The sequence below is a fragment of the Tamandua tetradactyla genome, chromosome X, assembly GCF_023851605.1.
Source record: "Tamandua tetradactyla isolate mTamTet1 chromosome X, mTamTet1.pri, whole genome shotgun sequence".
Classification (NCBI taxonomy): domain Eukaryota; kingdom Metazoa; phylum Chordata; class Mammalia; order Pilosa; family Myrmecophagidae; genus Tamandua; species Tamandua tetradactyla.
In genome coordinates, this window is record NC_135353.1 from 30442397 (window position 1) to 30586575 (window position 144179).

Below are 144179 nucleotides of genomic sequence, written 5' to 3' on the forward strand. Positions count from 1 at the left end.
TGAGCTGCCTTTTTACTTTCCTGACAAATTTCTTTGATGCACAAGTGTGTTTAATTTTGAAGAAATCCCATTTGTCTATTTCTCTTTTTATTGCTCATGCTTTGGGTGTAAGTTCTAGGAAACCATTTACTAAAAATATAATTTAAAAAAAAAACAAGATATATAAGATATTTTCCTATATTTTCTTCTAAAAGTTTTGTGCTCTTAGTGCTAATGTTTAGGTCTTTGATCCATTTTGAGTTAATTTTTGTTTAGGGTGTGAGATATGGGTCTTCTTTTATTCTTTTGCATATGGATATCCAGTTCTCCAAACACCATTTATTGAAGAGATTACTTTGTCCCAGTTGAGTTGGCTTGACTGCCTTATCAAGGATCAATTGTCCATAGATGAGAGGGTGTATTTCTGAACACTCGATTCCATTGCATTGTTCAGTATGCCTATCTTTATGCAGTAAAGTGCTATTTCAACCACTGTAGCTTTGTAATATGCTTTAAAGTCAGGTAGTCTGAGACCTCTCACTTCATTTTTCTTTTCCAGGATATTTTCAGGTATTCAAGGCACACTGCCCTTCCAAAAACATTGTTATTGGCTTTTCTAAACATTTGTTTTTAAGTATAATTAGAAGAAAACTATTTTCACAGGGGACTGTGCAGAAAATGAATAAATCAATATATTTGAACAAGATCCTTGCAACTCTGACATTCTATTAAATCAATTGTTAAACAATAAATGTAATTAATTTCCAAAGCTATTGGCATCTTAATAAGGCATAGTTCTTTAATCTTAATGGAATAAAGCAGTAATGGTGACATGCCAAGAACTGAGGCCAGAATTTTGGTCAGAGGTCTTAATTGCTTGTATCCCTCAAGTTGTGCCACTGATCACTCTTTGGGTCTAAGTTAACAACCAGCCATATAGTACTTTTTAATTTTTGGTTTAAATTTATCTTATTTATTTTTAAATGATAATGGGAAAAACTATATAGATATACTCTTCTATTTCTATTCAGCTCTAAAACAATCTGCTCCCCAATCTCCTTTGGCTTCTGCTCCAGCCTCTTGCCCAGCTCTCTCTACACCTCCCTGTGTGTGGAAGGACTAAATGAATACAGACTGGCCAAGCTAATTTTTCCAAGGATGAGCTCAACTTTGGATATTTACTTTAATGTTAGAATATGAAATTTTCCTTTAGGATGGTTTCCTGTTTTGGCTCACAGTCTATTAGTTAAATTTTACCAGCAATAACTTCAGGAATAAAGTCTAGGTGGAAAAAGACATAAGAACAGTGAGACTGCATTTTAAATCTCAGCAAAATAGAGTTTATACATACTTAGTTCCTTGACATTCATCTATTAAGCAAACATTTGTTGAGTTCCTACTGTGTGCCCAGGTCTGAAATAGATGATTTTATATAGCCAGATATCTTATTTCTCACAGCGACCTTACGAGTTAAGATTGCCACCTATAATTTATACACCTGGAAACTTAGGCACAGGTAACTGAAGTGACCCACCCCAATTCACAACACTGATAAGATTCAAAATAGACTCTTCAGCACCAGAATTGCTTTCTTTTCTACCAGCTTTACAGCTGGCTGTCCGGTTGGAGTTGTTATGGAGCCTATGCTGTAAACCATTGAAGTATTAGCAAAAGTATGCACCCTTGTTCATCAAATGACAACATTTCATTGGTCTAATTTTCCCTGCCTATTTATTTAGTGGCAATCAAACAGTTGGTTCAATATAGACAAAGGGTATTGTGTTTGGCTTCTTGCCTAATCAGGTTTAATTATGCTTTTAAAATGTCTCCTTCAAAAGCCAGTGTTTTCCTTAATGAAGAAACATGGAAATCTTCCTGCTAAAGTCAGGAGAAAGAAAATGATGCCCACTATTGCCACTATTATTTAACATTAAAGTGGAGTTAGGCTCCAGTTAGGAATCAACAAGAACTGACAGAAACAACTTTTTCAAAGATCCAGAAAACAGTTTTAACTGCAGAAACAGGTTGACTGCTGAATCAAGAAAAGGCCAACTTAAAAATGGAAAGATCTCCAGGCTACCTTGCTAGCCTTTCTCGCATCCCTTCACAGGCTTGGTGCACAGCCATCCCTCGCTCTCAATGCAGGCCCCTGGTCCTGGTTAGACAGCAAACAGAGTAACCCATGTGCATGTACTTGGAGCATATATGTCTGGCTCAATCTGTCTGGTGGTGCCTAAGGGAGTGAACCAGGACTCTCATCACAAAACTTGCCATGCATATAGAAGACAGCCCACAAACTCTCCTTTAAAACACTGTAGTAGACATGTCAACAGACAAGTAGAACATATGGAATAAAAATAAATAATAGGGGGAACAAATGTTCAAATAAATTTAGTTTGAAATGCTAGTGATAAATGAAAGCAGGGGTAAGGGGTATGGTATGTATAATCTTTTTTTTTTCTGTTATTGTTTCATTTCTTTTTCTGTTGCCTTTTTATTTCTTTTTCTGAATTGATGCAAATGTTCTAAGAAATGATGAATATGCAAGTATGTGATGATATTGAGATTACTATGTATGTAGAATTAATTTTTTAGTTAATAAATAAATTAATTTAAAAAAAACAACACCTTAGTAGAATTGTCAAATGGCTGCCCCCTGAGACAAAGGTCTATTGGCTGTCGGATATAGGCGCATTGTCTGGCATTCTTCCTAGGGAAAAGGGGACTTTTGGACCTATGTAAACAGGAATTCCCAGGGCTACATATGCATGTCCAGGAGAAGACATGTGTAGAACAGGTCAGGGAAGATATAATTCATTGTATGGCTAAATTGACAAGATTACACACTCAGGCCAATCTGCAAAGAATGGGAAAGATGTTTCGTTCGTTCGTTCCTCCTTCCTTCTCCTCCCTCTCTCTCTCTCTCTCTCTCTTCTTCTTCTCCTTCTTCTTCTTCTTCTTTTCCTCCTCCTCTTCTTCCTCCTCTTCTTCTTCATCTTCTCCTCCTTCTTAGCAGCTGCCACTCAAGGAAAGCACTGTATAACATTAGCTGGATACAAGCTTAAGGAACAGTTGCTTCAGAGACTAAATTTCAGCAATAACATATTAAAATATCAAATGTTCAAGTTCACACAAAAGGTTACAAAACATAGAAAGAAACAGGAATTGAGGGCCCAGGCACAGGACAAAATTAAAGCATTAGAAACTATCAATGACAAAGACCAGATATGAGACATTTTTAAATGATCCTAATCATGCTCAAAGAGCTAAAGAAAAACACGGACAAAGAACAGAAGGAAATTAAGAAAATTATAGTTGAACACATCAATAAAGAGATGGAAATTATGAAACGAACCAAATAGTTCTGAGGACCACAGTAACAAAAATAAGAAATTCCCTAGAGAGATTCAACAGTTGATTGGAGCTGGCAGAAGAAAGAATCCGTGATCTTTAAGATAAGGCAATTGCAATTACTCAGGTTGAGGAACAGAACAAAAATTAATAAAGAATGAAAAGTGAACAGAGCCTGAGAAACATGTGGGACTACATCAAGGGCATCAATACGTGCATGTGAGTTTCAGAAGGAGAAGAAAGAGAGAAAGGAGCAGAGACAGCATTCAAAGAAATAATGACTGAAAAAATCCCAAATTTAAGAAAAGACATGAATGCATGCATCCAAGATGCCAAATGAACTTCAAACAGGATAAACTCAAGCAGACCCACACTGCAACATATTTTAATTAAACTGTCCATGGCCAAGGATAAAGAATTCTGAAAGCCAGAAGAAAAAAGCAACATGTCGCAATGCCAGGGAGTCTCAATAAAATTAAGTGCTGATTTCTCATCAGAAGTCATGGAGGCAAGAAGACAGTGGCATGAAATATTTAAAGTGCTGAAGGCAAAAAAGTGTCAACCAAGAAGTCTATATTCGTCAAAACTGTTTTACAAATGAGGAGAAGATTAAGCCATTCCCAGATAGACAAAAGCCAAGGGGGTTAGTCACTGGTAAACTGGTCCTGCAAGAAATCCTAAAGGGAGTTCTGCAGGTTAAAAGGAAAGGACGCTTGACAATAGATTGAAGCTGCATGAAGAGATAAAGATCTTTGGCAGAGGTTATAACATGGGTAAATATAAATGCCAGTACTCTTGTATTTTTTTTTGTAATACCACTTTTTACTTCCTATAAGATAAAAAGGACAAATGCATAAAATGTAATGATTAATCAGTGGTTTGGATTCATAATATATAAACATATTTCTTGTAACAAGAATTACATAAAGGTGGAGGTGGAGGGGTATAGGATTATAGTTTGTGTATGTTATCGAAGTTAAATTTAAATCAAACTAACTAATCAAGATTGTTATAGATTTAAGATGCTAAATTTAAGCCCCATGGTCACCACAACTGAAATAACAGAAAGCAGAGTACAAGTTACCAGTGACTGAGACAGGGGCAATGGAGGGTTAATAAATAATGGGTGCTAGGCTTCTGTTTGGGGTGATAGGAAAATTCTGGAAGGTGGTGAGGGTATCACAACACTGTGAATGCGATTAATCCACTGAATGGCATGGGTGGGAGTGGCTGAGATGGGACAGTTATATATGTTTCCACAATGAAAAGAAAGAGTAAAGCAACCTAAAAGACTAAATATCTGGGAATGAATTTATAAGAAGTACACAAGATCTATATGAGAATACTTTCAAACACTTGATGTTCATCACCTTAATTAACTGTTCAATTCTAACATCACTAAAATTGAAACAACCAGACATATGTCTCCAATGTGCTGTAATATGCGGTATACTGCATCGACTATAAAGTATCTTTACCTAAAAAGTTGAATGTGAATCTCATTAAGCGTTTATAGCTAGCTTCCATTTATTAGAAATATGGGAGCTAGAAGAGCAAATGAAATAAAAACACAATGAAGCAACCAGACAAATCCAGAACATGGGACATTTCATAAGACAATTAGTGCCATTTCTTCATTAAATCAAAAGCATAAAATGGAGAGAATGGGACTGCTATAGATTAAAAAAAAATTAATAGATGTAACAACCAAATGCATTATGTGGACCAGGTGTGGGTCCTGACTCCAACCAACCAAATGTAAAAAAATTTTTTGAGACAACGGGGAAAATTTGATTATGATATGGGTATTTATGATAACAGGAGTGTGTTTAGAAACTTTGTTAGATGTGAGAATGGCTTTCAGATTAGTCGTGAAAATGCCCATATTTTTAAGAAAATACTGAAGTATTTAAGGAGTGAAATGACATGATGTCTTGAGTTTGCTTTAAAATAATTTAGGGGAGAGAGAGAAAAACAAAGAGGAGGAGAGTGAGAAAGGACTGTGATAAAATGTTAATACTAGGTAATCTAAATGGTGAGTGTATGAGGGTTATTATAATATACTCTGCTTTTACATATGTCTGAAACTGTGTATTACATTCAAAAACATTCTAGAAGAGGACATAAAGTAAACTTGAACAAATGGAAATATATAGCGTGTTCCATTAATAGGAAGACTTACCATCAGAAAGATTTCTATTATCACTAAGTAAATGTATAACTGTTTACCTATCCCAATAAATATACCAACACTTCCTCTGGAACAGGACAATCTCATAAAGAAAAATAAGTAAATAATAATTGCTAGGAAAACTGAAAAAGAAGTGCAATGTTGTGGGAAACAGTCTCACTTAATATTAAAACATGCTCTAAAGTCTCAAAAATTAAAACATTGTGGTATCAATTATACTGGGACAACTGGGAAGCCATTTGTTAAAAGATTAAACTGGATCCCATAGCTTATACCATATATCAGGATAAACTCTAAATAGATCAAAGACGTGAAATTTTTTAAAAAATGAAAGTAAACTTTGAAATGAGACGATCCTTTCTGTGACTCAAGACCCAGAAGCCATTTTTAAAATATTGACAAATTTCCCTATACAAAAATAGAAATCTCTCAGGCAAACACACACAGATACACCTACATGCACACATACACACACACACACACACACACACATACACATACCTCAAAGGCAAAGTCAAAAGACAAAGGTCAAATGGTGGAAAACATTTTGTAATTCATAACAGGCCAAGGGCTAATTTCCCAAATTTTAAAAGGTTTCCTTGAAATTGAGGAGAAAGTCTAAAAAAGAAACCAATACTTTAAAAAGGGGCCATGTGAATACATGAACAGATGATTTCACAGAAAAAGAAATCAAAATGCCCCTAAGCATATGAAAATGTACCGAACCTCACTCATAATATGAAAAATTCCAATTCAAAAGCACACTGAGATTCTGTTTCTCACCTATCAGTTTGGCAAAGATCCGAAAGTTTGACACCCCAAACTGTTGGCAAACTACTGGAGAAAATAGGCACTCTCAGCTGTTGCCTGTGGAACTGCAAATTGATTTTTTGCAGTTCCAAAAACCGACTCTTTTTGAAGGAAGTTTAGAAGTAACTATACAAATTACTTATGTATTACCCTTAACCAGCAACTCCACTTCTGGAGCTCGATCCTACAGATACATCCTCACATGTATGCAATGACATATTTATAAAGATATCTATTTCAGCCTGAAAAAACCCATGTCCAGTAAGAGGGGAACTGGTTGAGTAAACTATGGCTCATCCGCCCAATGCAGAATTATGCAGCTGTAAAAAGGATTGATTGTGATAGCATGTTACCGAAATAAGAGAAGATTCATTTGTATCTGCTTGCACAGTATGCGCATAAGAAAACATTAAAGGCTAAATAAAAAAAAACAAGCAAACTAATAAAAATGCTACCGATGGAGTGCAATGGTAGGGGGCAGAATGGAGGGGGGCAAGAGTGGAATTGAGACTTTTCTGTATTTCCTTTTTCATATAGTTTTGGTTTTGGAATCACGTGAATTCAAAATAATTAAAATTTAAAATACATGTGTAAAGCTTCCTAGTTTGGCCATGGAATTTCCAGTATAAAATGAGATCAACACTAATCTTTTTATTTTTGAGTAGGGCTATTCTGGGTTTATTGAAGCTTCATCGGGGCTTCTCAACCTGTGCTCTTACGAAATAAAGAAAATCCCCAGTGGTGGCAAATGCTTGCTTTCTTTAAAATGTTCTGTGAAGAAAGGAACTGCATCTAAGAGGGTAGAGAGAGTCCAGTTGATTCCGACATTGCTCAGATAGGAGACTGGCCAGACGCTATTGATCGGCCACGTTCGGCAGGACAAATGTCCTTGGGTGTGTATCACTTCAAGCAAACAGAAGTGTGCCCTGCTGAGGGTGCGGATGCCTGGGTGGGGGTGGGGGGACTCAACGCACTGCATCCAGCTGAGAGCGAAATTCCTTGAGAAAGCCCCCTTCCTTTCGCAGCACCAACAGCACTCTGAGCCTGCTGGCAACTCGACGGCCTCTCCGAGAATGCTACATTTAAAAGTGCAGTTTTTGGATGATTCCCAGAAGATTTTTGTGGTTGATGTAAGTGAAAATCACATTGCTATTATTCCTTTATTATTCATTCAATCATGGTCATTTGTGGACAGCCCATTAGCTGGCGATGTTATGTCTTCTTTGGGACTGAATGAAGGAGGGCTGTGGTTTTTAGCTTTGGAAAAAGAAATCTGTATTTAATATCACGATGCAGCGCATGTTTTCCCATTAACCTTTCTTCTAGCACAGGTTCACTTTTCTCGAGGGAAAGCAAAAGTACATTTTGAGAGATGCTGAATATTTGTAAAAAGGCAAAGTAGCAATAACTTAGTTATCCTACTCAATAAAGTATTATTGCCCATTGAAATTATTTGTCTGTATGTCTCACCCCATGAGCAGTCGTGGTGAAAAAACTGTGATTCTGGGGGGAAAGATGAGAAAAAAAAACTACCCTCCTTTTCTGAGGGAAATCTACAGGGTTGAGGGTAGAATTATGCACTTGTAACGAGAACTGCAGAAAGTAATGACAAGTACGAAAGAGAAAAATAGGATAAGAGACTATTTAGTTTGATTTAGTGCTTATAGTTCAGGGTTCTTAATATAATTCCTAGCTCCAAGATGATTGCGTACAATTATACCTCATCTCCTCAAGAAAGAACAAATGTATTAAGCACATCATTTGGGGCTGGCTCATCATCCAGTTTCTTAAGATATGTACTTTTTGATGTCAGGATTTATGTTCTAGCATTTTGAAATGTTCTACATTTTTATTAGAACAAAAAAGTGCTATTTGCTCAGATATTTACCCAAACTAGTAACAAGGTACAAGTAGTTCACTGTCTTTAAAATTCACACAAAATGTTGGTTGTTTTCTTTTATATATAAACTGACAAGTACTGTAGCTAGCTGCGATGTTGGGTGTGTGGGTAATCCATTTTTCAAATGAGTGTTTCATTTTTATTTGAATCATGTGCTTTGGGGGTGATGACTTCGTGGATTTGGCCAACTGTTTTGCTGTCTCTCGCTTTCTCTTTTATGTGCAAAAGGCATTTCTAGGTCCATGGACCTGAATGATTTGTTTTTGCAGCAAATAGCTTCCATTAGAAGTATGAAGCATTTCCTTTTCTTTCTTACAGCTCTATTGAAGGGGTGGAAAATGTCTTTTGAGTAGTTCATCCATTGAAGGCTGGTGATGTACAATCACAGTGCTCCAGTACCTGACTTTGTGAACTGGGTATTCAAAAGACACTGCTTTAGGCTAAGTTTTTAAATAGATGTTTCAAGCAACTCAAAGAGAAATCTTTGACAAAAAGTGACAGAAGAGCTTTTGGAATGTGCAGTTCAAATTCAAATCCAATTAAATAGGGAGGTGAGGAAGCGCAGTACCAGAGCTTCACAAAATTCACCTTCTGAGAAACCGATTCCAGCAACTTGAAGCCGGCATGATTTGGCTCCAAGTCAGATCGTCTCTTTTCAGCTGCAACACACTGTGTTCCTTTGGAAGACAATGGGAGAGATTTGATACCCAGCAATTCGGGTGTCAAAGCATCTGATCCCTTTTGCTCTGAGGGAGGCTAGGCTGTAAGTAGCAATTGTGGTGTTACCAAGTGGCAGTAGCACTGGCTGCAGTCCCATAAGCAGCTTTGTCCTGATGGGGCAGAGGCTTAAGTTAGCATCCACTCATCCAATGTATCTTCTCTACTAAATGACAGTGGACTGATTATGATGATGATGGTGATGATAATGATGAGAGCATTAGTAGTGAATCATGTCGATAACGCTTTAACATTAGTCAAATTATTGTTGAGGGAGGGCCTAATATAGTCCAGGCCTTGTTCCGGGCACAATGGACTCTGCCATATGAGTAGGTGAAGTATTTGAATACCAGCACACTCTGGTCTGTGCAGTGCTGGCTGGATACTAGCCACTTATTCCTCCGTGACTTCCTTTCCCATCATTGCATAGGTGAGGGACACCCTTTGTGATTGATGCACTCTGTCTTTGGCTTACTGATGCTTCCTGTTCGATTACTGTGAAGAGTGGCTGGCCCCAGAACCGTCTTGCTTTTTCGATGGTTGCATATCTGAAGCACTGTGTGTTGATTTTATATCTTAACTCTGAGAACCAATCCTGAATTCCCAAGAGTGTTCTGGGGATAGATGCAGGACTTCAGAGTTGCTAGAACGTGCCAACTGAAGTTAATCTAATGAAGAAAATGAACTCAGTGAAAACTTCTGCCATTTTGAAAAATTCATATTTATTTCATGAAACCGATCATTGTCAAATATCACCATCATCCCTCCTGTTGGCGCTCACCATAGATATTATCCTTAGATAATCAAGGAGGGCTTTCTTGAATGATGGGAGGGGTGGGTTGGCAAAAAGAGAAATGGTGTAAGTGGATGATTCAAAAGTTGATTGCAGGGTGCCCGGGTAGTTCAGTGGTTAGAATGCTCGCCTTCTATGTGGGAGACTCGGGTTCATGCACCCAAGAAAAGAAAATTAATTGCAGGATTTAGTGACAATTCAGTTTTGCCTCTTCAGTGCAGGGATGAGGACTTTTCTGGATTGAAAAAGAAAAGACTCCCTGAGCTCTTAGAACAGAAGGAATAGCGAAGATCAAGTTTTTAACTTGACTCTGTATCCCCTCTCTCCTCCAAATCCACTCACACACACACACACACACACACACACACACACACAAATTGCAGTGATGACTGTTTGGAGGACAAATTCCTTTTAAGCCTGAGCTTATCTCAGGTTTAGATGAAGAGCTTTACAAAATAGTAAATCCATCACCATATTTAACAGTTCTACTGCCTGATATCCTACCAACTCCCCCTCCCCCCATCCGCTGCAGTTCTGTCTTGACAGAAGCATTGTGGAGGGGAATTTCCAAAATAACATCACTTCAAAGGTTTCTGGAGTCTAAAGTTAAAAGAAGAGTTTGAAACATCTCTACTCTGACACTTACTTGATTGCTAAGTGACCATATCAGCCACAGCAGTGGGTATTCAGCAGCTCACCCAGTGAGAGAATATAGTGAGTCAGCTCGCCATATTCCTCTGGGAGTCCGGTAGAAAGCCCACCAGATCTCATTTTCTGAAAGAAACAAATAGGAGGCTGTGCCACTGCTGAGCATTTTTCAAGCTAAGTAAGAAAGCAAAGAATTGCTTAGTGATTTTTCATCAGTGGTGGTTTTATTACCCTTGAGATGTTTGCTCTGGAGTAGGATTTTTGTATTTGTCATGGTGAGGAACTTTTGTAGTTTTATCAATAACAAGATGGATAGCCTTTCTCCCCTTCATGAGGCAAAGCGCTTCCAACTCCCATGAGATGAAGTAGCTCTGGTGTAGTGGAATATACCTGGATTTAGAGCTACAAAAACGGCACCATTTGAGCTGTGTAATCTTGGGCAGGTCACTTAACTAGTTCTTTCTAAAGTTGTTGTGAGGGGTACTGCAAATGAGATGATATAAAATTGGATTCTGATAGACTGGGGTTTAAATCTGACTGTCATTTATAAGCTGTGTGACCTCGGGCAAGTCACTTACCTATCTGAGCCTTAATTCATCTCTGAAAAGCTAGACTTGGGATGTCAGAGAAAACTTCCCAAAGAATAAGCTATTTAAGTCGCTGACTAGGAGCTAAGGAAGTTAGTGAAAACAGTTCAGAGTGAGAACTTCAGCATCTTTTTATTTATTAATTTATTCTTTCTTCCACTCAACCAATATTTAATGAAATATATGTTCTAAGTGCTGGAGATACCAGTTGGAATCTGGAGATCATAGCATCAAGTTCAGGGGCTCCAATTTCAGATACCCAATTTATGTCTTAACACATTGGCCAAACATCAGCGCTTCAGACTGATAGGGCTGGAACTTAGATAGTTAATTTTGGAAGCAGAGAGAAAAGATGGTGTGTGAGTTGGATAGTGTCCTGCCAAAGTTTATGTCCATCCAGACCCCAAGAACGTGAACTTCTTTGGAATAGGGTTATGGTAGATATAGTCAGTTAAGGTGAGGTCATATGGGATTAGGGTGGGTTTTGAATCCAATGACTGGTGCCCTTATAAGAGAAACTAGAGAGACATTTGGATACAGAGCCACAGAAGAGACACAGGGAAGAAGGCCATGTGACAATGGAAGCAGAGATGGGAATGATGCAGCAATAAGCCAAGGGTTGCCAAGGATCGCTAGCAACCACCAGAAGTGAGGAGAGAGGGAGAAACCATCCTCCAGAAGGAACCAATCCTGCTAACACCTTGATTACAGATTTCTGACCTATAAACTGTGACAAAACAAATTCTTATTGTTTAAGCCTGTCAGTTGGTAGCACTTTGGCAGCCCTAGGAAACTAAGGTAGATAGATAAAAGAGATGCTAATGAGGTAGAATTTCTAGAATTTAAAGCTCATCTGGATATCGGAGATGAGTGAGAAGGAATCTGGATGACCTTCAAGTATCTTGCTTAGGTGACTGATTGGATGGTGACCTTTTCACCAAGACAGAAGATAAAATAGGACGACCAAGTTCTTGGGGGCAAATGATGAGTTTTGTTTTGGATTTGTGGGTGGGATCATGGAAAGGGAAATGCTTTTGGAGTAAGGCACAAACTGAGTTCTAGTCTCAGCCTAACAAGGTTTAAGGTGTAAGACCTCTGGTGAGTCTGCTTACCTTTCTTTTCCTGTGTCCTTATTACTAAAATGGGGTCATTGTGAAGATTAAATGAGATAGTAGAGATGAGGTTTCTGACACAAAGTAAGCGCTCAAGACTTCTTAATGCCTTCTTCTCCTTTGCTTGTCAACCTCTTTGATTCCTCACTCTGCAAACCAAATGAACACGACCTTTTTCCTTTTGATAATGCTTGATTTTCCAGCCCCCCTCAGGCAATAGAGCTGCTTTCCCCCATGTCTGCAATTCCTCTGGGGTTTCCTGGGGTTAGTTCATCCTGGCGCTCTGCTTGGTTTGGCCCTTGCTGAGTCAGCAGCTCTAGAGGATTTGCTCTTCCCCCTGGAGTCATTCATCATGGGAGGGTCCATAATAACTGTCCAGAGTTACCTAAAATAATGTCCAGCTTTCTTTAAGGAAGCAGATGGAAATAGCCAAATTCTTTGCATTTAATTACATTTTAAATTACTCTGTGGTCACTACTTGCTAGTAATGCTAGCACAATTAATATAATGGCAACAACAATCCTACTGAGTAATTATGATAAATAAAATTTTTGATGGCCTGTGTGCTAGGTGTATTTTGAATGTACTATCTCACTTAATCCTCACCCAAATCAAGCATATGTCTCTATCCAGGACAGTTACATAAGCTCCCTGTGCCTTCTCTGTTCTCATCTGTAAAATGGGAAAAAATAAGAGCAATCACTCCATAGGACTTCTACAAAGCTTAAATCAGTTCATATTTGTAAAACACAGACCACTGTATGCTATACCGAGGCCAGGTGGAATTTGGCTCCAAGTTTAGATGGTGCTACTTATGTCCAAGCAGGAATATTCTAAGCTGAAGAGGGCTGGAATATTATTTTTCTCTCTACGGGCATATGTAAACTGAGGCTCAGAAAGGTTGACTTATCCAAGGTCACATTGCTATTTAGTTAATGGTTGAACTGGGATTCAGGTCCCGGGTCTGTTTAGCTTCAAAATCTTAGCTGGTGGGAGTGCGACGGTAGTTCAGTGGTAGAATTCTCGCCTGCCATGCGGGAGACCTGGGTTTGATTCCCAGTCCGCACACTTCCCAAAAAAACAAACAAGCAAACAAATCAAAAGTCAACAAATGGTGCTGCAATAACGGGATACTCACACGGAAAAATAATGAAATGTGATCCCCACCAAACAGCATACAAAAAAAAAAAAAACCCTGGCTTGTCATTGGGTAGGTGGTGGGTTTATGATTCAAGGGTGATTCCTCTGCCTCCCAGAAGCCCATCACACGCTAGATGCTCAATCTATTTGTTGATCACCAGACTGACCAGTTCAGTTCACCACCATCCCCATTAACTGTACAAAGAGCTCCAAGGGACGGAGCTTCAAAACCAGGTCAGAAAAATCATCCTGGAATCAGAAGGCCCCAGACTAGCCAAAGTCGGCCGTCTCTTTGCCAGGGATTTATTTGTCACTGCAAAGGGCCCCGAGCTGCCTGGCAAATGCCTTTGTTTAAACTACTGAGTTTGCTTTGCCCCTCCATATCCTAAGGTTTGTTGATTCAGAGAGTAAATTGAACTGAAAAAGAAAGAAAGTGCTTGTGCTCCGACTGGCCTGGGGCCAGTTTGAGCGATGGGCCAAGTGTGGTTTGGGTGCCGCCCGTCCCACCCCGCTGGGGCCCCACATCTTCTGCTGTCACCTGGCTGCCAGGCTGCCTTCCTGCTGCTGGAGCTGAGAGGAGAGGCCGGCACGCAGACTTTCCCACCGCCGCCCTGCCCTGCCTCTTCTCCTCCCAACCCCACAGCTCTGAAAGGAGGAGGGAACCCAAACCAAAAAACATTTGAGGCACTGGGGGAGGGAACCGGGTGGGTGGCGGTTGGATGTTTGTTCAAGTCTGCACTCGTGGGAATCTCTGTGAAGAGCTGCAGTTATTTGGGGCCTTGCCACCCCTTCACCTTTCATCACGGCGCAGGGCCCCGCCTGCCTGAGCACCGGGGAGGACCTGCTGAGGCTCCCTTCCCTGCAGCTGGAGCTTTCTGCACAGCTTCTCTCCCTGCGAAATCTGCTAAATGAAGAGCAAGTGTCCTCTGAATTCTACAGAAGTTTCTCTCTTTCTTTTAAATGCAGCTTGCCCTGTATCAGCATCATTGTTCGACTTGTCTCAAATTTGTCAATTGCAATAGGAGATAAAGAGAAATCCTTCAGACTGACTGAGCTGAGCCCAAAGCCTCTGGATCAAAAGGCTATGGCCTGAGGCACAGAACTACCTGCGAGTTGGCTGGCCTGGCCCAGCCATTTCCTAAAAGGCCCTGGAGACTGCCATCCGAGCTGCATAGCAAAGCCCTGGCCTTGGAGATCCCCAGGGCCACTAAGCAGCTTTGCGCCAGACTGTGAGAACTGGAAAAAACATTCGGTTAGACCAGTTCTACTGCTTGGAGATCCACCCTTGACAGTTCTTTGCACACTAGGAGGTAATGCCGAGTTGGCCAATGAGATGCCAGGGCAAAGCACCACGGTGAAGATTTGTGGAGAGCTGCAAAGCTCAGGAGGAATGGAAAGTGACGGGGGGGGGGGGGGGGGGGGGGGGGGCACGTCACCGGGGGCTGTGGAACTTGCTGATGTATAGCTTGTCTGCTTCTAAACACAGCTGCAGCGCAAAAGCTGCAATTATTACCCCCACAGAGACTTATTCAAGCCTTTTCTCTTTATTCCTGCTCTTCCCCTTTCCCCACTTCCTCCTTCTTTTCTGGGACCAAAGTGTGGGGCCAGAGAAGGGTGATCTGTATGGGTGAATTGACCCAGGCCCTGGAAGCATTTGAGGCTTGGTGCCTCCCCACTAATCACAGGGTTCAGCTGTCTTAGACAATAGGTCCTTTGTCCCCTGAGATTCCTTCTTTAATGACAAAATTCACCTTTCAACAGACTTGAAGGGAGACAAAGGTTCTCCAGAACTTCATACTCTGAACACTTTCAGTGATTGTAACAGATCTCTCACAAAGTTACTGTCAATTGCCTTTAATGGAGTGAGAGACCATTTCCTGATCTATGTTCCAGAAATTGCCACTGACAGTATTTCTTACAGTCGCTAGTAAATATGATTGCGAATTAGGTATTATTATACTCCATTCAACACTCATTTAACAAGTTTTTATGAGCTCTCACCGCTTCCTTGCACTGTGATGTGTATTGAAAATGCAGAGATGAATAAGAAAGAGTCCCCCACCCAAAGGGGCTCAGCCTAGTGGAAGAATCAGAAATAAAAATTGGTACATACGTGACAGTGAGTTGTACACAAATGATGGTGACAAGGGAGAGGATTTTTTAATGGCACCACAGAAGAGGGGCACTTCACCCAGCTTGAAGTGTTTTTGAAGTGTGCACGTGGAAAGGATGGTCACGCTCATTTTTCTGAGTACTGATTACTTAGGCATGTATAAGGAGTTGGGGAATGGAAGAAGCAGAGTTGAAGGTCGGTCAAGACAAAGAGAAAAGCACAGGGAAAGGTTTGTGAAGCAGCACAATCTGGTTGGAACTTAACACTGAGGACAAAGAATGCTGTGAGAGTGGGGAAACACTGAGAGATGAGACAGGACATGTGTGTGCGGGGGTCATTTCATAGAAGGGCTTTATCATACAAAGAAATTAAGGTTCAGCAAGGTTAAATATGAGCCCAAGGTCAGACAACTGCAAGTAAGAGCTGAGCCACGAACTGAAAGTAGAGGTGTTGATTCCGGAACTCCAACTCTTTCCCCTATAGCCTGCTGATGATGCTAAGTCAGAAGTTTGGGTTCTTAAAATCCTTCCACTGCTTTATCAGGCAAGGGCTACCACTGTCCCGCCCCATTTCCACAAGTTGAATTTCATGTTTAATTTAAAATTTAAATGAGAATTAATGAAACATTCCCACATTTAATTAAAAATCTCGAGCAACGATATTATGAGCCATTGATTGTGTACCACGTATGGACTGTATGTGTGTGAAGATTTCTCAGTAAAAATACTATATAAAAAAAGTCTCAAACCAAAATAACACCGGCAACCAACAACACAACCAAAATACACTGGACAAATTAAAATTTCTGGAAAGATGCATTATGAGGAAATCATTAAGGGTGTGTGCATAGGTGTAAGTACATCTTTATAGGCTAAGCTATTTGTCTTAACATTGCTTGCAATAGCTAAAAGGTGGAAATAATTTACATGTCCAACACAGGGGTTTCTTATACAGAAACAAATGATGATATCATAATATAATGCAAAGTATTTTACATACAAATTAATTACAAAGTAGTTTAAAAACTACTGCGCATCAAAGAATATTATGTATCACATGCATTGAGAGTCTGGAAGGCTTATACCTAAGGCTTATCCTTAGACTGGCTGTCTCTTGATAGGTTTGGGAACACTTTCTTTTTTTCTTGCTTTTCTGTTTCTTTGCTTTCACCTTGACTTTTAAAAATAAGCATATTTTGTTTTTGAAATAAAGTACAAAAAAAACAAATTATTCAAGGAAACTTCATTTTGGGAAAAAAAATGTTGATGTATAAATAATCAAAATAAAGGCGTCCTCCCAAATGGCAGGGCCAGACTCTCCAAGCTGCTCATAACTACATCACGCAATAGGAAAAGGTTCTGGGCATTGCACTCAAAATATCAAGCCCACTTCCCACCATGACAGTTCAATTAGTTTTGCAACTAATGGAATAATAAAATATATATATATATATTAATAATATATAATAACAATATATAGATATGAAGGTTTATTATGTGCCAGGTACCTAAGTGTTTACTTGTATTAGCTCATTGAAATCCTCAGTGAAGTAGGTACTGTCAGTACATCCCTTTGACAGATCAGCAAACTGGGCAGAGAGGTAAAGTAACCTGCCCTAAGTCACAGAGCTAGTAATGAGTGGAAATGAGAACTGATCTGGGTGATCTGGACAATAGATCCAATTTAGAGACATGGACAGGGTTTGAAAGAGGTATACTGAGCTTGGGAATTCATAAGGTAAAAGAAGCAGGTCATTCTTAAGGAGCTCAATGAGTGGGATTAAGAGTCCAAAAGGATGCAGAGAGTTCTGTTAATTCGGTGAAGGCAGTAGCTGTTATATAGACAGTACTTAAGCTGAAACATAGTAAATGCTCAATAAATATCTATTGCATCAATAAAAGAATGAATTCTGTACTTGCTCTCAGCTGCCAGGCAGCTAATTCCTGCTGTAATGAGTTAGCTGAAAAAATGCCAGTTTGCTGATAAAATATTCTAGGAAGACAAGTCTAAGTCAGGGGGATCATGGCACAAAAATTTCATGGATTCTGCTAACAATTTTTCTCTGAACCAGACCTGCAACCAAATAAAATGGTGTGGCTGACCATAGACGAGAAATACCCTGTCTAAAGGTCCCAGAAAATACAAGAAAGAGAGGTCATCTCTATTCCTAATAACATAAAAAGGCATGCCAAGTTGATCTGTGGGTGCCACTGCGAACATGTGTGCTCATTTGTGCATTTGGATGAATGTGGATTAGAGCCTCTTAAATTGGGCAAATGTCAAATTCTACATTCAGTTGGAGGAATATCCTTGGTTTTGATTTATAAATAGCAATGAGTCACCTTAACCAGAGCCTTTTGCACAAATAATTCCATCTAAGCAATTAAAGGAGAATGGTATTGGAAAAGCTCTCCTTGGGGGTGTGCCACTAATTTTAAGACACAAAGTTTAGTACCTTTGGGGACCTAGTCTCCTATTAAAGATTCCTAAACTTACAAATCCTGCTGCCACTAACCTTACCCCAGGTTCTCCACAATTCTACATTTTGCAAAATAAACATTCTTTCTCTTCCTTTCTTGTAAACTAGATTTTTTGGTGTATAGTATTTATAAGAAATGTATGAATTAAAATTTTCTGGGCTTGACTTGACTTTGCTTGTACATGGGTACAATTAGAGAATCCCACAAACAGTTTCATGTCACACATTCTAACAATAGATCTGCCATAGTGAGCTCAAGGAGGCCAAATATTGAAATAACCTTGAAGAGGGAGGGGGGAAAACAGAGGTTCCCAAACCAGGGCCAGCTCCAGACTCAGCCAGACTGAAAAGAATGTGTAATCTTTGGGTTTTGGATTGTAGAACCCAATTTACCTCCAAGGACCACGTGTATGAGAGGTCAAGGCTCAGGGCTCGGATGACCATATACTAGGAGAGCCTAAGTGGAAAGGAGAAGAAAGCTGCAAGTAAGCCCAAGGGTTAACTTCAGCAAATCTTCATGAAACACTTACCATTTGTGCAGCATACATGGAGAACAGTCAAGAGGAGAGACGAGCTAAGTGAAGCCTAGATGGCTGCAATTAAAGCTCCAACCCAAGGAACAGGAACCCAAGCGAACAGACCAGGTGGACAAAGGGTCAAGAATTCAGGTAGACATCTGGGAAGGGAAAGAGCAGTAAAATTACAGGTCCTAAGGGACTGCTGCAAGGATGGAGCTTCTGAGGCTGGGGCAGCTTATAGGCTTCCTGCCCCAGGGCAGAACTGGTACCTGAGTGTAGTCCACAGGTGCTGACATGCATGCACACCTGGAAAGAGTGGGGGATGACGTGAGGGTGTGAAAATGTGGAGAGTGAGACACTTAGAGACAGTGAGATTAGCTTGAGTGATTGCTCACATGACCTCTCATTTTGCCAATCAGTTAGAAGCCTTAAATTTCATTAAAATTCTAAAATTTTCATATCCAGCTTTAAAATATAATACAACATAAGTTCATTATAGATAAACTAGGAAATTCTGGTAAACAAAAGGAAGAAAATAAATGTCACGTATACTCCCATTGCCCAGATTTTAACATCTCGGTGTATACCTTATGCAATGAAATATTACCTTCTTACGGATCCCTAAGCGCCATTCAGTTTGGGGTAATTTCTTAAGTATATTAAAAAATAGTTCCTGTTAGGGCAATACAAATTCTCCACAGTAACCCTACCATGTTGGATTTCATGGCTTCTTATTAAACAGACAAATTAAAGGATTGTTTCTTAGTGACTTTGTTATATAGAGATTCTGTGAAATTTTGCTTAGAGCCCCCGGAGAATTCTAGTGAGCAGTCTTGATAAATGGAGCAAAGCTGATTCTAGGAAAGAAAAGAATTATTGAGAGCTGAGGAGAAAAAGGAGGCAAAAGGAGAAGGAGACACATTGAAGCAATAAGGAGAAAAAAAGTGATTAAACAATACAGTGAAAAGTTGAATAAAGTTAGGAAAAAACAGGGTATGAAAATATAGAGGGAATGAAAGGAACAAGTTGATGTTTCTTCCTCTCTTATCCTTCATACACCTAGCTATTACTTCTCCCTTGACCTTTAAGGACAGCATGGTGTAATGAAATGAGCCCATTACTGGAGGACAGAAGCCATGAGTTCAGTTCCCAGTTCTACCATTACCCTGCGGAAAGTCCTTGGATAAGTCACTTCCCTGGGTTGGATCTAAACCTCCCCACTTGTAGGATGAGAAATCTGGACTACATAATATCTAATTGTTTCTGTTGTGTCCTGAGTAAGCCTCACATTGCTAGATTTATGCAGAACGTTTTATCAATTTTGAGCTTAAAAGAAAATTCCAACTACCATTTGGAATGTGGTTGTGCGTCACGCACACTACATGGATTTAGTACTAAAGCATTACGTGGAAACAAACAATTATAATTGTTTTAATTACCCACAGTAAGTAGTAATTTCGACAAGACTTGGGAGCACTGTGGTGAGAATGCTATTATTACACTGTCACTTTTCAACTGGCTTTCCAGTATATGCATGGTAATTTCAATGTCCCAGGAGTGGAGGCAAGATTGCTATTAGAGTGGTAATCTTGTTTTCTTCTCCCGTTTTATCCATGTTTTCCCCTAGTTTGAAGGGTAAATCTGAACAGTGTGAGACTTTTTTATTCCATCCAGCTAGTCCAGCAATGAGTGAGGACTGGCAACCTGTCCAGGTCATTGTCAGACCTGCATAAGGCCTCAGGCAATGTCACATTATCATCTCCTTGTAACTTTAAAAAGGTGTCTGCCAGAAAGTATCATCTATCAGGTTCTAGACTTGTCATCTGAATTCCAGAATTCCCTGCAATTATGGGTTGAATTGTATCGCCCCCAAATTACATATTCAAGCCTTAATCCTGGGTCTTGTAACTGTGATCTTATTTGGAAATAGGATTTATGAAGATGTGATTAGTTGAGGTGAGGCCAAACTGGAGGAGGGTGGGCACTAATGCAATACTCCTTGCGTCTTTATGAGAGAAGCACGCACAGACAGACAAATGGGACAACACTTATGACAATGGAGGCAGAGTTTGAAGTGCCGCAGCTGCAAGCCAAAGAACACTATGGATTGCCTGCAAACATCCAAAGTTAGGAAAAGTCATAGACGAATTCTTCCCTGCAGGTTTCAGAGGGAACGTGGACCTGCCAACCCCTTGATTTTGGACTTCTAGCCTCCAGAACTCTGAGATGATAAATTCTGTCATTTTAAGCCGCCTAGTTTTTGGTAGTTTGTTAGGGCAGCCCTAGCAAAAAAAAAAAAAGGTACCTTCCTAACTTGGTTTAGATAGAATACATATGGCCATGGCTGAAGGGAATGATGGTCAGGCAGCCACTCAACATAGTTCTCCTGGAGTCTCCTAGGACAGCCACATTTCAGAAAGAAATTTCTCTGAGCAGTTTAATCCTGAACCACATTAAGCCTTCCATCTCTCACACATGTAACACTGAACAGCTTTATGCCTTCAGAAATAAAATAAAGCCAGTTTTAATTTGGTGTGAATTTCACACATGCACAAGCAAATATAAGGGTTGTTCTCTCTTCTTAGCCCCATGAGAAAATCTTAAGAATCCAGTTAAACTGTGCTTCTCTCCAGGGTTTATTGCTCAGTCTTTTTGGACTCTGGGGAAAGGGTCTCCGTTGACTTCCTGTTTATTCTTTATTCTTTGATGTGCCTAACCCCACCTTTCTCTACACAAGTTGCTAAAAGACTTGACTGCCTTCAGAGAGGGCTCCATTTTATTTTTATTTTTATTTTTTATATGGGTTTTTTCCCCTATTTTTTAATTAATTTTTTAAAAAAATTTACAAGAGACACAAACATTCTTAAGATATGCTCATTCCATTCTACATATATAATCAGTAATTCACAATATCATCACATAGTTGCATATTCATCATCATGATCATTTCTTAGAACATTTGCATCAATTCAAAAAAAGAAATAAAAAGACAACAGAAAAATAAAACGAAAATGGAGAAAAAGATAATTACACATACCATACCCTTTACCCCTCCCTTTCATTGATCACTAGCATTTCAAACTAAATTTATTTTAACATTTGTTCCCCCTATTATTTAACGGCTCCATTTTAGAAGGAACTGCTGCTATCTGGTAAGTGGCGTCTCACCACTCTCAGCAGTTTTCTCTCTCTTTTTCTTACAAGGAGTTGAACCCCAGAAGGCATGCAATTTGGCCAATGAATTTCTTCTGCTCTGTCCTGAGGGATTTCTCTTTCCTAGGGACATGGTTGGTTTATCAGGTGCAAACCTTCCAAATATGCTCAGCTTCTTTCTTTGAAAACTGTTTGCATCCAATCCTATTGGTAAATGTCTAAGAAAAGTGTGTGTGTTTTTTTTGTTGTTGTTGTTGCTGCAATTTTTAATGAAAAGTAAGATGGCCCCTAAAAAGGAGCTGCCAGGCTTTAATCCCCAAGGGATTCTGAGATTCCCTGACGTAGCCTGTGAATGATAGCAAAGGAGAAAGGGCTTGCCTTCCTTCGGAAAAGTCCACAATCTCATCTCATGCTTATTGCTGCTTATACACAGAGAACTGGATTGAGGTAAAGGAATGTAGATCAGAATGAAGACCAAGAGTTAATCCCATGGAAAAATTCATTTAGGGTCATTGAAAACATGCTTAGTTTGGAACTGCACCAAACGGTACCAAAATGTAGAAATATCTGCCGACTTCCTGTTCTACTTGGCACGAGCCAGATCCTATTCCTGGAGAGTTCTGTTTGGTCTTGGATTCCACAAGGACATTTGCACTTGACTTCAGGAGTCAAAGACTAAAAGGATAAGTGGAAATTAGCCAGAAGGGCAGCCAGGCGAAACAGTTCACCAGGGTCTCCATAATGATTCTCAGTGGCAATGAATGTGCTTGTACCATCCTGCATGGAATTGCTTCCAGGGCAGTGACAGAGCGGGTGATTGGGTTACACAGCAAAAGCAATACCATACGAGGAAGCTCTCAGTATATAAAGGCCAGAAAGAAGATGCCAAGTAGGTGACTTTAAAAGGAATCAATGAATACATTGGAGGTGGGGGTGCCAAAAAGATATTTAATAAGTTTATGTTGGCAGAAAAGCTTTTGATATGACAAGCTGTGATTTTTCTTTTCAAACCTGTGCAAAGGGTAAGGAATAACAAAGGAGGGGCTCAAGGATGTGCAGACATTGTTCAGGAAAGTTTCAAGTACCTGCTCTTCAGAGAGGTGGGTATGGAAAGAAAATAATTCAGTAATAAGAGGCGGGGATAGGGGGGTCAGTGAGGTAAACTGCTTGGATAGCCCTTTGCTGTACATGTGGTCTGTGGGCCCACTGGTAAAGAAAGAAATGTCAGGGAGGAGCAAAGCAAAACATGAAGGTGAATAAAAAGTGACAAAATGTAGGTTAAGCTCAGTCACGGGTGCATGCAAACCCTTATCCTGGCAGAAGGCAAAAGGTGAGCAAACCCCTAAGGCCTGAAAAGAGAATACCTCCAGGATGTTCCCTTTCCCTGACCTGCCGCATTCAATCAGTTCCCAGGTCCAAGGGTATCTACCACAGACCCATGGATCACTTTTCACCTCTTTCCATTCTCACCGCCACCACGTTAGTCCAAGGTACCATCGCCTCTTACCTGAACTGCTGCAGCAGTCCCAACGGGCCTGTCTGTCACGTGTTTGGTTCCCCTCCTCCATCCATCTCTTAGCCCTTTGTTCCTCAGTTTGGTCCATACCAGCTGCAGCAGTCTCACCTGAGCTTGTCAGAAATTCAGAATCTCAGGCCCAACATCCCACCTACTGAATCCAAGAATGCATTTTAAAAAGGTCCCTATGGGGGAATAAAAAAAATGGCTAGTGACATTTTTTCTTTTTTGCCTCAGGGAAGATTTACATAAGATGAAGTTTACAGAGATTGACATCTTTTTATTTTTCGTATAAATAACGAATTTGTGCTAGATGTAGTATTTTGTTTCACTTTGACAATTTCTAATGTGTAGTCATTAACGTCGAGAATCAAAACAAATCTCCAAACTCTATCACACATTTAAATCTCTTCTAGTTTATTCAACATTGTATCACATTCATATTTTGTCTACCAGAAAATAGAATTTGTGGTGATAAATTAGAAAAGAGATAAAAGGTCCCCAGGAGATTCCTGTGGACGTAACTGTTTGGGAAGCGTTGCTTTGACTACTGCCAGGATGGAGTTTCTAAAACCCAGCTCTGACCTTGACCTCCCCCCTGCTTACAATCATTCAGTACCCCTCCCCACCGTCTTTCAGGCATATGGCTTCACATGGCACACAAGGCCTTCCTCATATGGCTTCTGCTTACTTTCAAGCCACTAAATCTCACTTTCTCCTTCGGAAACATGAAACTGCTTGCAGTTTCATTGCTCACACCAGGTTTTCTAATCTCCTCTGCCTTTGACACCTTCTCATTTTTTCCTCTTCACCTAGCTAACTCCAGCTCTCACTTCACTTCAGGTCTCAGTGTTTTAGTTTGCTTTGCTGCCAGAAGCAGATACCATAAAATGTGCTGGCTTTTAACAATGGTAATTTATTAGCTTACAAGCTTACAGTTTTGAAGCCGTGAAAATGGCCAAATCAAGGCACCATCAAGATGGCATTTTCTTCTTGAAGACCGGCTGCTGGTAATCTTGGGCTCCTCCGTCACATGGCAGGGCACATGGCAGTGTCTGCTGGTCTCCCAGTTTTCTTCTGGGATTCCTTTCAGCATCTCACTTCTGTGGCTTTCCCTCTTTTTGCCCGAATTTCCTTCCCTTTTAAAGGACTCCAGTAAGAGGATTAAGGTTCACCCTAAGTGAAGTGAGTTACACCTTAATTTAAGTAGCCTCACCAAAAAGTCCTACTTATAATAGGTTTATACCCACAGGAATGGTTTATTTTAAAGAACATATATTTCTGGGGTACACATAGCTTCAAACTACCACTCTCAGGTTAGGTGCCTTTCCCTTTAAGAAACCCTGGTGCTGAGCCCTTACCCACCATCCTGGATTAGTGCCCTCTGCATATGTGATTCTATAGTGGCACTTAAACCAAACTACTGTGATTATCTACTGATGTGCCTGCCTTGCCTGCCAGACTATGTACTCTTTGGTGGCAATGCTTGTATCTTGTTCACCTCCTAGGCCATTGGGATACCTAGGCCATCTTACCTGGTACAGAGAAAAAGGGCAGTAACGTGTGGGAAATGGAAGAAAGGATGGAAAGGATCTCAAAACTATAAAGACAAAAGGGCAAAGGTGAGTACATCAAAAGGAAGCCCAGATTTCTTGGGCAGGTGAAAATTACAATGGGAAAGCAAGAATTAGTAAAAATGAGTAAGGAGTGCAGAAAAAAAAAGTGTTATAGTAGTGGAGAGGGGTCCACTGTCACAGCTTTAATTAAGGAGAAGGTTGAGGCAGTTCTTTGTTCCTGTCTTTTTTGTGTGGTTGTCATGACTGAGTCCCACCTATGCACTATATGCAATCAGAGAACTATGACTGAAAGGCAACTCATTCACTTGCCACTGGAAAAATGATCAACAGGCACAGATTTCTAATAGGGAGAGCTGTCTGTGAGCTTTATCATCCTGGAACTTAGATATTCAAATCAATACTGTCTTTGTCAGCATCTACCCTTTGATTGATCCAAATACTAATAGCTAGGTGACCATACACCCAGGTTTTCCCACAACAGATGCAGTTTCAAACCTGTTGTCACCCTCAAAAGTGTCCCAGTTTGGATAATAAATTACGTGGTCACCCTGCAAATAGCCAACATTTATTGAGCTCTTTCTATAGTCCAGACGTTGTGCAAAATACTTGACATGACTATTCTCATTAAATGCTCACTAGATTCTCATTAAAATTGAGACATAATTCGCATACCATAAAATTTACCCTATTAAAGTGTACAATTCAGTGGGTTTTTAGTATAGTCACAAGGTTGTGCAACTACCATGACTAACTCATTCCAGAACATTTTTATCACCCCAAAAAGAAACCCTGTACCCATTAGCACTCACTTCCCATTCTCTCTCCCAAGCTCTTGGCAATCACTAATCTATCTAACTTATGCTCTGTCTCTATGGATTTGCCTATTTGGGGCATTTCATATAAATAGAATCAGACAATATCTATGATTTTGTGTCTGGCTTCTGACAATCCTATTTTACAATTGAAAAATTGAGGCTCAGAAAAATGAAGTAGCCTGCTCAAGATCACCCCTCTAGTGGGTAGAGGGGCCAGAACTTAGAGCTAAGTGTGTTTGGCTCCAGAGCCCACATTCTTAATTGGCCATGATGTCCTGCATTTCCATATTTATTGCAGGTGCTAAGCACATTCTTGAAACTCCTCCTTGGCTTTCTGTAACTGGGCACATTCTTTTCCAAACGACTCACAAATATTCAATATTGAAGAGTGGATTTCGTGTTTGGACAGAGTCAAAAGTCATAAAGAGCAAATATGGTAACTAAAGTGGGCTATCAAGCCAGGTCATATTTTGGGATAAAAAAAAAATGAGGCATAACCATAAATTCAGGAGAATGAGTGATTATCACCTGTGTATTCAAGAACAATAACCTGAGAGTAGCATGAGAACTATTGTGAATGCCAGAGCTAGCATTGAAAATAGGAGGAGCATCTGTAAGATTCTTTGAATGGCTTTATGCTTCTATATTTCATAATGTCTATTGCATTTCTTTGGAAAATATGAAAAGTATAAGGAAAAAGTAAAAATGACCTATTGTACTACTGTTAGTGATATGCTATATTTTGTTCCAGTGTATCCTTTATTTAACCTTAATTGTATAGTCCGTTTTTTGTAAATTACATGATCAAGTACATGGGTACATTAGAATTTCTTTCATATAATGAGTGGTAGTTGGTCAGTTAATTAATAAACTTTGCTAGAGCAGAGAATCATAATAAATATCTCTCTTTCAATATGGATTTCTGATTAGTGTTCCTCTTTGTCTTTCTTCCATAAGCCACACCCATAATACATCATCTGTGATTTCCAGTACTGGTTTCTTTAACATGGAATAAGAATGTAGACATTTGAAAAGCAATTGGAATACAGACTCTTTCCAGATTCTGATATCTTTTCTTCCCCAATCTTTTACTGCTGTCATTATCCACAACTAATTTAACAGCATATTTTGAGAGATTCCTTCTAATTAAATCTTTACAAAGTAATCAACTTAGTTTTCATAGGACAACTCTTTTTATAGTGCTCATGATTCTTTTGCTATGCATACTATTTAATTACATTATGTAGTTACAATAACAAGTAGAACTGTCAAAAATACGTTCAAAAAATAATTATTAGTAGGTGTTTCAGTTTGTTAAAACTGCCAGAATGCAGTGTATCTGTAAAGGAATGGTTTTCAAAAATGGAATTTATAAAGTTGCAAGTTAACAGTTCTAAGGCCATGAAAATGTCCAAATTAAGGCCCCAACAACAGGTTACCTTCATTCAACAAAAGCTGATACCATCCAGAACAGTTCTGTCAGCTGGGAAAGCATGTGGCTGGCATCTGCTGGGGTCTCTGAGCTGGGAAGGCACATGGTGCCGTCTGCTAGCTTTCTCTCCTCATTTTGTAAGTCTTCCCTGAGGGTGTTTTCCTTCTACGTATCCAAAGGTCTCTGGCTGTGTGGGCTCTAAAGCTTTTTCCAAAATGGTTCCCTCTTAAAGAACTCCAGTAAGCAACAGCACCTTGAATGGATGGAGACACATCTCCATGGAAACCATCTAATCAAAGATTGCCACCCACAGTTGGATGGGTCACATCTCCATGGAAACAATCACAGAGCTCTCACCCAGCAATATTGAATGAAGATTAAAGAACTTGGCTTTTCTGGAGTGCACAAACTGGCAAGTAGTCATGGAATTCAATCTGCGGGTGTCAAAGGGCACAATCATACTAGAATCATGTACTGGCCAGGAGCTTTGGTCATAACATGGGCATCTGCCATTGTTTGAAAGACAAAATGGAGAGCGTTCTCTCTGCATCATAGAGTAGAAGGTGGTTAAGAGTTTCTACTGTAAAACCTACACTCTAGACCTATACAGAGTAGAGAATTAAAAATCCACTAACTTCTCCCCTCTCCAGGGATAACTGTGTTTAACAGTTTGGTGTGAATCCTTCTAGATTCTTTTGTATTATTAACTTATACATGTGCATTGCTTCAGTTGTATGATGGGCCAGGGACTGAACTAGGGCCTTGATGCACATCATCTTGTTAATTCCTTACAGCAACCCTATGAGATAGTATCAACATTATCTCTGTTTTATAGATGAGTAGACTGAGTCTCAGGTGGGTTCATTAATTTGCCCAAGGTCTCCTAGCAACTAATTAGATCACTTTCCTGAGAGAACTATCATAACAAGGTTTATGAATTAAGTTAAATGCTTTGATCCATTCATCTGTTCATTCAGACAATATTTAATGAATGTCCACTCTGCCAGGCTCTGTGCTAGATGCCAGAAATTCAAACACATGGTTTCTGCCTTCAGGAACCTGGAAAAAATAGTTCAATCTGTGAGTTAAAGTAAATGAATTGCCACAATTCATCCAGCTCTTCAATCAATTGGGCAGGATTAAAACTCAGGTTTGCTTTAACAAATTGATGTATGACAACCCTAGGCACATAGAAGCTTTGGTAGATTGGTTTTTAGAGCTAGCCACCTTAGATATTATGGTTGCTGTGAGAAGATGAGTTTAGACCCCCCAGGAATAAGTGATAATGACCCAGTTCGCAAGTTGGAGATTATAAATATAAATTCCTACAGCTCTGTTTAAAATTAATAATAATAATAAAAGGCAGACACAGTTCTACTGTATCCAAGGCAGATGAGGGCAAGACAGTGTTCAGGATTGAAGATCCATTTCCTTGGGTAGGAAAACTGGTGGTAAAGCATTTAGATCCACTAAAGAGCTTGATTAGGATGTTAAAAAGTGTGGGCTTAAACAAACAGCAGGCAATTATAAAGAGAATCACAAACCCAGCAAAGGGAAAATGGGAAAGTTGTATAGAAGGAAATAGCAGGAGAGAGATAATCATGACACAAAAATTGAGGAATTGGGTCACAATGGTTGGGAGAGAATAAAGGCTGAGTGTTGAGATACAGCCAAGACGTTACCTGTTATGAAATACATTCCACAGAGTTGGCCAGATCTGCACTACGGAAGACTGAAGGGAAGCGCGTCTCCAGGAGATAAGGGTGGAGAGCTTAAGCCAAGTGAGCACCTGACCTCCAAATGCAGAAGCGCCAAAGGCTTTTACGGCCAGTTGGCAACATGTTACAGCCATGGCAGAATTAGAGGATTATTCTTACAAACATGGTATAGAATCTTCCAAAAGGGGGCAAAAGGAAGCCCCACGAATGGCTATGGATACTCTGCGACTGTAGAAACACCAACACTGAATGTGGCAGTGTTGATGGGAGGATTAAGTGCCCCAATGGAAAATAAGAATAAAAAAAATGAGGAGGGAAAAGGAAAACCGTGAGTTTCTTAGTTTGCAAAGACACTGGAGTCTATGGCGGAATTTGGTCCTCCCTACTGAAATGTTTCTTCGGTGTTGGAAAAAGTATTGCTGTCATCTTTCTCTCTCTCTTTAGAAATTCCCCCTCCCTTTTTTTTTTTTTTTTTCCATAATAAAAATCCCGTGGCAGCTTCTTGTCTGGAGGACTTTAAAAATAGAGAGCGATTTCATCTATCTGGAATGGCGTGTGTCAGCACTTGCCCTAGGCGAAGTTGCCACATAGGCGGAAGCCCCCCCCCCACCCGTCCATACCCAGCGCCCCATCTACCACTGCCCCCCTCCAGTGTTCTCCCCATTCCACCCACCCACCCCCGCCCCTCCACACCTACCACCAAGCACCACCACCTGCTCTTCCCGAGCCCCAGCTCTAAGGTGACCTCCCACGTCAAATGACCCCCATGGCTTTAATAAGGCAGCTTTCTCTCCAGGTGCTAGGGATGCAATTGGTTTCACTCTTGGCGGCCAATTTGCTTTTTTTTTTTTCTTTCTTTCTTCTTCTTCTTCTTTTTTTGATTTGCTTTTAAAAAATAGGACCCGGTTAACACAAATAAATCTCGCGTTGGGCAGTGTTACCACGTGGTGAGAAGTCCAGGCAGGGAGCATTTGGGGTCGGTGGGGGAAGGGTGGAACGGGCCACCTTCCTGGAAGCTATTAAATCCCAGATGTGGGCTCTGTTTGTCGTGGTACCGCCTTCAGGGACGGGGTAGGGGATGAGGGTGCGGGGTGGAAGGACTTTCTGACCTCTCAAGGTTGCTGTTAATTCTCTGGGTCGGTGATTTCCAACTACATTTCCCGCGCCCTGCTTCCTTCGCCGCGCAAAAGGCGCCGCGTGACTCGGCTTTAACTAGGGGTTTTCAGCAATGTGTCTTTGTGCCTATCAGCCAGGGTCCAATTTTCCTGTCCCCGTCCCCCCTGCGACAGCAGCCCTCGGGTTCAGCAATGGTGGCGGCTGAAGATCAGCCCGGGACATGCTCAGCTCAAAGAGGTTTTCACAGAGGGCTCGTCAAAGCTCTTGTTTTGCATGAAGGAGGAAAAAGAATGTGTGTGTGGCGTTATGTGGAGTGAGTATGCTGTACGCAGAACGGGTGGGCAAAGCTGCAAGGTACAGTCTACTCGGGGGTGGGTGCAAGGATAGCACAGTGGTAGAATTCCCGCCTGCCATGCCGCAGACCCGGGTTCGATTCCGGCTCATGCAACTCCACACCCCCCAAATTCCACAAATGCTGCTACAATAATGGACAGTCACATGAGAAAAAAAGTGCAATGTGATCCCCCACTGTACAGCATTCAAAAAAGAAAAGAAAGAAAAAAGACAAAATCTACTCAAGGAATTCATATGAATAATTTGGTTATTTTCACGTTGGGTCAACAAGCTTTCAAGAACCCCTACTATGTGTTAAGCTCTGATTAGATCCGGCGCTTCATAAGAGAAGGAAAGCAAGATCCATCCATGAAGGAATTCAGTCTAACGGGGAAGACATCCAGTGTCTGAAGTGTCATGTTTAAAGTCTTTAGGAGCACAGTGGTGCCCTTGGCTCCGCCTGCTGCTGTCGGGGATCAGAGAAAGGTCTCCAGGGAAGATGACATTGGAGCTGAGTAGGAGGAAGCCAAACCAAAGAAAGGTGTGAAGGGAGTTCTGTGTAGAGGGTCATGAGCATAAGGCGTGGGAAACTGTGAGCAGGCTGCAATGATTAGAGCGGAAAGTGTCAGGAAGGGAGAAGCAAGAGAAGAGCCTGGAGGGGTTGGCAGGGCCACATGAGGTTGAGATGGCTCCGCCTTCCCTGTTTGGGAGTATAGACTTTATCCTTACGGAAGCCACTGAAGGATTTTGTGTAGGGGGGGGGGGTGTGTTAGGGTCATCTTGATGAAACTAGCAAGCTGGGGGAAATCATTCAAATTGCCTGTGGGAGGAATTGAATTTAGAATTCAGTTGAAAGTGTAGATTTGCAGGTCTAGCCGTAGTTGAGTTGAAAGGCTCATTTTTTGTCCCCCTCGCCCCAAGAGGTGTGTCCTTAGCGTGAGGCTCTTCTATCTGTAAAATTCAGTAGTATGTAGGAAAGGTGCAGGTCTCCTAACTGATGCTCACAGAAAACCTTACTAACAGAGTTTTTCATCCCACCTACTTCCACAATATCAGAATAGGAAAGTAAACTGTGCTATGATCTTTGTTTTGTTCAGCAAAAATCATCTGGGAAGGCGCTGTTTAACCTGAGTTGCAGCCATCTAAATCTTGCTGAAAAGGAGTATTTTGGATTAGAATTCTGCAGCCATTCTGGAAATAATGTAAGTTGATTTCATTACAGGATTCTTTGTCTCTATGTAGGACTCAAACACCTGATTAAAAAATGAGAAACAACATACACCCTTGCCAATGATTGGATATAATAATTATTTTTTCCTTTGTTTACTAAAAGTGATATCAGTTTGCCAAACGCAAGCAGTTCTACCCAATGCTTCTGTTTTGTTCTGCCATCTGTGATCTATCTACTTTCCAGATAGTTGACTTTCCACAGGTTGAACCCCAAACTCAAGCAAGATATGAGATTGGTAGCCTCACCAATAAATGTTAAGAGGAATCTCCTTTCCCCTTTCTCACCTAATATTCATCAGATTCTTCCCTTTGGGTCCCGCCTTGGCATATGTGTCATCTGGGCACCTTCCCCAAAAGGTTCTTGCGTCTATTAAACTGGCATGTGGGGGCTGTAGGATTCAAATGTGGAACCAAATGCCTTCATTAGTCTTTGTAGGCAGACTACAAACTGATGAGCCTTGTATGTGACACCTCTGTCATCCTATCGAGGCAGGGGAGCAGTGATTCAAATGTCAAACTGTGTATAGATTGACAAGGCTCACTGTCATTGGGAAAATACAAGCTGCAGATGGGGTGTGGTAGAGGTACGTCATCTCTTTGATATCATGGTTTCTAACTAGCTTTAGAAGTCTGAAGAGTCCTGCTATTTGTTTGTTTCATGTTGATCTTTTGCTGTTACCCTCCCCTCCAAAGGCAATAAAAAGCTGCACTCAGTGCCATCTTCTACCAATTTTTTTTTCATTACTGTTATTACAGGTTTGGTTGGAACTTCTAAAGCCCATAACAAAGCAAGTAAAAAGTAAGTATGGAAAATTATTTCAGGAATATAGTTCCCAGGTAGAATTTGAACATATTTGAACAATATCATGCAATTCTTCACCGTAGTATAAGGGGAGAAAAGGGCTTTGATGTATTCTTTCAGTCTTTCATACATCCAGTAATTTTAGTTAATTAAGAATAATCATTTTAATTTTGTCTGAGAGAAAGAAAATCATGCTGCTGGATCCTTGAGTATATTTGAAGAACCCTGGTAATTACAGCACTCTGTGGAATGGTTCTAGGAATATATCTCATAGTCTGGCGCTGCAAATCTTTGAGCATCCTTGATGTCAACCTGCCAGGCTGTTCACCGTCTGCCTCAAGGTGCTTTAGTTTCATCCTGTCACAGAAATTATCCGTTTGGTTCGGGTCATAACTGAGCGCCTACTGTGTGTGAGATATTTTTCCACCAGCACTTCTTCACAATCTAGTGTGGTGATTCTCAAATTTTAGTGTGTATTAGGATCACCTGGGTTTCATGTCAAATGCAGAGTCTGGGCCTAATCCCTGGTTGGGGGCCAGAAACCTGCATTTTAAACAAATTCCACGAGGTTTCTGGTGCAGGTGGATCGTGAGCCACACTTTGAGAAAGACTGTTTTAGTGTCCCTTTCACGGTTCTTTTTCCTCCACCTGCTCTTTACATGTTGTTGCTCCCAGAGTTCCGTCTGTTCCCTTAGTGCGACCATCATTTTTCTGTTTCCTAACTGATCGCTCCCCCACAACCGTCACCTACGCTACTCCCAGAGGGAGCTATAGAAAATACAAATCTGACCTCATTACTCTCCTACATTAAAATCCTTCCGTGGCTCCCTATTGCCGTGCCAATTGAGTCCAAACTCATTAGCCTGATTTATAGTTTCCTGAACTCTGACTACCTTTTTAGTCTTCTCCCTGCCACTTTGTATTCCTCCGCCTCCTAACTTTGATGAAACTAATCTCAGGCATAGGGTTGTCGGGTAAAATACAGGGTGCCCAATTCAATTTGAATTTCAGATAAGCAAAATAATATACATATATATATATATATTAAGTATAAGTATGTCTCATGCAATCTGAATCTCATATTTAACTGGGAGCCTTATATTTTTACTTGCTGAATTTGTCAACCCTACTCAAGTGTCACCTCCTCTAGGAATCCTTCCTTGACTTGACCTGCTGCATTGTTTTTTCTCTTGCGCTCCCCCAGTATTGTGCTTACAACCAACTCTTTTTAGCGTTTACCTTGTGGTGTTGTAATTGTCTGTGTAGATGGCTGTCTCTCGTACCAGACTGTGAGCTCTTAGCTATCTTTCACTCTCAGTGCTTGCCTAGTACAGTGCTTGGCACATAACATGTGTGCAACCAATATTTAATGAACAAATGGTGCTAATGATGCATGTATGTGTTTGCTTTTGATGCAAATAGTTTATTTTCAAATGCAAATATATGTGTTTTCTTAATGTTGATTTTAGGAGATATAGAGGCATCTTCTCAGCTGTGGATGTAGAATCCCGTGTAGCAAGTGGTACCTTTCTTCTAAATAAAACACTCCTTAGGAGAGGACACAGTAGGCCCCAAAGGGGCGCATCTTTTCAAGAGAAACTGAAATGGAGAGAGGGAGGGAAGAGGGGAGGGAAGAGGGGAGGGAGAAGTTTCCCTATGGACACAGTCCAGAAATAGCAACATGTTATATGCATGAAAAAATTAAATTTAAAGCAAAAGTCTGTTGGAAGAAGTGATGGGGAGGGGAGGGGATGGAAGAGAGTAGAGGAGTAAATGTGTGTGTGTGTGTGCACGCGCGTAAAGACCTGTAATTGTTGTGATGGACATTTAAATAACACTTATGGAGATATTGTGTTTTAAGATCCTAAGGAGATTGTTTTCAAATTTATGGTGAAATTTTTCCCAGTGGATCCTGGACATCTGCGGGAAGAACTCACAAGGTATTGTGCTTGCTTGTGTGTCTGTCGCGTGGTGATATTTAAGAGTCATTGCTCTCTGTTTAGCAGGGAAAGGCCTTTCAGCCCTCATTGAAAGGCTTGGTTTTATGTCACTCAATGGGAGATGGTGAGGAGCCCAGGAGAGGGAGGGCTTGGCTGGTACCCAAGGTTTCAATCTTCCAAAAGGTGGGGATTGTAGGGAGGTGGAGAAGGGGTGGTGGCCGTCAACAGCCTGGATGCCTGCTCAGAGGTTATGCCATCGGCCGCTACAACATTAAGCGTGCTCCCCTTCATTGCATCTGTGTTCCGATCAGATGGCAGCTCGGCAAAACAGGTATGATGCCAGCTGATTCCCACCGACATTGAAACTGTGTATGTGCGTGTATTCATCCCATAGGTAGAGGGTGAAACATTTTATAATGATGACAGTTTTGAATAAGGCCTTTTAAAATGTCAGTGCAACACCATTTCTGCAAAACTACGTTGTCAACAAAACACTCCCTAAGACCTTGCTCTGCGGTCTAAACTTAAGACTCTTAAACCTAGAAGGGCTCTAAGTGATAATCCAGTCTAGCCCTTCTGGTTGACAGATGAAGAAACGGGCACTGGGGGTGAAGGTGACTCGGCCAAGGTCACGGGAGGTTGGCAGTTAAATGACTTTCCCTGAAATCTTCCCCCCAACGCATATGGTCAAGAGCATTTTGTCTGGATCCCTTTTGTACAGGAGGACTTTTCTGAGAGGCCTTTGCAGAAGCCGCTTTTCAAACCCCTTCCTTTGCTTTCTTTCTCTTTTTCTCCCACAACTCTCTCCACATTTGTAAGTTGTAGGCCACTTTCCCAGGTAACATGATATCTTGGTGTCTCTATCAGTTTGCATTTGCTAACCCATTTCAGTTGAGTTTCAAATCGTGACCAATTTTGATGGAGATGAACTTTCTTAAAAAAAAAAAGAATGAGAAAATCAATGTGATGATAAATGATTCATCAGCTGTTCGGTGCAAGGATTTGGTATTTGTAGCAGGCAGCTGCCTTCTTAAAAGTGAGGAACGTGTCAAATGACAAGAAGTTTCCTTTCTTGCTTGCTTGGAGCAAAATAAAATTCACTTTTTCTTTAGCAATTGAGGCAGATTTTTCTCATTTACATCTATATATGAAGATGGGCAATGGCAAACGGTAGGCTTCCTAGTCCATTTAAGAATATTTAACCAAGGTTGACTTTATAAGGGTGCCTTGTTCTGGACCAGTGCATGGGTTTCTGAGAGTGGTGTGCAAATATAATTTTTCTTATTAGATAATTCTTAATGCATTAGGATAGCTCACTATTTGAAAGGATGATCTTTGAGTTTGAATAATCACCTGCTTATTCACCTGCTTTTTCTAATCTGAATTTTCATCTATCCCTGGCAATTAATTTTGATTTACCACATTGTCTTCAAGGCTTAATTGGTGAAAGATTAGAAACAAAAATGTCCTCATAGAACTTTATTTTGAAAATCGCATCTTACATAGGGCAGTGCACAAAGAAGTTACTCCGTAAATGTCTTAAGTGTGGGACAAATGTTATCTATTTGGCAAAGCCCAGGATCCCAGCCTCCATTTCATTTGTCCCTGATTAGCCTTTGGTCGGAAAAGGGAAGTCTGATGTAGTTCCATTTAGTAAACATTAATTAATTAATTAATTAATTAATTAAGCACCGTGTTGGACTCTGGCAATATAAAGAACATGGTCCAGGCAAAGGGAATAAGATGAGCAGAAGCATGGCCTCAAATGCATGATTTTTGAAGTACAGTCTTTTCCATAGGAGGCAGTCTACATTCAGTGGCCAGCCTGACTTCCAGCCTCAGCTCCATTATCTTTGGGTGACACGCTCTCTTCAAAATCACCTAACCTCTCTCTTTCAATGATTGTAAAATGGGGTGATCATTTCTGTCCTGTCATCCTCCCATGTGGTTATGACAGTGGGTATTTGATAGCATTTTTAAAACAATGCAGTTACGGGCCTCCTGGGCATTCTCATTCTTGTTGAATCTCCTTTTCTCTCTTGCTGGATTTGTGGCTTTGCTACGTGGCAGAAACCACCAGTCAACCGATGTTGATTGGCCGCCTCCCTCAAGTTGGCGGGTGCATTTGGCTGGGGTGAATCCTAATGGCTGGGAGGTCTGCCAAAGTGCTGGATCAGCCGAGTTGTGGTCTGGTGCTGATTTGGGGCTGAAGCAAAGCCTATGCATTACTCACCACCCCAAAAAAGGCATCTGACTGACTGGGGCACCGTTTCTTTCTTTAATCATCTGGGATCTGGGAGAAGGGAAATACTTCTTTCTTGTTCCTGGGTCTTTCTCAAGAGAATTTCCCAACTTGTCTGCAGGTATCTTTTCACTCTTCAAATAAAGAAGGATTTGGCTCTAGGAAGGCTTCCATGCAGTGACAATTGCACAGCGTTGATGGTGTCTCACATCTTACAATGTAAGTAGCCAATGTCTGCTTTGGGGCCTGTCAGCCAGGTAGAGAACCAAGCAAAGAATCTGAGCACCCCCAACTGTCCATCACTGTGCTAGGACTTGCAAGGTAGAGAAAGCCTCATTAAAATATAGAAAAACAGCCTGGTACAGTAGAAAGAGAGAAGTCATCGCAGCCATTGTGATTTGGGTTCAAATCCTGCCTCTATCATCTTCTAGCTATTGTAGCCTTGGGTTAAGTCCCCTTGCCTCTCTTAACCTGTTTCAGTGTCTTTAAAACAGCGACAAGAGGGTGGGCCACAGTGGCTCAGCAGGCAGAGTTCTCACCTGCCATACCAGAGACCCAAGTTCGATTCCAGGTGCCTGCACATGCAAAAATAAATAAATAAAATAAAATAATGACAAGAAAACCTTCTCGCAGAGTGATTGTGCAGATTAAAAGTAAGTGTTGATTTTCTTCTTCCTCATCCAACCTTCCCCTCCCGCTGCCCTGGCCTTGCTGTGCGGGAGCTGATTTGGACTAATCTGGGCATAGCTTTACCAGACAGGCCCTCCCTCTGTTTGCCCCAGGATGCAGCTCTGGTGTGTGCTCTCCGTGGCTTACTGTCACGTTCGATGTGATTCCTGTGTCATTCTTCATCATGATTCCCAAGAACAAAGCACAGAGAACAGCAGGTGGATAGAGGCTAAAAGGGAAAAAGGCCCCAGGGGTCTGTTATAATTCTCTATGTCCTAACATCCAAGTGGTTGGACTAAACTGAATAATGGAGAAGGCAGGGAGAAGGAGAATTGGGGAACAGTGGGGGCCTTACAGGGAGAGGGTGACACTAGGCAGGCCAAGCAGCAGACAAGCCAGGCTGCTCCTGCAACCCCAAGGGTAGGGACCAGGCAGCTGGAGATAGTATCTCTTCTTCTAGGGTCAGCTGGTCTTTTTCCTCTAGAGAGGCCTCACGAGGACAGGCTATTCCTTATTAATCCTGTAGAATCACAGGCTAATTTTTTCTCTTTGTTTCTTATGAAACAAAGTTCATTTTTGACCTCAACCCTGTACCTTCCTGACAGTTCCGAAATGGTTGATTTCTGATTTCACTGGGAATTCCAAAATGAAATGTTTGGATAGGAACAGTGTATATCCCAAATGCCTGCTAACTGGGATAGGTGATGAGAGCCCAGGATCTCAGGAAATGAGAGCTATAGTAATCAGGGAAGGCTTATGGAAGAAATGGATTTTATTCAGGCTTCTGCCTTAGCCAGACTCTCCTTCCCAAAAACAATTTGCACGTTCCCAAATAAGAATTTGATAGGTAATCATAAGTAGAGTAAACAGCATAAAGAAAACAGTGGTGGGAGAACAAGAATATGCAGGGGATGGTGAGTGACCCAGGATAGCTTGAGCATAGATATGTTTAAGAGAGGCAGTGGAAAATGAGGCATTATTCTGAAGAGCCTTGAATGCCAAGGACAGTCGCATGCTGGGAATTGGGCTTTGCACTAAGTTGGGGGAGCAGGGGGCGAGACAATTAGAGATAACAGTCTGGGAAGACATCCTTCTTCATGAACTGCTGACAGGTTGCTCAAAAAGCAATCAGGGGATTGGAACTCCCAGGCAGCCTCTGCTGGGGTGCCCTATCTCATACTTAACTGTTCAGCATTATGGATTTGGGCATTCCCTAGTGGCCACTTCAGGCATAGCACAGAGCCCTTCAGTTTTTCTCCAGGACAATTTGCAACAGAATCTCTTTCCATGGAAATTCAATGTGTTGCAGTTTGTAGCTGGAGAATGGAAGGGTGATATAAATAATTTGTTTTGGGTGATGGTTCAAAAGGATTGCCAACATTTCAGTGAGGTAGTCCTTTGCAATCGATCCAGGTGCTGTGCTGAATACAACGAGACTGCTCGTGTGCTTGTTCGTTTATTCTTTCATCCTATAATATATTTGATTGCCTGTTACGTTCTAGGCATGTGAGAAACTCCACCTTCCGACCTTCTCATTTGCCTAAGTCTCTCTTACACATCCTTCTGCTCTAGCCAGACACTCGCAAACACAATTCACACATTCCAAATGAAGTGTCCCTTAGTAACTGTTCTTTTTTATTCATTCAACCAATGTTTATTGAGAACTTACTACTGTTCCGGGTACTGTTATAGGCACTGGGAATGCAGTCATGAACTAAACAGACAAAAAGCCTTATGCTCACGGAGCTCAGTTTTTGGTGGTGGAGGAGAATTAGACAATAACTAAAATAAGTGAATTATCTATATTACCTGTTAGAAAGTGGTAAGTGCTATGAACAGGAAATAAAGCATGGAAGGGAGATGGGAAATTCTAAGGATGGGCACTGTTTTTTTTTATTTTTTTAATTTTTTTGCATGGGCAGGCACCAGGAATCGAACCCGGGTCTCCAGCATGGCAGGTGAGAACTCTGCCATTGAACCACCGTGGCCCGCCTGGTACTGGTGTTTTAAGTAAGGTGGTCAGGTAGGCGTCATTATGAAGATGACGGTTGAGCAAAGACTTGAAGGAGCTGAGATAGCAAGCTTTGCAGATATCTGGTAGAAGAGCGTTCTAAGCAGGTAGAATATCTGTGCGAAGACCCCGTGGTGGGAGCATATGCTCACAGTGTTCAAAAAACATCCGAGAGGTTTTGTGGCTGGCTGGGGGTCAGTGGAAGAAGGAGAGAGTAATCTTGGAAGGCCCTGAAAGCTGTATGAAAACTTGGAGCAATATTCTAAATGATGTGGGAAGTCATTGGAACTTAAGTAATGACATGATGTGAATTAGGTCTCTAAAGGGTGGTGAGACTAGCCCTTAGCAGGGCATGGTGGAAGTAGGTAGAACAGAGAAGAGCCTATTGCAGGAGAGAAAGAAATGATGGTAATTTGAACCAGGGTGGTCGCAGTGAAGGTGCCCATAACATTTGCTACTTTCTATTAGTGGTCATATTTACCCATATGCATGCCATAGTTCCCTTCCTAGATTGTCATCCTCTTGCACAGAGAGGAAAATAAAAACTATCCTATGTTTTCTTAAGGTTAACATGGGGTCTTGTTCTTTTTCATCAGGGGAGGGGGGTCCTTGTTCTTAATCAGGAAGATTGATTGGGGGGTGTACGCGCACGTACGTGTATGCTATCTGATTTTTTTTAACCACAGGTCAATCGAAGTATAATTTACATACCATAAAATGTATTCATTTTAAGTGTACAATTCAATGATTTTCGGTAAATTTACAGAGCTGTGCAACCATTACCACAATCCACTTTTAGAACATTTCCATCACATCAAAAGAGATCTATTTCTTGTGCGCTTTTGCAGTCACTCCCCGTTTCCATGCTCAGCCCCCAGGCGACCACTAATGTACTTCCTGTTTCTATAGATTTGCCTTTTCTGGACATTTCATATAGATGGAATCACCAAATAGGCAGTTTTTGCATTTGACTTCTTTCATTTACCACAGTGTTTTTGAAGTCCTTGCATGTTCTCGTATGTATTGTGTCAGTTCATTCCTTTCTACGGGTGAGTGGTATTCCATTTTAGAGATATACTACATTTTGTTTTTCCATTCACCTGATCATGTACATTTGGATTGCTTCCAGTTTGGCAATTATAAATTATGGTGCCTGGAATATTGGTATACATGCCTTGGTGTGGATTCTGTGTCTTAACCTTTTATGAAACTGCCAAACTGTTTTCCCAATTGTTCCCGTCCCACCAGAATTGTATGAGGCTTCCAATTTCTCCACATCTTCCCCAACACTTGCTACTGTCTGTTTATTTGATTATAGCTGTTCTAGTGGGTGTGAAGAGATAGTTCATTGTGGTTATAATATTTTCCTAATGATTAATGATGTTGAACACCTTTCACCTTTTCATGTGCTTATTAGCCATTCATATATATTCTTTTGTGAAATGTCTATTCACATTTTTTGCCAATTTTAACCAAGTATACAAATTAGAAGTATTTTCTTCTGATTTTTGGCTTATCTTTTCATTTTCTTAATGGTGTCTTTTGGAGTGCAAAGGTTTTTAATTATGATGGCGTTCATTTTGTTAATTATTTTAACGAATAATACTTTTGATGTTGTATCTAAGAATTCTTCCCAAGGTCACAATAATTTTCTCCTAAGTTTTCTTTTAAAACTTTTATAGGTTTTTACTTCTTACATTTGGGTTCATGACTCATTTTTAGTTAGTTTTTTGTATGCTTTTTTTGGTGTATGGTATGAGATAGTAGTCCAACTTCATTCTTTTGTATGTGGATATTCAATTGTCCCAGCACCATTTGTTGAAAAAGCTATTGTTTTCCCACTGAGTTATCTTGGTACCTTTGTCAGAAACCAATTGATCGTTAATATAAGAGTTGATATTTGAACTCTCAATTATGTTCCATTGATCCATATGTTTATCCTTATATCGTCACCACATTGTCTTGATTACTATGTCTTTGTAGTAGGTTTTTAAATAGGGATGTATGTCCTCCAACGTTGTTCTTTTTTTTTTTTTAAACTTGTTTTCATTATTCTGGATCCTGTACTTTTCCATATAAATTTTAAGATCATTTGTCAATTTCTAAAAAAAATAGTCTCCTGGGATTTTGATGGGGATTATATTGAATTCATAGATCAATTTGGGGAGAATTGCCTTCTTAACAGTATGGAGTCTTCTAATCATGAACACAAAATATCTTTCCATTCATTTAGATCTTTTCAAAAATTTTCTCGGCAATACTGTATAAGTATTATACATTCCCCATGTATAAGTCTTATACTTCTTTTGTTAAATTTATTCCTAAATATTATTTTCTTTTTGATGCTATTTAAAAATGTTTTCTTAATTTCACTCTTGGATTTTTCATTGCTAGTACATATTGTATATTGGTATTGAACTCATTTACTAGTTCTAGTAGTTTTTTGTGGGTTCCTTAGAATTTTCGGCATAGAGGACCATGTTGACTACAAGTGAATACAGTTTTATCTCTTTTCTCATTGGTGCAGATGATTTTTTTTTTTTTTTTTTTTTGCATGGGCAGGCCCCGGGATTCCAACCCGGGAATCAAACCCTCGTCTCCCCGGCATGGCGCGCAAATACTTTACCTGCTGAGCCACTGTGGCCGGCGCAGATGATTTATTTTTCTTCTTCTTGCTTGATTACACGGACTATTAGCAATGTATGTACTATAAATGTAAATAGTACATTTATACTGTAAATATAAATATTTACAGTTGGATAGAACGGGCAGGAGTAGACATCCTCACCTCATTTCTGGTTTTAGGGGAAAGCATTTAGTGCTCTAATGTGTTTAATGTGGTTATGATGTAGCTGTACATTTTTCATAGATGCCTTTTATCAGGTTGAAGAAGATCCCTTATTCCTACTTTGTTGAGAGAGTTTTTATGAAGATTCGGTGTTGGGTTTTGCCCAATGCCTCTTCTGGAACTATTGAAATGATAATGTGTGTTTTCCTTTATTCTGTTACTATACTGTGCTCCATTACTTGATTTTCATATGTTGAACTGACTCTGCATTCCTGAGATAGATCCCACTTGGTGATGGTGTCTAACTCGTTTTATATGTTTCTGGATTCAGTTTACTAGTATTTTGTTGAGGACTTTTGCCTCTGTATTTCATGAGGAATATTGATCTGTAGTTTTCTTTCCCTCTGCTGTGTTTATCTGTTTTTGGATTCAGGGTAATACTGGCCTCATAGAATGAATTGGGAGCTGTTCCCTCATCTTCTGTCTTCTGAAGAGTTTGTAAAGGATTGATGCTTATATTTTCTTTCAGTATTTGATGTAATTAATCAGTGAATCCATCTGGTCCTGAATGAATTTTAATGGGATTTGAACAATTATCAATTTTGGTAAAAGTAAATAAATAAAAAGACCATTGTTTTGGTCTTTTAAAAAACTTTGTTGTATGGAATTTTAATTATAGGTGATTTTGAACGATGCATGTAGTCCCATCTCACCTCCCTGAAAATGAGCCTGTCATCTGTCTAAAATACAATAGAAAAGAAAGACAGAAGAGGAAAGAAAAGCAGCATTCTAGCATTCAAAAAAGGTGCTCCAAGGTTCATGTATTTTACTTGGGAGAAGAGCACCACAGGATACTGCTGAGGGTCTACATTGCTAATAGGTTTGGATATCTGGCTTCCTATTTAATGGTAGATTAGAAGCCACAATTTAGAATGAAGTGGAAAGGTTTTCAGGGGCAGTCAGTCACAAAGAAGTAATTCATATCAATCTGATAGAGAGGGAGAAGGCATTAAAAACTATAAGGAAGATAAAAAGGACTCAAAAAGCAAAAGAGTCTGTGTTCATTTACTGTTGGGACAGATAATCCTAAATGCCCCAATTGCCTTTGAAGGCATGGTGCTGTAATAGATGTTTTTAACCGTAAACCAGTGACATCTCGAAAAGAATAAATTATGATTGGGGATAAGTTACCAGTTATTTGGAAAAATCACCGTTCCAGAATGATTCATCTCTTAAGGGTTCCAGATTGCTTGGGTTTTCCTGCATTCTCAGTGTACAGAGTGATGAATTGGCTGGGACTGGCTTGCATTGTAGTTGCTATTTATATTGCCCCTTTCTTGATAACGTACGGTTGGGTACAGCGAGGGTGATGGGCTGACTGGAAGTAGGAGAGATCGTAATCAGGATGTGGGAGAATGAAAATTTAACAAAATATTCAACTGCGATTGTGTGTGACTTACTATATTAAGAAGTCATTACCACACACTACTTCTGCTTTGAAAAAGAGCCAGTTATTTCCCTGTTACAGAAACACAAACATGCATAGAGAATGGGGCAGGTGGCCTGGGACTGCACTGGCTGCAAAGGAAGGGCTGTTTGAGGAAAGCCAGGGAGTCTGCTGGGTGCGCCATTGCTTAACCCCTTAATGCTATTGTGAGAAATGTCGCTTTTCTGTCATGCAGCAGAACTGGGAGACTTTCATGAAGAAGCAGATAGGAGACATCTGGTACAAACCCGGTATTTACTGAACCAGGACTGTTTAGAGAGTAAGATCATGCACTTTCATCAGAAGCACATGTAAGTACTTTAATTGGCACCTGCTTCTATCAGTAGGGAGCACTAAAGCTGGGGGCAGACTCTTAAAATCAGGCCTTTAAGTCTGAGAAACTTCAGGTCCAAGAAAACATTGAGCTCTTCACAGAGCTCTCTGGGTGGAGGTGACATTCTTACTGTGTTTATTGGGCTCATAAATTCTTTCCCTTTGCAGTGGCAGGAGCCCAGCTGAATCTGACATTCTGCTACTGGACATAGCGAGAAAGCTGGATATGTATGGCATCAGGCCTCACCCAGCCAGTGATGGTGAAGGGATGCAGATCCACCTGGCTGTTGCTCACATGGGAGTACTGGTGTTACGGGTAACAATTCTTTCCTTTGAAGCCCTTCGACTTGGATGCTATCTTGGCTCACACTTGAATGTTCATTCCCAAGGTGACCCCACCCTTCGGTCTTATCAACAGCCATAAAGGGAAGTAATTCTTGGAAATATTGCAGACAACTCCTGTGCTCTCAATGTGGCTTGCTTCCATTTGAAGTCTGTAATTGGCTGTCTTGATTCTGAGGAACTCACACATTAGATCAGACCAGCATAGAGGGTAGATGATGTCAAGTGGCACTTTGGAGCTTCTAGACTCTAAACAAGAATATGGATTTTGGTGAAATTCTGAAAGCTTAGGCCATGGCACCAAGTACATTTACCCTGTCCAAAACCACCAGAGACATCCCGAGGGGTTCAAAATATGGTGTTCTAGTTCAGTTTCTTGTTTCATTGGAAATACCCAGTGCCAACTAGTAGAGAATTAGTGCCCAGCTCTACCAGCAACTTTTTCTTTTTGCCAGTCCATCCTTTCCATAGGACTTTATTCTCCAGGTTAGAAACCAACTCAGCTCCCTCTGGTCCACCATCATCTTTAATGCTCACCCAAGGGAAGTTGGCCAGTTTTTCAGTCTTGTAGATTTCCTCACATCTTTGAGCAGTCGATGAATTTAGATCCAAGTTAACATTCCAGAACATTTGCTTAAATCTCAAAATGAAGAATGATGGGTAGAAACCTAGGCAGGTTTGGAAAGGAATCACTTGGGAAAGAGAAAGGGGTGACATCATGCCCACTGACCCCCAGGACCAAATTGTAACACTAAAGTAAAAAGCAAAGTAGGTTGACAGCAGACAGCCAATAGAATCTTGGCCTCATCATTGATTTGACTGTGAACTTTTCAGCATGAGTTATCACACTGATGGACCAAAGTCCCAATGGATCACAGGTATTACATGTCCACCTATGCAGCACTTCTCCTCCACCCCACTCTAACTCCTCATCCTTGTCATTTCCTACTGCATGAGGAAAGAAGGAGAGGCTAGGGGACAAAGCCATTGTGTTGGCTGTGACCTCCTTCAGTGAGAATACTTCTATCAAAAATTGGAAACAATATAGTGGTTAATTAGAGTAATCTGCAGCTCCTACTAAAAATCCAATCAAACAATAGATATTGATGTATCGAGTACCTTCTATGTGTTCTTCATCATATTATTCATTCATTCATTTTTTTCCATTCGTTCATTTTTTAGAAAAAATGGCAGCATTATTGAAATATGATGTGCATGCCATATAACTCATCTGTTTTAAGTGTACAACTCAATGGTTCTTAGTATGTTTACAGAGTTGGGCAGCCATCCATTCATTCTTTTGTTAGTATATTTATTGTGTCACTCTGTGCCAGGCACTAGAGCTACAGAAATAAATAAAAATGAACCTGGCTTTATGGTGCTTGCATTCTAATTGGGGATGACAGACAATTAAGCAAGAAATTACAAACAAGCCTAGTGTGCTTTGTGCTAGAGGAGGTATGGGGTGCTATGGTAATACATATGAAAGGGGGTTAGGAATGAAGAGGATTTATCAGGCCAAGGAGACAGGGTTGGGAAGTGGGAGAGAGTGTTCCAAAGAAAGGGAGACAAGGGCATAATCAAGAAACTAACATTAAACATAAGACATGGCTCCTGTCATTAAGATGCTTACAATTTATTTTGAAAGACCAGAGGAATGGTGAATGATATCAGACATAGGGGTAATCAAGAGCCAATCTATCATATTTACTTGTAGTTGTATGACAGGTATATACAACAAACTAATACATTTAGTTACTTGTAGGGAATGGGTAGATGGGGACAGAGATAGGAGTGACAGTTGTGGGATTGAGACTTCCCAATATATGTCTTTTCATAGACCTTTGAGTTTTGGACCATGTGAATGGATTACCTATCCAACAAATAAACAAACAAGCAGAAAACTAAGTTGTTTGGGCAGGCCGGGAGAGACGAGGGCATTCCGGGAAGTTAGAACTGGTTGTAGACTACAGTGATCACACAGAATGTCCTCCAAAAGGTGTTACCAGAGCTGGCAAGAAGTTCTTGGCTATGTGGATGGCATTCTGGGTAAGGAGAATGAGGAGACCTACGGGAGGGAAGGTACAGAGATGGATGGAAGGATGTTTCTCTGGGAACAATGGGAGAGAAGTTTGGATATTCATATAAATGGGGCAAAATCATAGAGGGTCTGGGAAAGCCAATCAGAAGGGTTTAGATTTGATGATACAGGCAGTGGGGAGCTCCTGAAGGAATTAATGGGGCTGGGTAAACAGATCTTTTTTAAGCAGCTGAATCTGGATACATAGGAAGGGGGAGAGATTATTGATGCTGCATTAATCTTTTCCTCCTGCAATCTCCCTGTCCTGGCTGGAAACCATTCTCAGACATAGCCCTTCTTGCTTGCATTTCAGAGTAGCCTTATGTCCCTCATGGAATGCCTCCTTACACCATAACTTCTACCTAATGTAACAGGATCAGTCTGCTCATGAATTGGGGCAAGTGTAGTCCCATTCATGAGACACTTTTTCAATCAGGTTTGCACTGTCTTATCAAACCAGCTTGTGTTGACCACTTATCCTGAAATCTGTTGCATATTTCATTATAGGGAAATACAAAGATCAATACTTTTAACTGGGCTAAAATTCGCAAGTTGAGTTTTAAGAGAAAGCATTTTCTCATCAAACTTCATGCCAACATCTTGGTAAGTAACTTTCGAATGAATTCTTCTTTCTGTTCACTTGGGGATTTCTTGGTTGAAAAGTTTCTGCAAATGGTTTATATGCACGTGGTGAAAACTGGATGGCCCTGATGGGTGATGCACTCCCTCTGCTGCTTCTACATAAATAAACCAGAGCCTTTGTTCTATTTTTAGTAAAAGAAAAACACTTAAGAATGCCAATTGGCAGTTAAGAATAAATAAATTAGAGGAAAATGGAGCGGCTGGACTGTAAGGCACATTTACTTGGAAGTCATTTTCCAGGGATTTGATGAATCCAATGGGTGTGACCAGATCTAGGACTATGGAAGCCTTCGTCTGATGTTATATGCTCTCTTTCCTAAAGTACTTTCACTCACTTTCCATAAGCAAAAGGCATTGAACACCTACTCTGTGCCAAAGCCAAGCAGGTTGATGTGTGTGTGTGTGGTGTATGTGTGTGTGTGTGGGGATGCACACATAAAAACACAAGAAGGAATTGTTGTGCAAGGCTCCATTGTACAGGATGAGACAAACATGCTAGAAAGGATGTTCTTTTATGACCATAAAGGACGTGAAAAAATTGAGATAGACTAATTTTTGTCCTATGGAAGATCCAGTAGTTTGGGGTTCATTCTATGGATCTTAGCTTTCTGTAAAAATTGTTCATTTGAGCAATTCAGAAGACTGTATCCAGTGGGAAGTTCATGAAGAGGTCTGGGGCTGCGTGCAGGAAGTGTGAAGGAGTGAGTTAAGGGGCCCAGCAGAGTGAGTTGATGGGGCTGCTGAGAATAGAGTGTGAGCAGGCATGCTGCGTAGCTCTGGGCTAATGGTGATATACGGTGAATTAGGGGTTGGGGAAAACTTGAATTTTAGATTTGGAAGGCCCAGCTCCTCTAGAACAGATTAACATATGCTAAATGGGCAACACAAACTATCATAGAACAAGGCAGCCCAGAGAAGAGGAAGTGTCTGTAGCTAGCACATTAAAAAAGACTCACACATGTAATCATCTTATAAACCTTGCCATCATTAAGGAAAATTTCCTCTCCCTTCCCTTTTCCTGTTGGTCATTTATAACTTCTTGACACCTTCCTAAAGTGTGCCCTTTGATGTTCATTTTAATCTAATTTACAACCTCATAAAAATGTTCCTGGCAGAGAAGAGGGAGTCAAAAAGGATTTGCGGTGAGGAAGTATGCAAAGCAAGATTTGCTTTTTAGAGAAGGCTCTGTTTCTGGGCAATGGCCCTGTCTGTTTCTCGAAAGGTTGCCAATCATTTGGGTTCAGTAGGTGTGAAGTCTACAGGGAGCCATGCGGAAAATCAGAAGTCCTGCTGCATGGACCAATAGTTGAGAAAGCTTTGGGATTTGAATGTCTTTGAAATTCATGAAGGATGTTTTGCTTGATGGAAATTTGGTTTATACAGGTGTTGTGCAAGGACACCTTGGAGTTCACCATGGCCAGCCGAGATGCCTGCAAAGCTTTCTGGAAGACTTGTGTGGAGTACCATGCTTTCTTCAGGCTTTCTGAAGAGCCCAAATCAAAGCCCAAAACCCTACTCTGTAGCAAGGGTTCCAGTTTTCGCTATAGGTAATGAAGTATCCCACATAGGCAAACTACACACACAGCTTCTTTTAAAAAACAGGTGGAGCTGGAATTCTAGAAGCAATAAAGAATCCTTATCAATCCACTTAGTAAATGACACACTTTACTGTTCATCCCTGTGTGACACATTAAATCAGCTGTTTTCTAACTGGGGTTTAGGGGGAGGTGGGGCATCCTGCCTAGTGGGTTTGATCTGAATCTCTGGAAGGGTTGAGGGAAGGATGTATGCAGTTTGAGAAAACATATTCAATGAATTCATTGTTTTCCTTATATGCAGCTTATGAGCAAGTCCTGGACTGAAAAGCTCAACAACAATCTTTTTTAGTGGTGGTTAGGTAAAAGATAGTATGATAAAGCATTGTAGGGTATAAGGGATGAAAAAGATTGAGCAGTATTGCCCAAGAAGCTCCTTGCTATGGGTAACAAACACCTTGGAGGAATGGAAGGGAGGATGAATTCAGACCTACATTTTACTTGAACAAACTGCCTAAGAATCCTTTGGAAGAAGCTTTCAAAATTCTTAGCTAAGATAAAAAATTCTAATTGAATGCTTCCACATAAGGGGTTTTTCAAATAATGGGAGCCTGTCCCATTAAGAACTGAGAGTTTTTAAACGTTATATATTTTTGATGAAAACAATCCAAAGTGTATTCTCCAAACCCCTGCCTTCTTAAGCAGATGATAGTGAGTATATTTCACCTTTTTTTTTTTTATGTCCTGGGTTACTATAAACCTCACTTATTCTCTGTAGGCAGCTGTACTGCTGTGATGGCTTCCGGCTTGGGGGAGGCATGTTAGGCCCCGCACCTTGGTGATAAATGGCTTAGACTTTTTGCATTTCATCATTCTTGTGATTCTTTAAAATTTATTTTTAGTTTTTTATTTGATTTTATTTTTTCTGGTAATTCTTTTTTTTTTTGTTTTTTTGGCTCTTGTGTTTCTTTCTGCAGCCAGCTTTCTTTGCTAATGTACGCCGGAACAGAGCAACCCTCTTCTGCTATTTGGTTAGCTGCTTTTCCTCTGCCACGGCCTGAGAAGCCAGATAAATAGCCTCCCTAGAAGTAGTGTGTACTGCAAATCAAAGCCAAATTACTCTGATTTGCAGGTAGGGAGAAGGCTTTTGGAGGAAAGTGCATTTCGTTTTCAAGTGCAGGTTTTTTTATTGAACTGTCATTTGGCCCTGATCAGAGGCTTTAAAAAAACCTAGGCTTTACCTAGGTTCTGGGTAACTGTGTTTCTGTGTCTGATCCTTGGGCACTATCGTTAATGCGATGGTCAAAGATCCATGTGTGCTATTCAGCCAGACTCTTTTGGTTTCAACAACAAACGAGACTTTCAAGTTTTAGTAGTGTGCAATTAACATGAATCTGATTTTTATCTCCTCCCTATAATAGTGGAAGAACCCAAAGGCAACTTTTGGAATATGGGAAAAAAGGAAGGTTGAAGAGCTTGCCCTTTGAAAGGTACATGCTGCCCCTCCCGCCGTGTTGCTTTTAAGTTGAATTTGGAGGTTTCGAGATTTTTATGTAACCTGATATTCACATGAAGAGCATTTCAAAGACTATTCTGTTTGGAAATTACAGGAAACATTACCCATCTCAGTACCATGAAAGACAGTGCAGGTCCTCTCCAGACCTCCTCACCGACGTTTCTAAACAAGTAAGGTTTTTTTCGAATTCCTACTCCTTTAGATAAATGCAACATATCTACATTTCCAGTGCTCCCGAGAAATGATTCTGCCAGAATCTCCCAGTGTCTCAAAGGGTTACTGTGTTAGAGTAGGTTAGCCTCCTGGGGAGGTCTGTTGGCTCAGTCCTTCCAGCCCAAAAACCATTTAGTAAACTGCCACTGCTACGTACCTTATTAACTGGGAGATCTGACACATCTTCAAATTGCAACCTGTATTGCTAACATCTTGCAAAATGCAGATCCAAATGAATTAATGTGGCGTTTTATTTTTCACGCTAAAAGCTCTGCTCTTTTACCTATGAAAACCTTAAGGCTTGGAGGAAGATATAAGGGCTTGGGTTAAGATTTTAAAGTATTTTTGCTATGTAATTGTATCATTCAATTTAAGAACAAAGGGCTGTTCCCCTGAATGGAAGATGGTGGCTTCATTTGCGTTTTATAGTATGAACCATGTTAATGATTTTCTCCCTCCCTAAAAGAAATACACATTAATTATACAGCCCATAAACTCTCATGTCTTCGTTGAATTGAAGGTTTTTATGTGAAAGGCATCAGAGGTATAATGCAGGAAGGGACCATCTAGTATATGCGAACCCTCGGCTATTCATAGCCCTCCTCCCCATCATTTTACAGAAGATAGGGAGGGGACTGGAGCAGGGAGGTTAGGTAACTTGCCTAAGCAAGTTAAAGGCAGAGCCAGGGCTGGAATCCAGGCCTTCTGACTCCTGGTTCATTGGCATAGCTGCTAAACCACGCTGCTTGAACGAACACTGCTGCTCGAAGTACATAAAGAACTTAGGTGATGGGATGGCATTGAGAAAGAATAGCGTTATGTGTGCTTTTTTTTAACACACGAATTGGGAATATAGTATAAATTTTTACCCTTTCTGTATGTTTAGTAACCCTGGGATAGCATATGGATTGAAATGACTCTGTGAAAAAATACTTTGTCAAAATCTGAGAGGCTCGTTTGCATTCTCCTCCTTCCTCAACCAAATGGCTCCTTCCTTCTTTCACCATCCTGTCCTTTCTCTCAAGGTGGAAGATTTGAGGCTAGCATATGGCAGTGGGTGCTACCGAAATGTGAATGGAGTGCACGCGTCGGAGCCTGTGCTAGACAGTAGGAGGAGGAACTCTGCAGTGGAGGTGACGTTTGCAACTGAGCTGGAGCATTCCAAACCAGAGGCAGATCCCACATTGTTGCATCAGTCCCAGAGCAGTTCCTCTTTCCCTTTTATTTATTCAGACCCCGTCTTTAGCACTGACCCTGTTCCTGACACTGATCCCAGAGACTTCGTTGAAGAGAGGAGTCCTCTAAGCTCCTTCCGAACCAGCGCTAAGTTTGCTGACAATCACCTGAACCTGTCTTCTGGCCTCACAAGCAAAGTGAGTCCAGCAAGGCAGCTAACTTACACAGATGTGCCCTATATTCCCTGTACTAGTCAGCAGGTTGACATTATGCCTCCCCAAGTCTTTTTCTACGTGGACAGGCCACCCCAGGTGCCCAGGCGGTCTCCAATCATGGCAGAAGAAAGGGAAACACCAGACAGCTGTCTAGAGCCCACTCCAATAAAGCCAGCTAAAAGAAGCCCGAGGAATATCAGAATGAAGAGTTTTCAGCAAGACTTTCAAGAACTCCAAGAGGTCATGACCAGGACTAGTGGTAGGAGTGCCATTAACGTAGATCTAGAAGAGGAAGACCCAATGTTAGAAGATGCATTTGCATACAACATTCAAGAGCAAACCCCTAAACGGTCCCAGAGCCAATCAGACATGAAAACTATCCGTTTTCCCTTTGGATCTGAATTCAGACCCTTAGGACCTTGTCCTGCTCTGAGTCGTAAAGCTGACCTTTTTACCTATATGTTTGCAGAGCAGGAGTTCCCAGCAGTTCTAATGAGTCAGGGTGCAACGGGAAGATATGTAGCTAGCGAATCCAGTGATTCTGAATCAGAGATTCTTAACCCAGACTACTACTCTTTGTATGGCAAAGGAATAAGGTCACCCACGGCCCGAATCCGCTTGTCTTCTGGTAGTCTACAGCTAGACGAAGAAGATGAAGATGTTTCTTTCAACACGCATTCTGGTGAAGACAGGACTTTACTAAAACCATGTAATTACTTCTTAGCTTAAAAGTGTGAACTCTGTGAACATTTCTGGCCAGTTCCATATTACTGCCTTAGGTAAAGATAAGGAACTTCTTTGGATAAACCGTTTTCTTAGTTATTAATCAGTGGCACTAAGGAGATCTATGAAGTTTGGACTCCAGGTTGATGAAAGATCCAGCTCTTGCCCCATTCCCCAGAAGCTGCCAGTGTTCTGTGACCTGAGAACACTGGGACTTGGGAAAATGCCCTCTCCTGGCCAGCACTGTGGTAGGATGAGGGGGCTATTTGTCATCTCCATTATACATTTCCTCATGGAGACATTATAAATGGTCAGGTTCTTTGGCACTGAAGAATGGCAGCAGTATGGATTGGTGTATGTCATTGGCTTCTGATGTCATTTAGTGATTTGGTAGATTGTGAATGTGCTGATCATTCTGTTCTTAAAACAATACTTTGACTGAATGTTTCAGTGCTTATTGTTTGTGTGGGGTCCAGTATTAATGGTCTTGCTCTATGTTAAGGACTGCCTTTTTTTTTTCAACCTCATATGTAGGGGGAGCATGGCCCTCCTAAAGCCTCAGGAACAAGGTAGTGGCATGGATCTCAACAGAACACATGTCTAAAATTGACCAAGACTTGGCAGAATTCTAAATCTAGGAAATTCATGAGTTAGATTATTTCTAAAGCCAGATATATGCCTGATGAGGATATGATGATGTTTGGCTTATAAATCCTTTATTATATGTAGTGAAACAGAAAAGTTAACCGGTTGGTTTGTTTAATCACTCTTACCATATATATACTTTACCACATCTTGTTGCATGCATGTAGGAAAGGAAATGAGACGTTATTTTAATAAAAACTGATGAAAAAAACATTTATTTGAAAGTAAGTTATAAATAAGTTCTTCCTTTTGTTTCAATTTCAGAAATGATTGGTTCTGGCTTATTACTAAGAGGAAAGACAATTAGGCATAGCATTATGAAAGTCTTTGTTTATTGATTTTAATGTTAAGTACAATATATTTACAAGACATAACTAATGTTAAGTACTAACTCCCAAGAAATGATGCAATTATATAGGCAAGTTATTTTTAATATATAACTCAATGGAGAAAAGGTGGGATAGTTTATTTTCCCAGTCTACATCAGAAGATCCCTTTTGATCTACCTCATTCCACTCCTTTCCCACATTTTAGCATGTTCCTTTCTGCTTCTGGCCTCATATTTAATACCTCACATATCTAGACTATTTAATAAGAATATATTAATGCCCAAACGCCTTTATATTAATCCTATATATCCTTACAGCTGTATTAAATTCATCTTCAACCTTCTATCCAGGAAAAAACTCAATTGCTTTATCGTTTATGCTCTTTCTCATCTCAAGAAATCTTTTATGTCTTCCATGGAGAACTATAGGGCTCAAATCTGCACATTATATCCTAATAAGTTTATAATTAGATAACCAGATAATTTATTGTGCAAACAAGGACATTTTTGAGTGGAAGGGGATTATCTTAGGGCAGGAGGCAGAAATTGGGGCAGATGTTCACATTAACTATAACTAGTACTTAATATAATGTGAAGAACACCTTCTACTAGGTTCGAACTAGTAAAAATGTTGGTTTTACTTTAACTTATGTGTGAGACTAAAGCAAAAAATGTTTATTTGGTACAAAATTTATATTTTGACTAGTGCATTTCCTAATATAATTTATGTGGACAGCTTAATTGAACACCATAAGTACATGAAACCTTGAGTAGGGCATGAGATTTTGTAGGTTTCTCCAGAATGATGCCTTGGTAAATCCCAGAAAGATTTGAACAGTGAATAAAAAGGTATTTGCAAAGTTCCCTTGGGGGAATGGTGAGAAAGGGGGAAAATTCAACTTCCCCATGTGCAGAATTCTTGATATTCTCACAAGCAGTGGGGACAACCAAAGTTATAGGCTGAGCCCCCAGTCTGGCAGTTTGTTCATATGAAACTTAACCCCGCAAAGGATAGGCCAAGCCTACTTAAAATTAGGCCTAAGAGTCACCCCCAAGAGAACCTCTTTTGTTGCTCATATGTGGCCTCTCTCTCTCAGCCAACATGACGAGCAAACTCACTGCCCTTCCCCCTTCTACGTGGGACATGAAATCCTAGAATGAGCTGGGACTCAGCATCAAGGGATTGAGAAAACCTTCTTGACCAAAAGGGGGAAGAGAGAAATGAGACAAAATAAAGTACCAATGGCTGAGAGATTCCAAACAGAGTCAAGAGGTTATCCTGGAGGTTATTCTTACGCATTAAATAGATATTACCTTTCTCATTAAGGCATAACAGAGAGGCTGGAGGGAACTGCCTGGAAATGTGGAGCTGTGTTCCAGTAGCCATGTTTCTTGAAGATGATTGTATGATATAGCTTTCGCAATGTGACCGTGTGATTATGAAAACCTTGTGTCTGATGCTTCTTTTATCTACCTTATGGACAGATGAATAAAACATATGGATGAAAAATAAATAAATAATAGGGGGAACAAATTTTAAAATAAATTTAGTAGATTGAAATGCTAGTGATCAATGAAAGGGAGGGGTAAGGGGTATGGCATGTATGAATTTTTTTTCTGTTTTCTTTTTATTTCTTTTTCTGAATTGATGCAAATATCCTGAGAAATGATCATGATGATGAATATTCAACTATGTGATAAAAAAGAATGTTCATATTGTATGTTGATTGGTTTTACTAATAAAAATTAAAAAGAAATGTTGGTTTCAGTGTTCCAACAATAAATTAAAAAGCAAAACAGAAATAATTTGAAACAATTAAAATATCATACCACACCTCACTCAAGAAAACAAACACTGAGAACCATGAAATTTAAATATTTATTTTTAAAGCCCCCAAAACACTGGAGTATGCTTTACTTATAAACAGTTTACAGGACTAAGAACTATAATGGATAATAAGCAATACAACTCATATCTGTGATGCAGTTGTGTTGTAAAGTTTCAAACAATCAATTTATAAATTTGTTGCTTTTACTTTTATAAAAATATTCATTTAATCCATGATATGAATTGCAAAATTATTCCCAGACTTATACAAATTATAAATAACAATTGAGTTTCAGTTACATAGCAGGTGAAAATTTTACCTAAGCTATTACTTCAAAATAGAATGTGTTAAGTACAGGCACCAATGAAAATAATTTTCTTGGCATATGACACCACAACATCTTTCTCAAGTGTTTTTATTATTAAAAAAAAAGAAATAAGAGGCTGTAATGGCCGCTTTAACTAAAAGGTGTATTCTTAATTTGAAGAATAACTTCTAACATTTGGCAGTTGTTCAGATTTTTTTAATGATGTGCAAAACCAAACTGTGCAGATCTAAACAATAAAACGTTAACTATCAAAACTAATTAATATTAATAATTCTACAATTACTGAAATATAGCCCCAGTTCAGAACTTAGGCATAATATATATATATACTGGGTTTAAAAGAAAAAGGTAATACCCACTTAACAGTACCATAAATATAACTGAAAATTAACTGTACAGTCTAATTCAATCTTTGTACAGACAAAAATCATCCTGTACTATGGTCACTTTCATAAGAACTAAAAAAAAAAAGATCATTTTAAATACCCTTTCAAAATGAACAAATGATGCTTATGTACTGTTAATTATGAAGAACAAAAATGTATAAATAGTTAATAGGACAATTTACTACCATGACAAAATATGCTGGTATAAGTTATATTCATACCTGTTTATCAGGTATTTAGTTACAAGATGATCAGCTTTTTTTAAGCTGCCCAAATTCAAGCACATCATATGCAATTTGAGTTGAAGATTTAAAAAGTGAAGTCTTTAAAAAGACTGATTTGTCCAGTATTACTAAAAACCCATCTTGCCTAAATGGTGTTACTTTAAATTTCCAATAAGAGTTAAATAAAGAGTTCACTGCTTCTTCTAAAAAGAGAAGGGAAATACAGCACATCAAGAGGTACCTCTGTTGCTACATGTTGCCTGCAAATGCTTCTAACACAGGACTCTTGAATGTGATTATCACTGAGCTGCCCGGAATATCATGCCACCTTGGTCAAAAGAGTCAATACTTTTCCAGGTTTCATTTCCAAGGACTTACTGAAAACTTCGGTTTTAAGAAGATAGGCCCTATGTCCACCTCCCCACCAAAAGTCATTTTTTTTTAGAATAAGCTCACATTAAAACAAAAAAGCTTTTTGAAGCTTGATGATTTGCAAAAGTTGAATGTAGGATGACTCTGAAAGACTTGCATGTCTCATGAGTGTATAGTTAATTAAAGATCAAAACATAGAAGGTTTTTATCCTAGTAACTTAATAATGATACCTAAAAACAAAAGTGTATCTCAATATTTACTAGAATACAAGTAAAACTACAGCACTAAAAGTTATTCCTTACAAAATAAACTCTTTAAAATACAAAATGATAAACACCATCACAAAATAGTTGAATAGGTTCTTCCAAATCTTCAATCATCAATACGTTGCAAAGATCCAAAGGCACATGGAGCTCATGAGTTAAGCATTGTTAAGCTTGAAGTAGCTTTGGTGGGTTTCTCTGGGTCCATATGAAACAGAAGCCAATAATAAGTTTCTTAGGGGGAATCATCTGCTGAACACCTATAAAATTAATTAAAAACTTAAATTGATATGCAATTTAATTTGTATGCTTAAATTTCTCATCTTTATGAATTCTGCAATTCAGGAACCAATTCAACAAACTAGATAAATTCCTTGAATTGAATCTCATCCTGTAGATGTTAAAAGGTAAACAAGTTCAAAAATCCCTTCTGTATCTGAAATCAGGACTTCTGATTGGTTTGTTTGGAAACTGGAAAACAGAGGGGGAGATTTCCATTAAAATTGAAGAGATTTTAAGAGGGGATTTAGTTTATGAATGTACGTAAGATTTATCAGACAGAAGATCTATGAGAGTGTGTGCTTTCACAGGCTATTTACTTTGTTCCAACTGATCCCAGTGGCATCACAAATACAAAGAAATAAAAAAAATACATGGATAAGAGATATAATAGAGTTAAAGCTAAAATTAGTATCCCTTTATCATTTGCTTGAGCTAAGGAGTCATATGTATGCACAAGCATGCATACAAAAGTCTTGTTTCTAAAACAATTTTAAAATGAAACCAATTTTTTTGAATGTGAACAACTATCAACCATCTAATAGTTCAAGAGGCAGTCACAGACTCAGTTGAATGTAAGGGCCATTTCATTCAGTGGAAAATTACCTTGTAATGCTTAAAGATGATAATTCTAAAAGTGAACATTTAAGGTAGGTAACAAATCAAAACCGTTTTCAGCATACTATTATTAAAAGGTGACTTTGTCAGAAAGAATGAAGAAGTGACTGGAAAAAGGTAACTGTGTTACATCATAAATGAATATCCAACTGAAAATATCAAAGAATTTTTTAAAAATGACATTTCAAGCTTACTTTTGAAATTTTTCAATTAATTTCTTCACCATTTTATCTGTGATGCCAGGACAGGTAGCTTCAGCCATAGCAATACTTTTCTCAAGTTCTTCAATTGCCTGATTCCTCCTAGCATTATGTTCATCCTGCTGTTTAAGCTGAGAAAGATCAATAGTTATAACATTTTAAATTCTATACTACTTAAAACAGATATCCAAAGCTAGTAAACCTGCACTTACTTCGGCAAATGCAGGTGTGATTATCATAGACAAACAGCTCAGAGTCTGCACAAGATCTTGCTCCTTTGAATAAATCATATAGATCATACACAGGAAAGATGAAACAGTCATTATGATTTTCTTGGTTATTCTATACCAGATATGCACTAATTTGGATCTACCTCGCAAAAGATCTGACATAATGTTAGGTCCCCATGCTTTGTCACAGCACTCATTCCCTTCCATCACCCAGAAAACCTCCAACTTTTAGGATTACGTTAGATATCCATGAATTCACTGGGTTTATGTATGTCTAGGTAAAAAGCATTTAACAAGGTACCACTGACCACGTAAAATGACTTCTATTACCTTTCTTAATTAGCTCAAAATCAAAGACAAATAAAACATACTGTGTATCACAGTGAGGTGAACAGGCATTTAAGGGTGTCGCTACATAGTTTGGAAAAGCCTATCAAGAGAAAAAGACCATCTTTCCATGTACATACTGCTCCATTCTGTAGTTTCTTTGGGTCAGGCTTCTTTCTCACAGTAGTAAAGCTCCATTCAGGATGAGTATTATTTTCCCTGCTGGTGGTGGATTCTCTAAAGAGATTATCAAAGGTACCTTGATAAGTTGCTAAATAATCAAGCTTGGTGAAAATACCAAATCGATGCAGTTAGAATTGCTCTAATGTTCAAAAAATTATAGTATAAGAAATCATGTTTCAGTTTCAGGTGAATACCACATTTCAGTGAATAGCTGTGGTTCTCAACTCTTTAAGTGTGCATTACTTAAAATATATAGATACCTGTTCCCCAACCCTTCCCACTGACGGAATTGGGAACTCCAGCACTATGGCTTGATTTTTAAAAAGCTCCAATGGTGATTTGCATGGGCAGCTAAGGCCAACAAATACTGGAACGGGGTATAAAAACGTCCTGATATTTATCCCTTTCGAAAGTTTTATCTCCTTGCCATAGATGCAAGAATCTGCAAGTATTATCTAAAGGAGTTTAATTTTGCCTCCATGTCAATTCAGCCCGTGGAAGAAATATTCTGGTGTAGCCTACAGATTTTCTAGTCTAAGTTAAGTTAGCGACATAGAGGTTAAAGCATTCAAATTTATGCTGCAGTTACAAAACACTGCAACTTTTCCAGGGAGTAAAACTCACATATAAATTAATACTTAAATGTACCAGTCTGTGCATGGTTTGATACATGGCCAAGATGGGAGAAAGGCTTGGAGGCCTTCTATGAGGGCTTTTGCAGGATGCCACCCACAGTTTCTTCTTATTTTGAGCAAACTAATATAATCTCTTTAATAGAATCTTGTTCCAAAATTTTGTAATATACTCAAGTATCCACTAGAGGCTAGACCAAGACCATGTAAAAACTCGAGTTCTTCATTTCCCAGAAAAACATGCCTCCAAACTCACTGTACTTCACAGACTGTGATTTAAAACGAACGTCATGGTTGCTAAGGTGCAACCTTACGATACGGTTTCTATTTGATGCTAGAGCAAGCATACCGGATCACAGCTACAGACATGCAGTAAGAAAGCAGACTACCTACGGCAAAATGAACTAGTTTTTACATACGAGTCAGAGCTCTCCGAATCTGAGTCATCGTCACTGTGTCCTTCTGCCTTCCATCTCTTAAATCGATCGATCAGTTCGGTCAGATAAGAAGTCTTCTTTGAATTTTTTACAATGAATTTGTGTTTCAGAAGTTCTTTAGCTGTAGGACGCTAAGAAACAGATGAAGGACGCATGGATGTTTCTAGGCTCCTTACGATTGATTGTAAGGGGTGGTAATTTGAAGTATTAAGCTGGAAGTTGGAAAAATTTGTTCTGCACACTGAGGACAACTGAAAGGCTCTAATACAATAGCTACAACTATTTTTGAAATGGCTCACTACTTGGGTACCGATTTGTTAATCCGAATAGGCAGAGAAGGGGGCTTACTTGCCAGCAAACCGACAGGAAGGGCCTTCTCAAAAGTACAGAAACACATATAAGATTTAGAAAACAAACTACAAGTTTAAAAACATCTCAAAATAGTACTTGAAAATGCTTTTATTATAGTTACTGTCTGTTGGAAAGAAAAAGAGAAAAACTAGTGTATCAAAATACCAACACCATGGGCTGTGGGGGGTATTATCCTCCCAGCATTTTATTAATATCGGAATTTCATTATCAGCTTAAAAATAGCTATATCAAGCATAGAGAGTTCTCGTATATTTCTAGTCTCTAGAAGTCATAAGGCAGTTTTATTTTCTAAAAGTAAAACAAATGTCATCAGATTTGCCAAGTCAATTAGGGGAACCCACTAGATTTCAGAAAAAGCATGTAACTTCATGTTGGAATTACTAAATATTAAATTAAAAAGGTTAAGTACAAGCATAACTTCTCATGAAAAATGAAAACACACTTGAACAAAAGTCACTATAAAGATTTATACATATACTTTAATGATGACATTAAATAAAATTAACTTTATTTCTCAAACTTATTTCCCATTAAGAAATAATCAATAGAATAAAGAGGTAGAAAAGATGCGGGGGGAGAGCAAAGGAACAAAAGATCTGGTTAAGAATAGAATAGAATTAGCAATATAGAAGGAAGAGCAAGGGTCCTAGATGGATTTTAGAAAATTTTCAAGTGCAATGTATTCTCTATTGAAGGAAAAGCTACTTTTGTTATATAGAGACCTAATAATAGAAAAAAAATAGTAGTAGTAATAGCAATATATACTCACAAATGATGGATCTTTGTTCAGGCAAGCATCAATAAATTCCTTAAAGGACTTACTAAAGTCCCCAACAAGAGTTGGGGGATTGTTTTTTGGAATAAGAAACAGAACTCTCATTGGATGCATATCGGAGTTAGGTGGCTCTCCCTTGGCTAGTTCAATAGCCGTGATTCCTAGTGACCAAATGTCAGCCTAAGGAAAGAGGGAAAAAAAGAAACATCACCTTGAAAGTCTGCTCCAACGTACTGCCTGCAAAACAGCCTGTGGACTCTAATGGTCATACAGTATTAATGTGTCTGAAAAAAATGTGTTACTGATAAATTTTACTAACAGAATTCATTTATTTAAAAAGACACAAGCATTTATTGAATTCCCAGCTATGTGCCTGGCACCATTCTAGACACTGAGGATCCAGGTGATGAATAAGACTGACAAAACTCCCTGCTTTCAAAGGGCTTGCATTCTGGGAGGGGAGATAGATAAATACATATATAATGCAATGTCATCTGGTGCTGGATAAGGGAAAGCAGGTTAAGGGAACAGTGAAAAAGGGGATTAAACGGGTTGCAGATTTATACAGGATGGCTGGGAAGGGCTTCTCTATGTAGGTAGTATTTAAGTAGAGACCCGATCGGGAATAAGGTCATTCTAGATGGAGGGGAGGGTAAATGCAAAGGTCCTGAGGCCAGAGCATACTTGTCATGTTAGTGGAACCGCAGTAAGGCCACTGTGGCTGGAGTGGATAGAAACAGACAGGAGAGTAGCAGAAAGAAGCTGAAGCTGAAGTAGCAGCCAAGGGCCAGATCACGGAGAGCCTTATATATCATTGTAAGGACTTTGGATTTTAGTCCAAGTGGAATGGAAAGCCAAGGAAGGGAATAGGGCCCGAGTTAAACCAATATTAAGGGAATTTAGGATTAAGTATCAAAATTTGACATAACTCTAGCTTTAAGGATCACTTGGAAAGGACTCCAAATCAAGGCAGTTCATTAAATATGACAGAGTAAATATTAAAATTTATTATTAAAAACAAAAAAGTGTGCACTGGTAACACTTTACTTTTGAGTCATAAGCCGACTGTTGAATAACTTCAGGAGCCATCCAAAATGGTGTCCCCACAAATGTATTTCTCTTAATTTGTGTGTCTGTCAGCTGGCCAGCAACTCCAAAGTCAGCAAGTTTAACATCTCCTTGTTCTGAAAGCAACACATTGGCAGCTAGGAGGAAAATTGAAAAGAAAAAACTCAGCTTCTTCAGATTTCTTCTATTTTTCTCAGATTCATATAGGACTTCTGTATACCTTTTATGTCCCGGTGGATTTTCTTTTCTGAATGCAGATAGTCCAGACCTTTCAAAATTTCCTTTAGCATGGTAGCGATCTGGAACTCATCAAACGGCCCAGCTCGCAGCTGAGGTGGAAAAAACACACATATATGAAAATTTGGGAAAATAAAATTCAAAACCAATATCTTTAAAATAAGGAAATCATTTAAATATATGAGGTGGTCTGTTTTTAAATCAGTGTTTAAACAAATGAGGAAAAATATGTTAAACATGGGGGAAGAGAGCAAAAGAGTTACGTCAAAGGGCTAAACAGGTTTTTTAATGATTAATCTTGAAAGATGATATGAACACTTTTATTTATGTACTGGCTCCAAGCTCTGAGGTGACTTTCCAGAATATTGACATAAAAGATTTAACAAATATGCTTAAATAATGACAGAACTAGCTATTTTTTTTTCAGATGGGTAAAGGGAATCATTTACTTAAAATTGGACATTTTCTGTTAAAAACTTATTAAATATTTACACTAAAATGAGTTTTAGATCAAATAGTCCATAGAGTTTCTGCAGCAACCCAATTTGAAAATATAGCTCTGCTGGAGCACAGTTCTTAAAGCACTGATGTGTTTCAATAACATTGTGGGGCAAAGGGCCTTTTTGAGACTTAAATTTAAAACAGGAATATAATAATTAAGCTACCCAGACTTTTCTTGTAAAAAAAAATAGAACAAAAAAAATTTTTTTTAATGGAACAAATTGTGGATGGATAAAGTTTTTTCAAATAAATAGAACACAATTTGCCTCTCTTTCCCCATCCCTGTACCAAGGCCAATAGCTCCAACTGGAATACAAGGAAAGCAATGATTAGGTTTCAGGAGGATTTGTAATGGAATATCTGAAAATCTCTCTTTAAAATAAATGGTTATTTTAAAATTCTAGTACCTCATAAAGCACAAACAGTGGACTGTACAATATTATTACAGGAAAGGGTGGGAATCTAAAGTCCAAGCTGAAGTAGAATTCTGTTTGCTGGTTGGAGGCAGGAGGTGCTGAAAAATCCAACACTGACCACTCTGCCTCACTCTGGGAGGGATTCCCAGCTCTTTGGCACCTTGTGTATTTCATCTGACATGAATGCCATATTTATGCTGAATAAAGAGTACTTTCATGTTGAAATTCAACAGCTGAAAATAGAAACCATACTCTGGTCTCACCATTTAATATTAACTGTGGTCTGTGTATATAGTATACTTGAGGGACTTTTGTAGTTCGGTAAGTCCCTTTCCTAGGTAACATTATCTGTTTACTTTCAAATCTCTCAATTTCCACCCCCAAAAGATTCTATTTAATTAGGAGCGATTAAAGTCAATTTAAAACGTGAAAATAGCCCATCATTTTAATAATTACTAGCAATGAAATTATTACTACTGAAAAGCTGAAGGACAAATATCACACTACTTCAGGTTGGTACTTAGTTATCATTAATCATAAAGTGTTGGCAGGGCCAGAGGATATATACCCTCTGTTACTTAAAAATTTGGTCAAGGTTTGTGAAAGGGATACAAGCTATTGTTCTGAATGACTTCTAAAAGGAGTCTGGGTAAGCCAGTGTGCTACCTAATACAGGATTTGAAAAAAAAAACATTTAAGTAAAAGCAAACACACAAAAACAGGAGCCTTATTTAAAAGACCCATTAGCTTATCTTTTATATTTAGGCTCAGTTTAAAATTCAGTACAAGTAAAATATCAATGAACTGGGTGCTGGAGGAGGACGAAAGGAGAAGACTCTGTGGCAGGGAAATGGGTATGGGGTGGAAATGCTAGTGGGTTTCTCTGGTTCATTTACAGTTAGCCAGGAAAGTTTCCCAAATCTGTGGTCAAGATGTTTCCTTAGACATGGTGGTAATGAACAGAAAAGGAGAAAATAGGGAGGTGGAAAGAAAAGAAAGGTAAAATAGATGGAACAGAGGTTGGTCTTTATTTCCAATGCAAACGTGGGAGAGATAATGTCCACTGTCCTTGGAGGGTATAACGGAATTTATCTTCAAGGACTGAAGACCTTGCTGTGTATAATGGAATTTATCTTCAAGGACTGAAGACCTTGCCGTGTCCCTAATAGGACACTGGCCTTGTGTAGTTTGTCACTGTTGTCAACTGAGGATATACAAGAGGGATATTTGCTCTTTCAAAGATTGTGCCCTTGTGGGTTTGTGGATTTGCCCTGTACTCCCCTTTCACTTCTAGCCAGTCCCTAATACCGAATGCTTTGTTATGGCTTCTTCTACATTAGTGTATTGATTCCAACTCTTTTCCTTGGTGCTCATGTTTTATCCGATTCACCCTATCATATGTGTTTTTGTTGTAAGCCACTGAATTCTTTTCAGAAAGAAGTGGAGTATAATATATTTAATAAAATAATCATATGCAGTATGCTCAAAGTCTGTTCACATGTATATCTAATTTTTTTTCAAGAATGGGAGGGAATATTTAGGTACACATTATATAATGTTGAACTAAATTACACGTTTATAATCTTACTTTATTCTACCAGTTGGGTATCAATTTAAAGTGATAAACACTCTCTGCTCAGCATCTCTCTGGTTCTGTCTTACTCCTGGCAGCAAGGCCCTCCTCCAGGCTTAACTCTTTCTTAGTTTCCCCAAATGATAGCATTCACTTGTAAAGGAATATATATGTAGAAAATATAGCACGTCTTCTCATTATTTGCTTTACTATAATGTACGGTTAAATGAGGTTTATAATTAAATGACAATATTATTGAATTTTAGAGCTAGAAATACAAAACCAGAGAAATGCCGAATCCAATTTCCAGTAAGTTAAGCGGCTTGCCAAATATCAGCGAGTTAGTCTGTGGGAGAACCAGGACTAGAACCCAGGTCTCCTGATTCTTGGCTAATGCAATGTTAGCAATACTGTAAATTAGCTCAATTTATCCTAATTGGTATTTGTTTTATTAGGCAGAGATCAAAATGGCAAGATGAGATTAAGATCTCACAATCATTTCACTGAGAAATTTCATACAACTGACTAAACTACAAGGGGCACTACACTGTGTTAGTTAGGGTTGTGCGAGTGTTCACACAAAGTTTAGCACTGCTATCAGCGAACCTGATGAATTGAGGGGACCATCTATGCAAATACATACAAAACAGGGAAGAGATGTGGTGAACACCTTAGGGTACCAGATAAAGTAACTGATAAATTTGGAAAGGGCTCCCAATATTTAAAAACTACAAGGGAGGCTTATGGAGCAATTGAGCAGATTCTTGTGGAGCTAATGTAGAAACTCTGGTGTAATAAACTATGTGACAAGGTAAATAGAAATGAGATCATTTAACTTCAAAGGAAGAATGAGGTCTGACTTCATATACATGAAGGATTATTATACAACGAAATATCAGGGGTGTTCTTTTACCAGGGAGGAGAGAGAATGAAAAGATAAACCTAAGCTTTAGGATGAAAGAATTAGATTAGATTCAAGGGGGAAGGATTACCTAACTGGGCAATTGCTTTAAAACTGAGATGAGCTCCTAGAAGTAAATGAGGCTCTCCATCAAGTTTAATTTTCATTCCTTTACAGTGGTTCAAGTATGGCTCTGCCTAAAAGGAAGAAAATCTCTTATGGCCACTTTTGTTCACAGGATCATTTGAAACTGAGTCACTGACAGTCAGGGTTAAAGCCTTTTAAAATAATTAATCACTTTTAATTAGGAAAACTTCTATCTACTTGTAAGAATTTAAATATACTTGATGATCTTAATCATCAAAATGCTCTCTTCTTGATGTTAAGAATTACTGAATGCATATGTAGAATGGTATGATTTCTAAAAAAAAAAAAAATGGACAGCACAATACTACCTAATTGTAATGTAATTATGTTAAAACACTGAATGAAGCTGCATCTGAGCTATAGTTTTTTTTCTTATATATTTTTGTATTTTTTATTTTTATTTTTTCTCTATATTATCATTTTATTTCTTTTTCTGTTATCTTGCTATTTCTTTTTCTAAATCGATGCATATGTACTAAGAAATGATGATCATACATCTATGTGATGATATTAAGAATTACTGATTGCATATGTAGAATGGAATGATTTCTAAATGTTGTGTTAGCTAATTTTTTTAATCAATAAAAAAAAATGCTCTCTTCTTAAAAACAGTGTACTCTCTAATTCCAAAGACAGAAGCATATTAATGAAATATGTCATAAAACGTTGAAGATGAGAGAGAACTTTACTTAGTACAACTTCTCTGTTTTATAAAAGACCCAAGTCCTGCAAGTTTATGTGTCTGGTTTACAGTTACAGATTTGGTTATGAATAGAGCCTGTCCCATAACCTCAAACGTTCATGGGCCAGTCTAGTGGTCTTTCCACTACATTAAGTTGCTTCTAGTAATTCATACTGAATTTTAACATATAATGTCATATTGATAAAGATTTTAAAGGGGAAATAACCAACACTGACAGGACCACATTAACTAGGGAATAAAAACCAGTGTTTCCCATGAACATTTTGTGTATGAACATATCTTCTTTGGGTGGAAGTTTTCTTATACAGTACAGGATGGTTAGCATTTTGATCCCTGCCCATAAAATGACAGCGGCACCCTGAAAGTCATTGTGACAACAACAAAAAAATGCCATTGTTTTTCTAACTAACCTACAGAGGGGCAGAGAGGACTTCGCGGAGGACCTCTGGATCTACAGGCTTATTTGCTTAAAACCCAAACACAATTTGGTTACGGTTATCTGAATTATACAATATTTAAAACCTAGGAAGAAACAGTCTCTTCAGGGATAAGCTCTCAAAGTCAAACTCTAAACTGACAGAAGTTGTCACACACTTTCCTCTAACTAATTTGAGGACCTTTATTTTTGGTGTCCTCAAACTCCCATGGACATACCGAGAAGCCCCCTTCAAAATTTGTATAAACTATTTGCATTTCTTATATATGCAGAACGACAGCAACATGCCCCATCTTGCAAAACAGCTCTATCTACATAAGTGCCATGGTCCTGAAAAGAGAGTTTATTTTGAACACATAAAGTAAAACAACCAGTTAATTTGACTTATAGCTGTTGCTTACTTCAATTGAAAGTATGGATATGCATGTGTGTGTATAAAATCATTTAAAAATACTTACAAGATCCAGTGCTGAACCGCCACCCAGGTATTCCATTATTATCCATAATTTTGAACCCTGTAAAATCCATGAAAAAATTAAAAATTACAAACCTGACTCAAATAACATATTAACCTAAATGCACTGGTCCTAAAATTCATGATTAATACTGGTTGTTTAGAACCCAGGGTATATTTTTCCCTAGAACACCACAACTGAAATTTCACTTCTGAACCTTGTCCCATCTCAAACCTATTTAGCTTATGATATAGATAAAAAAAACCGTTGAATTACTAGCGAATTTTATAAAGCCCAGGAAAAAAAAAACGCTAATTTTAAATTATTATCGTTAAGGATGGTACTGAAAGGAAAAGATAGTTACATTAAAGAATGAAGAGGCAAATATTTTATACAAATTTTGAATGGGGCTTCTGGGTATGTTCATGGGTATCTTTTAATGTATTTTATAGCTTTTATCAGCTATGATTAATGAACATTTTTGGTGCACACATGGGAAACCTAAAAAGAATACTGCAACTTCCCCTCCATAGAAATAGAGAATGTATAAGTTAAAAAATATATAAGTATTCCAGGCAGAATTAACTTCACTGTGTGTTGTACAAGCGGGAATGGCACTGATGGAGGGGACACAATATGAGTTCCAAAACAGATGCAAACACACAGAATACTCACCAATCAGCTCTATCAGTTAAAAATTGGGATAAGCCATTAATCCTCTTTGTCCCTTTCAGCTATAGTTTGAAATACTAGGAATAGCTCTCTCTCCATACCATTTCACATGCATTTTTGTAGGACTGCAGAGTTGACTGGGAACAGAACATTTTGTTTTACTATACTGGCAGCAGGCACGTTGTGAATGAACTGTGCTCCAAAAGTCCATTTTAAAATGTAAGATGTTTGGTATTTTTAAAGCAAGCATTTTCCCATACAAAAAAATGCGTCTAAGTTTCTGGGGGCTGTCCTCCAAAAACCCAATTCGATGCAAATGTATTCATAATATAGCATGAGGAGTATCAGAGAAACTAACTACTGTTATAACTATAACAGTATTTCTATGGGAAAAATACAGTGTTGTACATCAACTATGATGTCAGGGAACACATTTCTCACCTTGACAACCCTGGCTGCGGGATGAGGATTTCAAGTGACTGCCAATAACCTTCAAACTCTAAAATCTCTGAGGAGTACTCAGGGTGTACATTGAAAATTTTCGAGTGTCTCGATGGGGCTGCGGCTTTATCAAGGCAGAATATGGACTCCAGTGACAGGAAGTTGAGTGCTTAGCAGATAGCAGAGGACTGAAGAATCAGAGTTGATCTTGTAGTATGGGGGATGGGATGTGGCCTAGGGAAAGGGACTGGAGAGGGGACGCTCAAAGTAAGACAAAAAGATGTAGGATGTTATCAGAGAAAGAGGGGAGTAATGCTTTTTCCCCTCCTGCCCGATAATCTTGACATTCACCTTTGCTGTACCCAGTAAGAAAACTTGAACTCAGGAAGTAAAAATGGGGACCAGAATTGAGAGCCTTTGTGAACAACAGTCTACAGTAGCACAGAGAGGAAATAAATCCCCCACAATAGTGGGGAGGGGAAGTGAGTTCTAAGAACAGATCATTTCACTTGTATTTATGCATAGAAATTAGGCATTCAGAACCTGACAATGGGGGACATGCTGTGTCTTTATACATTTTTTTCAAGAGAAGCTTATAGCCTGGTCATTTCTTCTTTTGCTATGAGTTTGTTTCTAACAAGTAGTATACTGTACTGAGGAGGCTAGAATTAAAATTATTCAGCCTAACTAATACTTCATCTTCACTGGCTTATTCAGAATGCTTCCCATTTCTCTGACACTTAAAGTAAAATAGGGGGCGGGCCACGGTGGCTCAGCAGGCAAGAATGCTCGCCTGCCATGCCAGAGGACCCGGGTTCGATTCCCGGTGCCTGCCCATGTAAAAAATTAAAATAATAATAATAATAATAATAATAATAATAAAGTAAAATAGGATCTTTTAAAACATGTTTAGCTGTTTTGTCATTTGGCATGAATGAATGCACCTTTTTTTCCAAGTTAAAAAACCTTTTTTTTTTGGACCAATTCAAAAGAGAAACTTACCATCTGTCCTTCATTGAAAAGTATTTATAGAAAGCTTGGAATGTGACTTTACAAACCAGTATATACAACTGAGTTATTAAGGTTACAACTAAGTAACTTCCAGATATGAAAATAAGCTTCTTAACAGCAAGTGAGCTTTTCACTGGAAATATGACACCTTTGCCTCTTTGTGACAGAGAGGGGTCCAGAGCAAGCTTATAGCTTTTCTGGCTACCTCCTTCTGATTGCCACCCTTGGTGACAAGTCTTACTGGAGAATGGCCATAGATCTGGACATTCAGAAGACTGCTAGGCAGCCATGAGGACTGAAGCAAAGCCTGAGTGAGCACAGGTGGAAATAGCAAGCTGGTGCGACTTCTCCCTATTCAAGGTAGATTAATCCACAGCAGAAGCTCTTCTTACTGATTCCTTGTCCTCAGCAGGCAGGTTTCAACAGCTCAATGGAAACACCAATCATACCAAACCAAACCAAAACACCTACGTACAATCATTCTATTATTTGGAGGGGACTCCAACTTCTTCTGCCTTGGATAATGTGATAAAAGGCATGCAGGTTGGAGAATGCAGATAAGTATCCTAGATTTGCTTTTAAAATAATTGATAGTTACGTACTGGTTTACAATTCCAAAAGAGGCAAGTGAATGTAAACTACAACCACATAGCCCTTGCATTTGAAAACCCCACTTAAAAAGGACCCATGCATATAAAGGAGAGGTTGGAGTACTAAGTTTAGAGCCCTTCAATAACATGGGGTGTGAATCCAGTTAGGTAGTTGCCCTTTGTTCCCAAATTCAGAACACCTACAGAGTTGAACTTTTTACTGGGAAAAAGTAGGAGCCTAGTGTTAACAAATTACTGGTGCTGGGAGTACCAACTTTGTCACTCCATGTGGCCTTTGAATCCCACACTTGGCTCAAGGGGAATAAATGTCCCTCTTGCTCCAAAAGGGAACTTGAAATGTATTTGTTCATAGGCAAAACTACATTCAAAATGCACAGTACATGTATTTGAGAGAGCATTACTTGTATTATATACCAAGTACATGTTGAATTAAGCATTTTGGTCTAGGAAGCCAGTAACTAGTCATAACATTGACCACAAAAATCTTCATATGAAATTTTATAGAACCACACGGGACAACAGAGTTCATCTTGCCCAGAATATGGCCAGATGCTTTCCCATCTCTGAACCATTTACTCCAGCCTGGAATGCCCTATCCATGGCTTACCCTCACATCCCAACCCCCACCAAAACCATACTCAAGACCTAGTACAAGTACTACTGCCTCAGTTTTAGGGATATTAGGATTTGACATACCTAAAAATAATAGGGTAATATTAGATAAATAAGAAATGCATATCTGGAGCTGAGGAGAGAGAATGGAACTAAAGAGGCGAATTTAAAAGCTGTCAGCATAGGAGACGATGAGAGTGACCAGGGCTAGTATGCAGCACAGCCAGAGGAACACAGTATATAGTATGCACTCAAAATGTCTGTTGAATTGAATCTACTATGGAGTTTCCTAGTGGTATGTTATCATAAGTTTAAAAGAATTCTTATTTTGAGAGAAAAAGAAAACATTGTAAAAAAGGAGAAATTTTTTTCTGTTCTAGATTTTCCTCAAGTTTCATTAGAAATTCCAAAAAAATAAAAAATAAAAAGAATATTCCAAAGACATTCACCATACACTGGAAGTAAGAACACACAAAAAAGTTCAAGTTAAAAATAATGAGAAGGCCACCAAACTGTAGAGACTCTATTTTGGAATATTTTACTTCAATCATTCGATTCCTTTTTTTAAAAATAAATATTGGTGGTACTGTGTATATATGTGGGATATTTCCTTAACATAAACAGAAATCCAAAGGCAATTTTCAGCAGCAAATAAAGGTAGGATTCAAATTCTACTCAATGCCTGAGTGAGCTTCATTTTAAGATTTACACTGAACTAGAAAAATATTTAAAGATTATAAAAGATTCTTCCAATATTATGAGATCAGAAAGGAAGGGTTTGCTTATTTTAGCACTCTTCATAAAGACTAACATTGTCTGTCAAGAAAATCTGCAGTGAACCAAAATTAAAGGAAAACACTGCGGTCATACTGATGTGTTTGTCTGGTTTTTACTCTTGTTTTTAAAAATGAAGTTACACAGTGAGCTCAATAAGATGAATACCTGCTACATTTTTGCATGTCTCAAGGAAATCCCTGCAACTGCATACAGTTTCAAAGAGCATATAATTTTCTCTCAAATGCAGTAAGCTTTTGCTCCAACTAATAGTGAACTCTTGATTATGTATGATAGCCTGTGTAAAGAAAACTTGAGAAAAATCCATATCCTACACTTTACTCAATTAACTTCACTCAGGGAATCCCCCATGTCATCTGAAACCAAAGACACGCCCTAATAAGTCCAAGTTGACTGATAATGCAACTTAGTACTAAGAGGATGTGGCCTTGAAATTTGTTGACTGCACCAAACAGACCTCTGTTGTTTTTTATATGATTTTAGTTTAGGAGGAAAAAAAAAACAAAAAACAAAACCCAGAAGTCCAAATAGTAATGCTATGCTTTGATATAAATGGAAAATAAACAAGTTGTTAATTTGAGAGTAATTTAAATAAATAATTTAGACTGATGAACATTTAAAGCCATAGAAAGATATTTCTCTTTCTGTGTGCATACACATATGTCCATGTAGAAATTATACATACATACATACACGCACACACACATTATTTATCTTAATGTAAATAGACAACACGATAAAAATAATCAATGTCAACCAGCTGTGAATTTATACATTTTTTTCAAGAACTAACATGTTTTTGAAAGTAGTTTTTAACATCATGGGCATTAATTAACAACAGATAAAAGGAAATACAAATAACTCAGAGTATATTCCTTTAAAAAGACATTTTGGACAACAGTTTTGTATTATTGACTGGTCTGAGAACATCCTATAATCAAGATTTGGACAAAACAAACAGATAAGTTCATATTTATTTGAAGATTGAGTATTTATTGAGTGAATAGTACATGTATGCCACTGTGCTAATAAGCTCTGAGAAGAATTAAATAAAACAACCACCTTGAAATCTTAGGAATAAAAAACGTGAACAAATAAACAAGAAATCTCCCCATGAGAGTACTGAATCTGAATAAAGTGTATGAGCAACCAATAAGACACATTCATTGCATACTTGTCTAATTCTTGTAATATTAGAATAAATCAGGCTTTGAAAACAGTCGGTGCCATGTGAGTACCCATTTTTAATATAATAGTGAAAATCCCATTTTAAATAGGCCTTATTTAATATTTTAAGTCAGACACCAAAAATAGCTTATCTGTTACAAGGATCTAAAAACAGCAAGGGTTCAGGTTTGTTCTACAGTGTGCCTAAAATGACCAGGATCTCCAATCAAGGAAGAGTAAACCAGTATGAGTAAACACACACACACACACACACACACACACACACGCACATGAACAACAAATTCTTGGGGCTGCCTATAACTATGGGAATTAAATGGGGAACTTAAAATTACTTAGATTGAGTGACCACTCATAGGATTTCTATAAAAGAACCTGACCTGCTAAATTAGCTTTTCAGGAAAGAATATGAAAGCAAAATTATGCCACAAAGAACCAAAAAATTATTTATATAGTAAAAAGACACTAATGGCTAACATTTACAAGTAAATGCTGAAGTTGAATAGAAATCGCCAGCATCACCACTTCCCCTTGGAAGCCTTTTCTTCTCCCCACACCTAAAGAAAAGGAGAGAGGTGACTACTTGCTATTTTGTACTCCACCTGTACCTTGTAACACTTTAATCATAAAATCCACAATGTTTTATTACACTACTAGACTATGAGCTCCTTGAGGGCAGGAGTTAGTTGCTCATTTTTATATCTAGCACCTGTTACCATGTATGGTACATAGTATAGTGCATGGCACACAGCTGCAGTTTAATGATTCATTCTACTATGCATTCATTGCATACTTGTCTAATTCTTGTACTATCAGAATAAATCAGGCTTTGAAAACAGGAGTGAAATTGATGGTGGAATTTCTATATCAGGATTAACTGTTACAGAAACTTAAATATTCTAGGGTTTATTTGATCAGCAGAGCTTAAAAGGATAGTAATTATTTTTATGCCAGTCAACAGCTTAATGAGTCATATACACACCCTTTTTGGCCTAAAGATAGATGAACAAAACAAAACTTTTCCCTTTATAAAGTCTGACAGGCAAAGATCTAATACTGCCCTTTGAAAAATTTCAAAACAGGGATAAACAATTTTAATTTTAAAATAATTAAAATTCTAATCTGAGCTAGCTTTTTTCAGCTATTTATACTTCATATTTCAAAAGACATGAATCTTGACTTCTGACCCTGGATCTCAAGAACTCTTGGGTTTTTACTAACCAAAAAAGTTTTCTGTTATATAGCAACATTTCCATCTGCTAGAACTTCAGGTATCTGCAAATTCCATGACCCTGGAGCCAGTAAAACGCAATCTTTTTTTCTGGGGTGGAGGGTCACACATTTATCCTATTTAATTTCATTTCAGAAAACATTTGTCATGCGTTTAAGGCATACCAGAGCCTGTGCTACTAAGTGATGCAAAAACCAAGACTGGTTAACCGGAAGCTCACAAGTTGGTAGCAGAGAAAGACTGCATAAATAATAACGGTCCATAATTCAAACTCAATGGGGTAAGTGCGATACACACACATCCCATCAATGCTGAGGCTGAGACGGAATGAACCATCGAGAATACGTGAAAGCCCAGAAATACAGCTCTTTCCTGATAAAGGATATGTCTCTAGGACCAACCGCATTTCTTCTCCTCCAACCACCGAAGAGGTTAGGTGTGGAAAAAGAAGTAGCTGAGTAGCAGGATGCATTCAGGATATAGCTGCTAAATCTAACAATGGTCTATTTGGCACCATAAATACAGCTGGATTCTATCTGGGGGCCAAAGACTACCAAATCCTAATTTAAGACATTGCCTTTCACACGCAAAAAATTTGAGAACATAAAGAAAAACTTAGAATGAAAATACCTTATGACTTAAATAATATAGCATACACATTACCTTTAAATATGATCCATAGTATTTTGTTACATATGAGCTGTCACACTGACTCAAAACAGTTATTTCTTGCTGAATGTCTTCAATTTCATCTTCCGCTTCCTCTAGGTCTATGATTTTAATAGCAACCACTTGCTGGGTACGGTTATCAATTCCTTTGAAAACTTCTCCAAAGGAGCCTTTTCCGATGCGTTCTAATTTGGTGAATAGTTCTTCTGGATCTGCTATATTATTCTAAGAGGGGGAAAAAAGAGACAGAGAGGAAAAGAAAAGAACACAAATATTTTGACAAATTATTTTAACGGAGGAAAAGAAATCACATACGACAATAACACTTTTTTTAAAAAGTATATAAAATCCTTTGACTCTCTGCATGGGCTTTATTAGAATAACTATAATTCCAAATGGTAAGCTAGCCCACAGTCTATTGTATCACCATACTAGCTGGACTTAGCTTTTCCTGTATATACACAATTCTAATATAGCAAATGTTGTCTCTGGTCCCCGCCAAAGGGTTAGGCATGTTTTAGAATAAGGCGCCTGATTATAAACAGTTGGTACATCAATGGAAGGGTCACGATGATGAGTGAACAGTTAAACTAAACTACAGGTGAATTATCTAAAATTCTAATATTCTGCCAGCAAAATATTGTGCTTTAACTTTTCTTCTCTTTCCCCAACTTAACATCCCATTCATGCTGCCTGTATTTCTAAACCACCATCCAAATAGCATAAGAGTCAAGAATTCGTACTTCTAAAACATGGATCCAATCTGCATGTACTGTTCTTGTCAATGGCTGAAATGAGATGGCGTGCCTTTATCATAATTGCCAGTACTCATGAGGAAATGAGTACTTTTACAACTTTTACAACTCATCTCACAGTGGGGATCCAGACTATACCAACACTCTGCTACAATAAAAACTGGAATCAAGCAAAGGTTTTTAGGTTTACAAATGTGTTGGCATGACTTAAGATTTATAGATTCATTGTCCTTTCCTGATTTAGAAATTACATCCTTTATATTGTAATATGAAATTTTGAATTAAAGTTTTACTCTGACAAAACAACCCTTTACAGCCTTACTTTAGCTCAATGATGAAGATATACTCCTGATCAAGTTGAAACTCAGGATTTCCAAACCAAAAAAAAAAAAAAAAGCATGTTATTATGGCTAATATTATCTACAACCAAAAGTTCACTTTAATTTCCTCAAAATATGGGAGGATGCTCTCTCTAGCTCTGGTATGCTGTCTATTATCTAATTTGTCAACTGGATCTAACACATCTGTTCATTTAGTAACATTTTCTCTGATCAAGTTCTCTGCACCATGATCACCAAATAGACCTACTAATGCTGCTGCAGTAAGCTGCCTCCTTTTGAAGTAATTTGAAATGTTATGACCGGTTTTAATGAATTTTACCAACTTTTCTTGTTTCAACCTAAAATAGAGTTTACACACGACCTGCTTTCTTTATAAACTTCCCCATTCTTCTTGATTGGATTTTTCCCATTTCCGGAAGATGCATTTTCCATGTGGTAGTGTCTTTGATGTTGCAAGCTACCTGTGCCTCTCCCTACTCACCTTCAGTCCCATATGAAAAAATATATATTTGAGCTTCCCATATGGGCTTTTAAAAATAGTTTAAATTTCCAGTAGGTTGCAAATGCTCACATTTTGTTATAATATCTTCTCAAAAACTTGAGTGCCATCATTATTGATTACCTTGGTGTTTTCTCTCTTATCAAGACATGGGAATTCATAGCAATTACTATTACATAGTGGGTCTAACATTTAGACCCAAGTGTCCTAAATCCTTAGTAATACAGATTTCCTTTCCGTTTTTAGGGCAAGGAATCCACAGTTACGTCTTCCTACTTTTGGTGATATTTGTTCTCTTTCTAGTACCTTGTGGCAAAAATGCTCACCAAATATCTTGGAGATGAGTTCGCTTCCCTATAGATTTCTAAATTCAGTGGACTTCAAAAAATAACAAGAACAACTCAGTTTTTTCTGATGCAGCTGCAAAACTAAAATTCAAAAATATATCATTAATTTTAAAATACATAGTATGTAGCTCCTAAAACTAAAATGGTTAACACACTCTTCATTGGGAAGTATATTCTTTAACATCATCACAAAAATCTCCCGCTGTAAGAAACAAAGATTAAATCTTAATCTTCCTAATTAGTGTTTTCAAAGGATTTGACTAAACAATCAGCCCCAGGGAGGATACAGCTGCTCCTTTGCTTGCTATAATAAATGAGTTCCTGAAAGCATGTAAATCAAAGATTTAAAAACCAAGTCAGATTTTGCATTCAAAAGAGGCTCCGAAATGAATTCTAACTCTTCAATAGAGTTCAAGATTTTAAATCTGGGAATACCAAGTTGGAGACAGAAAAATAGAAAGATCCATCATTTACACAACATTTGCATCTACTTCCTTTTTGGGGTCTAAAACTTCCCAAAACATCCACATTTAGGATGAGGGAGTCATGGAAACAAGTTTTCATTGGTACAACCTCACCTCCTTGACTACCTGAAGGATAGAGATACCTGTCTTATTTACCAAATTCTGAATCCTTGATAGGTAATAGCAAAGTTCTAATTCTCCCCTCCCTGTCTCTCCAGCTTGAAAAACCCAAGTGTCCTAAATCCTTAGTAAGACAGATTTCCTTTCTGTTTTTAGGGCAAGGGCAAAAGTCAAGTAAATGAATAGTAAACATGCCAAATAATGCAATTTAAAAGCCATCTATATAAAAAACAGGTTTACCTAATCATTTCCATTGATCTTTTCAGAGCCTTGGAAAAAACCAAATCCGTGCTCTCCTCGCTCAAATCAAACATTCTTTTGAGACTATTAAAATTTCCAAATCTTTCTATTTCTACTTCACAATTACAATTAACTACTCTATCTGTGTCTGCATTGCCTTCCTGAAGCCATAGCAAAGGAAGGAGCTGCAAGCTCTGTAGCAGCAAATAGGAGGAACTGCTCAATTAACTTCATATTGATTTATAACAAATGGTAGATCATCTATATATATTCCACAAAAATGAATCTATGAAAAGGCAAACCTCATAGCGCCACCTCAGAACATTCACATTTTTCATTGACCTTCTGGATCTGTCCTTTGGCTTAGATTTGAACCCTACAGCTCTAAGTACACTGCCACAAATTGAAGACATAGAGAGCAGATATCATTACTACCAAAAAACAACAACTATTCAATACACAAGTTCTCTTAGGAAGTCCAAGAGGGAAAACTGTAAGGTAGTCATCTTGCTTCTCTGCTTTGAACAGTCAGGGGCAGATGGAAAAACGCTTCTTTCATACTTAAATCATAGAAATGGAGGGCTGGAAGACTCCTGAAGAATCTCGAGCGCATGCCAATCCTGGCTGCACATTAGAATCACCTGCACAATTTTTAAAAATGCAGATAACAAGATCCCATCACAAAACTCCTGATTCAGAATCTGAGATCTGGACGCCACAATCAGTATTTCTTAAAAAAAAACACCCCAAAAGATTTGTATGTAGTTGTTTTGGCACCAGTCTTGAGATCAGCACTTGGGGGCCATTGACCAGAAAGATCTGAAAATTGTATCCTTGATTACAGAGAATTCACTGCCTGTAATTTCCCTTGGCAAGCGTGTTGCTCTTTGACTCTGAATACTAAAAGTGAACAACTTGGAGTAAAATAAAGCCAAGAGGAACTTCTCACTTTCTCACATGGCAGACACATGCATATTTTAAAATTTATCTGCAAAAGAGGCTCTCTTGGGGGTGACTCTGAGGCCTAACTTTAAGTAGGCTTAGCCTATCCTTTGAGGGGTTAAGTTTCATATGAACAAACCCCAAGATTGGGGGCTCAGGCTATTGCTTTGGTTGTCCCCACTGCTTGTCGAGAATATCAAGAATTCTCCACTTGGGGAAGTTGAATTTCCCCCCTTTCTCACCATTCCCCCAAGGGGACTTTGCAAATACATTATATTCACTGTTCAAATCCATCTGGGATTTATCAAGGCATCAATTTGGACACACCTACAAAATCTCATGTCCTACTCAAGGTTCCATGTACTTATGGTACTCAATTAAGCTGTCCACATAAGTTATATCAGGAAATGCACTAGTTGAAATATAAATTTTGTACCAAGTAAACATTTTTTGCTTTAGTCTCACGCCTAAGTTAAAGTTTCAAAATATTAATTACCATCTATTTTCAACATCCTGCATTATTGACATTCCTTTGTTCTTCTTCACGCAAAACATTTTTAAATTTGTACATTTAGTCAGTATCATTACATACTCTAGGCATTCCTAGATTATATACCATCTCAGTCTTTATTGTCTATCTTTTTTTTCCGATTTCATTTGTGCCCCCAGGCCTCTTCCCTCTATCATCAAGAGAACCTCTTTTGTTGCTCAGATGTGGCCTCTCTCTCTCAGCCAACACAACAAGCAAACTCACTGCCGTCCCCCTCTCTACACAGGTCGTAACTCCCAGGGGTGTGGACCTTCCTGGCAACATGAGACAGAAATCCTAGAATGAGCTGGGACTCAGCATCAAGGAGTTGAGAAAACCTTCTCAACTGAAAGGGGGAAGAGAGAAATGAGACAAAATAAAGCGTCAATGGCTGAGAGATTCCAAAGAGTCAAGAGGTTATCCTGGAGGTTATTCTTATGCATTAAATAGATATCACCTTTTTAGTTAAGGCTTAACAGAGAGGCTGGAGGGAAATGCCTGAAAATGTAGAGCTGTGTTCCAGTAGCCATTTTTCTTGAAGATGCTTGTACAATGATATACCTCTCACAATGTGACTATGTGATTGTGAAAACCTCGTGTCTGCCGCATCTTTTATCTACCTTATGGACAGATGAGTTAAACATATGGATTAAAAATAAGTAAATAATAGGGGGAAAATTGTCTTCAATATTTATAAGGACAAATCCCTAAAACAAGTGGCTACTCTAAAATAAGACTAGAAATGTAATATGTATCAAAACACAAAACAGTCCATATTCTTTGTGCATGTATTACTGAACATCTTTTTATCTAATGAAGTTAGTATAACAAGGTGTATAAAAGGTTAAGTTGTGAGAGATAACAGAATTTTGAGGTTAACAGCCAACGTTGACAGCGGAAAAGTTAAGATTTTTTTCCATTCTGCCCTACATACCTACATTGCAACATACCTACTTATGTTTTAGAATTTTAGGTGAGACTCATGTAGATATCATATAGTTGGGTCATACTTCTTTATACAGTTTGGAAACGTGAATTCATTTACATTTGAAGTAACCACGGGTAATGCAGGACTTTTTTTCCTACCATTTTACTCTTTTAAAGCCCTATACCTTTTTTTTTGTGCCTCAATTCTTCTGTTAATACTTACATATATATATACACACACACATATATATATATATTTGTACTGTACCATGTTGAATACCTTGTCATTTCTATCTGGTTATTTTTCATCTATTTTCCTTGTGGTTAATATGGGATTAAAATTTTACTTCAGTAGTTCCAACAGGAAGTTCCACCTACGGTGAATGCAAAGTACAGGGTCCTGGGTTTGTGCCTGCTAGTGGCACTAGGAGGTCCCCAGCTTACAGGAGTTTGAATGCTCTCTCTACTTCCCAGGAGACGGACCTTCTCCCCTCCAGGGTGTTTCATTTCTAGGCTTAAAGCAGGTAAGCCTTGGCCCTAGGATGTCCACCTCAACTGTTTCTTACATGGGTTTCCCTGCCTCAAACTGCTTTTGCCTGGAGGGTAAATTCTAGGGGGAGTCAGTCTTTCATAGCTAGAACAAGGCCAGGGATCCACAAAGGGAGCCCCATTAGGCTCCAATTTCCCTGGAGAGGGAATAAGAAGGGGCCGGGATTGTTGCAAGGAGGGTTTTCCACAGCTCCCCAAGTGCTGCACATTCTTGACCTGCCCAGCTAATGCAGCCCTTCTCTTGTCCTCCGCAGGTCTCAGGAAGCACACCTTCTTAAAGTCTCCTCCAATGCCTTTGTCCAGGGGAGGTTGGAGCAATGATGAAACCTAGGTCTCCTGATTCTATTTATTTATTTATTTTAGAGAATGAAAATGTTCTAAAATTGACTGTGGTAATGAGTGCACAACTAAGTAATGATATGGCAAGCCACTGATTGCATACTTTAGACAGACTGTTCGGTGTGTGAATATATTGCAATAAAATGACCTTAAAAAAAAGTCGAAGGTTCTTTCACTACAGCTTGGAAATAACTTGAAACTTACACCGTACTTTTTTGTTATAAAGCCAAAATTATTTTCCATTACAGACCATACAACTGTCTAGTGTCTACTGTACAATATCTTTATATTTAAAGAATTTGAAAAACTGAAAGCAGACTTTCCTAATCTCCCCTTGGTGTAATTTCTTACAATATCTGAACCACCAATGTATTCATTCCTGTACATATGCACAACCGCCAAATATTTCATATTTTAATCTTGAAAAAAGTAGCCTCTAAGTAATCTTGATTTCCTAGCAGGGTTACTATCTTCAGCCTGTGCTTTTTTTTCCCCATGGCAATAATCAGACTGCAAATGGGCTATCTCTAAAGTGTGGGAGGCAAGGTAGTAGTGGTATTCCATATCACAATTTCCATACGATCCAGTGTCAGGAAGCCAACAGTTCTAATTCCAGCTTTATCAGTAGTTTACTGTAGACTTCAGTAACTCTTAACACTAACGTTTTCAGTTCTGATCATAAAAAGATAAATAAAATTGTACAGGAATTAGGATCGATTGTTAATTTTGTGTTCAACAGATCTGTTCAAACCACTATAGGAATGCTCAGATTACTTTAATAATAATAAGGACAAAATGAACTACCCATAAATTTTTCTAAATATTTGAAGAATGTGTTATTAGCCCTGAGTATTTCTCTACTTTGTATAACCTCAGGTTCATATTAAAAGTATCTGATACATTTTATGGAATTCTTAAGAGATCTCTGTGATTTGTATTTCTGAGGTAAATTACTTAGGCTCAGTATATTTTACATATAACAGAATAAGTACCAAGATAAAAATTAATATGTCTATATATGTTTCAAGCTAAACACGAAGAGTTGGGCTAGAGGTCAAATTTCCTTAAGTGGTCAGTTATTTGAATTTATATTTCCGTGTTTATGACAGCGAGAGCTCAAAATATTTATCTAAGTGCATAAAGAAAATATTTTCAGCTTATCTATTTTTATGGAGGACTGACAACATTTTTTTACCTTTCTCAAAGGTTACTATTACTCACCTTTCCAACATAAAATAGAAACCAAATTGACAGATTTTATATCCATGCAATGAAATAAATACAGTGTAGTTACAACAACTTTAACGGCTGTCAGACAACATTTTATCAATTCACAGTTGAGTCCCTGTCTCTACCCACCCTCTTAGAAGCTAATTTTAAGACTGAAGAGGCAGCATCACTGCAGCCCCTATCTTAATGGCAAAGCATAAATACAAGGGTCTCACATAATATTATTTTCTCCTCTTATGGCAATAGCTTAAAATTTCAGCAATACTGTGCATTGCAACAAGAAAAATGTGTTCATAAAGGCAAGAACAAAATTAAATTTCTAAGTACTTTTTCATCTCCCCTTTATTTTATTATTCTCATTTTTAAATGTACCTCAGTAGCAAAAATCCTTAGAATGTGAATATTTTAGTAAAGGATAACTTCATTAAAATTATTACCAAAGTTTTGACATAGCCGCATGACTAACACAGCAGTTTGAGAAATTTTTTCTGATTAATAATTTTGAGTCTGCGTCATCTTTAAGAGCAAAAGAATAATAGATAATATTCCTTCAGCTTAATTACTCCTACTCCAGAGGGGATAGCAGAAGAGCTTCCTCTGCCTTCTAATTTGCATTCTTTTCTTTACCCAAACTCAGATGAGAGGTAAGCAGAACACATTCTAGGATGTGAAGAATGCAATTCTTTACATGTTTGTAAGGCAGTTCAATTTGAAACCGGGTAAAGAAGAATCATTTATTTGATTCTATTGTCACTTAAGCACATACTCCAAAGAAACATACAATATCGAAAGAATGAGAATAAATTTAACCATAACATGCCCCATCTTAGAAATCCTCAGGCAACAACCAAAGTTATACATAACAGGCAACACTTTTATTAGCTCCATTTCTCAGGTATGGAGACCTTCAAATTCTTATTATTTTAATTGAAAGTAGAGATGTCAGATTATTTTGTTCAGCCAGGAAAATCATCTTTGGTTCTAAGACACTTTAAATGAAAGGAAATAACTAATTTTATCTTTTCTGACTAACTCTTTGGAATTTGATATTCCCTTAAGCCTTTAATTATATCCATGGTGAGGGGAAGAAAATATCCTGCAAACAATCACATTCTTCTCTCAATAAACCAAAAGTCAAGGCTATCATCAAAATAAATGCTGGATGCAAATTCCATTGCACCATTTAGCTCATTTTCCTCTGACCTTATGGCCATTCCCAAGGAAATCTAGAAGGAAGCCTGATAAGTATGAGTATTACAGAGGTAGGGAGAGCAGAGAGGTTAGGCAAAATTGGCTTAATTCTGCTTATCATGGAAATTACAAGAAATTAGTGATGAAACATTGGTGTCACCATCTGTATAATGAGGGTTGAAGACCTCTAAATCTCTTAGTGGTCTGACATTGTGTGAATCTGTGAAGTATTAGAAGCCAAGTCCCTTTGTTCCGCTCCATCGCTAGCAGTCACCGCCCTAATTTTGAGGCAATCATTAAGGTGAGGGGCGAATTTGGCATTAGCCACAGGGCCAATTCTATAGTGATTAACAATGGCTCAAGTGAAAATTATCTATCACCTCATTATTCCAGCAAGAAACTCAGAATCACTAGTAGACTGCATCAAGTGCCAACTTGCATACTGCAATGAGGCAGGCTCAGAAGCCAAGGATAGATAAAGAGCAGCAGAGTGAATCTCAGTCCAGACTGCCCCTCCCTGCCCCTCACACTGGCCATGTCCCATTATATAGGAGGGACTGCCCCAAGGAAGTCAAGGGGAGCCAGGAGTTCAGTTCCTGCACGCCCTCCTGCATGCTTTTATTAGTTCTCCTCTCCTTTAACAGTAAAGTAAATGCATTCAGAAAGCAAATGTAGTTATAACTTAACCATATATAGAACTTTAACAGTCAACAAAATTAAGTGCCCAAAGGGAAAACTCCAGAGATATATTAGCATATTGCAAGCCCACTTCTTCGGTGGGTGGTAGCTTAGACATTTAAACTTAAATGCAATGCTCCCTTGGGGAACAACTCCACTTAATAATTTCTGAGCCATTGACTTATGCCATTCTCTTAGCCTACAATGTCCTGCCTCTCCTTTTGCATCTCCGTGAATTCCAGCATCTTTAATTAAGGGGGAAAAAAAACCTTGCCAACCCCTCAGGGGAACCTGATTACCCAAACAGAATCTATTACCCTCATCCTCTGCCTTTCCACATATCTTTGTTTGCGCCTCCAATGGAGCACACATTTTATTATCTTTGCATTCTCTTTCATTATCAAGATCTTAGGATGGGGCTCTGTCTCACTGAGAGCCATGTGCCCTCATAACATCACGTACCATGCTTTGTATTCTGTAGCCTTCAGTGTTCACGGTATGGTTACCTGAGGACCCTCCTAAGATAAGACAAAGATAAACTCTTTGTCACGATGTTGTCCTTTCATTTCCAATTTGATTTCTGATTTTTGTTGCAAGGCAGATTACATTCAATAAAACAAATGTTAAAATAGGTATGGAAAAAAAGAAAAAAATAGCTATGAATCTCTAAGTCAATCCCTATTCACACATGTGATTAACATCATAAAAATTTTCCAAAGTGATAACTTTGTTTTTTTTTTTCCTTCCTATTTAAGCTGCAAAATAACAGTTCTTGAAATAGTATGGAACCATATCCAATGGGAAGAGGGTAGTAGCCACGCACACAAGTGTACATATCAGAAGTACATGTAATGCTGTGTCTGGAACCACATTTGCAATCACTATTAACCAGAGCCACATGCCTCCCGTGCGTCCTGAAGAGTCTAGGATGATGTCATACTCTAATGCAAAGATCAGAGGCCTCAAAGAGCCACAACTCGGAGTATCATTCTGCTGTACATTTCTTTTAATTTAGTTGTGCTAAACACATATAGAAATGCAAATTTCAATCAGAGGTCTGATTTAGCCAATAGCATGAATGTTAAAACTTAAAGGGATTAGTACTGACTAGTCAGGATGTTACATAAATGTGGCCTGGGACTGATAACAAGCATGAACTATAAAATATTCATTTGGAAGGGAGGTGGAGAAAGGCCATATAATGAATGGAAGGCAAAGAATCTGCTAATATAGAAATGATATAACTGGTATTCTAATTTATTCAGGCTATTATTTAATCAAACCCACCCGGGGCACTTTAAATTGATGGACATTGAGAGCCTTATTTTAATGCTATCCATATTAGAGGTAAAGTAAAAAGATAACACCCCAGTAAATTCAGAATCAAACACATTTGGATAGAATCTAAGGCAGCAGCCCCTTATAGCAAATATCGAACCATCATCATGGATACTTATTATGGTGAATCTTTAGCATACCTATTAAAATGCATTGGTTTAAAACAAAATTGATTTGCTCACTGCCTATCTTCCTTCTACATGCAGAACTTCAATTGAAATCAATAGGATTGAAGCTTGTAAGCACAGCACTAAATTATTAACACCATGAATTCTTCTAGAAAATTAATGCTGATTGAAAAAGTGGAATTTTACATGGGCTTACCTTTTCATACTTAATGAGAAAATGGCTGGAGAACAATTTCCCTCCAACATCTTCCTCTTTAATCGAATCTACACTCTGAATGAATTTAATCAAATTCTATTGCAAGGAGTTACCCAATGGAATCTTAGGACTAAAGGAAAATTATCCTTTGGGTCTTGCCGGCTTTAACATTCTAAGATCCTAAGAAAATGATACTGCTGGCGTGATGGCATCAATTGCAAAAAAATTTAATTTTGGCAAACACTAATAATGGAGCAGAGATTATAGGGTAGTCTAAAAGAATGGTCTCTAGTGTTTTCAATAATCCACTTTTCATTTCCCCAAATTGAAAAAAATATTATCAGAGTATGGGTTTATGTGTAAACGGATAAAATAATGCTTATTGTTATTTTACACCCTATCTATTTCTTAAAAGATTTGGAACAGTGCACTAATAAATAAGAATATGCTCAGAAAGTAGAATGGTATATGTATAGGTGGATGAAATAGCTGTATCTGAAAACCTAAGCTAAGAGCTACTACAAAGAAGCACGAGAGTTAGCTAGCTCTGTACTAAACAAGACAGGGCTTGGATTTCAACGTCTTCACTGCTAATGTTTTTATTATTATTATCCCCTGCCCCTGCACAGAGAATATAATTTATTTGTAAAAAATTAGCCCTAAATATTGTCATATCTTCATGTTTCCAAAGAATCCCAGCTTAGAGAGCTCGTCTACTTTTCGTTGTGAATTAATCTCTCAAAGTTCACCAACTTTCCCTGACCTCAAGTTTTCCAAACTACCTTCACCACCCCAACCTCACTGCCAAAAGCAATTGTGAATATCCTAATTTCCAACCCTACTGGTGACAAATTCACCAGGTTTCAGCGTATTGATCTGCACTGGAATTGCTGAAATCTGTTCATGTTACCAAAGAACTAAGTTTGGCAAATTAAACATTCAAATAAAGGAGGAAAAACTGCTGAAATGATAATATTTACCAATATGAATTGGATATTTTAATGTCTAACAAATATTATGAATATAACGTTCTTTCTCCATGTTCACACAAATATGACTGAATACTAAATACTGTGTGAACACAAAACATTTTATTAGTAGAAATTTACAGCCCTCCATTTAGAAAGCAATTTAGCAAAACTATAATTCCCCAAATAGAATAATCGACATGAAGTACCAAATTTGAATCCATGCACAAAATAGATCAGTTTCGCTCCAAAAAAAGATGTTATGTAGTCTGTTTAGAAACTTTAAAGGGCTGCAAGATTTTAATCCCTGAAATAGCCTTTATAAAATACTTGGCTTTTTTGTTTTTATCATGAGTGACTGATGTCTATCTGGTGGAAGGGGGCAGTGAGGAAGGCAATGACAGAAAAAGCAACCACAGGATGGAGACAAAGGACAAAGCTCGTCAATTAGTTCTTGAATTTCTGTCGCCAAAATAAGCTTGATTAGCAATTCAAAGCAACTGAAATGCTTTGAACAGGGTGCTACCCAAACAGCTTGTTGACCTACAACTTGACTACTTGCCCCTATCCTATAGCTTTAACAAAAGAAACAAGTACCAGTCACCGAACAAATCCTCACTGCTCACCCCAGGAAGATCCAAAACATATTTTGAAAATCGTAACCTTAGAATGTCCTTGGTCTGATCTTGCCTGGGCTAATTTCATTCCCCTCCGTGGGTCACTCTCCCTTTTTCCACCAGACCATCTCAGCCTGGCTTCACTTATCTTTCCCTCGGAATTTCTGGTAAGGCTAGGAGGGAGCCTCTGAAAGCTTTTAGCAGATAAGTGAAAAAAATAAAGGCTGTGTTTCAGGTAGCTCCGACGCGTCTGCACACAGCCCCCAGTCTATGTAGTGACAAAGGCCAGAACCGCATGATAAAAGAAGGGGATGATATCTGACATTTTCAAAAAAAAAAAAAAACACTGACAGAAATTCATGATTAACTAAATATGAAGAAAAGGAAATTAGTAGCAAATTACACATAATACCTACTGGCCTTTTTTTCCTCTGGTAATTTTCTGATTTACCAATATATGTTTTATGACGGATAGCACCTTCCCCCACTAAATCATGTAGTTAAGTGGCATTTGGTAGAGCCTGATAATTTAATATGCTGTGATCTAACAATTTTAATGCATTTTTGATTAAGCACTATTCTTCTTGCGGCTGACAGGGTACCTGAGATGTTAATTGTAGGGTGAAGACACTTATTCAGTACAAGGAGGAAACAAATGTGATTATATCTGACACTTAACACTTGTTATTCATTTTCCTTCTCTAATAGATGGGGCCATTTAATTAAAAAAAAAACGGATAAAGGCAATCAATGCTCTCCCCTTCTCTTCTTCACAATTCTTTTAAAGATTCACCTACTTCTCTTTTTTTTTAACATGGGCAGGCACCGGAATCGAACCCGGGTCCTCTGGCACGGCAAGCAAGCGTCCTTGCCTGCTGAGCCACCGTGGCTCACCCGATTCACCTACTTTTATGTTCTCACTTTAGAAAACTAAGAAAAATATTAAAATGTTTCTGTATACATACACACATTTTATCATTCATTATCATTACCAGCTACACAGAAATACCACTTTCCAAATAATTCACCGGTTCAAATTTATGTCTAAAAAACAAACAAGAATTAGATGGACCTATTTAATATAATCTGGGGTCTTAGTTCAAACTAAGCATTTTAAAAATAGGACCAATATATAAGTTAGTTATCTTAGTAATGAGTCTATTATCAGACTATACCTTTAACCTTACAGAAAAATTTATAAAATGCCTCCTTTTCCTTAAATCAGCCTTTCTCAACCGGCTTCTACATAGGGTTTGGCAAACTTTTTGTAAAAAGCTAGATAGTAGGTGTACATACATGGGTGTTTCAGTAGTAGAATGCTCACCTTCCATGCAGGAGACCCAGGTCTAATTACCAGACCATGCAAACCACCCCACCCCACCCCCGCTCAAGAAAAAAGGGCTACATAGTAAATATTTTAGGCTTTGCAAGTCAGGTATATCATTTGCAGTCTGTCATATATTCTTCTTCTTATTTTTTTAAATATGCTGTATGGCAGGGGTCACATTTAATTCTTTTTCCGTGTGACCACCCCATTATTTCAGCACCATTTGTTGAGTTTCTTTGTTACTGTTGTTGGTTGTGTTGTTCTGTTGCTGTTTTAGGAAGTGAATGGGCCCCGGGAATTGAACCTGGGTCTCGGAGAATTCTCCCACTGAACTATATCCTTGCACCCCCTCTTCGTATTTTAACAACTCTTAAAAATGGAACGAACACTTTTAGCTTGCAGGCCACACAAACCCAGGCCTCAGGCAGGATTTGGCCCTGGGGGCGGGGTGCAGTTTGCCAACCACCCCTCTAAGAAATTAATTGTATATGATAAATTAATTTCTCTCTAACGCATCTAAAATGCTCTTAGTTAGGTGTTGTCTTCCAGAAAACTGAGGAGATAGTCCCTCAAATCATTTTCTGGGTTCTGTGGTTCAGATGAGGAGCCTTGGCTGAAAAAGGCAGCACTAGATCACCAAAACTCCAAAACCACTATTGGAAGAAGGTGGATCATTATTATTTTCCCCAGATACAAGCATTCAAAATATTTACCAGGGAGGATTTACAATTCAAAATTTTTAAGGAGCTTCTTTTTCTCCAAAGCATAAGCTAAATGCTTAGAGCCTCGCCACTCCTTAGTAGAAAATTAATTACACTTAATTCAAAATTTGCTTGGAATGGGTACCTGATCCCTTTTACCTATAAAGAGTAATGTGTGCCTTATTATTATTATTTATTTTTTTACGTGGGCAGGCACCGGGAACCGAACCCAGGCAAGCATTCCTACCTGCTGAGCCACCGTGGCCCACCTGTGCCTTATTTTTTATAAATAATAATTCTGAGTGCAAACCCCAAACTTACAGTTTTAGACCTCATGAGTCGCCTATCAATCCCCTTACTTCACTGGAGATGTATGCAGACATTGTATTATAGTACAGTAGAAGAGAATATACTACATGCCTCATTACAGAAGTTAAGAGGAAACAATTTAGTGTTTTATCAGGAAAGAAGTAAATTCTCGAGCCCTGGGACCACTTGGCCATGTTAACTAAAAATATTCTTTCACAATGAATAGATTACCTTTTCAGTTAGGAGTTGTTTTGAAAGTCCAAAACTGTGCCTTATCTTTCAATCAGGTCATCCCTAGACTAAAACTGCATGATGCAGTTATCAAAAAATGCACACAAGAGTAATCAAATTAAAGTGCTTCTAGTTATTCAGATCTACTCTCCCAAACAAGAACCCAGGTTTGTGGGCTGCAGTCCCTAAGCAGAAAACAACGTTGTTTTTTCAAGTATGAAGAAATGTATACGTTTTAAGCTATTGGAAAGTTAAAAATCAGCAATAGAAATAATACAGTATTTAGCTCCCATAAGTATCCTAAGAAAAAAGTGTTTGGACTACTAGTACTACTCATAACTCTTCTCTGAGCCAAAACATAAATCAAGTGGTGCTAAACTCATTAGGCAAACTTATTGTAAGTAAATCTTAGATGCTACTCAATCTTGAAATAATCCAAACAAGTGTCTTAATCATTCTCTGAGGGAGATCTTTAGGGCCGGAATGTACTGGAAAAGTAACAAAGATATTAAATCCAATATTCGAAAGTGAGATTCTACTTTAGCCTCCCTCCCCCCACCACCAGATAACAGTTCAAATTAGCCAAATATAATCCAGTGATATGTTGGCATTTTTCCTTGTTAATGGAAAGTATTCACTTTGGCTACAGAGGAACAAAAAGCCACCCAAAATGACTCCAAGTGTCTAGAAATAATTTATTGGCCCAGTATAGATGCTGCCAAAATTGTATATCTTAAACAGAAAAGCAGCTGAAATCACCACCCCTGTGATGTCAACTCTACCCCCCATGTTCTTTTTTTTTATTTCAAGACCCCCCTGATCTTTTACAAGCTTTCCCCCAACCAAAAAGACTGTTTACAGGCATTTTCTTGCCACAACAAATTAATTATGCAAATGTACCTTTTTATCAGAGAAGTCATAAGCAACAAAAAAGAAATGAATTACTATTACCTCCCCAATTTCTTTTAGAAATTTCCCATTCTAAAAAAATAGAGAGAGATAATTCTCAATCTTTAAAGCAGAAAACTACTTTTTCCGTTCCTTGGAAATACTCTCTTTTTCTTCCAGAGTCCAACACCTTTTCCCTCACCGACATTTTCTATTTCCCCATGAGGCAGCAGGAATCCTCTGGTCTTATGAAATTCTACCTTCCCTAAGTCGGGTTTATACTGTAGCCTCCAAAAAACGATGCCTGAACCTCAGCAGAGAGAATATCCATAGCAACAGGTGGGTCTAGTCTTTTCACTTCTTATTACCAGAAATCACAGTCCAAACAGCACAACCATGGAGGTATCACCTATGCTAAAACCCTGAAACCGATTCCTTATTTAACTAGTCAAGTCTCACATTTTCATTTCATGTGCCCTTTGGGGAGCCTGTCACAGTAAAAAAAGATCTTTCGATGATAAGTCACCAGTTTTCACGAAGAGATAGTATCTTATTTTTTTAAAGGCAGCTTTCCTGGTACAAGATTTTCATTGTCACTGGAACAGAATCCAAAGGCAGGTCCTCTACATTCCCTATTACTTTAGAATCTATAGTGTGAAGCACCTATAAGAATTTTAGCTTCAAAATAAGAGCTTAGAAAATGATCACCAGTTTCTGTTATTTGCATACTGCCTCTGATTTTACTAACATGCATACCAATTTGTATTTATTCGATGCAGTGATTCTCCATTTACAGGAGAAATTAAGTGAAGAATTAGAAATCTTGATAAACATAATCCTATGTAATATCTGATTCTAATTCATGAAAATAATAATAAAATTATTGTTGAAATAAAAATGGGATAAAGACAGGATGGTCACTAAGTTCAAGAAGCAGAAAATTTATAGAAAATATATAGAATATATATACAGATTAAAGTGTTTTCAAATACAAAATATACTTCATGCATAATATGTTGTGTGTGCAAATATATATATATATATATATATCTCACTATCTGTGAATTTTTCCCCACAAAAAATTAAACTACTATCCTAGAATAATAAAAAATGAGTCATGACAGTGAATAAATATCTTGAAAAAGATACATCTACCATATAAGAAGTATGAAATACAAGATAAAAACATAAGAATTTTTACATCCAAACAGATTTTATTCCCAGAAAGAGGAAATGTCACCAAGGGGCTCCACAGATTTATTCTTACGTTGATTGAACATAGCTTAAAATGTTTTTGGAGGTACATTTCTGAAACTGTCTGTAGGACATGATTTTGAACATATCCAATAGTGGCAAATCTTTGTTTCTGAAGGAGGATTTGTTTTTTGTGGTTTGGTCATTTTAGAAATTCAAAAGTGATTTAAGTCCAAGGCTGGTGAGTGAGGTGGGGAATCAAGTTCACTCACATTGTTTGGTGTCGGCAAACTCATGATATAGTTCTCTTAGTTTCAGTTCTGATCCTTTGTTTGAACTAAACTCTGAGCTTTCCTACAGAGTACCTGTTGGCAAATGGTAATATATTAATCTGACATGTATAGCGAATACTTTAGGGAGCACAGGCTGAAGTCAAAAAGGTCATTTCGGAAATGATTTGATATTTCCTTTAGTGTTTCAGAAGAAACTTCCCCTATCCTCCAGGAATTTGTATATGTAAACACAAGTTGGCTTTGGAATGTCACCATTATGAATGGTTACTTTTTACACAATAGCAGCCCAGAGATACAAGTCCAGGTTTTAATTTTTGTGGGGGTGGGGCGGGAAGGGAAAGGACAATAAACGAAGGTAAAGGAGGAATTGTGGACAATAGGAAATGAAGCTGTATCAAAACTAGAAAAGTTCTTAAAAATCTCTAACTTTGGGGGGAAATTGACACTTAACTGGCCTCTAGGTACTAGGATTTTATTTCCTGTTAGCCAAGCTGCATTTTCCAAGAGTATAAATACAAACAGATTTCACGTTCTTAATAAAGTGCTTGCATTTGAAGATAAGGGCATTTACTGAGCTGTTGACTATAGTAAAATATCTAATCCTACAGGCCACAAAATTCCACAGAAACTTTCTATTTGTGAGAACGTGTCATCTAAGGGGTTTAGACAGACAGAAAAATGTTCAAATACATCTAACAAAACAAAAATAGTAAATCTATTACATAAAAACTAAAGTATTTACAGCATACGTGGGTCACAAATACATTTATAATAATGAGACTGGAGGGCAGGCCACAGTGGCTCGGCAGGATGGAATGCTTGCCTGCGATGCCAGAGGACCCGGGTTTGATTCCCGGTGCCTGCCCATGTAAAAAAATAAATAAATAAAATAATGAGACTGGAAATTTGCTGTCTGGGACACAAACCACCTAGATCAAGGAAAACATAGATCATGGGTGACAGTGAGATTTGGAAGCTATACAACTTAACAGGAAGTTGATTTCAGCTTATAATCAGGGATCCTTGATAATCAGAAATCATGCTACTTTCATCCCGCGCAATTTTACCTACTACCCACCTCCATGCATGACTCATTTGAGCTCCACCTTCACTCCTGAACCACCACCATCCTATTTCCCATCATGGCTTTCCAGGTAGGTGTTACTAATTACTTCTGTTTGCAGGTATGGCCAGTACTTCAAATACATCATATCTAAAAATGAACCCATCTTCTCCCAAACTCAGCCTATCTTTGATTCTTCTCTCTCCTGTTATGCTTCACCATGTCCCATATCCCAATTAGACACTAAGTTCTGTTAAAATCTTCCTTGAGTGACACTCGGAGTATGGTCCCCAGAATATCACGTAAGCAGCTACTGAATCAAAAACTGTGAGGTTGGGGCCTGGCAATTTTTAACAAGCCCTCTAGGTGATTCTGATACAAGCTAAAGTTTGAACGTTATTGCCCTAGATCAAATCCTGATCAACTAAAGTCTGGACTATTCCAATATCCCTCTATATCTATAGCCTCCCACTATCTCCAACCCAGCTGGCCAGGTTGGAAGACTAATATAATCTTCCAAAAAAAAAAAAAATCATTGCCTCTATAATCTCACTCTCTTGTGAATGACTCCTTATAGTAGACTGAGTGAATAATTGCTGAGTCTGGCATTCAAGGCCTTTAAAAATCTGGCCCTAGTAAAGTTCATTTCAATTCTCATCCACCTCACACTTCTATTATAGAAGTAACTTTGTTTGTGACCCTTTCTGCCTTTTATGCTGCCAGTCTCCCACCAGAAATGCTCTCTTATTCCCCCTAATCCAGACCCCATCTTTCCTTTAAGGGTTTGTTGAAGGTCACCTCTGCTGTTAAACTCCCCTGCCCAGAAGCAAGGTAGTTCGGTGGCAAAAGCATGAGTTTTGGAATTGGGTCTGGATTCTAATCTTAGCTTCAATTTTGTCTATTTGAATTTAAACATATCACAATCTTCCTAAGATTCATCTTCCTCATCTATACAATGATGCCCTGCAAGGCTGTTGTGAGGTTTGAATGAAAGGGCATATGCATACAGTGCCTTGTGTAAAGGGTACTTTATTTCCTTTACTTAATCTAGTCTTCCTTCGCATGCCTCTATCAACACGTACTCTATGTCAGTTTCTCTCACATTTGGGGTTCATATTTATTGATCTGCATTGTTGGATTTCTCACTGTGCAGATGCCTAGTCTCTCCAGTCAGAGTAGACCCCTCTTGAGGTCAGGAACTCTCTTATGCTTTTTGCTTCTCACGAAGCACTACAACCAACACAAAAATAGGCCTTCCAATCTTTGCTAGTAATAACTGCCTAGCTTAAACCAGACCCAGTTGTTTCTTGAAAACATCAAATCTGGTTTACCAGTATCCAACTGGGAAAGTGCAATATATTACCATTTACTGACAGGTATAGGAAGGCTCAGAGCTAAGTTCAAACAAAGGGTTTGGACTCAAGCTAGAGAAGCAAGAAGGACCCTAATGAATGAGTTTGCTAAATGTTATTTCCAGGCGGTCAGTAGCACTTAAAAGGCATTCATTTGAAATATGCTTCTTTCTCTGAGGCTGCCAGACACACTGATTGTAGTCTCCTCAACCACAAGAGGTCAAAGTTCTATTTTCTATCACCATACTTAGGAGAATGTGTGCATGCTTTGCTGATTGGTTTCTTTCGTGTTCCTGCTCAAAGTTTAAGGCAGGCAGCAGGAAATTGAGACCAGGGAGTCTAGAAACTTTCCCAGTTCCGGTGGGCAACAATAAGGAATGATGAGGCAGAGGCTCTGGGAAGAAATTGCGACCTCATGGTTTCTGTTGGCTCAGCTCTCCTAAATTTTCTTGCATTAATAACAATGCATGCACCACCTGATTATCTTTTTTGCCCATCCCTTCCCCCCACCACCGCTATGTTATTTATACTGTACTCTATCAAGCAGTTAAGCTCTAGCTTAATATAACATACTGTAAAGTGATATGTCCCAAAGCCAACATTTTAATGGAAAGCTGGGGTGGGGAGTGGATAAAAAGGAACTAACAGAGCAACTCAAAAATGTGTTTTCAACGAAAAATCTGGATGCTTCTAGATGTCCTTGAAGTATTTCCTCCACCTGCCAAAAATTCAGTCCTAGGATTGCGTTACCAGGCGCTATTGGAACCTGGTAGAATAATTCACTAGTATGCTTAGAAATTTCCTAACATATCAAGTGAGGTATGGATTTCAAATCCAATAAAACTTCATTAAGTTGATACTGGGAAGCTGTTTCTATAATTCAAAGCAACTGTTATGCTTCAGCTAGGCACCCTATTGTTCTGTAATAAACATACTGAAAACTCCGATGTTAGTTGATTTGAATTCAACTTTTTCCAGTCCTTTGCAATTCAAATTAATATGGCTTTAGAGATTTCTTTTCCCCACTCTTTTCTTTATAAACAAGGGAAGGGGAGAGGGAAACAAAAAAATAACACTGTTAGTTTACACATATACTCAGTCAAAGAAAGACTGAAAAGACTTTCTGTAAACATTTTTTAAGGGAAAAAGACAAAAACACAATGCCTTGGATTTCCTCAGCAGCACATTTTTTTTTTAAGTTACTTGACCAAAAAAGGGGGAAAGTGGACATTTAGAAAAGATAATTAAAATACTTTAAGTCTTTTATGTAAACCGCCTACTTTTTTTTTTTTACAATACTCCCCAGGAGGTATGAACCACACTTTTGTCCTTACTTTGTTAGAGTACCCAAAGCCATGCCATACAATGGCTAATCTGACATTCTAAGACACAAATCATTCTAATCCGTGATCTTATGATAAAGGAAATAAAAGAAAGGCCAACAGGCTGCTGTCAGAGAAATGCTGGAACAAGGCCAGAAAAGGCTGAATGGGGAGTTCTGAGCAGCATCCGGTAGATTTATCCCCAATAAGGCATATGCTGGTGAGAGGTGGTGGCGGGGAGGCAGGAAGAGAAGAGACGGAAGAATCTGTCCAACACTTAGGTTTCCTTTTTTCTCTGAATGTGCACCTCAGGTGTTCTGAGTCATGTGAGGTTTTGGGGGAAGTACAGCAGAGTGGATAATGGGTCGAGCTGGTCAGCATTGTGCTGCCAGTTTTATTTTTAAATCCAATTCTAAGGCATTTTCCTATTTTTGTAGGATTGCTGAATGGAAACAGTTAATAACTTTGATAAATGATTTATATACCAACATTAACTGAAAGATGGGGCCCTGCCATCTCAAAGCTTAGTCTAAAATGACAGATGACTAAATAATAAATGGACATAAGATGGAGTCAAAATTTTAGTTGTGCACATTTTATTGATTTTTGTTCTATTTAAAGCAAATTGCTTCATGGCATTTCTATAGAGATATTATTCTATACATACCTGTGCTGGAAAATCTTTGTCTTAATTATGAGATATGCAAAAGAAGTCTGTTGCATACACCTAATAAAAGTGCTAATTTTTGTTCTCCTAACTCTGTTTTCTGGCAGCAGAGAAAACGAGTAAAACCAACTCTTCTAGAAAAAAGACACAACTCATTGAAAAGTTACTGTCAAGGTCTCTAAAATTCTATGATTAAGTTCCCATTTCTTTAAGGCATTATTCCTTGTAAAATGTGAACATTTCATGGGAGAGGTCACACACTGAGTAATTAGTTAATAACATCTTAATATGAATTAAATGATCAGATTCTTTCTCATGTGAAGTCGGGGCAGGGAAGTAAAGCTGCTTGTTTGACTTGTTTGTTTTGGGTCGGGTGGCACAAGGGAAGGGACAAATGATACGTCCTAATCAACAGTGAGAGAACCCTAGAGAGCCTGTGAAGCCAGGACTAGAAGGAAGCAGGAAAGAAGAAATGAAAGCAGAAGAGACAGGAAGTTATTTCTCCCAAAGACACAAATTCATCTAATATCAGTCCTGGTTACTAAGAAAGCAATGTGGTTCATTTTTTTCTCAAAGGCCTTGGAAGGTAAGGGAATGAGAGCTACGGTGTACAGACAGCTGGCTAATTACATGTATATTTTGCTAGATATATTATATATAATGCATTAAAATTGTTTCAGGAAATAAAGAATGTCTTCATTGCACATACATAAATTAGCCTTCAGGAGCCGTAAGAATTCAAGCATTATCCAACATATTTAAAGAAACAGACTCCTTTTCTACATGAAGAATTTAGAATAGTCACTGCCCAAGTATCCCTGATGACTGAGAGAACGATCAAATGAGAGGGAGGAGTTGTAACAGAGAAGACCAGATTTAACAAATGATTGTGACTATTGAATCATTATATTGATATTTCTTGTTAGTCTCTAATGTATTCGAACAGCTAAAAGGAAATACCTGAAATTGTGGATTTGCAACTCATAATCATACTTTGAAATTTGCTCTATAACTACTTGTTAAACTGTACTTTGAAATTTATCACTTTTCGGAATGTATGTTATATTTCACAATAAGAATGTAAAAACAAGTTAACAATCATATTGAGAAATCACATACCATGTAATCACCCAAACTGTACAAAAGTTTTGGAGGCTCTGCCTTTGCAGGACTAGCAAAAAAAAAGTAACAATCAGAAGTGAAAAAATTTAGAAAAGTCTATAGTATAGACAATCCACACTTTTATATTCAACTCAGATTTAATAGTATAAAGAAGAGAAAAGTAAAAGATACGGTCCCTTTCTTCAAGAAATTTGCAAGCTAGTTTGGGAGAGAAAAATAACATACATAATATAATCATGGAAAATTCAAGACAGTATATAAGACAAGGACTGGACTATGTGCCACTAACCAGAGACATAGTAAGTGCTTGGAAATGGGAAAGATTTCTACAGCCTGGAACATTCAGACAAAATTCTTGGAGGAGGTAAGATGGAGACCTTGACAATCACGTAAGATGTGGATCATAAATGATTGCTGAACTGTAACTGGCATGGGCAGAGCAAAAGGCATTTCTTGCTGGGTAACAGTGAAAACTAACGTTAGACTCATAGAAAGGAGCCATATTATAAAAGGTCTGGAAAGCTGAGCAGAGGGCTTTGGCTCTGATTTGGGGTGGGGGTGGGGGATGGATTTCAACAGAAATATAGGTTATCAAGAAGGAGAGAGATGAGGTAACAGCAGTTTTTTCATGTGATTAGCCTAGGATTGTTTTGCAGGATGAACTGCCTATATATATCATGGTACCCTTTATAAAACAAGTCAAAATACACTTCACAAATAATAGTTACTTCATCCTAAAAACATATCACTAGAGGAAAGGCAATGCCGTTTTTATTATTCCCACTTTTGCAGGTGATTTGCTCAGGGTCACTGAATGAATGAAATACAGAATAAAAAACACAATATCACAATGTTGAATGGTTTCTAAGTACAAGCTAAATTATTTTCTCTCATCTTCCATGATTCAAGCACAGGAGGTACATGCTGGATCTTGTGCTCAAGTGCCATTTCTAGATCCTCATTAGACCTATGCAAGGCACATGTCCTAGCCCATGCCCAATTCCTCCTCCCTACAGGCCATCCCTCTAAGCCCATACCTTTCAAATACCTCCAACCCTCCCAGCTAACCACTGGCTTTGATTATTCTGTTCCAGCTGGTCTTCTGCCATTATCACTAGCAAATTCAACATCTCTTCTTCAGCTATCCACCAACAAGGAAAAAGCCTTGGGTTCATCAATAAAAGGCAACACTTTCCACTTCCTCAACTGCAAATTTGATTAATCCTTTCGGAAGGTGTAAGGGAGGTGAGAGCTCCACATACTGGATTCTGGTTCCAAACTGAATTCCTTCTCCAATTTAGGTTTCATGATGAAAGTTAAATAGTTAAAGAATTCTCAGTTAACTCCCTATCTTGATGCATTTTCTCATCCTTCCATGTATCTGCATCTTAAAGCCATTCTTCCTTTTTTTACAAGCTAATCCTCCATTTCTACTTCCTGTCACATGGGGGTCCCCACTTGGACATATCCTCTCTGGTATTATGAATCTCTCTCTCCTTGGTAGCTCCCACCCTCAAGTTTCAAGTAAAGTACCAGGTATATAGTAGGTGTTCAGTAAATGTCTGATGAATGACAGTTCTAGATCTTCAACCACTTGTTGGACATTTCCATATCATCATCTCATTGTTACCACAAATTTCATAAGTCTAAGACAGAAATCATTAACTTCCTTCCAGATCTGGCTCTTCCCACTGCCTTTTCAATTTCTTTAAGATGTACCATAATTCTTCCAGTTCCCCATATTAAGTGTCACAATGGCTTTGACTGTCACTTCTGTAACTAGCTAATCAATGTCTAGTAATTTCTTTTCTTCACAGTACTAGGCATATGGAAGGCAATAACTCAATGCAAGGTCACTGCATCTATACAGCTACAAATGTCCCATTGAAATACCACAGGAGATCAAACTGCCTTAAGTGTCACCAGTTCATCTATTCCCACAATCTTGAGATTCCTCTTCCTATGTATAATTTCATTCATTGAGTCTTTCTTGCTCAGACATGTTTAATAGCTAGTCCAAAGACAAAAATTTTCCTTAGCATTCAAGGACCACCACGACCCAGTTTTCCAATCTTATCTCCTAATATTTCTCTAGAGGAATCCTTCACTACAGCCCAATTGACCTTATCCTACTCTCAAAGAGTATGTGTGTCCGTGCGCCCATGTGCGTGCACATGCAGCTATGGCCTTTCTGTTTGTATTCCTTTGCTCAGGGTATTTCCCTGCTTGAAAAATCCCTCTCCAATCTGAATCCTACCAATCCCTTGGGGCCAGCTCAAGCGTTACCTTCTGGAAGCCTTCAATATTTCAGATCAGAAACATCTATTATACTCACAGTAAAATCACAGGTCTTCTTTGTGTGTGTGCCTTATTTGACATTTCACGTATTCATTTTATTTCCCCAAGATTTTAAGGTCTTTAAGGGCAGAGTTTATGTAGTATTTTTCTGTACTGTCCCCAGAACCAAGTAACTAAGCTCACCAACACAAGGCAATGTTTTCTACCTCTCAGACAAAAGGCCTCAATAAAGTTTTCATTAGTCCTTCAACTTCATTTCCATTTTATACCTCAAATAATGATCATTTTAAAACTAAACCACCGTGATTACATTTAAGGATTCATGAAGGCTTATTTCAAATTCTTCAGCAGGAAGTTTTGTAAACTCTTCAACAAGAGGCATAGCATAAAGCACAACATACATAATAAAATTTAGCACTCAAAATAACTTCAACATGTAACTTTAACATCTAAAGTTTATGCAAGGTTTAACAAACAATTTAGAATATTTGTCTTCATAAATATTAATTAGGCTTTAAGGGAAAGGTAAACTTACAAATGAGTCATAACTGAAAATTTCAAAGAAAAATACATTTTAAATCATTAAACAGTAAATGTTCCAGTGGAAAAAAACAGGTTTACTGGCGTATTTTTAAAAATGTGGTGTTTTCAGTATTTTTTTAAAAACTTCAACTCCTGGTATGCAAATTCCTTTAGTTATACACCAAGGAAACAAGCACAAATTAAGTACAAAAGAAGTTATACCCTCAACATTTGGTGTAAAATGGCAAAAATGTTCATTACTACAACATTAAGGAACATCACCAATATGAGTTTTATTAACTAATTCATAAAGAAGAGCTTGAACTGGACCAAATCCTGGGTTTTCTTTTGTCCCTCTAAGTTTCTTTTCTATTTTAAACTAGTGGCAACAGAAATTTCTTTGTCTGAAAGTCAGGAATGCTGGAAGTCTTAAGTGATAGAACAGGTAGCCGAGTTTCTCCTTCACAGCTCTCAGAGGGAGAAAAACACTATGGATAAAGTAATTTTGTTTTCATTTCTGGAAAAATCTTTTTTTCTACCAATCTTCATAATTCTTTAAAATAAACTGTTAAAAAGTTATAGGCTGGTGGACCAGCTCACCCTGATTTGTGGAAACACTATACATTCATTTCAAGAACACATGGCTAATGCAAGTTTCTTTACCACTCCAAAGAACTCTAAGTTGTTCCTTACTTTTTCATAAAACTCTCTAGAATTTTACCAACTCGTGATATATTTCTGCATCTCATCTGCAATATTTTTCACAAAACAGTGACAGCAGTCTAAGCTCAAGTCGCATTGCGTGCCGTCAAATTTATCTTTAGATGCTGTACAATTTTAACTATGGCAAACCTTTGTGTTGCACCAAGAGCTTAAGACCCACATTTTAAAAGAAAATGGAAATCAGAAATTAAGAATTTACCATCTTATTAAAACAAAGAAAATAGCAAACAGATATTACTCTCTTTCTTGCTAACAGAAATGATAGCCCTACCCAAGTTAGGTTACACAAAGTAATCACAACTTTTGGAAGGCATAAAGTGAGAGGCAGGATTTGTAATTTGAGGCAGGATTTGTAATTTAAAATATGTGATTCACATTTTAAACCACTTTAATTAAGATTCAAGCATTCAAAAGATAGGCAATTCAGATAACTACACAAAGCAGGGAGCAATAAGCAATAGAGAACAGTGAACAGTTCCTAAATCATATAAATCAAATAAAGTCAAGACAAATCAAATAAAGACCGGAAACCATATAAATCAAATAAAGTCAAAACAAATCAAATAAAGACCAGAAGCCATCTTCTCCTCAGCTCACTGAGTTCCCAGAATCAAAAACTTGATGAACAAGAGGCAAATACTCTGCAGACACACGCACATTGGCATGCACAAACAATAGAGAGAGAAGCCAGGAGACTCGAAGACACAACTTTTACATCTGTAACTTCCTACTCTTCGTATAATGGAGAGGGGAGCAGGGTGGGAAGATTTTCGCATTTTCTCCCAGATTGGACAGCAATAACTATAGTTAGTATTGCAAGCTATCAATTCTTTTGCTACAATCAAAGACCTCAATGAATGGTGTGTAGTGCAGAATGATTGCGGGAAAGTGAGGGGAAGCAGCTTGGGAAGATAAGTTTGAGGAGTTTTGGTAAGCTTGAATGGATTAGTTTTTTAAAAGCCCTAATATTTCCCATTTTCTTTCTTTCTCTCTTTCTTATTAAATACACACAAACTTTCTGAGAAGCAACATAGACTTGTTCTAAATGCAGCTGAGAGGCCTTTGCTTAGCATACACCTGGAATCCTAGGTTGGATATATGTCCAATACAAACGATCCCTTGCTTTGCAAGGACTTTTAACAATTATTTGTGTGTGTGTGTGTGTGTGTGTGTGTGTGTGTGTGTGTGTGATCATGCATAAAATAAACCAACTGTTACAAAAATAAATTCTATGCATCAGTAGACTAATTTGAGGCCCCTAATTCACAACACTTTGACTTCTACTAGAAACAAAGTTTAATAATCTAAAAAAAGTTTTTTCTGAATTTGAAAAAAGTTTGCTTTCATATTTCTAGAAGATAATGGACTGAGGCTTTAACATTTTTAACCTCAGACCTATTCATAAATGAGCTGTTTAGGCTATCTAGCAAAGGAAAAAAGTAAAACATGAATGCTTTTTAAAAAGTTAGTAGATTTGGTTAGCATAAAATACATGGCCTGAAATGTACTGATCTAAAAACATAACCCCATAAAAAGTCTCTTCTTTAATAAAATGAAACTATAATTGGGGTAGGGGTGGGTGGGCAGACCTTGAGTCAGAAGTTGGGTCCCATAGAGTAAGTAGTCCCATGTCCGGGACAAAAAGCTTTCTCTAACCACATGCAACAGTCATGTTATGGAAAAGGCAGAGAGAGGGGGCTCGGGAGTCATCACCTCAGAGACTCTACAGAGGAGCCTGCATTTCTCACGTCCACAGCATGGCCTGGGGCAACTTGTCCCATAAGCAGCACCAAAAGGGGAAAAGAAGTCACCTCGCTCTGCACACACAGGAAGAGCCCAACTCAAAGCGGCCACCACCTCCACCCCGTGTTACGCCCCGCCCAAACTGGTGGGGGGGAGGTGCGTGGGCACGGCTCGCGTTTTAACCCCACCGATTCTGAAACACCTTCATCTCTCCCAGGTTAAGCGACGCCCCCGCCCCCCCCCCCACCGCCCCACACCAACTGTGAAATGCTCAGTAGGTGCAGGTGTCTCTCACTCTGGCCTATTTTTTATCCCCCCACCCCACCCAGTCCCCATCTCGCGGAGCTTTCCAATCCCTCCCCGCCTTTCCAGCACAGAACACCACCTAGCCTGGACGCCAGGAAGCACCCTGAGCCCTACTCCCGAGTTACCTGGCCCGAGCGCCCGGCCTTGCCATTAAGGGAGCCCTGGGGCTGCCTCGCGTCGCGGGTGCCCAGCGCCGAGCGTGCACGGGGGCTCCCAGGCAGTCACGTGGGCGGCGGGGCGGCCTAGGCTTCCTCACCTGCATCCCGGGCACTTGGACAGCCACCGGGGAGTGGGCCATGGAGGCGAACGGGGCTCCCCACTGCTCCTGCGGTGGCGGCTCCTTGGGCTGCGACTGGCTCCTCCTCCGGGGGTAGCTCGGCGGCCCTCCCAGACTTTTCGACCGGGGCCTGGAACGACACCCAGAAGTGGGGTTACAGGGCGGGTGGCGCGCAGCCCGGGGCAAGGAGGGGAGCGGCTCCCTGGGACTCAGTCTACCTTTCGGACGCCCGCCGGCCGCTGCTGCTGTTGCCGCCGCCGCCGCTCCTCCTCCCGTATGCGGGGCGCCGTTTGTGGCGGTGCCCCGGACCTGAGCTCGAGTGATGCCGCTCCTCCGCGCCTCGCCGCTTTAGGAAGAGGAGGTGGAGGCGCCCCAGCAACCCTCCCGCTCGCCGGGCCCGGGAGGCGGTTGGGGGCGGTTCCGCCGTTGGCCCTGCCCCCGCCCGGCAGCCGGGCCGTGTCTGGGGCTCTAGGACTCCAAGGCGTCGAGAGGGTTTGGCTCGGACTGCTGAAGCCTGAGAACGGGGCGACTTTTCCGGCGGAGAGGAGAACCAGGGGGCCGCGAAAGCTGGGACACTGCCTGGCCTGGAAAAAGAACGAAAGAGTTGGGGAGACCTTGGGGGTATAAGGGCGGCCCCCAAACGGCCACGTTGCAGGCAGGCGTGCGAGGCTGGGACACGCGCAGCCTCGGCGAAGTCTGGAGTGGAAACTTGGGGACGGTTAGGAGGCTCTCTTGGCTCCCCGACCTGGCCGAGGGTGGGGCCACTGAGAGCGCCGACTTGTTGGACCCCAGGCTCTTCTTTCCCGCCGTCTGGGCTCCCGAGCCCTGGGCCCCGCGCCACGGGGAGGATCAGAAGCCACTCTCGGGCTTGGCGGATTCCCCGCCCCCATGCGCGCCCCGGGTGACTTAAACCTGAGGCTTCTGCGCCGACTTAGGCGGTCAGTTGGTGGGGGCGACCACACCGGGCCTTCCCTTCACCACAAGTTCTGGAGTGTAAGAAAGAGGGAAATTAGAAAATAGAAATCGGCAGAAAAATTAATGAGGATATTTGAGGCATGGGAAATAAGATAGGATCTTTAGCAATACATGTTGAGTTCGACATACGCCGCGGTGATCTCAGTAGCTCTCTTTGTCCCGCTCCATTTTAAGTTCCACTCCAGGAGGACGATAAGCTCTTTAGAGCTTATTATTATTATTATCATTATTATTATTATTAATAATAGTAGTAGCAATGATAATAGTAACAATTACAGAAATAGCAAGCATTATGAAGGCGCCTTTGAGAACGCAGGAAGGGTTAATTACGTTTTAAAAACCTAATACTCAAATGCCAGTCTAAAATGAGGATGAAATTCCCTACTTTGCAGGGTGTTATGGGACTGTGCCAAAGCCAGTTTGGGGGATTCTGACAGACACTCTAGAAATATTTCTCTTTCTCCTTTTTTCCCCTCTTTTTCAAAGATTTGTATTATTATCAATATTGTAATTATTAATGGGCACCATTTTCTTTGTGCCAGGTACTAAGTGCTTTATATGAGTTACTTTATTGAACCTTTACATTGCCCTCTGCTATACTACTCATTCCTCCGCTCCCCTGGCCGCCCCACCACCATTTTTAAAATGAAGAAAAAGGCTCAGCAAGGTTAAATGATTTGACCCCAAATAGCACACATCTGAGAAGCAGTAGAGCTGGGACTTCAAACTCAGGTTCCTACTTCCTGTATAGTTTTTGTGTACTTTCAAGGATGGTGAAAGCTGTAATTGTATTTTCCTTACCCCTAGCTCCCCAAAATCCAGGTAATCACTACTTTAAACCTGATGGTTCACCCCACTCCAGCCTCTATTTCCCAACAGCGCAGTTCACATTTACTATCAAACGGACCAGAAGTCCACATTGCTACCCAAACTTAATCCACAGAAATTCCCCTGGGGTCATTTTTCAATTGCAGGTTTGATGTCACAAGTCTGGAATCGGTCCAGGGTTCTACATTCTTGACAAGCTCCTTGGTGCAGGTACCGCTGGTTGTCAGAACACATTTTGAGTAGGGAGGATCTCCTGAACCAAGCCCTATCCATTTAATACCCATCTTAAGTCCCGCCGCCACTGAGTTGTCCTAGCTGCATCGAACCCTCCTTCAAACCCCTCCTGTTGTGGGTCCATGGGGCAGCACTCACATGGTAGTTCTTTCTCCTGGTGTCATGTATCTCATTTGTTTTCTCTGTCCAACAAGATTATTAGGTCTTTGAGGCCAGAGGTCCAGCTTCTCTTACACTAGAATATTCAGGTAGAACGTCTGCTTTGTGAGGGCAAGAAGCTTTTCTGTTTTGTTTATTGCCATATCCAGAACAGTGCATGGGGCAGAGTAGGCCATCAATAAATGTCTGTTGAATGAATGAATGGATGCCCTTCTTTTGAATTCTTCACTGAGGTTTACATAGTTCTAGGCACATAATGGGTGTTTTAGAAGTATATTTTATTGATGCCAGGTTCAACTCCTAGGCACTGCTCTAGTGGAATCTTTAAATTGTTCATTTCATTATATATTGCACCTTTAATTTTGTTGTCTCCTAAATTGTTTTCAGTTGCTTGAATTAAACAACTACCAAAAAGCAAGTAACGTGCAATTTTAGTAAATAAGTAAATTAAGCCTATCAGAGAGGTATCCTTCCCTGACATAATTCGCTGGGCCAGAGTTATGTAGTAATGTGGAAGGCTGAATTCTAAACGTTGAGATCCATTCTAAATCAATTGCTTTTGAGACCATAGTAATTTTTTTTCACCTTTATTTAGGTCAACTGCTATTAAATAAACATCTGTTGATACTACTGATAGAGATCAGTTTAGTTTTTACATAGGGTTCCTGTGGTTTTGCCTATGCCTTATTTTTTCTTGGTAAAAACGTTGTCAACATTTGAAAACAATTCAGATTGTCTGAGTACCAGGATCACCCTCCCTTCCCATGGGACTGTGTTACAACTCAAATTTTAAAATTTATATAAATGATAAGAACTTCAAGTATGCTTTTATTACACCCTCCCCAAAATGTTTTGAATATTTTACTTAAAAAAACATCCCAGAGTTTAACAATATATTACAAAGTAATTCTCTGAGCTTGATGGAAAATGTTCCTTAAGAGGAGACACCATGCCTTAAGCTCTTTGGGAGCCCAATGGGGTGTAAACCCAGTGCCCAAGATTGGGTTTAGTACCTGCCTGAATGAAGTGACCTGAGTGGCTGTGAATACTTAATAATCAAATGCATAAAATACAATTATGCACAATTAAGTAAAATCAGCGAATTCCAGCTTAGACAGTGCCCTTGAGCCAACCAAACTCAGTATTTTAAATTTAGCATCTGTGGTTTCAATTTCCTGACATTTGTCATACCCTCGATATTAAATATTTTAACTTTATTCATGTTTATAAACATTTTATGAATGGGTTTGTTCATAGTTAAAGTGAAATGCTCGAATTTTAAAGTGTCAACTGGAGGTGAAACATTAGGGCTGTGGTTCTCAACCAGGGGTGATTTTGTTCCCAGGGGATATTTGGCAATGTCTGAAAACATTTTTGGTTGTCACAATTGGTGGTGGTGGTGTGGTTTGTGGTACGGTTGTCACATATAGTGAGTGGAGGCCAGGGATACTGCTAAACATCCTACAATGCACAGTACAGTCTCCCCCACAATAAAGAATTACCTGGCCCAAACTGTCAGGGGTGCCAAGGTTGAGGAACCCTGCTCTATGCGCTATACAGTAGGGGTTACCAACCAAGAAACAGACTTGGGAATCACTGTTCCCTGAGGATTTCAGTTCAATAATATATATATATATATTTGCATGAGCAGGCTCCAGGGATCGAACCTGGGTCTCTGGCATGGCAGGCAAGAATTCTGCCACTGAGCTACCATTGCACCACCACCAAAATATTTTTAAACATTTCTAAAGACCCATAAGATATTAAGCCTGATCCAGGGGGTGTACTTGGAAATACAGCAGTATTCCTATGTTACCTTTGTACTAAACCACAGTTTATTTGACCCAAAAGAGTAAAAATTATTTAATAAAAAATGACTTTAAGAAAAAATAATGATTTGATTAAAAAATTTGGTCATAGAGCATGTTTTAGTGCACTAGACGTTACCTAGGAGCCTTCAAGTATGTTACCTCATTAAGTTAAATTTTATCTCAGTCCACTTTACAAAATGTAAAGATAGGGCTTCACGCTGTAGTTTTTCACATCTTGAACCTTATGACTACCTTGGAATATATAAAATGTACACATGTATAATGTCCAATTGATACAATTATCCGAATTTCTTTCAATTATACTTGAAACTAAAGGAAATTATCTGGGTAATTGTAGGAGCTCACTCAATGATAGTGGAATGTTTTGATTCAGGCTATTAGACTCTACTGACAGTTGGAAGTAAATATACAAGGGTCTTTGTATGCATCTGTGATACTTCAAATCTTGCTTTTACTCTCTGTATCAAATTGGAAATATAACATATATAATAGTTCTTGCAGATATTGTATGATCCCTGTTGTTGCAGCAAAGCATCCTGTGGAAAAACTTATTGCATCAGTTTTTTGTCAAGGAACATTATACCTGAATTCTCCTGAATAACATTGCACAATACTGTACCATAGTGTCACTTAAAATAAAAACTACGGTCTCTAAGACTCAGCACAGCTGAATTTTCTCGCTAGCTTTACTTCCGATGCTACAAAGGGGAATAGATCAACAGAGGAGGTGGGTGGAAGCAGATGCTGCTTAAGCAGTTTCCTGCTTATAACATTTCTTTACGTCTATGCTTATTCACTTTGAAATATTTGCATTTAGATACCAAAAGAATCACGCTCATAACTTGTCTTTATCACTTGTTTATAGAACTGAGAACGGGTAAATGTGGTCTGACAATTTCATTCATATGTAGAGGTAGGAATAAAAAGGTAGAATGAGAAGAGCTGCCTTCCAGGCTCTGTTTTTGCTGCTTGCCCAAACTTTCACTTCCAGAATCACACCATTGACCTTTAGAGGCCTGGACCCAAGGTGAAGGCCTTGGGCCTGCAATCGCTTCTCAAAGTCCTCTCAATGATGAGAGAACCCTAGTGTGCGCTGCCCTAGTCATACTATAAGTTCAGTTTTATTTTGCTGTATGGTATAGCCATATATATATGAAGAGACCGGGGAGTTTCTTGAGAGAGATGCTTTGGGAGACTGGGCTCTTTGTGAGGAAGTCAGGTAACTACTTTGTTTTTAGTCACAGGGGAACCCTTCATGTGTTACCACGAAACGATGCTAAACCACCAGTTTGGGTGATATTTTTTTTCCCTCTGAATTGACTTTTTAATATGTATTGAATTGACCACTTGTTCTTTAATTTGCAAGCTTCTCAAGAAAACAGTTCTAGCCAAAGGTGGCAGTTAAAAACAGGAAAAAAACTGGCAGTCGCGACCAAATAGGAAGTGACTATGCCATCAGCTCACATTGAGGAGAAGGAAGTTGTTGCCAGGACCTCTAAGAAAGGCAGTTGTGTAAAATTGCCACCCGTCAACTTGCTTGGCTTTGGTGAAAGCTTCCATAGTTTTTTTTTTGTTTTGTTTTGTTTTACTGATATACATAAAAGAACATAAGCAGGGGAAGGGAATAACAGCCCCCTCTTGCAGGACTGTTATCAGGGACTACAAGAAGTTTCTGGGGCTGAAATTCAATGCTGAATCCAAGCAACGTCTCCATCCTACTAATATTTGTGTCCTGTGTCAAATCGATATTTTAAATTGGTTTAAATTTAGTTTGTTATCCCATGAAGGTCCAACTCTAGACCTTAACTAGGATTCTTTGCTGAGAATTAGAAGGCAGAATGTCTTATTATATTTTCTCTTTGGTCCCAGATCCAGCCCAGTCCACACCACCTCTCCCTTTTCCTTTCTTTTCTCCTTTTTTTCTTTTCTTTCTCACATAATGCATGAGCACCATGCACTTTGCTAAGTGCTGGGAGTACAAAGAAAGGTGAGGAGTTTGTTTTCTCACAGGTGCTCACCATAAACAATAAGGAGTGTTCAAAGTAATACTAAAAAGTACTACAGCAGCAGGTACCAGAGAGCAATTCATTTTACCAGTGCAGATCCGGGATGGCTTCACAGAGGAGTTGGTATTTGAGCTGGGCCTTAAAGAGTGAGTAAGTGTTACCCAGACAGAGAATTGGGAAAGGGAGGTGAAGAAGAAAGGGAATTCTATGAACAAATACCTAAACCAGGCATGTGCTCCTCCAAGCACCTAATGGGATGATTAAAATACAGATTCTGAGCACTCACAGATTGATTCTGTAGGTCTGAGTTGAAGAAAGGGCATTTTTTATTTTTTAAAAAATAACTCCCCAGGTAACTATGATACAACATCTTGGTGAAAGACAACTGGCTTGGAGAAATGACAGGTTATGATTTCTTTGAGAACGAGCTAGGCAGTTTGGTTTGATAGGCAGAAACATGGAGTATAAGAGACATCTCAGGAATGAGGCTGGAAGGATAAGTTGGGGCTAAGACCCTGAGGTTGTATGCCGTGCTGAGGAGTTCGGACTTAATTCCATAGGTTCTGAAGGAGCCCTTATGGGTTTTAAGGAAGAGAGCAATTTGATCCAGTATTGTATTCTCAAAAGAAATCATAAGTTAGTACCTAAAGGATAGATTGGATATGGGAGATACTGGAAGCGGAGGGACCCATTAAGAGTCCATTTTAAGAGGGGGAGGGGGTGTAAGGGTAGTTCCGTGGTAGAATTCTCACCTGCCATGCAGGAGCCCTGGGTTCTATTCCCAGCCCACGCACTTTCCAAACAAACTAACAAATAACCAACCAACCAAACAAAAATTCAACAATTGGTGTTATAAAGAATGAAATGTGACCCCTGCTATACAGCATGCCAAAAAAAAAAAAAAAATTACAGGAGAGGGGACTTAACTAAATGAATGACTGTGGAAATAAAGAGGAGGGGATAGACTGGAGATGGAATCAACAACATTCAGTTGATTGAGTTTGGACAGGACTAGAGAGAGAGAGGTTTCAAATGCCAGAGACATCTATCTTAGGGAACTGGGTAAACGTTGATGACTAGAACTGAGTCCACAAATACAGGAGGACCAGGTTTGGAGAAAAGGTAAGGAATTCAGCTTGAGGCACACTGAGTTTGAGGTGCCCACTGAACCTCTAGGTGGAGATGTCCAGAAGGCAATTGAAAACAGCAAAAGGTCAGATTGCAAAAATAGATTTGGGAATTGTAGAGAGTTATTCTTTTTAACCTCCTGGAAAGGTGTCAATGAAGGTCAGAAAAAATAGAAACCAAGTTGGAATCATTCACTTTCCATTTAGAACATCACTTTGTGAATAATTATCCTGTGTTTTGTACTAGTCAAATACTGCCTGCCTACGGACATCGTTTGTCTGCAAGAAGCAAACCATTTTCTTCAAAGTGACAATTATTAATTTCAAGGCTATAAGATCGTATTGCTAAAGATTCCGCCTGTGTTCCTGCATACATACATTGCCCTTTGAATGCATGATAACGACAGCAAAGAAAGGAAGGGAGTAAAGTACAGAAATGATGTGAGAAGATCTAAATGCTACGTTGCCAGGTTTTCTGGGATGGTTTTCTTGCGTGCAACTGTAAAATAGATTATTGTGCGCCAGAACAGTTTGTATTATACTTCCCCTCCTACACCGTAAAGAAAATGAGGTGGGAGATGGCGTGCATGCAGAGTTTCATGAAGCCAAGTTAGTGTCTTCCATGATGGAAAGAAAAACAGGGACACTTTATTGCAATCTAAAGCACACATTACTGGCAAATTCATGATATTCGCCTGCTGTGAAAGTGCCCTGCAACTTTAGTTAATATTTCTCCAATTTTTCAGAATCATTCATACTGTTCTGACTCTCTCATTCTTTCTGTGCTATTGACCTCTTATGAAATTTCACACAGCCCTATAGTTTACCATATGTGAAGGTAAGCATTCAAATGGCTAAATGCCAACTTGAAATTAACATAGATAAATCATGCTTTTCATATAAATTGTGAAAATAGTGGCAGACATTTACAATCTGAGATCATGAAAGCAGATACAAATAGATTATACTTTAAATGTTTTGTACAATGCATTTTATTATGTGTTTGGGTTTTTCTCAGGTGCTACAAGAAACTGAAATATACCAGCTCTTAAATTTTAATGTTACTTTTGCATCTGACAACGTGCAGAGTCCTGTTATGTAAATACAGAGAAATGGATGCTTACTATGCTCTAAAGAATGGATTTAGTTTATGAAGTATACACTAAAAAAAAAAAGAAATATATATTTTAATTTTTTCCAGACTCTGAAATCATTTAAAAAACTATTGCTGTATGGAAAGGTAATTTATGTGAACAATAACAGGAGAAACTGTGCCTGGGGTTGTAAAATACTGGGTTATTGAATATATTTCCTAGTAAAAAAAAAAAGTTTTCAGAGTGAGTATTCATAATAATATGCTCCACTATCACTCATCTACTTTGGCTCTGCACATAGTTAATGAGGTTTAAAGTGATTCCTCTATTGTCCTTTTCAAAGCAGAAACCCAAGCAGAAGTAGTATTGATATATAGGAACTAGCTAATTATAACAGCAAATAGTCATATAATTCTTACCCTGTGCCAAGCATTAACATATATTCCCATTTGATCCTCACCACAACTCAATGAGGTGGGTACTACTATCATCTTTGTCATTCCCATTTTACAGATGAGGAAACTGAAGCACAGAGAAGTTAAGGAACTTGTCCAAAGTAGGGTTGCCAGATAAAACACAGGACACCCAGTGAAATTGGAATTTCAGATAAATAATGAGTAATTTTGTATGAGACATATTTATACTAAAAAAAACTTGTTTATCTGACATTCAAATTTCACTGGCTGTCCTGTATTTTTTTTTTTTTTTGTATGCTGTATGGCAGGGTCACATTTCATTCTTTTTCCATGTGTATATCCTGTTATTACAGCACCATTTGTTGATTTTTTGTTTGTTTTTGTTGGTTTCTTTTGTTTGTTTATTTTTGGGAAGTACATGGGCCAGGAATCAAACCCAGGTGTCCCACAGGGCAGGTGAGAATTCTACCACTGAATTACCCTTGCACCCCCCCACCCCTGTATTTTTATTTGCTAAATCTGACAACCATACAAGCAAGCCCAGGACTTATAGTTATTTCAAGGGTGGAGGCAGGATTTGTACCCAGGGATTATGGCACCAGAATTCAAACTTTTAACCACTGTACTTATACCAATGATAAGGAAAGGAGGGTAAAGTGCTTCATTATAAATATCTGGAATGTTGGAAAATTCATGACTAATGGATAAGCCTCATGGGCAAAATCATAGAGGCCTATGATTATTTTAATTTACTCTACTTTTAGTATCATTTGATTACAGTATTTTCCTGAGAAATTTTGTCCCAAAAGTGTTAAGAACTATAATGTTTTTTGACTAATTTTTCCTTCAGTGCTCTCAATGGGCTCCAAAGGGAGAGTTTCAAGTGAAAGCATGACTCACTGTAATGACTAAAGAGTGGAATTAACCGATCACTGGTGTTGTATAAAACACCTTTCACTTCTTTAACAAAGAAGTTTTGTGTTGTTCATGAAGAGTAAGAGCTTCTTTTTAGTAAGAGCTTTTTAAAAGAAAATTAGATGATTTATTTACTAACATCACTGTTTTTTCTTTCCCCTTGATATTTTTTACTCTAAAGCAGGCACTGGGGAGTCTACTTCCTGGAAGGTAGTACAGTTTAATGGAAAAAACATAGGCTTTGCAGCCAAACAGACCTTACTAGTTGCATGAACTTGACCTCTGAGCCTCATTTTCCTCATCTGCAAAATGGGGATTATTAATTTCTAGTTCTAATGATGGGTGTGAGGATTAAATGAGATCATGAATCTAAACTGCTATAATGCGATATCTAGTACAGAATAGACCCTTCACAAAATGTAGTCGTTTTCTCCCTCTTGCCATTTGCTTCTTCTCCTAAGCCTCCACTCCCCTCAGTAACCATCATGAGTCATTGAAAATCTTACCCTCATTTACTAAAGCATTTTAGCTTGTCCAAAAGTTATTATAGCAATCAGGCATAGAGGCAATTGGAATCCAGAGTGCCTAAAATGTTTTCCTTCCTTCCATATTTTCTGAATCCTTAAAATGTTTCGGTTAGAACAAAAGACTACAGTGTGACTTCTGCTCTTAGAGATTAGTTGCAAGAATGGTTTGATTTAATCTTTTTTTAATATATTAAGAATGTTCTTAGAGTTTCAGATTGAGGTTTATATAGTTTAGTGCCATGGGGAAGATGGATCCCAGTTTACCATGGACATCTCTGAGAGAAACAGAAAGACACGAAAAGAGATGGCCTGGGCAAGGCAATTATCTAATTAAAGCATTATCCTTTTTTTTTCTCCTCCAAATGTGTATGTGTGTGTGCATGTGTATTGAACAAAAGGTGGTGATATATATTAAGGGGAAATACAGAAATAAATGCAGTTAGGGCCAAATACAAAGTCATCATAAGACTAGAAATCAACTAATCTTGATACTGAAAAAGATTCACTCTGAGAGGTAGTTTATTGTGTTTTCATGTTAAGAGCATGAACTGCAGAGCTAGACTACTTAGGTTCAAATCTTAGTTTTGTCTACATACTAGCTCTATGATCTCTAGTAAGGGATTTAGCTACTCTGTGCCTCAGTTCCATCACCTGTCAAATAGGGATACTAAAAGTACATAACTTAAGTTGATGTAAGGGCCTAACTATGTGTTACCCTTTCTTTAGGCTTTTATTGAAGTATGGCACACATACAGAAAGCTGCACAAAGTCATAAGTGTAGAATAGCTCATTTTTCACAAAGTTAAAACATTCATGTATCCATCCACCAGATCAAGAAAGAGAACATTACCTGCTTGCCAGAAGTCATCTGATGCTCTCATTCAATCACTGCCTTCTCCAGCCCAAAGGTTTCCACTTCCCTATCTTCAGACATCATAGATTCATATTGCCTAACTTTGAACTTTAAATGAGGATCTGCATAAACTGTTTAGAATAGTGTCTGGCATGCAGTAAACTCCAAATAAGCCTGGTAATGTGATTTTAACAATAACAAAAAAATAATAAAATAAGAAGTCAATTTGTGAGGTAAAGCTTATGGCAATAAAGTTAAAGGTAACCTGCCTATTTAAAAAAAAATGATGAGTTCTTGAAAACATTTTGCTTCCATAAGTTAAATCTACTCTGTATTCCATACTAAGAAAACTACATTCCGTTTGAGACATCAGAAAAAAACATATGCCCAAGCATTTCAGCATGATCCAGAATTTTATTCAAAGTTTGCTTAAAAAAAAAAAAAGAAAAATTAACAGATGAAAAACAAGTTTGGCTGAAACTTCTCTAGGCCTCAGTCTCCTCATTGTAAAATGAAGAGAATTGGATCATCTCTAAGATTCTTACCAGCGCTGACATTTAATGATTCTATGAAAACATTTCTTACAAAGTAAAATCTGGAATTTTCTGAAGCTTTATTTTATAGCTAAATAATAAATCTAGAGTCACAGTTAAACATGACCTTTCAGAGGAAAAACAGCAGGGATTCTGTGAGGGAATAGCATGTCTAGTGCTCTTTAGGAGAGTAAATAACATATGGGCAAGGAAGAACCAGGGGATGGAATATATAGAGACTTTTTCAAAAGTCTTTGGCAAGCTTCCATGCTGTTGACTTTGGTTGTTGTTGCTTAATGAGTCCCTATGAGATTTGGGGAAACAATTTGTCATAGAAGGAGCGCTAACTCACAGAAGGAAATGAAGGATAGGAATGTGTGGGTGCTTCTCTGGATGGAGAAGTGTCAGTATTAAGGTTTCCATGATCCCAGGCTTAGATAACTGTTACAAGTGGTGTGAAAGAAGGTCTACACAGTGGTAAGAGCTACTAAGCTCTTCTCAGTAGTGAAATGCCAAACTGACGTAAGGACAAATGGCAAGAAAGTCTCTCAAAACTGGAAAAGAACAATAGAACATCTCCGCAAGGTAATGCATCCACAGAAAAAATATATACAAACTATACATGTTTGATAATAATCTCTGTTGCTCCCAAAAGGGAAGCTAGGAGTTGTAAGTTATTTCTGGAACAATTTCACCTCACTGTGCCATTTTTGGCCAGAAAGGCCAACAAAATGCTGTGCATGATTAGAAAACAGACTAGAAACAATATAACACATTATTCTATTTTGGGGGAAAAAAATTAAATCCTGGTGCAGCCACATCTGGAATACAACACTTAATTCAGGAAGCCACAAATCAGCAAAGCCAAAATGGAACTAAAGGTGGTGTAATGATGGGCCCTGAGAATGTGTGAATGAGAAGGTGCTAGACTGAGCCACATTCAAGGTGTTAAGATTCTTTTAACACAATACGATGAAGATAGAGGCAACAGCCAGAGTTACTACTGCTGCTACTTACCACTTATTTAGTGTGCACTCTGGGTCTGTTACAGGACCAAGTGCTTTTTGTGTATCAAATCCTGTAATACCTGTGAACCCCTATGAGATAGGTCCCCACTATTAGCCTTATTTTAAAAGTATCCTGAAGGGTATGGACAGAGTAAATAGCAACCAAAGCTATTAACTGGCTAGAACTCAGCACAGACCTTAAAACTCAAGAGTCAAATCCAAGGCAATCAACAGGAAGTGAGACTTTATATAGTGGACAGTAAAACCTGTGGAACTCACCACCTTCAAGCAGCAGTACAAATTAAGCTGTAAAGAGCACCAAGAAAGATTTAGGCTACATTTGCAAAAGATAAAACCAAGATAACCTGCTAAGAGAATCTTGCTAAGTGTCTTAAACTTTTTCTTTTTTCAATTTGCATGGGCAGGCACCTGGAATCAAACCCAGGTCTCCGGCAGGGCAGGTGAGAACTCTGCCTGCCGAGCCACCGTGGCCCGCTCTAAGTGTCTTAACTTTTGAGGTTGTCATTAAGGAGAACAACCACACCCTCTCCGCTCCCATTGCCAACATGATTCCGAGTCCCCCTCTAAAAATTCTTGGCTGCCTGGACCAGAAATTTGGTCCAGCGTGGCTTTTCCTTTTTAATTATGACAAAAATAGGGGAATGGTATTTGAATTCCTTGTGGGTAATTCAAGATGGTTGCAATTTGTACTATACTTGAATCCCTTTTAATGATAGCCTAAATTACACAGAATCCTATTTAAAGTGCTGTGCTCTTTAGAAACGAATTTTTTTTTACGAGTGACTTGTGGAAGAATGGATTGCCACAAAGATAGCAGGTAGAGGAATTCCCCTACAGCATCCATCATCTGGTCAAGCATTTACTTGCAGTTAGTTCATGTACATCTTTCTTAAAGAAGTTACATTTCGGAGAGAATACATTTTCATGCACAGAAAATTAGTTTAAAAGAGAATCCCTGTATAAAACCCGAAACTTGGACACCTCCCATGAAAACTTACATAGCAGCTTCTCTGTCACATCAGTCCTCACGAGACCTAAGGATGGATTCATCCAGTGTTGCTCAGAGCTTCTTCTGTCTTGTCGGTGTGACGCTGCTGGTTTACACAAAATGCACCGGTACCCACCCTTGGCTGGATGACCTGTACCTTAATTGAAACACTGTATGTGTTCTGGGCATGCCACAGAAAAGAAACAGAGAAGGAAAGAAAGGCTAGGAGTGAACATCTAGTTCACAGAGAACTAGCCTTATCTGTGGGGAGGAAGTATGTAAAAAAACAAAAAAATACTCGAGAGCCAAGAAACGGGAAGGGGAAAGGGATAAATGGAAAGATATGATCTTTCCTTAGATACATTAAGAATTCTTTAAAAAGGGAGATAAGACTAAATGTGGGTTTAAACAGTCACATGGGTAATTGGGTCATGAGTAAATCGGTGAAGTTGGCCACTTGTTTGAACATCACTACTTTTCATGACAGAGGTTCTGCTTTCTCCTCACACCCCCACTCCAATCTGTTTCCTCTCATTGCTGAAAGCCCATCTCTGCAACTAGGCATGAATCTGGTACTCCCCCAGGCCCTGATTCTGGGCCATTCTCACCTCCTTTGATCAAAATGTATCTGTGTTCTGCCCATTTTGATACCTTGGCCTGAGAACATTGCCATTTTAATAGGGAATAAGTTAATACTTACTCAATATGGCCCTCTACTCCTAGTTGTAAGTGGAGATATTTTGGGAGCAGAGATCTTCTCACACCCTCAAATAAGTTTAGGTAAAAAGCCAGCAGAATTTGCCTCAGCCAAGTGACCAGTTTCAGTTTCCTCACCTGTAAAATGGAGGAAATAATACATTTAATTTCCATCACTGTATATTCACACATCCTCACACCCATCCTCTTAAATAAGGATTATTACTCCCACTTTACAGACAAGGGAACTGAAGCTCAATGAAGTGAAATAGCATAGTCCAGGATATTATGTGAAAGAACTAGTGTATGAGGAGAGGAGTCTACTAGCTAAGATAGGAAGTTGACATGCAGTTAAAAAAGCTCCTAGGACATGGTGCCTGACATAGGAGCCACGTGGCTGTGTGGAGGCAATATGGAATCCAGGCTGTGAGTATGGACTTGGAGTACCAGAAACCTAGGTATGAATCCTGGCTCTGCCCCTTATTTCCTGGCATTCGTTGGGCAACTCACCTTCTCCAAGTTTACATTTACTTATTTGGAAGATGGGCATGATAATGCCTCTCTTATAGAGCTGTCGTTCGGATTAGCTAACACAGTGAGTGTAATGTGCTTAGTACAATGTGGAGCACGTGCGAAACAGGCAAAAATGTGGAAGCTACTGGAATGATTATTAGTAGTAATACTTTGCACACATGTTAGCCTAGAACATGGTGTTTGCTGGGCAGAAGGTAGCGTTAGCTACCAGTCTACTAGTTATCTACTAGTTGCTAGACTGTAGGCAACCAGAGGCAAACATAGTTAATGCAAGTTAAAAAAGAGAAGGCTGAATGCTCTTCAGACAGCACCACTGAAGGCTATCCAGGGCTAGGCTGCACGTTCCTTAGAATAGTGTTTCTCAAACTTAAAGGGTATATCAGCATCACCTGGAGGGAAGTTAAAAGACGGAGGGCTGGCCCGACTTCTAAAGTTTCCAATTCAGTAGATCTGGGGCAGGCTCAAAGTACTTGCATTTCTAACAAGTTCCTGGGTAAATACTGATGCTGCTGGTATGGGGACCCCACTTTAAGAATCACTGCCTTAGGAAAAAGAATCCCAGATCTTTAATTCCTGCCCAGTTCTAGGCATCAGAGTTTCCTTGCTTTAGTTTTCTCTTTCTTTCTTAGTAAAAGTCTACTTGAAAAATGCCAACCCTGTTTTGAGAGAACAGAGGGATTTGTCCATAACTGAGCCAGGAGATTAGGGGTAGGGTGGTGGTAGCCATTGCTCCAGCTACAAGGCTTGAGGAGAGGCCCCAGAGCAGAACAAATATCAAAACTGAGATGGAAAGACTTGGAGATAGCTGTGATTACTGAGCCTTTTCCAGCTTGGATTTTCCCTCAAGCAAGAGTTTTCTTGCTTGAGCTTTTTATCCCTTTACAACACTATCACTATATCTTGGGGGAGGGAGGAAGGAGTTACTACATTTTCTTTCTGCACTTTTCATACTCCCCTTTTCACTCTCTGCCAGCCACAAGGCCAACACGAACCTCTTGGAGAGCCCAGAGCAGCGTGAACAGATTACGGAAACCTGAGCAAAACCCCGAATGAAATTAGATGTCTTTCTTGAAGTAAAATATGTGCTCCATGCTCTTCGTGATGTTACAGCAAATTCGAAAACCAAGGGCTGGATTCCAAGTCACCACCTGGCAGCTGTCAGTGAACTAAGCCTCCGCTACCTGTTAAACACAGTTAATGAAGCAGTCTGTGTTTACGAATTAGGGGATTTGTCTTTGAAAATAGTGACCCAATAGAATGAGAAAAGATAGATAGCCTTGGGTTTAGATTTCTGGATTAGAAATCATCTGTCTCATGAATTTTAAGGGATAAAAGAACATGTGGTCTAACTTATTAATGAAAATGTATATTGATACTGCAAATGCTAGGAAATGGAAACACCAATATGGATAAGAATGGATATTTCTTAGGTTCTCGAGCCAGAGATACTTTGGCTTATGAGTTCTAGAGACGGTGTCTGGGCCTGTTCAGTGCCATTAGGCTATTAGGTACCTGTACCAACCTGCCCACACTACATGAAAACACGCCTCCTTAACGCTTTCAGAATTTATGGCTTCTGTCCCAAACCATTCACCCCAGCTCATTTCATACCCGATTTCCTAATTCTTCCTCAGTCTGTTCTAATTTCTGACCTCCTCACTCATTTTTCCTCTCACTGTCTTGCCTCACTCACCCTGGGGCCTGGCACGTGGTATTACTTCTCCAACTTGAACCCTTTGTAGCCTTCTTTGGCCAATAATCAGGTTCGCCCACTTGGCTACACTGTTGTCGGCTGCCATGGGTCAACCTGGTCCCCGGAACCTAACACCATCATACAAACCCTCATGGGAAGTGGCCCTCCCTGGCACACCCAGTCCTAGGAGCAGAACTCAGACTTGAGAGCTTTATGACTCCTTGATACTGCTGTCCGAAAGAACAACCCCCCCCCCAAAAAAAAAAAGCAAAGGAAGGAATTTGATTGCCCAATCACTATACACAGAAGAGCCAACTGAACTTTTATATTGTCTAAAGTATAGTATACATAACTATATACTGTTAATAGTTCTTCTCAGATTTGAAATTTTGTTCATTTCTTCCTCTCCTTCATATCTATCTCCTCTCAGCAGCCCACCCCTCTGATTGATTGTCAAGATTTATGATTTCTACCTCCATAATGTCACTTGAACCCATCATTCTCTTGCCTGAGCTGTTTGCAATTGTATCCTAATAACTGGTCTCTCTATAGCTAGTGTCTCTTCTTTCCCCACCTTACTCCCCCATGCCCCTTATCCCCTGCCAAGCCATTCTCCATATAGCTGCCAGAACAATCTTTCTAAAACATGGATATGTTCATGTTATTACTCCCTATCTTAGTATTTTTCATTCCCAGGTATGCATCAGATTATTTTAAATATGATTTTGGTTTTTAAGAAGAGACACTTCTAATTATAGCAATAATAATGATCTGCTACTTTAGAGTGCTTTAGAGTACTTTATTGTGCTTTAAAGTGTTTTCACAGCTATTAGTAATACATTAGAATGATTCACATATTATTATCTCTATATTCAAGCAGAGATGGTATCTTTTATTTATACTGAAGTATACAGAATGAGTAGTAGATATTAAAAATCAAATATATTGATCTAATTGGCTATGTAGTTGATAAATTAGGTACTCCTAAAGGAAATTCAGATTCACACTCAATTTCTTAATTCTTCATTTCCAGAGAATGAATTTGCTAAGTATTATTCTGATGCTGATCTATCTCAGTTGTTTAGAGCATGCAATTACTGAGGTCAGGGTTGGTAGTTGAACTCCCATTTGTTTAAGTTGGCCTCATTTGATTTCATGTATATCGCCTGTAACCCTAACTTCAGACAGCCATCTCACAGTTGCAGATCCCAACTGAGCTGTATAAGAGATTACATGAAATTACAGAAATTACCATGACTCCATCCCTATTACTTGAAAACTCAAATATCATAGTAGCTCTGTAGCATTATGTTAGCAGTTAGACAAATGTTTAGCAACAATTATCTAAACAAAGAGACAGCTTGACTCTCTAATGTGGTCCTTTGAGAACCCTGAAGAATTCTTCATAAGTATCTCATTCCTAATCATACAATTCCAGTCTAATAGTATTAAGCTCCATCTCAACTGATGATATAGGTAACAATTACTAATGTAAATTTACATGTGTCCTGTAATATTTCCACATAGTAATTTCTATATTCTCAAATGAATAAGGAAATGTTGTACATATAATACTACCTTTCGCATTCATGGAGATGTGGTGAGTGTCAGGTCCAATCTTACGTGCAGGTGGCATTACAAATTGCCTCTGTGGTAGAATCGGCAAGACCCTTGACCTGAAATTTTCAGATTCCCTCCTATTTACTCGGCATTAAGATGAGTCCATTGTTAAATGCAATTACTTCTGAAACGAGTAATAAATCATTAACAGTCATTAGCACCTAGGTATGAGTTAATTTATTAGATTCCTTCCACCTAATACTGAGTACCTTGTGGAAGACACTGGACTGATGTATTTTGATGAGAAGATAATGGAGGCAAAGGTACATATTCCCAAATAACAGATTTAGATGGGCTCCTGGATTGTCAGAGGGCACTATAAAGGCATGGAATGGGATCCATGGGATGAAGTAGGGTGTTTGTAGAAGAAAGAAGCAGAACAGTGCCAGAAGAGAAGTCTCTTATATCCCCATTTCATCTTGATAGAGCAGTAATGAGAGTATGTGAGATGGGATCATATCAACAGCATCATATCATGGTTAAGGCATCAAGTTCTGACATAAGATAGACCCAGATTCAAATTCTAGTTCTGCCATTCTCTAGCGGTGTGGCCTTAGGCAAGTTTCCTAATCTCTCTGAGGCTTGGTTTGCTGCTCTTTAAAATAGGGCAATAATTACAACCTACTGCACAGGATTGTCTTGAGGATTAGAAGGGATAGTTCACATAAAACACTTAGTGCAATACCTGGTTCAGAGTAAGTGATTAAGAAATGTTAGCTATTATTACATGAATAAACATCTAGACAATTCCTTTGATGCCAGAAAGAAAGAAACCTGGCTAAAGTAACAAGCAGTATTTCCAAGAAAGACACGAGGATAGAAATCTCCCCTTGTTCCAACAGAGATCTGAAAAGCATATCTTGGGAAGATAGGGCCTACTCCAATGTGTACTGTTGATAACTGAATCAATATCATGGGAACTCAGGGCAGCGTGGAAGGTCAGCAGATGAAACAAAGCTGGAAGTAGATGCAAACATTCCCTATTCAGAGAGGAATGGTGTATGATCTCTTGTCAACCTGTAAAAATAAAATGCAGTTTCTGCCACAAAAACAATTTAGAGGAAGGGAATGAAGGCGGATATCTTTTTTCGGAGTAGGAATTTGAGGGTAAGACATCCCAGATGACAAATTCGAAGGTCATATTATTATTATATTTATGTGGAATTCTGATTGACACCTCAGGAAAAATAGTATTTGTGTTTGTGTCTTCCTTCGGCCCAAGACATTTTTTCTGGTTCAGAATCCTCTGATTAACAGCTCTAAATAAATCTCAAATCACTGAGTTACACTGTAGCTTTTTAAGGACATAAACAATGAGTCCTTACCTAATGTGACTAAAATAAAAAAGCAGGCTAAAGCACCAGGTTTGATGGAATTTTTAAAGTATGGCTGTTAACTATTACCTGTGCAATAACCTGACAGCCATTCCCTCCATGGCAGCATAGGGAAGTGGGCTGGAGAGTGTGGGTGATTGACTTGTCATCTTGATTCGTCATTATGACCTGAATAATCCCTTCTACCTACCTTCCCTGCACAAGCAACATTTTTTTTTAATTATGAGAGACAGAGTGTAAGAAGTTAGTTTGGTTCTGCTAGATTCAAGAAATGTGGGTTTTCAGTTCAGAATAATGATTCCCTTTCCAGCATATAGGGCATGTTTACATGCATGATATCATTCAATTCCCACAACAAACCTGTGAGATAAGTCATAGCTATTTTTCTTCTACTATGAGGAAACTGAATTTCCAAGGGTGAAAAAACTTGCCCCAAACCCACAGTTGATAAAGGGTAATAATTCCAACTCTGACTCCAAATTCTGGGCATCTGGCTTCGATTAATGCTCTCAATATCTGTCAAGGTTCCCTACCTAGAACCCTTGTGTCTGCCATTTTGAAAGGCATGTCTGAACCCAACACTCCCTTACTTAAAACCCTTCAGTGGGTCCTCAGCTACTGAATGCCATCTAAATTCCTTAATATGGCCTTGCCAGCTCCCTTTCTCGTCCTTCTTTCCTGACACTCCTCTTGTCCCTGAATGTCCCATGACCTTTCTGGTTTCTGCATTTTTCATTCATGTTTTTCCTTCTATTAAGAACATTTTCTTTCTCCTGTTGCCTGCCTTATCACTTAGGAACCACCCATTAGAAATGCCTTCGGGGAGGTTTTCTTACCCCGATGTAGTGCTCCCATTTGTCTTCATATAAACTCCTGCTATGGCATTTAACAGGTTTGGCTGTAATTACTGATTTACCTGTTCCTCTGACCCAGGAGATGCTGAGCTCAGGGCCAAAGCCCCATCTTTTGAAACATTATGCTCAGCCTTTTTGCCTGACACACTGCTTGCAACATAGTAGAGAGTGAAAAATGTTTATGTCAAATTCATTGACGCAGTGGTGAATTGCCCACTATATTCCCAGCTCTACAGTATGTAGTGAGGTACTAGGTCCAAGCTTTAGTGAAAAGGAGAATAATGCAGTTTGTATTGGTAAAGAACAACATAAGACATTTTATAATTGACAGACTGTGTGGCACTGACAAAGTCTAGAGAAATTCAGAAGAAGACTTTGAAACTAGGGAGGCACCTCTTTCCTCTGGAAATGATGATTACTTCTGAAGGGCCCACAGCAATTGAATATTTGCCATCTGGCAACTGTCACAGTACTCATTATAAATCAGATTTACTAAACCCAAGTCCATTTTTTTTTAGTGCAATTCTTTTAAAAAAATTCTTTTTTTGAGAAATGGCAACATGCATACAGTCCAAACACATTATACACCCAGTGGCTCAAAATATCATCAAAACGTAGTTGTGTATTCTTCACCCATGATCATTTTTAGAACATTTGCATCACTCCAGAAAAAGAAGAAAAAAGAACTCATACATTCCAACCCCTTGCCCCTCCCTCTCATTGACACACAGTATTTCAGTCTATCCAATTTTTACCTATTATCTCCCTCTATTATTTATTTAGTTTTTATTCTTTTTTGTTTGCTTGTTTTTTAATTCATCTGTCCATACCCTGGATAAAGGAGCATCAGATACAAGGTTTTCAAAATCAGACAGTCACATTGTAAAAGTTATATATTATACAGTCATCTTTAAGAATCAAGGCTACTGGAACACAGTTTTAAGTTTCAGGTACTTCTTCTAGCCACTCCAATACACTATAAACTAAAAAGGGATATCTATATAATGCATAAGAATAACCTCCAGGATAACGTCTCAACTCTGTTTGAAATATCTCAGCCACTGAGACTGTATTTTGTCTCATTTCCCTCTTCCTCCTTTTTGGTTTTCCCCTTTTTCATTTCTATGATGCTGGTTCCCAGCTCATCCCCGGGATTTACGTCCCACGTTGCCAGGGAGTCATGTCCCACGTAGTGGGGGGGCGGGCAGTGAGTTCACCTGCCGAGTTGGTTTAGAGAGAGAGGCCACATCTGAGCAACAAAAAAGGTTCTCTGGGGGTGACTCTTAGGTATAATTATCAGTAGACTTAGCTTCTCCTTTGCAGGAATAAGTTTCGTAGGAGTGAGACCCAAGGTCCAGGGCCCAGCTTATTGAATTGGTTGTCCCCACTGCTTGCAAGAATGTAAGAAATTCCCCAGACAGGAAAGTTTAATATTTCCCCCTATCTCCCCAGTCCCCCAAGAGGATTTTGCAAATACTTTTTAATTCTCTGCCAAAATTATTCTGGGATATATTGAGGCATCACACTAACCTGTATAAACCAACAATAGCCCATGCCCTATTCGAAATTCCATATAATTATGGTGTTCAAGTAAACCGACCATACAATTAAATTAGGTATTGTGCTACCCAAAATGTAAAGTTTGCACCAAATAAACATGTCTCCCTTTGGTCTCTCACAGAGGTTGAAGTTAGAAAATAAAATCCAAGGTTTTTGTTTTGTTTTTTGCATGGGCAGGCACCAGGAATCGAACCTGGGTCTCTAGCATGGCAGACAGGAAATCTGCCTGCTGAGCCACCATCGCAACACTCAAAATCTAACTCCTTTTAAAGGTGACGGTGTTTTGTGTTATTTAGAGAGAAACACCATCCCCCTGGAGATTGGCTCAACGAAAGTACTTAGAAACTGAAACTAAACGCCTTCTAGTATTGGAAGGCAGAATTCTATTTGGATTGGATGAGATGGTTGTAATACTGTCCTTAAGGGAATCGATATTCATTATTTTCACTGAGGAGTAGAAACACATTTACTCTGCATTTGACCAAAGTATGATTAAATCAGGGTGGACATTTGCTGCTGTCCATTGGGCTGTTTTTCCCAGGTCAACACTGCCAAGTCTCTACATACACTCTAAGAGAATGTGACTCCAGTGGCCCTCCTGCTTCTGGATTGCACCCGCTCTTAGACTATAGCACAACCTGTAGAAATGTTTCCCACCACTGTCACTTTAGCTGGGAAACTACACCCTGCCCCTCAAAAGTAGTTGTTTCAACTATAGCTGTAGAGCCTTAAGTATTGTCTTAGCAATGTTGAAGTAAATCAGAGATAATGGCCTTTAAAACACACATATGTATCATGAAGCTCTTAATGGGGGATATTATTCAAGAAAGCCAGACCATTCAATCTTTATTGAATATTGCCTATGTGTAAAGTCCTATGCTTTTAACGTGTGGAACACCAGGAAGTAAAATACGTGGCCCTTACTCATAAATTGTTTTGTTAGGTGGTAGAAGGGTTTCTTAGCTGAATCAAGACTGGGGGAGGAAGTGTGAAATTAACCCTCAATTGTTACGTTATAATGAATTAATTGAGGCATTTTAAGAAAACTAGCAGAGCAGACACGCTATGACAGGAAAATGTAGGCTAGGAGATAGAGGTTGGCTGAAGAGAAGCAAAATGAAGGATCCTTGATGACCAGCGCTGGGCAATGCTGGGCAGAACTGCCTAAGACAAGAAAGTACAAGAAATATAAGAAACTTCATGGAGACAAGCAGGACTGTGTCATGGGATGGGACAGGAACATAAAAAGAAAGCTAAATTCATGGAGCAGGGTGGTCTAGATGTACCAGATGTGTTGGTGATGAAGGTGCAGGTTGCATAGTCAGAAATGGGCTTCACTAGAAGCAAAGGGTTCCATCAAGGGTTCAAGCAAGACAGAACCTTACTCCTCCAGAAACCAGAAAGAGAATCAAAGATAATAGCCCCACCCTGGACTGGCGGATGGAAGTAAAGTGAACCAACCAGAGTCACTGTGACTTGAAGGAAAGCCCTGTGGATTAAAAAGGAATGCCAGCAGATGGATTCTGAAAAAGATCTACTGAGAGCTTATCTCTGGCCATGAGGTACAGTGAGACACACAAACTCTACCTAGGAGAAATTTTACTGATATTTAGTACATGGTTTGGAATTTCTTTAGCTTGCAGGGAAGTTTAGTTATAAATCTAAAATGCTTGTTATACTGATCCTCTGTGGACAAGGTGGAAGAAGAGATATGCTCCTGGAGAATCCAGACAGCCAGGTGAAAATGGGGACTCTATGACTCCAAATAAAGAAATCTCTAGCTCCATCATACATAGCATTTTAAGAACCTGAGGAATATCAGTATGGGGAATCCATGTTCCAGGATCTGAAATTCCTGCCTTTAGATACTATCTTTCCTGACCTTTTGGAAACAGACATTTTAATTGAGCTAAGATATAGTTACATGGGAGGAGTAACACTAGCTTTGCCTCCATTCACTCAATAAACATTGAGGGCCTGGAACTGTGTCAGGAGATACAAGTGACTAAAATGCAACCCCTATTCTCAAGAAGCTCAGGGTTTAGCTGAGCCCAGGGCCTTAAGAGAAGAGGGTATAAGGAAATTCATCTTATAAGAAAGTGTAGGTGAGATGAGGTAAGATGGTAGAAGAGGGATAGAATTTGCAGGAGGCAAGGAAAATTACAGGGCCTGGAGCTCTGTAGAGGGATGATAATTTAAGGACCTAAGCACCTGGGGAGGTCGGGGGGAGGATGAGAAGATAAAGGGCAGGTCATGAGGAAGCTAAATTCTGTGGGTTGGAAAACAGATAACAGAGCATATGTACAGGCATGAGAGAGATGCCAAAATTGGAGGAAACTAAATTTTCTAAGTCTTGACATGGCTAGAATATCCATCATTTTTGATATAATGTCTCTGGAGAGTGTGTGAGACTGAGAAAAAGCAGGGAGAAAGGGGAGGGGAAAGGAGAGAGGGGAAGGGAGAGAGATTTTGTCAACACTTAACCATTGGTAACAGGGTGGAGACTTTAACCACGAAAACAAAAGCAACAAGCTCAGTGAGACTAAATTGAACTTTAAAAAAGAGGAAGTGAGGAAAGTTTGTGTGTGAGCTCTGGTGGCAGGAAATCCTGTGACTAACCTTATTTCATACATCTAAGATTATTCAAAGGGATCTAAACTTTCATAAGAGCAGTTACCTAAAATGGGAGGGGATGTCTCCGAGGCCCTGGTTCAGTTGTCTGGGAAGAGCTGACACTCTTGTTAAATAAACTAATCCAATTTGAGTTGTTGTCTACAGTGTGAAGGGATGCTTTAGGGAACGTGGCCCCCTGGTATTTCCAATCAATACAGTAATGCAGCATTGCCAGATAGCATTCAACTGTATTGAATAAAAATGCTAGCATACTGGGAATGAATGCACTCAACAGGCAATCCTCCTTTTACTTGCAGGAATGTTTTTATAGGATTGAAAACAACCAGTATATATGAGCTATAATCATTTTAAACAGCATCACTGGAAGTATGGACTATGTTGAGGATGACAGGGGACTGAAGAGTTTGGTGAAGTGGGATGGGGGAAGGATGGTGTTTAATGTCAGGCAATTACAAAACAAGCATCCCAGCAAATGATGACATGTGCTTCAGCAAGGGCACAAGGATGAGAAGCCCTATGCTGGGCTAAGCTGGCACATTAGCAAGGAGAGTTAGGAGTCAAACCACCTGGGGCTCTAATTTCCAGCTGAAGGTGCAAGTGTAGTAAGCAGGGGGTCTCAGACTTATCTTTCACCGCTCATGGATGAAAATGTGAAAATGTACCTCAGGCAAACACAGAAGCACCTTGCTTGCTTTTTTTTTTGTATGCTGTATGGCGGGGGTCACATTTCATTCTTTTTCCATGTGAATAGCCTGTTATTGTTGCACCATTTGTTGAATTTTTGTTTTGCTTGTTTTTTGGGGGGGGGGGGCAAGCGCATGAACCAGGAATCCCACCCGGGACTCCTTGCTTTTTTTTATGCATGGCAATCCAAATTTATTGAACTACTGATGCTAAGTTATACAAAATTGCACCGCTTTAATTTTAATTAAGCCTTTTAGTTTACATTTGGCCACCTCAAAGTAGTTGTAACATTCGGTTGGTCAATTTAAATACTGTGGCTCCCTGTTAGATAGACACACAATCTTTACACCCTAACATTAATGCATACAAAGCAACACGGCGTTGTTAAATAAAACAGCAATAGTTACTGCAAATTAGGCCTTGTGACCAATTACACATGATTAAAATTACTTCCCGCATTCACAGTACTGGTCCACCATTTAACATCTCCAACCAAAACGTTACACAAGTGAGACAATCACTAACAGGAGATTGTGAAAATAAATATTCATACCAAATATATTTGGTATTGCAAATACACTTATGCATGAGCAAGCCAGGGATTCACAGTGAGAATCTACAGCTGCGGAAGCCTGAAGATGATTTACGAAAAATGTTAAATCATTAAAAAACTGTTCGAAAATATACGCTTCTTGGTGTAGACCCCCACAGTATCAGAACTATAAACATTGTTCCCTATGTAAACAAACATTATAGAAACCTACATAAAATACGCCCAGTTTTATGAAGACATTAAGAGAAGAAAGTGTGAAAATCATTTACAAAGATGGTGAGGACTGGCATGGTTCAGGCCAATGTACTGGATTTTCCAGGTAGCCGAGGATCTAGAGGGACAATTGTCACGATACATCAGAGCATTGCTCTTTTTCGTGGAGTCAATAGGACGCTCATCACAAGTTTCTCTCCCTTTCAGATAGAATCATTTATTTGGAGGTGTACAAATCATGTCAATACTTATCTTACCACTTCCCATCCAAGGGCATTTGTCCCTGTAGGGGTGTGCTGCATGGCTACGTGTCTCTACAGGCAGCTGAGCCTCAGAGAAGGCCGGCAACCTATTTACGGTCCTGACTTACCACTTCACTCGTGGATCAACGAGGGCAGGGATCTCTCCATACTGTCTGAAATCGTTTGGGGGAACCTGCTGTGTTCAAAGAACTCTGACACAAAGCAGAGTGAGTAACCAAGTCAGATATTTGCAGGTACATGTTGGAAACCTGGCCTCCAGCTGACACAGGCAGATGGGTAGCAACCTCTCAGGGCTCTCTGCCTCCTTATCAGGCTCCCAATAGCCAGCCACCAGATCTGAGGGGCCAGGTCAAGCTGGAGACCCCAGTAGGCTGAAGTAAGTACTCCCAGCTGGTCTGGAGAGCCGGGAGTGGAGACGGGGGCTGGAATTACATCTGCACCTGGTTCAGGCAAGGTTCAGGAATCTGAGACAAGAGCCAGGCAGAAGGCAAGACGCAGGCGGGGAGGGGAGGGGGAGTGCGTCTCAGACCAAGAGAATGCTGTGAACACAGACCTCACCTCTGAGGAATGGGGAGGATCTGTTGTCAGCCCTCAGCAACATAGGAAGCGATAGAAACGGAGTTCCTAGGACTCAAGCTTCAAAACCCAGGAGAACACCTTGAAACTTTTCCACGGTGGAGGGGGGAGGGGTGGCAAGGAAAATGTTTCTCAACATTTACTTAAGTCGGGAAGACGCAATTACCTCAAATCCTGGCGACTGGGTTAATTACAGTTTTATGGCTCAGTGAGAGGCCTGGGCTAGAAACCAGTCAAGAAAACTTGGAGCTCAATGCAACACAACAATTGAGGACAAACTATGTGCAAGGAGTTCAACTAGGTTCTGAAACAGGAATTTGACAATTGGGAAGTAAAAAAGCCATGTCAAGAGTGTAAATCGTGCCAGATTTGGTTCTGTAATAAAGCCCAACATACTTGAATGTACACACTTGCTTGGGCATATGATGTGTTGTCAACCCACCATGAATATGACAAGTATATTTTATGAACTCTAGATCAAACATATCATCTTACTAAGGATTTTATTTCATTGCTGAATTTATTTACATTCAATTATTACAATTATTATGACATTTGACACTAAATCCCATTTAGTTCGGCCTTTAACAAATGATCTTTGATAACAATAATAAATACATGAAGAGAAAAACAAAATATAGAAATGAAAATGTGTATGAGTACAAAGCAAAGAGGGACAGTAGAAAGAGCTTATACTTGGCAGTGAGAAAAACATGATTTCAAATCCTATATCTTACCACTTACTAGCTGTGTGACCCTGGTAGAATTACTCAACCTTTGTAGGTGTCAGTTTCCTCTTGTGTAAAATGATGATAAAATAATACCTTGCAGAGTTATTGTGAGGACTAAATGAGATAATGTACATAAAACATATAGCATACTGTCTATATTTAAAGTAAGTGGTCAACAAATGGCAATTTTTATCCATTCATCTATTGTTGAATCTGATAGCATATTGTTACATTTGTACTTTCTTCTGTGATCTATTCAGCTTGTTCTAGATATCTTTATCCTTATTTTTTTCAAGCAATTTTTTCAAATAAATCTTGGCAAACATTTGAGTATTCATTTAGATTATCCAGAGAAAGTTTACATTTTCAAAGATCAGGAGTGGCTTTCTCTAATCCCCATAATTTTTGAATTTGTGCAAATGACCCTTGATGCCAACATTTTTACTCCATAGTAAACTGATAATTTTCCACATCCTTTACATTTAGACTACTGATATCCTCAAGAGGACGGCATTTAAGTATATTCTACCCTATCTGATCTGTAGTGATTCTCTGTATCCCGTTTGGCTAGTAAATCCTCATTAGGTTATTTTTTGAAAACCTAAAGTTTATTGTAAGACATAATGGCAAAAACACCTGGGAAGAGACTCTATCTCATACAGGGCTTATTTTTTTTTTTGCATGGGTAGGCACCGGGAATCGAACCTGCCTCTCCAGCATGGCAGGCAAGAACTCTACCACTGAGCCACCATCACACTGCCCCTTGTGTGGGGATCTTAATCAACTGATTTAAGACTAATCATGGATATGGTAGCCCATGACAAACTCTGGGATCTGTCCTGTAACTACTTGTTGAAGAGTGCTTGGAAACTATTGCTTTTTTCTTTCTTTGCTTTGTATATATGTTATATTATACAATAAAAAAGTTAAAAGAAAAAAAAAGAAAGAATAATCATGGAGTCTTAGCTTGGGTTCTCCAGGAAGCAGACTCTGAGATAAGGCTCCAAATGAAAGTGCTTTCTGTGAGAAGTGCAAGTTACACCTGTAAGGGAGTGGGGGAATTATAAGGGGAATGAAGGTAGTTAATAAAGAGTGGAATATTAAGCCAACTATCAGAGAGAAAGACTGAAATTTAATCCTGAGGGAGGAAACTCTGGAAAATGGTACAAACCTCCACCCCCACCCCCCCCACCCCAATTATCCAACCGGAGAGGCAAGGGAGCTAGAGTATTTATACATCAGTTTACAAGCTACATATCAATGCTTCCGAGGGGTGTTAATCTGCTGGCATTTTTAGAATGCTGTGCATGCAGACTTCGCAGTTCTGGGAAAAGAGCCCTGGAGCAGTATTGCAGATACTGCCAGTTGGACATCAGCTGAAGCACATGGAAAGGTTCAAGGGAAATGGGTGGAGGTCTATCACCACCTGTTATATCAAAAGAAGCTCAAATGAGCTTGTTTTCCACACGATGTGTGGTCTACTGGGTTAAGCTTTGGGCCTAAGGCTCTGACTCTGATTCCGGCTCTCTTAATACTGTTGCCTTAATCTTTTAATCTGCTTCTTACTGACTGGCATGCCTTTTCTTGCTTCCAGAGTAGTAACATCTAACAACTGAGAATGATCTCAGGGGCAAAAGTGGAAAAACAGATTCAGAGAACCAGAATTCAATCAGAAATCAAGGGCATTTCCTACCATGCCTAGAATCACTAGCCCCAGTCTTTCTGTAACTTTTGGTCTCATCTTATGGACGTTATGGAAGGAATCAAGCCAAAGAGAGAGCGAGAGAAGAGAGAGTCAAAAAAAACCAGAACTTATATCTATACAACCTCATAGAAGCAAGAGAAGCTGCCACAAGATAAGATCCCAAGAGAAAGGCAGACTGAGCTCCTGGCTCAATGGACCAACACAGGGACCTGGCATGTGATGTTTCCATTGCTTTGCTCCTCATCTTCAGTATGGATGGAGTTGAAGAAAGGAGAAGTTGACCAACATTTATTAAGATTTGCCTTTCTAAAGCTTAGGGCAATAGTTTTCACACTGCATTACCAGGTATAATAGACATTTTATGATTTTGGCTATCCAGCATCGAACTCCCCCTTCCTGACAGTATCCAAGTCTCCCTTTGGGAGAATCTCCCATTGTGTGTGGTATTAGTGGGAGGCAGCGCCTACATCATTACAGTATCCCAAGGGACCATGTAACCGCCAGAAAAATCCGGTTACACAACTAGGAAACACGTGGGGCATAGAATAGCAGCTGAAATAAATCTATAGTCTTAGAGGATGAAAGGAAGAAGCTTCTTTACTTCCAGAAATGTTAGACATGCAATATTCCAGAATTAAACTAAAGGGTCATCTGGACGGGTACATCACCATAGAAGCAGGGATGATGATGATGAAGATTAGGATGAGGATGATGATGATGATGAAGAAGAAGATGATGATGATGCTATTGCTGTTGTTGATGATGGTTAACATTTCTTCAAACCTTACTATAACCCAGGCACTTCACGCTGGTGAGATCATTTATCCTTATAACAATGCTGTGAGCTAAGTGCTATTATTATGTCCATTTTTCAGAAAAGGAAACAGAGATTTAGAGAAGTTAAGTAACTTGCCAAAGGTCATTTAGCTAGCCAAGGGGCTTCAGATTCTGTTCTGTCTCGAAAACCTAAGATCTTTACCATCATGTTAGGCTACCCCTTCTGATAGCCAGGATTTCAAATTGAATGAAGAAGCTTAGCTGAAACTCATCAACAGAATGGAATCAGTCCAAGGTAGTAAGGAGGGCCACCATTAAGTTAGCTGACCACAGAGTGTGACCTGGGAAGGGAGATTGTTGTGGCCAAATCATGTGGTTATGATTCAAATGGAATGGAGGTGCTGAATGATTAGGTGATGTTGGAAGGCTGAAGAACTGGTTCAGTAGCTAGGAGAAGTGATGAAGGCAGCATGGAAGAACTATGTGTTTAGAGATGGTAAGTGCTGAGTCCAAAGCAGCACACAGCCTTGTGTTGATGATATCCAGGGTGCAATGAACTGTTCTGTTGTGTAGGTGGACTAAAGGTTCCCATACCTCCTGCCATTATCCTATTTGAGATTCCTGGTGACTTCTTGATTTTATGGAATTCACTGGAATTTTGACCCCAGTTTTGTTCTCCTGGTTTTTTACATACAGTTTATATTGAGTTTGTTTCAATATTTTAAAATTTTAAAAATATTCTTCCATGCAATTCTGAATTTCATTGGGACAAAATTTGAGTAATGATTTTGGGGGGGTTGTTTGTGTGTGTATCTGTATACAAATGGATGCCTGCATGGTGTGTCCCAGCCTATTTCTCTTTGGTTTTACATATCTCTATCGACAGGGAAATTATAGTCAAGAATACTCATCCCGAATACATGTTATATTGCTTGAAGTGTCCTAATAATGGTGATTTGCATATCTCACACATTCGAAAGTGACTTTTGCAGTTCTTCTTTCTTTTGTCTGAGAGTTTACAGGCTTTAGAAAAGTTACTTTGAGTATGGGCATGAGAACTATGATTCTACGCAAAATTGTGTGTGTGCCCGTGTGTGTGTGTGTGTGTGTGTGTGCGCAATACTACCCCCACCCTATGCTTTGTTGTGATTGAAATATCACTGAGAACACCCCAGCAGGAAGTTGGCAGATAACCTGAGGGTTCCTTAGTAGTGTGATAGTGTTAAAGTTGTAAAAAAGAAACTTGAGAAATAACATCGAAAAAAAAAATGTTTTAAATCTATCTGGTCCTTAGGGGGTATAATAAATCACAGATATATAAAATTCACTCAGGTATTTAACCTCAGCGTAAATTGGAAAGGATGTAATATATATCCTTACATACTCCTTATAAACACTTCCCAGGACCCCTTGTTTACATTAGCTATTGGGGAAAATACGCTTTTATGTGAGGAGTGGGAAGGGTTATTTGGAGGAGAAAGAGCATGGTTTCAGGTGACTTCACAGCTGTGTGGGAGTTATACTGGCTTGTGGGATTCAGTGGTTTCCCAGGTCCAGGGCTCCTACATACATCTCACTGTGCCTCCTCCACCCACTCTTTTTATTTATTTTTACTCCAGACTGGTGAGAGTGAGCTTGGCAGGCTGGTAGGCTGGCTAAACCCCAAATCAGAGGCTTATTATGGATGAAAGGAACCATCGAGTCTGTCTAAGTAAATGAGACAATGAGGGCCAGATACAGTTGTCTATAATGGGAAGTTAGCGATAAGAAAGACATAAGGAAGCATAGCAAATGGCAAAGGCTCTCAGGATAGCAGGAATGAACATGTGAACAAAGAAGGGGATACAAAGGCCGTTCCAACATCGAGGGTTGACAGGACTTACTTAAAAGTAGGAGAGAACTGAAGTTCCTGAGCTTCCTGTGTCACTAGTTTGAGGACACTGAGAAATGCACTTGATGGGACACTGGGTGGTGACCCTCATATGCCCTCTAGCCTGAGCTATCAGATCTTATTCCACATCAAAGAGACCAACACCAAAATAGCCAGAGTTCTTTTCCTAATAAGGATAGTACGCGTATGAGAATAGAACACACTAGGCTAGCAAAGGGAATGGTGTTCATTGATGGGAAGAGATGCTCCCCACCGGGGACCCCTGTAGCAGTTGTGGCAACGATAGCAGCAAAAGAGTGGTGACAGTGACATTTAAAAAAGTGCTGAAGCAGCTTGCAGTGCGCCAGAAATATTAATAGTCAAACCAATACTTATTGAGGCTTACTCTGTATCAGGCCTTTTTCAGACATTATCCTAGTCCTATGGAGTAGGTACAATCTTATCTCCAATTTGCACTCAAGAAAATAGAGGAGTTAAGTATGTGGCTCTGGGTCACAGGGCTGCTAAGTGGCAGTGCCAAAATTCAAACATTTAACTTCAAACCCCATGTTCTTAATCACTGGGCTCTATTACAGCAAGAGTTTCCAAAGAGAGCATGAGCTTCTTGGTACTAGGCTTGGAGTTCTAGAATGTTTCTGAAAGGCTGCCATGGCCCATAACTTAATCCCTCCTCTCTAGGATCCAGATTGTCTGTGTGTAAATTAAGGTTAGTCCAAAGGAGTGTTCTCAACAGGGTTGGTACTGCCACCTAGAAGAGGTTTTGGGAAATGTGTGGGGGCGTGTTTGTCTCATTGAATAGTTGTGCCCAAGACTTTCTATATAGAATATTGTTTTATAATAAGCCACTTTCCTTTTTTACCTTCCTTTATATCACAGGGCATTATATTTATTGTGTTTTTATTTACATGTGTCCATAGGTTGAATCACCTAATGATTGTCTTTTCAGGAGGGTGGGATGGTTTGAATTATTTTTCTTAAGTAAAAAGAGGCATTAGGGCGGGCCGCGGTGGCTCAGCGGGCAAAGTGCTTGCCTGCTATGCCGGAGGACCTCGGTTCGATTCCCGGCCCCAGCCCATGTAACAAAAACGGAGAAACAGAATACAATAAAAAACAAGAAAATGTTTAAAAGATGTTTCCCTTTCTTCCTTCCTTCCTTCCTTCTATCCTTCCTTCCTTCTCTCTGTCTTTCCTTTAAAAAAAAAAAAAAAAAAAAAAAAAAAAAGAGGCATTAGTTTGAGAACCACTATTCTAGAATGTTTATAAAGACCCCTCCAGTTGTGATAGTCTGTGGTTCAAAATAAGTCTTGGGGTAAGTGCAACAAAATGCTTTGAGTTTGGCCTCTTTTTTTCTCAAAAAGTATGTTCTGTCTGCATCATGATGCTGCAGAGATGGCAAGCCTCTCTGCCACTTTGGGCCAGAGAGTTGGGATAACAGAGGACATCCATTAAAGCAAGTTTCAGGTATATCTCCTGACTTCCCTCAGGTTAGCTCAGGTCACCCTGATTAGGTTTTGATGTTTTATTCTATTCATCTAGCTCCTCCCCTCCCACCCATGCTGTCAGGATAAACTTACTCCAAATTTTGGGGACTCTCCATCCTTCCTTCTGAGACCCCTGCCATAGCCCTTGAGTTTCAAGCCAAGAATGTTCATTAGGCAAACAGTTAAACTCAGCCTCATGGCTGAGTTTGTTCATGGTTTCTGCCAGCACTTGTAACCAATCTCTCTCTCCTCAGGACCTTCCTCTTAGACTGCCAGAGTTGCCTCCAGCAGCTACTTCCTTTCCTAAGGTCTTTCTGAATTGACCACTAGCTCAATGCTTCCCCCAGCCATTCCAGACAGAAATAATATTTTGATTGTCTTCTCTGATCTAAGTTTTTCTACACATTTTTTTTCTCCCTAGCATGGTCTCCATTAGGTTCAGTCATCATATCCCCATCCAGCTCCAAAGCAGGAGACATCTTAATTTTCTTATTTGTGATAAGCATGCCACACAGGAAGTTCCATGTGTATAGGGATACATCTATGATACTCACTGTCATATAACCTGTACTCACTGTCATATAACCTGAATCTACTGGCCCAGATCTTGGTATTGAGTGGCCACTCAGTAAATGCTTTTTAAATTGGTGACCTACTGACTCTCTTTGAAGTCCATCTTTCCACTTCTTATTAAATAGTGGGGACTGTGGTATCCGCTTGACCCTCAAAAAATTATTGAATTTTAGGATGTTCTCTAAGGAGCCATGGATACTAATTGGTATTTATATCTGGGACCTAACCTAGTTCTCACCAAAAGCCAAAAAATCTAATGGCCTAGAATCATAAAATCTATGTCTGAAATCCATATCTAGAGTTTCTCAAGTCCCAAGGAATATTACAGCACGTCCCATGCCAAGTATTTTCAAGAAACAGCTTGACGGGGAATGGAGCGAGAAAGAAGGGGCACTCTTCTATTTTTGTTCCTGTCTCTCCCAGGCTGGGAGAGAAGGCCTTCTTAATCCTTCTTGACTGGTCTTTAAGATTTGTCCGCAGCTTGGACTTTACCTTAAATAGGACTCCCTAGTTAAAATTCGATTCAAGCCAGACAGTGTCTTTTTCTCTTCAGAAAATGGGAAAATAGTACCAGCCTGTGAGTCATACATGGAAAGTGCCCATCATGATGTGAAGTATAATTTCCAAAGGGCATCCAGATATTGCTGTTCTTTCCAGCCCACCCCAGTGGCTATGGAAGGTTATATGTGCCCTCTGAAGGGGACAATGAAATTTCTTACTTCATAGGGCCATGAAGGGATTGGCAGGGTCCTCACTCCGCTTCCTAGAGTATACCTGCAAGAAAATTAATGAAACCTGTAACTCTGGGAAAGGTGATTCACTCTCTGGGATCCATTTATAAAGTCTCCTCATTAACCGAATAAGGATATTAGGTCAATTGAGATCTCAGGCTCCTGCAAAGTGACTGTAGAAAACATACTGGCTTTGAAGCACATGAGCACAGATTTCATTCACATCTCTGCTACTTGCTGGCTGTGTGGCCCTGGGCAAATGAATTAATGTCTCTCAGCCTCAGATTCCTTACCTGGAAAAAGGAGTTGTAACCTACTTCATTAAATGAGAGAGCATAAGAGAAAACACCTAGCAAAGTGCTGGTACTCAGTCGTGATTAGTTTCCTTCTCTTCTTTCTTCTTCCTGTCTCTGTAAGAACATAAATTACCATCAAGGGAATGCTCAAAACATGCCTAGTGATGCTGGCTCCCTAGGCAGTGTCTGGAGACTTAGAATAAGGCTGCCTCCATTTGCTGCTGAAAGTGCAAAGGACAGGGCACATTTGAGACCAGCAGGTGATTGCCTTCTGGGAACATCTGGTCTTGGGCCCAGCAGTATTAACAGGATTCCTGTCTCAATACATTTTCCCAAATTCAGTACAGGATACCCCACTTTCAGCTGACCTGAAAGAGTTAGATTACAATTTGCCCTCTCAGACGTTGTTTTATAAATTAGGGAGATAAGAATTCACTTTACTAACTAAAGGTAAGAGTTCACATTCTCTTTGAATTTGTGTCAAGAATTTCTATTTCTGGGCCTATTGAACTAGAAAAGATAGAGTGGGTGTGAGCAAATGTACATACATAGTCTCGTTATCCATGGAATGCAAATTCCTGTTGCTTAGAGTAGATTATGAACTCCATCAAAAACCAGGGCTTGTTTTGATGGATTTCAGTAACTCCTCATGGTATGTACTTTATCACTCTTAAGTAGGCATATATTGCCTACTTAATTACTATTAGGCAGTATTATCTAATGGTTAAGAAGGCAGGTTCTGGAATCAGACTTCTTGGATTTGAATTCCTGCTCCACCATCTTCCTAGCTATGCGATCTTGGTCAAGTTACCTATAACTTTGCCTGAGTTTCTTCATCTCTAAAATAGAAATAATGATAAGACCTGCCTTGTGGAGTTGTGGTAATTAAACGTGATTGGATATATAGATCACTGAAACAATACTAGGCATAAAGCAAGCACTCAATAAATGTTAGGTCTTACTATCATTATCATTCTTAGGGCCCTTTGTGGGGATATAGCTAATACCATCTTTGCTAGACTTTGTCCTGTTTTATAAAGTGGGCTTTAGAAAAATGCTTCTTAATTTTTATTTGCAGTGAAAATTTTAGCAATGAAGTAAAAAATTTACTCCAAAATTGTTGCTCGTGCCAAAATGAGGCTTGCAACAGATGTTGGAATCTCCCATCCCTAAACTCTCTGCAAATTTGTTCAACATATATTTAGTGAGGACCCACTATGTTTAAGGTAGATTTGGAACGTTCTATGTTCAGGTATATGGGCTATCATATAATTATATACTTTCCCAATATATAATTATATTCCCCCTTGCCGGAAATAATCAGTTTTCTTTTGAACAACATAAACACTTATTTTGGGTTCTGAGGAAACTAATAAATATTTCTGTGGTTCATATTTGAGGTTAGACCCTATTAAGAGATGGAGTCAGGGGTCAGGCAAATGGAAATCAATATAATCACCTTTACTACTCATAAAGCTGTTGGAAGAACAAGTTAGATTTAAAAGGCCTTACCAATGCTGCATGAGCCACCCCCTTAATTGATACTATCCCCAACAGAATTTGGACTCTATCCCACGAAGACATAACCTACCCCACAAAGCATACTGGAAGAAGTGAACCAACCAGAATGTACCCTCTTGTGCAGGCCAGAAAATCCCAAAAGAGAAGAAAGGAGGAGGCCAAGGTAAAGATGTCCAGACTATTCATCCAAACCCATCAATTAATTCACTTCTCCCATGAGAATCAATGAGTAAAAGATGAGGAAAGAGACCAGGAATGACTAAGAAATCTCTTCACATGGAGTCATGAAGACTGGGGCATATGTGCCCTTCCAGCTTTCCCAAATTTTGATTCTCTTAACCATTAAGCACATGGTCAACTAGGGATATGGTTCTTCCCTTTGGGAATGGGGATCAACAGCCTGTTGAAGTTCTTTCTTTCATGAGGCCACTTCCCCAATACCACTTCTTACTGGGTGTCCTATTGTGATTACAAGTAGAAAATGTAGGTATTTTGCCTCCAGAAACTCTCTAAAATGGTTAATAACCAATTGAACCATATACATTAATTGTATGAATCCTGAAACCTGGATGAACATGGCTGGAGAAAATCATACAACCTTGGAAACTATCTCACTTTCCACTGATGGCAACGAATCTCAAGTGGGCCCTTAAGGCTGCTGCCAATCACAATATATTTCCCTAGTACTTTCACTCTCCCATTCTCCTAGACATCTATTTCATACCTTATCCTCTTTCCTCAAACTCCAACGTCTCCTTTCCTATCTGCACTCTCAGCTGATGGTTTTGCTTGGTATTTCACTGAGAAAATATAAGCATTCAGAAGATATTTTCATAAGCTCATTATATCTCCCAGCACCTGTGCTCATTTTCTTTTGCTATGGATGCACTGTCACTATTCCCAGGAAAGACCCTTTCCTTGTCACTAGAACCAATGCCCTCTCCCCTCTTCAAGGATATCACTCCGGCAATTCTTCCCTGTCTCTTACATCATCAATTTTTCTGCCTTTAGTGGAGCTTTCCCCCTACTCAAATATTTCTCCTTTCCTAAAAACAACAAACCAAAACCCCTCTCTCCAATTTCCTTCTCAATATACAGCCCTATTTCCCTCTTACTGTTTATAGCAAAACTCCTCAGAAGAGTCATCTATATTCTCCATCTCCAATTCCTCTCCAAGAGTTCTCTCATGAAACCATTCCCATCAATCTATTGCCCTTACCTCTCCACCAAAAACTCCACTTCAAAGTAATCAATGCCCTTCTTACTTCTAAATCCAGTGATCAATTCTCAGTTCTAATCTTATTTGACCTATAAGCAGCATTTGACAAAGTTTATGATTTTCTCCTCCTTGAATATCCTCTTCTCTTGCCTTCCAGAATACCACGTTCTACTTATTTTGTTTCTATCTGTGTGGCTATTCTCTCACAAACTCGTTTTACTATTTGTATGTTATCTTCCTGATCCCAAAACATTGGAGTTCCACAGGGCTCAATCCTAGGACCTCTTCTCATTTGTAAATACGATTATTCATGCTGATAACTCCTACATTTATATCTTCAGTCCAGACTTGTCTATTGAACTCTAAACTCATATACACTACCTACTAGGTATCTCTATTTGGATTGTAATAGACAACACAAATTCACAGACCCAGACCTCCTGATATACTCCCCTAAAAACTGCTTTTCCTGGTCTTCTCTATCACAGTAATGGCCACTCCATTCTTTCAGTTGTTCAGGCCCTATACACCATGGAGTGACTCTTGATTCCACTCTTTCTTTTATAATCCACAAATAGATCATCAGGAAATCCTATTGGCTCTATCTTCAAATATATATGTAACCACAATCCAATCATTTCCTACCCCCATCTATTGGTACTATCCTCGTGTATTCATCAGGGTTTTCCAGGAAAGAGAACCCATAGAAGAAAACTGTAAATATGAGATTTATAAAAGTGTCTCACACAACCATGGGGATGTAAGAATCTTTAAGGCAGACCATGAGCTGGCAGCTCTGATGAAGGTCCTCAGTGAACTCCCCAGGAAAGCCTGGCTTACTGAAGCAGAGAGAGAGAGTTTCTCTTCTAAATTCTCCTTAAAACGCCTTCAGGTGATTAGATTAAGCATCACTCAGTGCAGAAGACACTTCCCTTAGCTGACTGCAGATGAAATCAGTCATAGATGCAACCAATGTGCTGATGATGTAAGTCCAAGAAATGTCCTTACAGCAACAGATGGTGCCTGGTTGACCAGACAGCCAGACACCATCAATTGGCCAAGTTGATACATGAACCTAACTATGCTGGTTTGAAACTGTTGTGTACCCCAGAGAAGACATGTTCTTTAACCCTCATTCAGTATTGCTGGGTGGGTTCTTTCTGATTGTTTCCATAGAGACGTGACCTACTCAACTGTGGGTGGTATTTGTTGATTAGGTGGTTCCCATGGAAATGTGTCTCCACCCATTCAAAGTGTTTTGATTTTTTTTTTTACTAGCATCCCTTAAGAGGAAATCATTTTGGAAAAAGCTTCAGTGCTGACAGAGCCCACACAGCCAGAGACCTGCCAGAGACCTTTGGAGATGAAGTAGAAAAACACCCCTAGGGGAGCTTCATGAAACAGGAAGCAGGAGAGAAAGCTAGCCGACACCAGCCAAGTGCCTTCCCAGCTGACAGAGGTGTTCTGGATGGTATCAACCTTTCTTGAGTGAAGGTAACTTGCTTGCTGGTGCCTTAACTTCGACATTTTCACAGCTTTAGAACTGTAAATGTGCAATTTAATAAATTCCTTTTTTACAAGCTGTTCAATTTCTAATATATTGTATTCCATCAGCTTTAAAAACCTAAAACAGATTTTTGTACTGGAGAAGTGAGTGCTGCTACACTTTGCAAATACCAAACATGTTGGAATGGCTTTTTAAATGGATAAGGGGAAGATTCTGAAAGAGTTGTGAGGAGTTTGATAGAGAAGGCCTAGAATGTTTTAAAGAGATTGTTGGTAAAAAGGTGGATTCTAAAGACACTTCGGAGAAATGATGCATGTGTTATTGACAACTGAAAGGAAGATGATCCTTGTTTTAAAGTGGCAAATAATTTGGCAAAATTGACTACTGGTTTTGGATGGAAGGCAGATTTTTAAAGCCATGAGCTGGGATTCTCAGCTGAAGAGATTTCCAAATTAAATGTGGAAAGTGCAAGCCTGGTTTCTCCTTGCAGCTTATAATGAAATATGACAGGAAAGCCATAAGCTGAGAACTGACCACTTCGGTGTAGAGAAACCAGAAATTGATGGTCTGCAAAATCCTGGCCTTCCAGAAAGGAAGACCCCAGAGATTAGTGCCCCATGTGAGGATTTAACTGAACATGGAACCAGTCAGCCATTTCAGAAAAAGTCAAGACTGGAGATGGAGTGACCTAGGAAAGATTTGTGGAAAGTCATATTGTCTGATGGTTATAATCCTTGCATACTACATAGAAAACCAGCAAGAGTGTTGTGGGATCTTTATAAATGGAACCACTGACAGTCTGGAAGAAAAGGGGTGGAAAAGGGGCAAATTGAAGGAAAAATAACTTCAAAGGCAGAATCTTGGAAGCTGAGATCTGAAATCAGGAATCCTTGGTCCAGGAGAGTGGACCCACCCATGTACTTGGACAGAGTGAGTTTGCCCCAAAGGCAGAGGGTGGGGCTTCTGCCTAGATGTTCTGGAAGAGTTGTGCTCCAGGCCTCAGAGAGAGTGGAACACATTCCTTCATGATTGGGGGGAGTCTGGTTGCCACCCCATTATCTTGGAGGGGTCGATCATGTGCCCAGAAGGTGGCAGAGACCCCAGGTGCTGCCCCGATGTTTGGAGAGGGTGGAGCCAAGAAAAATGTGGTCTCCCCAGTGTCCCCCAGGTTGTATTTGGAGAGAGCCATGGTGCTGCTGCATAGGCCCTTGGAAAGGGTGGGACTGCCAATTTTTAAAGCCCTGAGGATAAATGATTCTCAGACTTTGAAATGTAATGGAGTTTGCCCTGCAGGTCTTCAGAACCATTTGGGTACAGTGACCTCTTTCAATTTCTCCCTAGGGAACTGGAAATATGTATCCTATGACTGTCCCTCCTTTGTGTATACTGGCAGCAGATAGCTTGTTCTGAGTTTTACAGGTCCAAGCAGAGGAGAAATTTGCCTTAGGATAGACCATGCCTTTAGCAGACTTTGATGAGACTTTGTACTGTTTCTGACTTTGTGTTGTATTTGTATTGTTACTGAAATGGTTTAAGGCTTTGTGATATAGTAATGGAATGAACATATTTGCATTTTGAAAGAACATATCTTTGGGGGGGTCCAGAGGGTGGAATGTGCTGGTTTGAAACTGTTGTGTCCCTGAGAAAGGCCATGTTCTTTAATCATCATTCAAAATTGCTGGGTGGGATCCTTTTCATCATTTCCACGGAGATGTGACCCAAGTAGTTGTGGGTGGTGCCTGTTGATTAGTTGGTTTCTATGGAGATGTGTCTGCACCCACTCAAGGTGGGGTTGCTTATTTGAGTTCCTTAAGAGGGAACCATTTTGGAAAAAACTTCAGTGCTGGCAGAACCCACACAGCCAGAGACCTTTGGAGATGAAGAAGTAAAATGTCCCCAGGGGAGTTTCATGAAAGAAGAAGTGTGGAGAGAAAGCAAGCAGACATCCCCATGTGCCTTCCTAGCTGAGAGGTGTTCAGAAGCCAAAGACCAAAAGCAGATGCCAGCCATATAACTTCTCAGCTGTCAAAATTGTTCAAATGACATCAGCTTTCTTGAGTGAAAGAAATGGCTTGTTTGTGCCTTAATTTGACATTTTCATGGCCTTAGAACTGTAAACTTGCAACTTACTAAATTCCCTTTAAAAAAGCTGTTGCATTTCTGGCATATTTCATTCTGGCAACTTTAACAAACTAAAACACTAACCATCACAGTCCACCCCTTGTCAACATGGCAGCTATAAACATCA

At 39.2% G+C, this 144179-nt stretch overlaps 2 protein-coding genes across 4 annotated transcripts; one reads left to right on the top strand and one right to left on the bottom strand.

Annotated features, from left to right (window-relative positions):
• Positions 1 to 7272: 7272 nt before the first annotated feature.
• On the top strand, positions 7273 to 51968 carry FRMD7 (FERM domain containing 7). The gene is made up of 12 exons (XM_077146939.1): positions 7273 to 7461; positions 31096 to 31200; positions 31985 to 32027; positions 33892 to 33970; positions 36334 to 36431; positions 43363 to 43477; positions 43668 to 43815; positions 46429 to 46524; positions 47947 to 48110; positions 49520 to 49588; positions 49709 to 49784; positions 50853 to 51968. The coding sequence occupies exons 1-12, from the start codon at positions 7273 to 7275 to the stop codon at positions 51945 to 51947; spliced, it is 2277 nt and encodes a 758-aa protein (XP_077003054.1). The 3' UTR covers positions 51948 to 51968.
• A 2811-nt stretch (positions 51969 to 54779) lies between these two features.
• On the bottom strand, positions 54780 to 116418 carry STK26 (serine/threonine kinase 26). 3 transcript variants are annotated; one of them, XM_077146181.1, is made up of 13 exons: positions 116296 to 116418; positions 102989 to 103354; positions 102750 to 102900; positions 74029 to 74259; positions 66811 to 66867; positions 61659 to 61767; positions 61418 to 61575; positions 60365 to 60550; positions 59206 to 59354; positions 58112 to 58208; positions 57627 to 57689; positions 57409 to 57545; positions 54780 to 56577 (listed from the first exon to the last, which is right to left on the bottom strand). In XM_077146181.1, coding segments are annotated over exons 1-13 (1731 nt in total). In that variant the 5' UTR covers positions 116298 to 116418; the 3' UTR covers positions 54780 to 56552. The 3 variants fall into 3 exon arrangements, with proteins under 3 accessions (XP_077002296.1, XP_077002297.1, XP_077002298.1); XM_077146182.1 differs by lacking the exon at positions 102989 to 103354 and having other exon boundaries at positions 116296 to 116392; XM_077146183.1 differs by lacking the exons at positions 102750 to 102900; positions 102989 to 103354; positions 116296 to 116418 and adding an exon at positions 102158 to 102243.
• Between the last annotated feature and the right edge of the window lie 27761 nt (positions 116419 to 144179).

What these genes read in the sequence shown, in the direction of transcription:
- FRMD7 (XM_077146939.1), top strand. Translation starts at nt 7,273, where the DNA reads ATGCCTGGGTGGGGGTGGGGGGACTCAACGCACTGCATCCAGCTGAGA. An exon ending in CACTTTCATCAGAAGCACAT is followed by an intron (nt 43,478 to 43,667) that starts GTAAGTACTTTA and finishes TTCCCTTTGCAG; the next exon opens with TGGCAGGAGCCCAGCTGAAT. An exon ending in TCACCGACGTTTCTAAACAA is followed by an intron (nt 49,785 to 50,852) that starts GTAAGGTTTTTT and finishes CTTTCTCTCAAG; the next exon opens with GTGGAAGATTTGAGGCTAGC.
- STK26 (XM_077146181.1), bottom strand. An exon ending in ACTATGGATCATATTTAAAG is followed by an intron (nt 66,868 to 74,028) that starts GTAATGTGTATG and finishes TGGATTTTACAG; the next exon opens with GGTTCAAAATTATGGATAAT. An exon ending in AATCCACCGGGACATAAAAG is followed by an intron (nt 61,576 to 61,658) that starts GTATACAGAAGT and finishes TTTTCCTCCTAG; the next exon opens with CTGCCAATGTGTTGCTTTCA.